This window comes from Leopardus geoffroyi, chromosome C1, assembly GCF_018350155.1.
Source record: "Leopardus geoffroyi isolate Oge1 chromosome C1, O.geoffroyi_Oge1_pat1.0, whole genome shotgun sequence".
NCBI lineage: Eukaryota > Metazoa > Chordata > Mammalia > Carnivora > Felidae > Leopardus > Leopardus geoffroyi.
This window is the reverse complement of record NC_059328.1, coordinates 186,653,971-186,798,149: the sequence shown is the minus strand read 5'-3', so window position 1 is coordinate 186,798,149 and position 144,179 is coordinate 186,653,971. Positions and strand designations below refer to the sequence as shown.

Below are 144,179 nucleotides of genomic sequence, written 5' to 3'. Positions count from 1 at the left end.
AAGCCAAGTTCTTCTGGAAACACTAATCTCAGCCACATCAGTTTCTCTTTCTCTGCCACAGGGCATCCTAGTCACCTAGAGAATAACTGATTCATTCTGTTGTAAAGATAATGTATTTCCACATCCATGCATCTGTCTGAGCTGAATCTAATCCATTCATGCTGCCTTCCCTACTTGCATGCTTTCATTATTTAGTAAATTATAAGAACCATGAAACGGACGCAGAAGAACACCTTATCATTTCATGGAGGTGAGTCTTATAATCTTTGTAAATTTCTAACTCCTTTCTAAAAAACAGGATAGAAAATGCAATACTCCAATTTGTTTAAGTTGCCAAAATACCTGCAGGCATCATAGGATCTATTGTTCCTCAATACTCATTTAAGATATGCACTAAAGAATTTAAAAATAGTGTCTCCACTATTTGCTTTGCAGAGCATCTTGCTGATTCCTGCACACACCTGAAAGACTTGGGCTGAAGGTGAACTCAGGGCCACAAGACATGTCCACTGTCTTGAATGCTGGCTTCCCAGGCAGCATTCCTCTCAGCTGCCCCCTTCAGCGATCAGATTTCTGTTTCCATCTTCATCGCTCCCCCTGCAGCCCTTGTACTTCAAGTAAATCTAACCCCCAGCAGTAACCAACAGGTCCTCCATTCCTCTGGCCAATCATTCATTCAGAGATGGACATGTGACCTAAGTGGCCTGATAAGGCTGGATCTCAGGACTTGTACACGGAACACTGGGACAACGGTGCTCTCTCTTGCTCCCTGGACACGGACGGGAAGCACCTGGCTGCCATCCTGTGACCACAGGGATAAGGCCTGGACTGTGAGCAGCAGACAGGAAAGGCACAAAATCACGTTCTTTGCTGACACTGATTCAGTCCGGAGCCAATAAAGCCCCTGTGTTTTGGACACCACTATGAGTCGGATTTTCTTTCCTGGTACTGTAGCCAACCCCACTGAAATGTGCTCTTCTGGCACTACCTCTGAACTCATTACCTCGATTGTCAGGATCAGTGGTTCCAAATATTGATAGACAATCTTCACTCACTTGGCCACTCACTTTGCCTGAACTTCTGAATCTGCGACCATGGCACAGACAAGCTGACTGACACAGAACACCTACAATAGGGAGCACAGGCACCAGGTCCTCTTCTTTCGTTCATTTTCCTCCTCCTGCCTAGCACAGAGCCAGACACACAACAAATAACCCTTCACATGTGCAGTGCAGCAGTTAACAAAGGCTTCAGCAAGAAAATGCATTTGTCAGAGTTGGCCTGCTGACCCCAGTGTTGGAGGATGTCACTGACAGGATGTGACCACCAGTTGATCCTTGCACTTGACCCAGGAAAATGGAGGCTCCTCACTCTTTCCTTGTCCTTGGAAAGTAGTTTCCACACTAGGAATTGTTTCAAGGATGGAGCCTTAGGAGAGTGAGGTGTGGTATGGACCATCTGGATGGCACATGTGACTGAACCCAGTTAAGGCATCAATACCTACAAACTTTTAAGACTCTGGCAGATGGGTGCAGACATCTACCAGACTTGTGGCTGCCCAAGACAAGCCCATTAAGTTCCCTTGCTTATTAAAACCACTATCTATCAATCTGGAGTGGCCTGCCTCTTCCACTGGTTTCTTTTTTGCCCTGTATGGGGACCATCTGGGAACCAACACCCAGGCACCAGGCATATTCAGGTTTTTGGCCTGCATCACTGGCAGAAGGGGCTGACGAGGGGCATCAATGACTGTCATATAGCAGACTCAGGCTCTAAGCCAACCTGTGGGGCTGCTGAGGGCCAGCTGGCCTAGGAGAGCCAGTCACACACCTTGACCTATGGCTGCCACCATGATCAGGGCCACCCTTCATGAACAGGGAGGACCAGAAGGTCACGGCCCATCTCATCAGAGACAAGGGAGGGAGAGAATGAAAGTACAACACTCTTGGTGAGCAAATCTCTGCCCCAAACCTTGGTGTAGCACAGGCTTTTCAGGAAGAGACTGAGCCTGTAGGAGTCAAGACATAATCAAGCACAGAGCATCCCCTTCATTATTGTACCTGCAGGTGGGGGGTTCAAACAGAGATCAGGGCAGAAAGTTGATGGGAAAAAAATAAGGCTCCAGAAAGGCGCAATAGAGCCAGGAGAATTCACCACGACTGTTCAGTTCTCTCTCACCTCATACCATGACCACAATTCAATCATTCATTTAAAAATTAACTTTAAACTATTAAATCTTTTCTACAATGAGCACACAGTTTTGTCTTTAGAAAAAATTACAGTTAAAAAAGTTAAATCTAGTGTGCACGTGCATTTACACACACACACGTGTGTTTGCTGGATGTGGGTGGGTGGGGATAGTAGGGAGCTACATGAAGCAAGAATGGCAAAATATTGACAATTGTTGAAGCTGGATGATGGGTCTATGGGGACTCATTGTACTACTGTCTATTTTTATATATGTTTAAAATTTCTATAATGAAAAGATTTTTTAAAGGCATAATTAAAAAAAGAATTAAACTGGGGCACCTGGGTGGCTCAGTCGGTTGCGCATCCGACTGGCTCAGGTCATGATCTCACAGCTCGTGGGTTCAAGCCCTGCGTCGGGCTCTGTGCTAACAGCTCAGAGCCTGGAGCCTGCTTCCGCTTCTGTGTCTCCCTCTCTCTCTGCCCCTAACCCATTCGCATTCTGTCTCTCTCTCAAAAATAAATAAACATTTTTAAAAAGTTAAAAAAAAAAAAAAAAGAATTAAACTAACAAAGGTGGGGCGCCTGGGTGGCTCAGTCGGTTAAGCATCCAACTTTGGCTCAGGTCATGATCTCATGGTTGGTCGGGCTCTGTGCTGACAGCTCGGTGCCCGGAGCCTGCTTCAGATTCTATGTATCCCTCTCTCTCTCTCTCTGCCCCTCCCCTGCTCATGCTCTGTCTCTTTCTCTCTCAAAAATAAGTAAACATTTAAAAAATTAAAAAAAAATAAACTTACAAAGGAATTCACAATGTTCTCCACTCTGCACAGATGCCTAGCTTTGCCTCTGTGACCTGGCACACAGATATGTCTTTGCGATGCTCATAATCAACATACCCACACCACACAGATGAAGTCCTATGGTGCATCTCAGAATGGTTTTGCTTGTTTAATTAACATTTTGCAAAGGCCATAATTCTCATTGTCTTCTGCCAGTCCCACATAGCCCTGCTTTGGGAGAATTTCAACCTTGACTTCACAGTCATCAAACTTTCATTTTTATCAACTAAATCAGCCAGCAAGAGCCAGAGGTAGGGACTATGTCAAATGATGAAGCTCTTTTGGGTAAACATTAAACTGAGAAATCTGAGTTCGGCAGAAAACCTGAACACTGCCCTTGCTGCATTTTCTGAAAACCTAAGATATAACAGCCAAATCGTTTTGAATAATCTGAAACTTTCAAATGGCAACAGTGCTATCATTGTCCCTCCACCTTGCTACATGGGAAGCAATGTGTGGAATATACAGATGAATCAGACATGGGGTCCCACTCAAGGACTTTTACTAGGTAGGGGAAACACATAAGACAAAGAAATAAATAAATAAACTTAATACAAAGTAGGAAGCACATTAAAGGTCCACTTTGCCTTTTCCTCCTGTCTTTAAGCTCTATAAGCTTACAGACCATATGGGTCTTGCTCAGCTATGGTGGCCAGCCATATTACGTGCTCATTTAAAAATGTCTGTTGAATTCATGTCAGTATAAATGAGTGAGTCACACTGAGTTCTGAGAGGGAGACAGAACTGTATTAAAGGATAAGAAAAAGGCTTCATGGTGGACATATCACTTGAGCTTGGATTTTGGATGCATTGAGATTAGGGCAATGGTGGGGAATTTTTAAGGGAGAGATTAGCAAATAAAAGTTATCATTTTCTCCTCATTTACCCTTTCATATTTGTTAGCACACCATTTCACTACTAGAAAATAGAAAACAATAAGTATCTTTTATACAACTAGTCAACTTCTTGACTTATATGGAAAATGAATATATTTTTCATTCATTCACCATTAGAATACAGTGTTTTGAGGAATTATTGGCATCTTTTATAATGTACCAAATTTGATGCCATCTTTAAGAAAATGTGCAATTCCATTAACTGAGGAAATTATTTTTGAAAGAGAAAGCAAAATGCAGTACCTCTTCTGTCATCAGAAGTTTCTCATGTTGAATTAAAAGGCAGAAAGAGCTTACACCACCATGTTCCTCAGTCACAATGTCTGACCATGACTGGAAGGCTGGGAGCTTCTGACAGATCAACAGACCTAGATGAGAACACACAAAGCAGGTCCTCAGAGAAGGCCCCTAGCATGAAGTCCATGGAGAACATGTTTAATTGGAGAATAAGATATTCGAGTGGTAAGATACATCTAGGGGCTGCTCCAATAGTTCTCTACTAGACAACTGGGAAAAAAATTCCTGGGATAATGAAGCTATTACTTGAACTTGAATGAAGTTGACCCTTGAGCAATGCAGGAGTTAGGAGAACTGACCCCCTACACCATTGAAAATTTGCATATAACTTTCGACTCTTCTAAAATTTAACTACTAAGGGCCTACTGTTGACCAGAAGCCTGACTGAAACATCAACAGTGGATTAACACATATTTGTATGTAATATATATTATATACTATATTTTTACAATAAAGTAAGATAAAGAAAAGAAAACGTTTTTATAGTCCTGGTACAAAAAAAATCCTCATGTAAGTGGACCTGCTTAGTTCAAACCTGTGTGGTTCAAGGGTCAACTGTATATGGAAGGACAAATTATAGTAAATCCTACATTTTGATCTAAATTCCCTTCTAATCTGCATTGGATATCGCCAACAAACAGCCAATCCTCTTTGTACCATTACTTATCACTAATATGACTTAGACGAAAAGGCAATCATTAATGCCTATTAGGAACTTTAGCACTTACACAATCTTAGCATGAGCTCTTAAACTTGTTACAAAAGTCAAGAAAAGTTCCTGGTCTACTGTAGGCATGTCATCACAGTAAATGGCTTAACCTGTGGCATGCTTAATACCAGACAGATGCATGATGCGATGGTCAATTGGCTCTTGAGGAAGCTGCTTTGAGTCTACACTGTTTAATCAATAACCAACATATCATTTTATTTATTTATTTATTTATCTATCTATCTATCTATCTATCTATTTATTTATTTATTTATTTAAATGTTTGTTTATTTTTGAGATACAGCACAAGCAGGGAGGGGCACAGAGGGAGGGAGAGAGAAAATCCCAAGCAGCCTCCATACTTGTCAGCACAGACCCTGACACAGGGCTCAAACCCACGAACTGTGAGATCATGACCTGAGCCAAAATCAAGAGCTGGACACTTAACTGACTGGGCCACCCAGGTGCCCCCCACCAACATATCATTTTTATAATCACTTTTATAATTTATAATATGATGCACATCTCCCATAAGAGAGCAGCTATATAATTAACACCAAAACCAGAACACTTCTGAAACTGAAAAGAGTCACTTTTAATAATAACACCAGGACAATAAGCCCATTTCAAAAATACAGCAGGCAAACTGGCATGTATAGTCATGATGCTGTTATTTTTTCCCCCACGTTTTCTGAATACAGAACACAAATATCTCTAATGTAAATTCCATTTATGTAAGTGAATACAAAGACTTCTTCCCAAAAATGTAAAATTATATCCTTTTAATGCTCATTTCTTTAAATTTTATTATCAAAATTATTTTACTGTTATATCTAAGCAATGAAATACATAATATTTTTCAGAAGAGCATGATGATATCATGACTATGTTTTATAAAATACTGAGGGCAAGCTGTCAACAAAAGGGCCCTTGTTTTCCTATGCCAAGTAAGGAAGCGAAGAAATAATTGGTAAAACTCTTAACTTAGTCCTGATAAAGAATGAAAACAAGGATCCTCTCTCTCTGCCCTTTCCCCGCTTGTGCTCAGTTTCTTTCTCTCTCTCTCTCTCTCTCTCTCTCTCTCTCTCTCTCTCTCTCTTTCAGAAATAAACAAACATTAAAAGGAAATGAGGCACCTGGGTGGCTCAGTCAGTTAAAATCCGACTTTGGCTCAGGTCATGATCTCGTAGTCTGTGGGTTCGAGTCCCACGTTGGACTCTGTGCTGACAGCTCAGAGCCTGGAGCCTGCTTCAGATTCTGTGTCTTCCTCTCTCTCTACCTCTTCCCCACTCATGCTTGGTCTGTCTCTCTCTCAAAAATAAATAAACATTAAAAAAAAATGAAGACAAAGGGACCTGTACTTTGATAAATGATTTACCGATATTACTCTTTCTTAGAGACCTATGGAATAAACTGTCTTGCTACTGGTTCTATAAATACCTTAAATATGCATCATTAACCAAAGTGGCGATTAAGAAACATAATATTTTCCCCAGTATTTCAAATATGAGAGAGTTGTTAGCTTTCCCAATTGGTTGCTTATTGGGAGAAGAACTGGATGTATGAAAAAGGAGGGGTTTATAAGGGAAAGGACAGAGGCCAAGCTCAGAGACCAGCATGAAGGCTATGGCTGCTAAGGGGGCTGGTGACAGCAGTGTGGGCAGTGGAAATTCCAGGAAAATTGTCACTCAAGCATCAATGAGGAAACTCACATAAAGATAACTGAGAAACACACTTCTCCAATAGCCTCTGATGCTCACGGGACTACAGAAGAGTGGTCTTGGATCACTGTCAATCTACTTGAGGGACTCAAAAAATAAACCTTTGGCTTGAGATAGATCAGAGGCTGTCCAGGCAGGGGCAGGCCTGGAACATCAAGGGAGAAATGGAAAGTGGCAAGTATAATTTGAAAACATATTCAGCATTTTTACTGGTTATTTGTAAAAAATTAAAACCTACTGTCTTTATAATATAACTGATAAAAAGTAAAATATCAGCCAAATGTTGACTGACAATTATATGCAGAAAGTAGAGAGATTCCTAAAATTAACTTGGCACAAGATACATGTGTGGGATGCTATGAACTTATTCTTATTTCATACAAAATTTACTGTTCTACATTCTTAACACCATACACAAAAATAAATTCAAAATGAATGGAAGACCTAAATGTAAGACAGGAAACCATCAAAATCCTAGAGGAGAAAGCAGGCAAAAACCTCTTTGACATTGGCCACAGCAACTCTTACTCAACATGTCTCTGGAGACAAGGGAAACAAAAGCAAAAATGAATTATTGGGACCTCAGCAAAATAAAAAGCTCCTGCACAGCGAAGTAAACAATCAGCAAAACTAAAGGCAACTGATGGAATGGGAGAAGATATTTGCAAACGACATATCAGATGAAGGGTTAGTATTCAAAATCTATAAAGAACTTATCAAACTCAACACCCAAAAAACAAATAATCAAGTGAAGAAATGGGCAAAAAAACATGAATAGACCCTTTTCCAAAGAAGACATCCAGATGGCTAACAGACACATGAAAAAATGTTCAACATCACTCATCATCAGGGCAATACAAATCAAAATCACAATAAGATACCACCTCATACCAGTCAGAATGCCTAACATGAACAACTCAGGCAACAACAGATGTTGGTGAGGATGCGGAGAAAGGGGAACCCTTTTGCACTGCTGGTGGGAATGCAAACTGGTGCAGCCACTCTGGAAAACATATGGAGGCTCCTCAAAAAATTAAAAATTGAACTACCCTACGACCCAGCAATTGCACTACTAGGTATTTATCCAAAGGATACAGTATGCTGTTTCAAAGGGACATATGCACTCCAATGTTCATAGCAATGCTATTGACAATAGCCAAAAAATGTCCATCGACAGATGTATGGATAAAGAAGATGTGGTACATATACAGTAGAGTATTACTTGGTAATCAAAAAGAATGAAATCTTGTGATTTGCAACAACGTGGATGGAACTAGAGTATATTATGCTATGCAAAATCAGTCAGAGAAAGACAAATATCATATGAGTTCACTCATATGTGGAATTTAAGACATAAAACAGATGAACATAAAGTAAGGGAAGCAAAAATAATATAAAAACAGGGAGGGGGACAAAACATAAGAGACTCTTAAATATAGAGAACAAACTGAGGGTTGCTGGAGGGATTGTGGGAGGGGGGATGGACTAAATGGGCAAGGGGCACTACTGTTGGCATGAGCACTGGGTGTTATATTTAGGGAATGAATCACTGGATTCTACTCCTGAAATCATTATTATACTATATGCTAATTAACTTGGATGTAAATTTTAAAAAATTTTTAATTTACTGTTCTACAAAATATACATTTACTGATATGCATTTTTTATTCTAGTGTCCATAATTATTCATTTAAATGTAAACTTCAATTTTGTAGTTACTATAATACAATGCATGGAAAAGGAATATTGGCTAATTTGGGGGGAGGTTGTGTTCATCCTGAATTTATAAACTAGAAAGCAGAAGATTATGAAGAAAAATAATTTAGAACTTGGCCTTGACACCATTAAATAAAGACTGACGTCAGGCCATAAAGGTAGGGAAAGAGGGAAGCTGAGAGGAACTGGGGGGGGGGGGTTCAGGCATGAACAGGGATCTGACGCAGCCCCACTGACACAGCTCATCGCTCTGTCCTCAGGAACAAGTGCTCCCAGCAGGCCTTTTGTCTTTCTCCTTTGAGGAGCTGAGAAGGTGATCAAGAGAAAAAAAAAATGTATGGGGACTCCATCAAGTATGGTTTTTCATGTTCCATGTGGTAGGGATTAACTCCTTCTGTAAAATACTCCCAAAGTACTATGCTGTGATTCTGTGCTGGGCTTTCAGCTTGAGTGAAAATCACCCACACTTTTTTATTACGTTACATTACGTTATTTTATTTTTTTATTTTAAGTAGGCTTCACACCTAGTGTGGAGCCCAGTGTGGGACTTGATCACGACTGTGGGATCAAGACATGAGCTGAGATCAAGAGTCAGATGCTTAACTAACCTAGTCACACAGGTGCTCCAACCCACATCTTAAAAAAAAAAATCCTATGAGATGCCCGCCGGAGAGCACTTGCTGGGATGAGCACTGGGTGTTGTATGTAAGTGATGAATCACAGGAATCTACTCTCGAAGCCAAGACTACACTGTAACATGACAATAAATTATTTTTTTAAATCCTATGAGATTTTTTCCATCCTGAAGAGCAAAATTCCAGGTACTTTATAAGCTTCAACATTAAGGAAACACATTCTTACATATCTGTAAAGTTTCTGAGAGTTTTCTATGACATAATAGTTTTTATTCTCAATAATGAAATACTTCATAGTATTCAAAAAAAGCCTTCTGAAACCCTGCTGTGTGAGGCCTGAGGAAAGAGTGAAGAAAAAATCCCACAAAATATATTTTTCTCCTATTCTATAACAAATACACAATTGATTATATTTAGCTGAAGATACAACCCTTTTTTTGGTTGGGGAGGGTCAGTCAGTTGGGATGAATCTACTGGTGAAAGAGGCTGTACTTGACTCCTTGCTTCTGCTTGTTTGGTGGCTGAAGGTACCATGGGGGAAAGGATTTGTCTCTTTAAATTGGTGATCTCCCAAAGCTGTGTCGAAATGCTTTCAAAGCAAATGAACTGATTTGGGGAAAAAAATGCTTGTTATGAGTGCTGAAGTTGCTCTAGCAATGTAGATATGTGTGATAGTGTATGAAAAAACACAGGAAAACAAGAGGAAAACACATCTGTGTGGAAGATAAACTGCTTCCCAAACTCGGCCTTGCAATCTACAATAACAAGCTCCCTTTTATGATTAGCAGCTGTGTAAAGATTATCGCTTTTCTTTGGGTGATATGGATGCTCATTAATTTGTTGTTGCTCCTTTCTGAGGTTTATTGCATTGTCAAAGCAATGTTAGGGTATTTATAAGCCAAAGGTTGCAACTGCCATATTTTGCAGAACACCAGGAAAGATAGCAGCTTTTTTAAACTTTCAATATCATCACTTTCAATGGAGTTTGGTGTCCTTGAATTTTTGAACATATTGAACCTAAAATCTCAAGATATATATACCAACTGCAATGTTCGTTATGACATACTGTAAGCTTTTACAACTAAACCCAACAGATTCAATGAACTGATGCTTTAAAAAGCCTTGTCATGTTCTTGACTTAATAAAACTTTCTCGATAATAAAAGTTTCTCGTTAATAATTTCAAGGAAAAACACATCAAATCTTATCCAGTTTACTAACAGGCTGGCTTTATGATGTTGTAGTAGAAAATTCCATTTGAAAGTCATGAGGAATTCTGTTCTAATAGTTAGCTTTCATTAGGAGAGCTTGAATAACTCTTAGAACTTACTTTGATTCAACTCTAAATGACACCTGGAAAATGAGACTGGGGGAGCAAACATTTCTGTTTATTAAAAAAAAAAAGCAAATCAATAGCTCTTTTAGAAAACTGTTACTGCATTCTCACCAGCTTCCAAGGGCTGGGTTTTCTGCTCCTCTATAAATGAAATCAAAACAGCCCCATGGCCTTGACATGGAATGTGACTCTGGTTGTGTCTAGCTTCCACAATGCCAAGGGCAGAGAGCATGTGGCAAGCTAGCCAGCTCATTCATGTCCGTGGTACAAGGACACAGAGCAAAACACAAAAAGACATTTTTAAAAAACTGCCATTGCTAGTTTTTAGTTCTGATTCTTCATTGAGTTTGAAATTTTAATTAACATTAAGGAAAGATTAAGTTCACCAAAAGGGAAGCTTGAGCTTCTAAAGCTTGAGAATCACTGAGAGATAAGTGGAGTGTCCAGGTAAAGGAGCCACTGGCTTTTGAATTAAAAAAAAAAAAAAAAAAAAGCCACTAACCTCATAGTTTAGTGTGCTGCAGGGATGTCTAGAATGAAGATCTTCTATAGCACTCTCATACTTGTCTGCAAGGCTACGACACTGAACAGGGTCCTGAAAAGTAGAACCGTTGTAGATATTTAAAATAGGCCAGAAGGGTCTTAGAAGGGCCAGAGTGGGGGCAACAACCCTGTGCCTAAAAGCCATAGAATAGAAGGAAACAACCCAAATTAAAAACACATAGGCTAGCTGGGCATCCCCCAGGCTGACTGTTAATGGCTTGTGAGCTTGGAGAAGAATTGTTAAGTAGAGCACAGAGCTGTAGAAGATTTTAACACCACTCAGTTATTTTGTTTCTGTCTGTTGTTTGACTAGGTGGTGTGCAGAAAGCTCGTAATGAGGTGAACATATTTTCTCTCAGTAGAGCATTTCTCCCACTTGTTGAGGGTCACCTTCATGTAGTTGACTTTGTTCTCTGGATTCAGCTTCATTTCTCTCACCTATAACATGATGATGGCAGCCACTCCACAAGATTATTGTGAAATAGGTCATCACAGGAAAAGGGCTCAGTGGGTTGGAGGAACGTGGGGAAGACTGCCTTGTAGTCATCTTAGTGATTGTAGGTAATCACACAGGCATTCTTTTTCTTGATTTCCCTTGTGACAAACAGTTACAAGATTATTGGCTAGAGAGCATACAACTAAAAGGATTTCTCTGAGTAAATTTTCTATACCTGAAGGGCACCTGAAGCATACTGGCCTCATTAATCCCATGCTACAACCAGCTGACCACACTAGACTAGAAGCCAAGTATATTCTTCATGTGATATAGAAATTAGTATGATCACTTTAATAAGAGTCACAAAATTTTCTTAATATTGCTTCTGAAGAGTAATTTTCTCTCAATATTGCTTATGAGGGTGTTTTCTCATAATAGATGGAGTCAGCTAAGAACCAGAGGGGTTATATCCAGCTTCTGAGAATAGAAGATTAACATCATGTATGACATACTGTCACCAGGCAGTCAAAAGAGGAAAAAATAAAGCCAAGTGTAGACTCCTCCAATTAACAGCAAACTAATACAATTTCTTGGGTGAATCAAGTGACATCACTTAAAGCTTCTACTTTGTAGTCTTGTGCCTTCCATTCAGCTTCCTCTAGTCAATATTCCTAGATTAAAAAAATACACTTTGTTGCCTTTAATTTTACATAAAAAATTTTAAATTATAAAAAAATAACCATTACGTGTAATGTTTTAAGTGTTATATAAAGACCCAAGTGATCCATTTCTCTCAGTTCTAAGAAGTGTTCCTCCCAGGGTCCCAGGATGCTTCCTCCTGTGGGCTTGTGGAGGGTATGCAGCCTTCTGCATTTTCCTTCCTCCCCATTGGCCAGGTGGTGCAACACAGAGTTTCATGCTCATTTGCAATGGTGTGCTTTGGCTCTCACTTTTTCCTGGTTTGAATATTCTCTCCCTCTTCTTCAATGTTTAGAAATATTTTAACATGTGGGGCGCCTGGGTGGCTCAGTTGGTTGAGCGTCCAACTCTTGTTTTCAGCTTGGGTTATGATCCCAAGGTTGTGTGAATGAGCCCTGCATCAGGCTCCATGTGGAGCCTGGTTGGGATTCATTCTTTTCTTTTCTTTTCTTTTCTTTTCTTTTCTTTTCTTTTCTTTTCTTTTCTTTTCTCTTTTCTTTTCTTTTCTTTCTTTCTTTCTTTCTCTCTCTCTCTCTCTCTCTCTCTCTCTCTCTCCCTCCCTCCCTCCCTCCCTCCCTCCTTCTGCCCCTTTCCCCTGCTCATGCTCTCTCTCTCTAAAATAAAAAAAAAAGAAATACTTTAATATGCTTAATTTTGTCAAATAATTCTATGGAAGACTAAACTTCAACAAAGCTGGAAGTAGAAAACATGTCTATATTTATAAATGTTGTGATGTCATTTCATGACATTTTCTTAACATACTATCTGTTGCTTTTTATAGTCAACTGTCCCCTCCTGATGGCTCCACCCTCATTCACACATCTCTGCCTTAGTCCCATACTCAGACTTTGGGCTAACAATGACAGATGGATATTACCTACTTGTCAATCAGCTTTTGATAAGACCCATAAGCAAATACCCTTCCTAAACATCTCACAAGGAATTGCTCTAAAACAAGCTCAACTTTGCCTTACCATTAGCTCCGGAGGAAATATCGGTTCTTGAGTTGAATCCAACGGCAGAGACTTATCTTCTGAGAAGAGTTTTGGACTTATCTTTAAAAAGAGAAAATAAAAGGAATTATTGTCATCCGGAAACTCTAGCTACTTTAAATCATTTGTGGAATGAGGTCAGAAGAAAGACACACAGTAGACAGACAAAAAGCCAGCTGGCCAGCTGTAATCTCTGGGTTCTAAGTCAAGGGCTCTAACACAGACCTAGTCACCAGCAACATGGTGCAGATGCCAATGGGCCTCCAAAGCTCAACTTCCTGCACGTTCTCTTTGCAGTTTGGGAAAGCAGAGGAGGCAGCAGCACCAGACACCAGCTGAGCATAAGAATGTTTCCCTAAATTGCCATTGTCTGTTCTTCCATTTCCCTAACATCTTCACTTTGCTTCTAGCCCTTGAAAAAAGACTTGAATAGCCCTTTTTTAAAATTAAGAGACATTGGAGAACCTGGGTGGGTCAGTTGGTTAAGCATCTGACTCTTGATCTCAGCTTGGGTCATCTCATAATTTGTGAGATCGAGTCCTGAGTTGGGCTCTGTGCTGACAGCATGGAGCCTGCTTGGGATTCTCTCACTCCTTCTCTCTCTGCCCCTCCCCCACTTGCATGCACACACACTCTCTCTAAAAATAAATAAACTAAAATAACAACAACAACCAGAAATTTAAAAAAAAAACATCTAAGAGACATTAAGGGGTCAATGTGTTTTCTCTCCTATAGATAGCTATACTTGAACCACAGCAATATCTGGAATGAAGAATAAAGTTATTAGGATAGTTTTTTTTTTATTAGAGGTGGAGAATGGAGAGGATACGTGTTGAAATACCTCAAATGAGTTAATTTGGGCAGCCATTAATTCTTCCTAAAAAGAAGAATTTTTAGTGTCTGCTCATGTCCTGAGAAAACCTTATAAAAAATTTACATTTCACTAACCTTATTTACTTCCTGAAATTCTGGTAATTCACTTATTCATTTGACTAACAGTAAACCCCATTTTCTTTACTTTGAAAAATCCAGAAGTCCAGTGGGTGAAAAAACAAATAATCAAGAATTTATTACTGATCTTACTATTTTTCAGCTTTATTGAAGTATAAATGAAAAATAAAATTATGTATTTAAGGTGTACAATGTGATTGTTTTACATAGGTATGTTTTGTTAAATGAGTACCACAATCAGGTTAATTAACACATCCATCATCTCACATAGTTACCATGCTTCTGTGTGTGTGTTGTGAGAACACTTGAGGTCTACTCTTTTAGCAAATTTCAACTACACAACTCAGTAATGCTAACTATAGTCACCATGCTGTAAATTAGATCCTCAGAGCTTATTCATCTTATAACTGAAGGTCTGTACCCTTTAACCAGCATTTCCCATTCTACCAGCCTCCAACCCCTGGTAATCACCATTATGTTCTCTGTTTCTAGGAGTTCAATTTTTTTTCTTTTGTACATTCTACATATAAGTAGGATCATACAATATTTGTCTTTATCTGGCTAAGCAAAATGCCTTCTAGATTCAACTGTGTTGTTGCAAATGGCAGGATTTCCTACTTTCTCATGGCTGAATAGTATTCCTGTGTGTGTGTCTGTGTGTGTGTGTGTTTACATTCACCTGTTGATGGACACTTAGGTTATTTCCATATCCTGTCTATAGTGAATAATGCTGCAATAAATATGGGAGTTAGGATATCTCTTCAAGGGACTAATTTCATCACCTTCAGATATACACCCAGAAGTAGGACTGTTGGATCCTATGGTGGCTCTATGTTTAATTTTTTGAGGAAATTACAGTTTTCCACAGTGGCTACACCAATTTATATTCCCATGAACAGTGTACAAGGGTACCCTTTTCTTCATATCCTTGCCAACACTTTTGACTTTTTGATAACAGCTATCCTAACAGGTGTGAGGTATCTCACTGTGGTTTTGATTTCTATTTCCCTGATGACTAGTGATGTTGGGTACCTTTTCAATTACCTGTTGACTATCTGTAGGTTTTATAAAAATATGTCTATTCAGACCCTTTGCCCATTAGTTAATCAAATTACTGGAGTTTTATTTATTTTTGCTATTGAGGTGCATGAATTCCTGATATAATTGTATATTAACTCCCTATTAGATGCATGGTTTGCAAATATTTTCTCCCATTCTGTAGTTTGACTTTTCACTTTGTTGACTGTTTCCTTCACTGTGAAGAAGCTTAGTTTGAAGTAATACCACCTGTTTATTCTTCCTTTTGTTGCCTGTGCTTTTTGTTTCATACCCAAAAAAATCATTGCCAAGACCAATGTCAGGGAGTTTTCTCCCTTTTATTCTGGTTTTATGGATTCAAGTTTTACGTTTAAGTCTTTAATACATTTTGAGTTCATTTTTGTGAGTGGTGTAAAGGTACAATTTCATTCAGGTTTCCCTAAACCATTTATCGAAGACACTATCCTTTCTCCATTGTGTGCTCTCAGCACTCCGTCAAACATTAGTTGACCATATATGCATGAGTTATATCTGGGCTTTCAATTCTGTTCCATTGGTCTGTGGGTCTGTTTTCATGCCACTGTCATATTGTTTTGATTGCTATAGCTTTGTAAATAGTTTGAAATCAGGAAGTGTGACACCTCCAGCTTTGTTTTTTCTCAAAATTGCATTGCCTATTCAGGGCCTTTTTTTGGTTTTGTGCAAATTTTAAGATTTTTTTTCTATTTCTGTGAAAATTGCCAATGGAATTTTGTTAGGGATTGCATTGAATTTGTAGATTGCTCTGGTAGTATGAACATTTTAACAACACTAATTCTTCCAATCCATGAATGTGGGATAACTTTCCATTTATTTCTGCCTTCCTCAATTTTTCAACAATAGCTTTTTTTCCCCCCCAGTGTTTAGATCTTCGCTTCTTTGGTAAAATTTATTCCTTAGTATTTTATTGTTTTCAATGCTATTATAAATGGATTGTTTCTTAATCTCTCTTTCTGATAGCTTGTTAGTATATAGCAACACAACTGATTTTTGTACATTGATTTTATATCCTGCAACTTTACTGAGTTCATTGATTAGTTCTAAAAATGTTTTGGTAGAGTCTTCAGGGTTTTCTACACATAAGACCATGTCATATGCATGGACAATTTTACTTCTTTCTTTCCAGTTTGGATGCCTTTTGTTTCTTTTTCTTGCCTAATTGTTTGGCTAGGACTTCTAGTACTATGTTGAATAGCAGTGATGACAGTGGGCATCCTTGTCTTGTTCCTGATTCCATTCATTATATTCTTCAGCTCCAGAATTTCTGTTTGCCTCTTTTTTATTTATTTATTTATTTATTTATTTATTTATTTATTTATTAATATATGAAATTTATTGTCAAATTGGTTTCCATACAACACCCAGTGCTCATCCCAAAAGGTGCCCTCCTCAATACCCATCACCCACCCTCTCCTCCCTTCCACCCCCCATCAACCCTCAGTTTGTTCTCAGTTTTTTAACAGTCTCTTATGCTTTGGCTCTCTCCCACTCTAACCTCTTTTTTTTTTTTTTTTTTTTCTTTTTTCCTACCCCTCTCCCATGGGTTCCTGTTAAGTTTCTCAGGATCCACATAAGAGTGAAAACATATGGTATCTGTCTTTCTTTGTATGGCTTATTTCACTTAGCATCACACTCTCCAGTTCCATCCACTTTGCTACAAAAGGCCATATTTCATTTTTTCTCATTGCCACGTAGTATTCCATTGTGTATATAAACCACAATTTCTTTATCCATTCATCAGTTGATGGACATTTAGGCTCTTTCCATCATTTGGCTATTGTTGAGAGTGCTGCTATGAACACTGGGGTACAAGTGCCCCTATGCATCAGTACTCCTGTATCCCTTGGATAAATTCCTAGCAGTGCTATTGCTGGGGCATAGGGTAGGTCTATTTTTAATTTTCTGAGGAACCTCCACACTGCTTTCCAGAGTGGCTGCACCAATTTGCATTCCCACCAACAGTGCAAGAGGGTTCCCGTTTCTCCACATCCTCTCCAGCATCTATAGTCTCCTGATTTGTTCATTTTGGCCACTCTGACTGGTGTGAGGTGATACCTGAGTGTGGTTTTGATTTGTATTTCCCTGATAAGGAGCGACGCTGAACATCTTTTCATGTGCCTGTTGGCCATCCGGATGTCTTCTTTAGAGAAGTGTCTATTCATGTTTTCTGCCCATTTCTTCACTGGGTTATTTGTTTTTCGGGTGTGGAGTTTGGTGAGCTCTTTATAGATTCTGGATACTAGCCCTTTGTCCGAGATGTCATTTGCAAATATCTTTTCCCATTCCGTTGGTTGCCTTTTAGTTTTGTTGGTTGTTTCCTTTGCTGTGCAGAAGCTTTTTATCTTCATAAGGTCCCAGTAATTCACTTTTGCTTTTAATTCCCTTGCCTTTGGGGATGTGTCGAGTAAGAGATTGCTACGGCCGAGGTCAGAGAGGTCTTTTCCTGCTTTCTCCTCTAAGGTTTTGATGGTTTCCTGTCTCACATTCAGGTCCTTTATCCGTTTTGAGTTTATTTTTGTGAATGGTGTGAGAAAGTGGTCTAGTTTCAACCTTCTGCATGTTGCTGTCCAGTTCTCCCAGCACCATTTGTTAAAGAGGCTGTCTTTTTTCCATTGGATGTTCTTTCCTGCTTTGTCAAAGATGAGTTGGCCATACGTTTGTGGGTCTAGTTCTGGGGTTTCTATTCTATTCCGTTGGTCTATGTGTCTGTTTTTATGCCAATACCATGCTGTCTTGATGATGACAGCTTTGTAGTAGAGGCTAAAGTCTGGGATTGTGATGCCTCCTGCTTTGGTCTTCTTCTTCAAAATTACTTTGGCTATTCGGGGCCTTTTGTGGTTCCATATGAATTTTAGGATTGCTTGTTCTAGTTTCGAGAAGAATGCTGGTGCAATTTTGATTGGGATTGCATTGAATGTGTAGATAGCTTTGGCTAGTATTGACATTTTGACAACATTTATTTTTCCAATCCATGAGCAGGGAATGTCTTTCCATTTCTTTAAATCTTCTTCAATTTCCTTCATAAGCTTTCTATAGTTTTCAGCATACAGTTCTTTTACATCTTTGGTTAGATTTATTCCTAGGTATTTTATGCTTCTTGGTGCAATTGTGAATGGGATCAGTTTCTTTATTTGTCTTTCTGTTGCTTCATTGTTAGTGTATAAGAATGCAACTGATTTCTGTACATTGATTTTGTATCCTGCAACTTTGCTGAATTCATGTATCAGTTCTAGCAGACTTTCGGTGGAGTCTATCGGATTTTCCATGTATAATATCATGTCATCTGCAAAAAGCGAAAGCTTGACTTCATCTTTGCCAATTTTGATGCCTTTGATTTCCTTTTGTTGTCTGATTGCTGATGCTAGAACTTCCAGCACTATGTTAAACAACAGCGGTGAGAGTGGGCATCCCTGTCGTGTTCCTGATCTCAGGGAAAAAGCTCTCAGTTTTTCCTCGTTGAGGATGATGTTAGCTGTGGGCTTTTCATAAATGGCTTTTATGATCTTTAAGTATGTTCCTTCTATCCCAACTTTCTCAAGGGTTTTTATTAAGAAAGGGTGCTGGATTTTGTCAAAGGCCTTTTCTGCATCGATTGACAGGATCATATGGTTCTTCTCTTTTTTTTTTGTTAATGTGATGTATCATGTTGATTGATTTGCGAATGTTGAACCAGCCCTGCATCCCAGGAATGAATCCCACTTGATCATGGTGAATAATTCTTTTTATATGCCATTGAATTCGATTTGCTAGTATCTTATTGAGAATTTTTGCATCCATATTCATCAGGGATATTGGCCGGTAGTTCTCTTTTTTTACTGGGTCTCTGTCTGGTTTAGGAATCAAAGTAATACTGGCTTCATAGAATGAGTCTGGAAGTTTTCCTTCCCTTTCTATTTCTTGGAATAGCTTGAGAAGGATAGGTATTATCTCTGCTTTAAACGTCTGGTAGAACTCCCCTGGGAAGCCATCTGGTCCTGGACTCTTATTTGTTGGGAGATTTTTGATAACCGATTCAATTTCTTCGCTGGTTATGTGTCTGTTCAAGCTTTCTATTTCCTCCTGATTGAGTTTTGGAAGAGTGTGGATGTTCAGGAATTTGTCCATTTCTTCCAGGTTGTCCAATTTGTTGGCATATAATTTTTCATAGTATTCCCTGATAATTGTTTGTATCTCTGAGGAATTGGTTGTAATAATTCCATTTTCATTCATGATTTTATCTATTTGGGTCATCTCCCTTTTCTTTTTGAGAAGCCTGGCTAGAGGTTTGTCAATTTTGTTTATTTTTTCAAAAAACCAACTCTTGGTTTCATTGATCTGCTCTACAGTTTTTTTAGACTCTATATTGTTTATTTCTGCTCTGATCTTTATTATTTCTCTTCTGCTGGGTTTAGGCTGCCTTTGCTGTTCTGCTTCTATTTCCTTTAGGTGTGCTGTTAGATTTTGTATTTGGGATTTTTCTTGTTTCTTGAGATAGGCCTGGATTGCAATGTATTTTCCTCTCAGGACTGCCTTCGCTGCGTCCCAAAGCGTTTGGATTGTTGTATTTTCATTTTCGATTGTTTCCATATATTTTTTAATTTCTTCTCTAATTGCCTGGTTGACCCACTCATTCGTTAGTAGGGTGTTCTTTAACCTCCATGCTTTTGGAGGTTTTCCAGACTTTTTCCTATGGTTGATTTCAAGCTTCATAGCATTGATGGTATAATTTCAATTCTGGTAAACTTATGAAGGGCTGTTTTGTGACCCAGTATATGATCTACCTTGGAGAATGTTCCATGTGCACTCCAGAAGAAAGTATATTCTGTTGCTTTGGGATGCAGAGTTCTAAATATATCTGTCAAGTCCATCTGATCCAATGTCTCATTCAGGGCCCTTGTTTCTTTATTGATCGTGTGTCTAGATGATCTATCCATTTCTGTAAGTGGGGTGTTAAAGTCCCCTGCAATTACCACATTCTTATCAATAAGGTTGCTTATGTTTATGAGTAGTTGTTTTATATATTTGGGGGCTCCGGTATTCGGCGCATAGACATTTATAATTCTTAGCTCTTCCTGATGGATAGACCCTGTAACTATTATATAATGTCCTTCTTCATCTCTTGTTACAGCCTTTAATTTAAAGTCTAGTTTGTCTGATATAAGTATGGCTACTCCAGCTTTCTTTTGGCTTCCAGTAGCATGATAAATAGTTCTCCATCCCCTCACTCTCAATCTAAAGGTGTCCTCAGGTCTAAAATGAGTCTCTTGTAGACAGCAAATAGATGGGTCTTGTTTTTTTATCCATTCTGATACCCTATGTCTTTTGGTTGGCGCATTTAATCCATTTACATTCAGTGTTATTATAGAAAGATACGGGTTTAGAGTCATTGTGATGTCTGTATGTTTTATGCTTGTAGTGATGTCTCTGGTACTTTGTCTCACAGGGTCCCCCTTAGGATCTCTTGTAGGGCTGGTTTAGTGGTGACAAATTCCTTCAGTTTTTGTTTGTTTGGGAAGACCTTTATCTCTCCTTCTATTCTAAATGACAGACTTGCTGGATAAAGGATTCTCGGCTGCATATTTTTTCTGTCTAGCACACTGAAAATCTCGTGCCAATTCTTTCTGGCCTGCCAAGTTTCAAAAGAGAGATCCGTCACGAGTCTTATAGGCCTCCCTTTATATGTGAGGGCACGTTTATCCCTTGCTGCTTTCAGAATTTTCTCTTTATCCTTGTATTTTGCCAGTTTCACTATATGTCGTGCAGAAGATCGATTCAAGTTACGTCTGAAGGGAGTTCTCTGTGCCTCTTGGATTTCAATGCCTTTTTCCTTCCCCAGTTCAGGGAAGTTCTCAGCTATAATTTCTTCAAGTACGCCCTCAGCACCTTTCCCTCTCTCTTCCTCCTCTGGGATACCAATTATGCATATATTATTTCTTTTTAGTGTATCACTTAGTTCTCTAATTTTCCCCTCATACTCCTGGATTTTTTTATCTCTTTCTCTCAGCTTCCTCTTTTTCCATAACTTTATCTTCTAGTTCACCTATTCTCTCCTCTGCCTCTTCAATCCGAGCCGTGGTGGTTTCGATTTTGTTTTGCATTTCATTTAAAGCGTTTTTCAGCTCCTCGTGACTGTTTCTTAGTCTCTTGATCTCTGTAGCAAGAGATTCTCTGCTGTCCTCTATACTGTTTTCAAGCCCGGCGATTAATTTTATGACTATTATTCTAAATTCACTTTCTGTTATATTATTTAAATCCTTTTTGATCAGCTCATTAGCTGTTGTTATTTCCTGGAGATTCTTCTGAGGGGAATTCTTCCGCTTGGTCATTTTGGATAGTCCCTGGCGTGGTGAGGACCTGCAGGGCACTTCCCCTGTGCTGTGGTGTATAACTGGAGTTGGTGGGCGGGGCCACAGTCCGACTTGATGTCTGCCCCCAGCCCACTGCTGGGGCCACAGTCAGACTGGTGTGTGCCTTCTCTTCCCCTCTCCTAGGGGCGGGATTCACTGTGGGGTGGCGTGGCCCATCTGGGCTACTTGCACACTGCCAGGCTTGTGATGCTGGGGATCTGGCGTCTTAGCTGGGGTAGGTAGGCAAGGTGCACAGGGGCAGGAGGGGCAGGCTTAGCTCGCTTCTCCTTAGGTGATCCACTTCAGGAGGAGCCCTGTGGCAGCGGGAGGGAGTCAGATCCGCTGCCGGAGGTTTGGCTCCGCAGAAGCACAGAGTTGGGTGTTTGCGCGGAGCGAGGAAGTTCCCTGGCAGGAACTGGTTCTCTTTGGGATTTTGGCTGGGGGTTGGGCGGGGGAGATGGCGCTGGCGAGCGCCTTTGTTCCCCACCAAACTGAGCTCTGTCGTCCGGGGGCTCAGCAGCTCTCCCTCCCTTCGTCCTCCAGCCTTCCCGCTTTCCGAGCAGAGCCGTTAACTTATGCCCTCCCAGATGCTAAGTCGCGCTTGCTGTCGGAACACAGTCCGTCAGGCCCCTCCGCTTTTGCCCGCCAGACTCAGGGGCTCTGCTTGGCCGGTGAGCCGCCCCTCCACCCCGGCTCCCTCCCGCCAGTCCGTGGAGCATGCACCGCCTCACCGCCCTTCCTACCCTCTTCCGTGGGACTCTCGTCTGCGCTTGGTTCCGGCGACTCCGTTTTGCTAATCCTCTGGCGGTTTTCTGGGTTATTTAGGCAGGTGTAGGTGGAATCTAAGTGATCAGCAGGACACGCGGTGAGCCCAGCGTCCTCCTACGCCGCCATCTTCCCTCCAGTTGTTTGCCTCTTTTTTAAATTATTATTATCTCTATATCTCTGTAAATCTCTCATTTAGTTCAAGTATTGTTTTCCTGATCTTGCTGAATCCCATGTTTTCTTGTAGCTCATGGTTGGTAGGATCCATGTCCTACTGATGCTCCCTCAGAGCCCTGGCTGCTTCTCCCAGCCCTTCCCTGCCCCCAGATTGTGCAACATTCTTCAGTATTCTGTATGGGGTGAGAAAGAACTAGGCCTCTATGGCAGCGTCCACACAGCTGGGGAAGCCAAGTACCCACTCATATACTCTCACCTTCCCCCATGGGATAAATCATGAGTCAAGAAGGTCTGTCTTGGCACTAAGCTGTGCCACCTTGGGGGAAGGATGATGGTGATAAAGTGAAACTGTTCCTCTCACTCTCTTCAATGCATACAGTCCTGGATTTGTTGTTGTTTTTGTTCTAATGGTGTGGTGGGATTTCTCCACTGGACTCTTGGATTCCCATAAGTCACTCTTACCCATGGATAATTGTTAAAATTGGTGTTCTCTGGGGGAAAAGACAGGAGAAAACTCCCATTTCACCATCTTACTGATGTCACTCCTCTATGGACTAAATCTTGATTCTAGTAGGGTACTTGGTCCTCACCTAGGTGGAAAAGCAGCTGGTCCAGCCTCAGAAGGGGTTGGTCTTCTGGGGTGAGTTACTGAAGCTGGAGATGAAATGTAGATCCCAGGTGGGAAGCAAAGTCCCCTCTACTAACTACTAAATAAAAGTGTGACTACTAGTTGAAACATAATACATAATCAATACTGCTAAATGTTATGAAAAAGAACCATGTGTGTGTAAACATATCTATACTAACTTCTAATAAAAAAAAATCTAAGCTACTTTAAGATACAAAACAGATGAACATAAGGGAAGGGAAGCAAAAATAATATGAAAACAGGGAGGGGGACAAAACATAAGAGACTCTTAAATATGGAGAACAAGCAGAGGGTTACTGGAGTGGTTGTGAGAGGGGGGATGGGCTAAATGGGTAAGTGGCTTAAGGAAACTACTCCTGAAATCATTGTTGTACCATGTGCTAACTTGGATGTAAATTATAAAAAAATAAATTATAGAAAGAAAAAAAATCTAAGCTAATGAGAAAATTAGTTGACCTGTCCGACTTCGGTTCAGGTCATGATCTCACAGTTCATGGGTTTGAGGCCCACATCAGGCTCTGTGCTGACGGCTCAGAGCCTGGAGTCTGCTTTGGATTCTGTGTCTCCCTCTCTCTCTGCCCCTTCTCCACTCACACTCTGTGTGTGTGTGTGTGTGTGTGTGTGTCTCAAAAATAAACAAACATTAAAAAGAATTTAAAATATGTAAAAATCTTATAACAAGGTCTGGCACTCAGCAGTAAATATTAATAATAGTTGACTGTTAATAATATTTAATAATTAATTATATATTAACAATTATTATGATTATTATTATCACTCAGTTCTTATTTATGACATACTGATTTCATAGTTTAACATCCAAAGGGCAATCGTATGTCCCTTATATCAAGGTTGTTTGTTCATTTATTCATGTAGCAAATACTGACAGAGTGGCCACTCAATCAGTGCATGGTGACCAGCCCTGGAGATACACAGTCTCCACTGTCAAGCAGCGTGCTGCCTGGTGGACAGATAGGAGAGCAAATGGGAATTATACTACAGTGTGACCAATGCTGTGATGTGGGTGTGCACAGAGGGCTGCAGGAGCAACCAGGGGCAGGGCACTCGATACAGACAAACAGATCAGGAAAGACCCCTTGAAACAATGACCTACAGCTAATATCAAAGTGACTGACCTACAGCTAATATCATAATAATACTCATTATGTGACTACCAGGGCAAGTTCAGTAAATGAGAGTAAGCAGCTACCCAAAATCAAATAACAAACAGCAATTACAGACCTTGGGATAAGAAGGGACCTTGTATGAGTAACAATGGCTATTCCCCTAACACATCTGATAAATATTTTGTTTAATTAGAACAAAACACATTCAATAATGTGTTCCTTTCTATTTTATAGAAAGTCTTGCATGCATCAGTTATGGGCCTGTATCCAGGGGTATGGCATAGGTTACCTGGAGGAGAAAAACTCAACTGTGTTACTCAAGTAACCTAGAGAGAGACACAGTCTGCCAAATCATGATGGAAGTAAGGGCCCCATCCAAGAAGAAAGCCCTATTTGACATTTCAGTCTATATAATCTACAAAGTCAGATTTTTTTTGTCAGCAACTCGGGATATTCGGTTGAGAGTCCTGAGGTAGAGTTCAACAGTTCAGCTATTTGTATTTTCTCTCTGTAAACAGTTTTGTATCTTCTGCTTGTGCTAGGTGCTCAAAGAACACAATGATTTCAAGCTAGAAACTTGGTCTACAGGCACATTCAAAAACTAAGCTTCAGTTGACCGATCAAAGTCATTACATAGCAGCAAAGGCAATTATTAAACTTTGGAAGCAACTGAGCACACAATTTATTTACAATAAATCATTAGGTCAGTGTTTCTTTCAAATGGTCCATAGGCCACATTCTCCCCCACCCCCCAATCTATGGTGTCACTGAAAAAACAAAGCCATTGGAGCAAGTTCTCTGGGGTTTAATCCCAGGATTTAATTTTTACTCTTCACATTCCCCATAGAAGTTGTAAGCACTCTAAAATTTGAAAACTCCCTCATCACTTGTTCACATTATAAACATCCATGAGATCTAATGCATAATAGAATCTAAAGGAAATCAGGAAGGAGACAGTTTATGTGCTGTATCTCTCCTTATTACTTCCATTTGCTCTGGTCTTCCATTTGTGCGAACGAACTAGAAACATGAGCTTTAACCTCGTGTTCTCTGGCAGGGAAACAGGGTCCTCAGGAGTCAGGAGGAAAAGACAGAGCCATGAAGAGTTTCACCAAAAATAGAATCTGGGAGGCTATTGTTTTAAAAAATTGTTTAGTTAAAAAAAATTTTTTTTAATTAAAAAAAGGGGGGGCGCCTGGTGGCTCAGCTGGTTAAGCATCTGACTTTGGCTCAGGTCATGATCTCATAGTCCATGAGTTCGAGCCCTGTGTCAGACTCTATTCACAGCTCAGAGCCTGGAGCCTGCTTCAGATTCTGTGTCCCCCTCTCTCTCTGCCCTTCCCCTGCTTGTGCTCTGTCTCTCTCCCTCAAAAGTAAATAAACATTAAAAAAATTTTTTTAATTTTGAAAATTGTTTAGAATATTATTAATGAAGACCTCCTCCACCCCCACACACAACTGAGCTGTTAAACTTGATCAAATCACTCTAGACTGGATAAAGTTATTTGAAATAAGTATCACCAGAATATCTCAATCTCTTTGATCTCATGTAGTATTCATCAACAGCCCTCTGATATCCAATATGATCTTGAGAGCACTCACTCCAAGGAGAGAGTGGTGGTAGAGAGTGGCATGTAGAGAAAACTGGACCCTTTCCAAGAGCAAATGAATAAACTGGCTTTGTTTGTAAAAATAAGCAAACAATAAAAAAGGGAGGAGAATTTTATAAATTAAGAAAAAGAAGAACTATATGAGCAAAGTGCAACGTGTGGATCTTGTTTGAATCTTGATTTGAACAAAGTAACTCTTCCACTTATTGGTGGTATAACTTTATAAATTAAACTCTCTAAACCTCAGTTTCTCCATCTACGACATGGGATGGTAATAATGCCTATCTTATAAAAGTATCATAAAGATTAAATGAGATAATCTTTATATAGTATTAATATAGCATGTGGCACATAGTGTCTAATATCAGCTCTCACCATCACCATTATTTAAAAATAAAAACACACGGGGTGCCTGGGTGGCTCAGTCGGTTGGGCTTCTGGCTTTGACTCAGGTCCTGATCTCACAGTTTGTGCACTCGAGCCCCTCCCCTGCTTATGCTCACTCTCTCTCTCTCTCAAAAATAAACATTTTTTAAAATGTCAAAATAAATAAATATATACACACACATACACACACATATTACATCTATATAAGTTATATATATAAATTATATATAAATATAAATTTAAATATTTATATATATAAATATAAATATATATTATATACATTATAGAAATATAAATATATAAATATATACATAATTATAAATAAATATATATTTAAATATAAATAAATATTCAAGTATATATATAAATATTATATATTATATAACCTACCACCAAGGGCATCAGTTAACTGATCCAGAGAGAGCCCTGGATGGTTCCTCAGCAATGTGTAGATGGACATTACCATCCCAGGAGTGCTGAATCCACACTGGGTTCCCTGACACTTGGCAATCCTCTCCTGGAAGCACAGAAAGGTTAGAAGTGCAGAATCTTGGGCCCCACCCCAGATGCACTGAATAAGAACCTGCACTCTAACAAGATCCCCAGGCAACTTGCTTGCACATTAAAATTGGAGGAGAGGCCCTGGAAAATCCTTCTCATCCTAGGTGTCTCCTTTTCTCAGACTGGGTGGCTGTGATTACTGGTCCTCACCTTTCATTACAGGTTCTCAGCCTATGGAATCACCAGAGGAAGTTTAAAATTTCCAAGGCCCAAGAAGCACCTCAGACCAAGAGTATAGATATATATTTTTTAGATTCCCAGTGGTTTCAGTGTGTAGTCCGGAATGGGAATCATTAAAATAAAGGTTACCCCCTTTAAGTCCTTCAGAGAAGTGAAGCAAATTGCACTCAAGTTGAGAAAACAAAACAATACAAAACCTCCTGAGTGCCTCCTAACTGCCCACCACTGCCCTATCACTTTAGCACATAGAAATTTGTTTACAAAGTGCAACCATTAAGCCAGAAGACAATCAAGAAGGAAACACTGCCTATTTCTCTACCAAACTTATTCCTTCTTAGCATTTTCTCTTTGGAGTCTAACTTCAAAGGTGAAACCCCATTTTGGAAGTTGTCTTCTGGCTACACTGCAACACCAGGATCTCAGCAGCGTCTACTAAAAGAAAGAATATCTCATGGCTGTGAACAGCCAGGTCTCATAAGAGCATCCAGGCAGAATTCGCTCCCTCCAAGTAATGAGGTTTCAAAGGACATAAACAGGACCTGAAATTCCTTCAAGCCCAGAGAATGTGATGTTTGGTTACTCTCTCTGTCACCCCTATCTTTTCCCTCTTGTATCCTCTCCTCATAAGTGAACCTCTTTAACCTAGAGAAAAACAAGTAACAACAGCATTTTTATGGGCAATGTATAAATAATTTAAAGTCAGGAGTCTGAGGTACCCTTTCATTTGAGGCAAAGTCCTAACAAGGTGCTGCCTTATGAGAAACATCTCCAAATTTACTAAAACTCCTATTATATGTCTTCTGAATAAGTCCTACATTTGACAAATCTTTTTGGGAGCTGAGATTTTCATTCAGCTTTAAAATCAGATTATTTTCCACTTTGTAAAAAAACTACAAAATTATAACCCTCAATGAACATGGCTCTTGTTTCTTTGAGTTTGGAAGATGTAAGAAGGATAGGTCCCATCTAATTAGAACAAAAAAACAAACTCAGCAATGTCAGAGTTTTCTTCCAAAAGAAAAAGTCTTCTGCTCTTTCAGCTGATTTCTGAGAAATCAGTTACAAAATAGCCACACACCCCAGGCTTCACTCCTGGTTTCCAGCTCAGTTTCATGGATGGGCAGTGACCAAGCAGTGGGCCTCACACTGTTCTCTTACTTTAACCTATGGGGCTAGCCATGCTTTTTGAAGCACAGAAACCCTATGAGGAAGAAGCATACCCTCATCTGAACAGGATGAATCCTGGTCTTGGTGCTTCCTGTGCTTTCTATTGTGGTGATAGCAGCACCTTACAGAGAGCATATGGGGATCTGACAGGCCTCGGCTGCATATTATCTTCAGAATGCAAAAGTAAAAATTATATTGTATCCAGTGGGAAAGGGAACTGAGCATTCACCCAGCACCTCCACTATGGCGAGTTTTACACAATTCTTCAGGCTTTGCAAATACATTTTGTCTTCAGCTCATGCCCATTTTTTAGAAGCAAAATGTATAGGTTTTTAAGCAGTATTGCACCCATAAACACAAAAGAATGATTAGGAGAATATTATTCATTTATAACTACATGTATATATTTATTGAGTGTTTACTATGTGCCAGACAGAGTTCCAGGCACTATGATTCATTGCTGAACAAGACAGATAAAATTCCTCCCCTTTTAGAATACATATTTTAGTTGAGGGAAGACAGACAATACAAATATACATAGACTATATATATATATATATATATATATATATATACACACATATATATGTGTATATATATACACACACACACACACATACATACATGCGTACATAAACTGAGATAGTGAGAAGTGCTATGAAAAAAAATAATACAGGCTAAGGGAATAAGGAGTTGCAGAGGCGATTTGGGCATTGCTATTTTAAAGTGATCAGAGAGGACTGATAATATAACATTTTTGCTGGAACCTGAATGATTTGAAGGAGTCAGACATGAAAGGTTAAGGGAACAAACATCCCAAACAGAGGACAACACATGCACAGGCAGCAGAAATGAACTTGGGATGTTCAGGGACAGAAAGAGGGACAGAAAGGTCAGGGAAGTTGGAGCACAATGAACCCAGGAGGAATGGTAGGATTCCAGGCTGGGAGACAGGGAGGAGCAAGGTAGGTAACTGTAAGGCTTCATCTAGAAAGTTCTAAGAGACCTTCACTCTCATTCTAAAATCCAAAGCAGGCCATATAAGCTATATCATTATAGTTTTTTAACTAACATCATCAGATGCTGAGTATGTAAAGAAACTTAAGTGAACTAAACTCCATTAAGTAGAAGTCCTTTATAAGAGAGACGTGGTAACAGCTGTTCTCATCTCTAACTGAAATGAACGGAGATGGAGTAAGGAGAAACCAGACCAACTTTCAACAAACATTTAATATGGGCTGATGTCACAAATTAAAATACAAAGCTGGACTGCACTTTCCTCAAACTCTTCCCCATCAAACTTCACTGAGTGCTGAGGGTAATACCCTAAAACTAGGGGTAGGGAAAGAGAGCTGAAAAAAACTCTTCATGCACATGGACTCTTAGATGAGAAAGGGCAGGAGGTGGTGGTGGGGGGGGGGTGGGAAGCAGGAGAATTGAGAGAAAACTGAAGGCACTCAGGCTTCACAGAGTACAGGGCAACTGCCACCCTCCAGAGGCTAAAGGCAGGGAGGCATGGCTGCAAGAGATCTCCCAAAGCATAGATGTGAGATGGGAGAGCAAAGAGAACACCCTGGTGAACTCAAAAGCGGGCTGTTAGGCTGTAAAGGGAGGGATAATCCAGAGTTCAGGAAGCAGGTGACTTGGCTGTGAAATACAGGCAGATCTCTGAAATCTTACCAGTGCTCAGATACTTAGCCTTGATCTGAGATCTGTATAATGATGCAAAATGATCTAAGATAGGCATAATCAGAGTCCAAGAAAAAGGAGGGGGAAGAGATCGAGGAGGTGGGAGAGAGGGGAGAAAGAAGAGAGAGGAGGGGGGAGAAAGGACAGAGAGGAAGGGGAGAGAGAGGAGATGAGAGAGAGGAGATGAGAGAGAGGAGGGGGGAGAGAGGAGAAACAATAAATATTTGAAGAGATGATGGCTTGAGAAATTTCCAAAGCTGATAGAAGACATCAAGCCACAGATCCAAGAAACTTGGCAAACATGAAGAAGGATAAATATCAAACATAAAGAGATGTTAAATGTAATGGGAAACCAATGTAGGAAAGTATGGTGATCTGATTTATACTTGAAAGTGATCTCTCTGACTGATGTATGGGATTTACCAAGTGGTGGGGGTGGGGAGAGGGTCAAGGGTGGGAGCAAGGATATCAGTTAGTAGGCTGCAATAGTAATATAAAAGTGTGATGATGGCATTATCCTTCACTGCCAGTTCACCCTTTCCTTTCCTCCCCAGACAGCACAGGGAATCAGACAGCCTTTCAACTTTCAACAGGGGATTCTTTGACCATATGTTATCCTCACTGATGGTACATTTTTTTCTAACCGATTCATATTCCTGGGAACATGTCTATCTTGTCCATCACTGTACCCCCAGTGCCTAGCACAGTTCTTGTCACACAGCAGGTACTCAATACATATTATCAAGTGAAGGAAAAGAACAAAGTTTAAGACTCTAAAAATACAACCATATCTGGACTTTGCTGCAAGGTACCTTATCCTCTTGATAAAGGGGTTATAGCATGATATCATCACTGTGCAGGTGCCACAGCCACCCACTCTACAGCCATACTTAGCTCCTGTGAGTAGACCTGGAAAAAGCATAGTCAAAGATAATATGTTTCTCAAAATGCTCTTTCCAGAATAGCTCTGACCTTAGAGGACATCACCATTCAAAGACTCTTGAATATAGAGTTAAGTTCAAATGAGGTCTTAGCTGCTATTATTTAGAATCTTACAGATTCTTGATTGCCACCCATGCCAGGCCCCACCTCCATGGGGTCTGGAACTCTTTTGTTCTGGACCTCATCCTATGTCTTCATCTGGCTATTGATGCATATCCTTTAATACCTTTATTATTTGTAATAAACCAGTAATCTAGTGAGTGAACTGGTTACTCGAGTGCTGTGGGCCACTCTATCAAATCTTATATAATCATACAGATATCTAGTCTTTCAAAACAACTGGACATCAGATTGCCAAAAACAAGGCCAAACTAAAAAAGAGTCTGTACATATAAAGGCCTGAAAATTTGAAAGTATGAGTACATTGTACATTTGCTTTTACCCTTATCTGCATCTTTGATGACATACAAAGTAAAATGCCCAATTGTAAATACTTCTTGGAATATTTGTGTGTTATTATCCATGTTGACTGTATTTCTCTGCTTCTCAGTGGCAGAAACTGCTATTTGTTCCCTCATATCTGTTCTATCATTCTTTTTTTTTTTTTGGTAAAAGAAACCCCAATTTTTAGCCCCACACACAGTTGCCCAAAATGAAAAATACATTTTCCCAGTCTTTTCTGTAGCTGGGTGGGGTTAATGACAATGTTGGCCAATGGGATATAAGCATAGTGCTATGTATGGCTTTCAGGATAGAAATGTCCTCAAAAGTAGGGGGGTGCCCCCTTCTTCATTCCTTACTTCATTTTCTGGAATTCAGATATAATGGCTACACTTCTTTTAGTCATCTCTGCCCATGAGGAGAAAGCTGCATGCTGGGGAGGGTGAGGCAGCAACACACAAGGAGCTTGGCTGCCTAATAGGGTTGAGACACTGCTTTACTAGCTCTGATCCACTTACCTTTGGGATTCTGTTATACAAGCATGAAGCTATGAGAATGTGTTTCACAGACCTCCTTCAACATGTAGGGTAACTGACCAAGAGACCGCTGCACTTTGATTTTTATCACCTAGGTGTCCATTGAGGCCATGACTCACTCCCCACTAGTGGTTTTGGAGAGACATGGGAGTCCCTGTCAACCACCCCGAATGGCTTTGATGAATGTGCTTTAGACTGCACAGCAGCCTTAGACCCTCCCAGTCAGCCTCCTTGCCCTCTCCTCTTCATAGGCGGCACTTGCATTACAGTCTGTCTCCCTGAGCTTCTCTAGCTCCCTCATTATTTTTCATTCAGGTATTTCTCCTAATAAAATCCTTGTACGTTTAATCCCATTTCTGGCGTCTGCTTCCAAGAGAACTGAAACTAACACAATGAGAAAGGAATAAACTTCTATCTTCTATCTTATTTACTGCTATTTGAGATTTTCTGTCACCCACAAGTGAACAAAATCTTAAATATTAGACATTAGTACCACGGATAACCAGGAAATCAGTGTTCATTGTTTTTACGTCCAAAGATCTAGAATGATTTCTAGAAGATAGTTACTGATGCCTTTTGAGTTTTGTACTCTTTGGGAAATTTCACTCTCTCTAGGGGGAATGAAAATGTACAAATATCCATTGTCACATAATTCTGCATATAGTTTACTGGGGTCTACAGACATCTGGAAGCCCACTGGACTTCATGGATAGCAGGCTAAGAATCCATTCCTTACATGACTTTTATTTAGTAAGTTTTTCTAAGGTAACATTTTTGGGGTTTAATTTCTCCATGGCTCTTTTACTTTCATTTTAGGAAATTTATGTGCTCTTTTTTCCTAATGGGCATGATGATTAGTTCTTGAAGACAGAATGTCAATATTGTGACTCTTAATTCTAAAGGATGCTAAGTTAAGACCTTTTAAGATTTGCTTTAATTCCCATTGCTAGTTCCTCCATTTTATATAATGTGTTTAGTGCCAAAACAGAGATTAGAAAGAATTTGGTTCTTTTGACAGCCACAATTGTGCATTGCCTACAAAACTAAAATGTAGGACTTTCTTAAAGAACATAAAACCATACTAGTAGGAAATATGACTCTGTGTGGTTCTAAGAAGATATTTGAAATATCACCTGATGAGGATATCAGCACTATACACACACATGCACACACTCAAAGCAAAGAAAAGGATGTGATTCCTCCTCAGATATGGTAACAGCATTGTTTCAGGATCAGTGTTTTTTTTTCTATCACTTGTACCAGAAGGAAAATAAGAGTTTTGTACATAAAGCTGAGAGAGCTAGTATGATATTCACATTGGCTAGCTCATGCTAATTTAATGGAAATGCACATTAATTCTTCTACTCATATTTTCAATTTGATTTAATGCTTATGGAACACCTGTGATATACAAATCATCTCTTATAAGCATGGAGCCTAAATCTGGAACCCACCACCACTTCGCCACTGTCCTTGGTCCTGACTTATCACTGTTTTCTAAGGCAGTAGTTGTTTCTACCAACAGGAACTCTAGTGACTCCTGTCCAGCTTCTCCTGGAAAGTCTGAGGCAGGTCAGGGAAAAGATATTAGTAGAACAGAATAGGGAAAAAAGAGGTAGGGGGTGGCTTCTGGAATAGAATAGCCTCTGAGATCTTATATAATTATTAAAAAAAAAGCTTGTTTATCGTGTTCAAAGATTTATCGTTTTCAGAAAGAGAACATGATCAACCATGACCCCAAATCAAAGAAACAAGAGAAAATATGTATGTCAACTAATACAAAGATGTGCAAACAAGGACACACTTAAGAAGCAAGTTTGTGTGGGTAGCCTAGCAGCACAGCAAGAGAACAGCAGCACCCAAGGGATGGCATGATTGAAATGTCATAACTGATTGTTTCCCAAAGTGTTCATGTTTTCTCTTTTTTGATTAAAACTTTGGATTTCTTTTAGATTCACAGAACAAAGAGCATCTTCACATCTCGGAAGTAGAGATCATCTTTCACCATGCTACCATTTGGGAAAGTAGGTGAGGAGGGGACATATGCTTATTCTAATGAATGCCTCCTCACCTTCAATTCTAAGTGGCTATATGCCAGGGAAAGTGAAGCATATGCCAAATACCAAGGTCATATCTGTGCCCCAGAGGAATGTGCAATATAACAAGAGGTGTGATTGTCTGTGTGTTGGCTTGGGTACACATACCCATACTGTAATACAAAGAAAAATGAAGCACCCCCTCCAGGTATCCCCAACTTAATAAACCCTCAAATGAAACTTTTTATTTCCCAAACTTATTCTTTCCCTTCTTTTCACTAACTTGTTTAATAGCCTCAACACCTGCTAAGTCATTCAAGCTTAAAAACCTGAGCTATTTTCAACTTTTTATTTTTCAATCTACCACAATCAATGTCACCAGGTCCTGTCACTCACACTTCCAAACTGATTCTCTAAACTCCCTTCACTTCTACTGTCACTCCTCAGAATCAACACTTATTAAGTCTTACCTGAACAATTATCAGAGCTGCCTAACATGTCTCCTGCTTCCATTCTTGATATCCACAATGCCACCCTTTCTACCACTAAAATCCAAGTCTGATAATCATCTATTATCTGCTTTAATTCAAGTCTGATCATCATCTGTATCTGCTTTAATTCAACACTGGCTCGTGGCCACCAAACTACCATGCTGAGGATTTCTGAATCACTCAGGGTGCCTATTAAAATGAAATCCTTATGGAATCAGAATTTCTGGGAGAAAGTACAAGAAAATGTGCTTCATAAATAAGCACACTGAATGGGTCTTAGGGAAATTTATAATCAGAGTTCCTGGAATACAAGAAGAAATCCAAACTCCTTGGCATAGCCTACAAGACTTTTTGATAAACTGCCCATCTTCTCCTGCCATTCAACCCATGTATCTTGAACTCTGGTCACATGCAAGAATTGGCTACACCATCAGGACTTTCACCTTACACTACATTTGCATATAGGACTCCTGAAAGTCCTGTCTTCTTTACTTGGCAGAATTTTGTATGTCATTCAAAGCCCTGCTCAAATGTTCTCTACTGTGGGGGTGCTGCCATCTCATATACCTTTCCATTCTCTGCTCCAAGTAACCAGCTTCCTCTGTGCTATCATGGCCAATGTTCACATATTTGTAATAGAACTTTGTACCCCATGTGACACTGTGACTTATAATTAGGGATACATATTGTCTTCACCCACTGTTCCTGGCACATAACTCCTAAAATCCCAGGAATTTCCTAGGTCTTGACCAAGATCAGGGTGTCCTTGTTAATACTGTAACTCTGGGGATGAACTTAATGGGGGCTGGTTGCCAGATACACCAACCATGTGATCAAAAAGGTTGGAACTTTCAGTCCTGTACCCTAACTCCCAGAAAGGGGAGAGGGGCTGCAAGTTAAATCAATTTCCAATGGCCAATGATTTAATTAGTCATGCCTGTATAATGAAGCCTCCCTAAAAGCCCAAAAGGACTGGGCTTAGAGAGCTTCCAGGAAGCCTCCAGGTTGGTGAACCAGAACACATCCATATGCCACCTGTGCCAGGCTACACCACCATGGGGTCAGAAACTCCTTTGTTTTGGACCTCATCCTATGTTTTCATCTGGCTGTTGATTCATATCCTTTAATACCTTTGTAATAAACCAGTAATCTAGTAAACTGGTTACCTAGTTCTATGAGCCACTCTAGCAAATTGATCAAACCCAAGGAGGGGGCTGTGGAAATCTGATTTACAGCCAGTCAGTCAGATGTATAGGTAACAATCTGGACTTGTGATTAGCATTGGAGGTGCAGGGAGGTGCATTCTTGTGGGGCTAAGCCCTTAATGGAACCTGATGTTATCTCTGGGTGGACAGTGTAAGAACTGAGTCAAATTATAAACTCAGGGAGTTTACATTATATTCCCTGAGTCAAGGAATTACTTGGTGGTGTGGGGGAAAACTCCCCACACATTGGACTCCCCACACATTGGAACTGAGTGACAGAAATGTACCCTGCATCATAATCATTTGTGAACACATAAGCCTCTCTTGACCCTAAGAGACACCACTTTCTGTTAATCTTCTTTGTGTCAAACACTGGGCTAGGTGTTGGGGATATATCATAGGGATGTAATAAATGTTAATTAACTTTAATAAATGATCATGATGTATACAATTTGCTATGACAATGCTCAGGAAAGAGGAAGGATTTCTCACAGTCTTGAGGCATCTGAACAGAAGAAAAGAAACAGAGAAGTGCCAAAAATGGTGGTAGAAACTGTTGTGTATTCCAGCATGCATTTTCCTTTCTTCCTTCCTGCTGCATAGAAAAGGGATGAAATGGCTAGAACTCCAGTAGCTACCTTAGACCATAGGCAACATATTAATGGCAGCAGAGGAAAAAGAGAGAAGACGCTTGGGTCTCAGATGACATCATGAAGCTTCTGGACCAGCCCCAAGACATCCCTTTATGTAAAGTAAAAATGACATGTATCTTGTTTGAACCACTGTTAGTTTTGAGTTTGTGCCATTTTCAACTAATCCTAAATAATACATATGATGATAAATTTTACAGAAGCCCAATTTTAATGGAGAAACAGGATCTGGGTGGCTTAGTAGACTAGGCTTGAGGGATATTTGTAGATTTTTGGAAGGAATCAATGGAAGAATCAGGCCTTGCTTGTTTGGGTACATGTTCTAAGAGATGTCTCAAGAGATTGGAGTCTGGCTCAAAGTGCCATTGGCTTGAAATGTGTTTATTTTTCTTGATTTCGTGGATGATCTATTTGGAGGAGGGAAATAGGAGCAGAGATATGGCATGGAAGGTCTTGGAGTGAAACAGTGAGGTCAGGACCAAGCCGGTGGCTAGGGGGTGGAGAGGGAACAAGCAACAGAGTTACTCTCACTGACTCTGGTTTGGGGAGATAATACCAGTTCTTGGATCAGGGTTATTCCGTGTTCCCAGCTTAGTACCGCCTTGAGCGTTGCAAGGGCAGAGTCTGCCCTTCTGTAGCTCCAGCAGCCCTTTGTGAGATTTAAAGTTCATATTGCAAAGACTGAGAAATTACGTTCCTCTGTGCAGGGCCAGTGACTAGTGCCTGAGGGGTCTTGGCCACATCCAAGACAGAGGCAGAAAGAAGAAAGAGAAAGATGAGGGGCGAGAAAGTAGTGAAGGAATGGAAACTAAGAAAGGGAAAGAGAGGTACAAGGAGAGGGAAGAAAGAGATGTATGCCGTGGGACACAGTTGAGAAGAACAATAACCCCCAGCAACCTCCTTACAACAGAGAAGGAGGCCAAAGGGACAGGTAGTGCAGACACTTTTGCCTGAGCTTCTGGTGGTTTTAAAATTCATTGCAATTGTTGGTTCTCCCTGCCTAAGTCACCTTCACCCCTTCACTTTTCTCTGAATCATTACAGCCACCCCAGAAAGTTTCTCTTTCAGCTCTGCAGACCAAGAACCCAAAGAAAGACTAGCTAATGGACAGCTCTTTCCAGATTCCCATAAGAATATCAAGATTCAACATTATGTTGAGCAAGTAATGCTCAATGACTACTTTTCAGCCCCCTTGGCACTTCCAGGCAGGTCTGGCTCTGCACGTGAAGCAGGTTATTTTCTGGTGTGGATATTAACAATCGCTTTTACATATTGGGCATTTACTGTGTGCCAATCACCTTGTTAACCACTCTCCGTGGAATTTAATCTTCACCTCAGTTCCATGGGAAAAGTTACTGTTATTAGCCCCATTTTGCAGAGGGGAAAGCTGAAGCTCAGGGATATAAAGCAACTCACCTGAGGTCACAGAGCTACCAAGCAGCAGAGCAGAGAGTACAGGACTCAACCATGACTTGCTCCAAAAGCCCACACTTTTGATCTCTATGTCTCACTGCCTCACAGAATAACATGCTTCAGTTCCTGACCTGTGTTAGAGAACTGTGTCTGGGGTATAATTTATTCATGGTTTCTTCCTCCCTCAAACTCTATGTTAAGGGGGTCACCTGTTCTGGGGGCCCCTAAGTAAGATTTAAGAAATCTCTCTGCCACTAGATGTCTGACCAATATGCACTGGCCTTCCCTCTGGATGGCCTTAGACCCTGCCTGATGACATCTTTTGATGACCTGAGGGGGTTTTGCAAAAAGCACAGATTGGAGGCCAATCACATTATCTAGAGTCTCCTAACTGGCTTCCATACAATTCTATACATTACTCAATGTTCACCAAGGTAAGTGTGGTCACCATCTGTCACTATATAACATTATTAAAATGTTATTGACTATATTGCCTATGCTGTGCTTATTCATCCCTGTAACTTACTTATTTTTTTAACTAGAAGTCTGTACTTAATCCCCTTCACCTATTTTGCCCATCCCTTCAACCCCTTCCTCTCTGGCAACCACCAGTTTCTCCTCTATATTTACAATTCCATTTGTTTGCTTTTTTAAAAAATGCCACATGGCATTTGTCTTTCTCTGACTTATTTCAAAATAACCAAAGCAATCTTGAGGAAAAAGAACAAAGCTGGACGCATAATAATCCAAGATTTCAAGATATACCACAAAGGTATAGCAATCAAAACAGGAAGGTACCGGCACTAAACAGACACATAAATCAACAGAACAGGATAGAGAGCCCAGAAATAAACTCATGCTTATATGGTCAATGAAACTAGGAGAAAGTGGACAGGAATATACAATGGGGAAAAGACAGTCTCTTCAACAAATGGTGTTGGGAAAACTGGACAGCTACATGCAAAAGAATGAAACTGGACCACTTTCTTATAACATACACAAAAATAAACTCAAAATGGATTAAAGGCCTAAATGCAAAACCTGAAACTATAAAACTCCTAGAACAAAACATAGGCTGTGATTTTTTGGACATCTGTCTCAGCAGCATTATTCTAGAATGTCCCTAGGTAAGGAAAACAAAAGCAAAAACACACTATTGAGACTATAACATAATAAAAAAAGCTTTTGCACAGCAAAGGAAACCATCAGCAAAACAAAAAGGCAGCTGAGTAAATGAGAGAAGACATCTGCAAATGATACATCTGATAAGGGGTTGATATCCAAAATATATAAAGAAATTAATACAACTCAACATCAAAAGAACCCAAAAAATTCAACTAAAAAAAGGGGGCAGGTGGGGTGCATAGGTGGCTCAGTTGGTTCAGTATCGGACTCTTGATTTCAGCTCAAGTCATCATCCCAGGATTGTGGGATCAAGCCCCACATCACACTCCATGCTGAGTGTGGAGCCTGCTTAAGATTCTCTCTCTCCCCCTCTGCCCCTCTCCCCCACCCTCTCTTTCTCTCTCTCTCAAAAAATAAAAAGAAAGAAAGATAGGCACAGGACCTCAGAGGCAAGTTTTTAATCCCAGAGGTCATGTTTGACTTTAAGACTCCTCTTCCTTGGTGGTTTCTCTCACTTTTCTCAACACCCTCTCATCCTCTGAACCAGAAACTTTCTTCTATCTATGTGGCAATCAGGCTTGCCTGCCAGGACTGACACACATACACTTAACAGAATTTGGAAGGGAGGAGAAAGAAAGGGAAAGAATGGCATAATTTCTTTTAAAAGGGTATCTGCAAAAATTGAATCGACATCTTTAGAGTGTACTTTCCAAATGATCACAGGAGTTTTGGTAGATAAAAATGAGCCCATAGATGGGGCGCCTGGGTGGCTCAGTCGGTTGAGCGGCCGACTTCGGCTCAGGTCACAATCTCACAGTTCGTGAGTTCGAGACCCGTGTCCGGCTCTGTGCTGACAGCTCAGACCCTGGAGCCTGCTTTGGATCCTGTGTCTCCCTCTCTCTCCGCCCCTCCCCTGCTCATGTTCTGTCTCTCTCTGTCTCAAAAATAAATAAAAAAAAAAAAATGAGCCCATAGATAAGAACCAGCTTATCTATTTTTAAAAATTAATAGCACACAAACTGTTGTTAGCCATTATGTTAAAAATCCCACTAGTTTGTTTAGGGGCAGGGGAGAGAGGATGGGGAAGAAGCTAGACTCAAAAACCTATTTCCTCATTTAACCAAAACTCTTACTTACCATCACCTACAAAGCCCTAGCAATCTGGCCCCTGGCCACATCTCCAGCCCCACCACCCTCCTTGCTATCCCTTGGCATGCAGAAATCCCCATGTCTGAGGATCTTTGCACCCCTATTCCTTCCATCTGGGATACTCTTCCCCCAGATGTTTGCTCCTAACTTCATACTTGTCATGTTCAAATGTCATCCTTTCAGAGAGACCTAAACATCCATCTCACTTAAAATATCAGCTCCTGTCCCTTCACTTTGTTTTATGTTCTACCCTAGCACTTACCACTGCCTGACATTATACATTTCCATTTACTCATATGCTTACTGTGTGCCACCCTATCACAACGTAAACTCCATGCAAGCAGGGACTTTGTCATTTCTGTGCTCTGCTGCATCCCCTGAGAACACTGGAACTCAGTGAGTAGACCTTAACAAATAAGCAAATTAAATACTCATTATCACTCTGTGACCTAAGTAGTATTATCCCCTTTTAACAGAGGAACTGGGGCTCTAAGAGTTCAGGGCATCTCAGTAAGAGAGATGAAACTGAATCCTTGTTTGTTTAAATAATCAGGCCAGAGTTTTGTTTGCTATGCCATTAAGTTATGCAAAGAAAAACATGGCATAATGCTAACAAACCCGACTGCCAGTTTTTACTCTCATAGTAGTCCTCTGAGAGCCTAACAGCTCCCATTACATATCAGGAATAACAAGCTCGTGTTATCCAGTGTGGAACTCAGAGTCAGAGGAAGGTTTTCTGGAACCTAGAAATTACAATTTGGGGAGGGGTCCTATTTAAGAAAAATAATACAAGACCACAGATGCGAAAATAAGCTCAGGGCCTTAAGACAGGCCTCACCAGCGAGAGGCCCTGATGTTTGACCCTAGCTTCTGGGTGTGTCCCTCGTGCACAGGTAAAAGCGTTGGGGCTATCCCGGACCCCGAAGCAGGGATCACAGGTGGTTCCAAAGGTGCTGGCACTGTGGAAAGGCAGGCAGCACCACCCTGGGTTGATTGTCATCTCTTAAGGAAGCCCCTTTACCTTCCTGCCTCAGTTTCTCCCTTAGAAAGTGGTGTCAATACGCTAGGACAACATTAAAGGTGAATAGAGTCCGTGGCCACGGCTGGGTGGGGGGTGTTTTAAAGGATGCCTAGGGGCTTTGCTGACCTCAAACGTCAGGCACAGTCTGGATCTCTCCCAGAGACTCAGAGGGCCAGTCCGCTTTCTGAGAGGACACACACCGCGCCAGCAGCGGACGCAGTGAAGACCTTCGAGTTCCCAGAGCCCGGCTTTGGTTCAGCTCTGCCAGGAACTAGCTGTGACTTGAGCATATCACAATTTCCACATCTGTCCGCCCTGCTCTCCACCCATCCAAACGCACCCAGGGGAGCCGAGGCTCAGCCATCTACACACAGCTCCTAGTCTACGTAAGGCGTTCCGTTATCGTTTACGGGGTGGGGTCGGTCGTCAGCCCGGGCGTCTCGCAAGGAGGGAGAAAAGGAACACGAGGAAGTGGGGCCCGAAGCTCCAGGGCAGTCTGGAAAGCACGCCGCCGGCCTGCCGCGCGTGGCGGCGGAGGCGGGCAAAGCCGCCTCCAGGCCAGAAGCCGGCGTCCGGCGCGCTCACCTCGCGGCCGTTCACTTAGCCGACCAGCTCCGCCGCGGGGTCCATGCTGGCGGGGTTTGGCCTGGCGGGGCCCGCGGAGGGGCCGCCGGCCCGGTTGCCGGAGCCCACGGGGCAGTCGAACCCAAGGCAGAAAGACCCGGGGAAGACCGAAAGTTCCGTGCGCCTCGCGAGGAAAACTCGCCCGGATACCAGGACGCCACGCGAGCGCTCCGCCTGCTGCGAAATCGGTAGCGGGCCCCTCCCCTCCACGCCCGGGCGCTGCGCGACCACGCCCGCCCTCCGCCTCTCAGCAGGTGCTGCAGCTCCTGCGACGTCTCTTTGCTAGTCCTTCGCTGTTAACACATTTTAAGTGGCGTTCCAGCCAGAAGTGAAGTCCGCAACAGTCGGTTTTCTTGTGCCACTGCTCCCGCCACGCTCCCAGCGCGCCTGGTAAAGTTCTAAAGAAAATCCCAATGCAGCTTTGCAGGAAAGGAACTTAAGGACAAAACGAAGGTTTTGTAACTTTATCTCAGTTTCGGAAATAATTATTCAAGTTTATTTTTAAAATTAAGAGCTCCCTTGATTTGGGGATAGGCTTTTTTTTTTTTTTTTTTTTTTTTTTTTTTTTTTTAAAGCTCTGTCACTCTTCACAGTTTATCTAGTAAATAACCACAAAGTGTATCTGGTAAATATGAACATCTTGGAAGCTTTTTTTTTTTAAATGCAACTTGGAAAATACCTAAAAGCGTCAACATAAAATCACCTGTAAGCCTATAATTTAGAATTTACCAGTATAATTTTTACAGTTTTGAAATCTGCCTATAACTCCTTTTAAAAACTCAGAACCAAACTAGGTATTTTCCAGACTTGTTTTCATTTCATATACCTGGAACACTTTCCCATGTCATTTTATTTATGTGAACACAAAATTTTCTGAACACTTCGAAAGTTTGTACATAAAAGTGAAGAGTACAACTAGCATCCCCATATAACTCACTGAACTCTAACAATAGAAGAAGGGTTCAACATTTTGCAATATTCACTTTTTGTGGAGTATTTTAAAGCCATTATTTTATCCCTATGTGCTTTAGTATACATTTTTTAAAAAGGCATTTTCTTACTCCAATTGCCATTTTTATACCTAACAAATTATTTCCTTAATATCCTCAAATTTCCCAGTGTCTTCTTACACTTGCTTTCTCTGAATCAAACAAGGGCCATTCAGTGTATTTGTTGTCTCTTCAGTTTGTTTTAATCTAGAACAGACTCCTCACCCACTCCCCCACTTTTAAAATGTTAATTTATTTGAGAGAGAGAGAGAGAGACAGAACACAGGGGAGGGGCAGAGAGAGAGGGAGACAGAGAATCCAAAGTAGGCTCCACACTGTCAGTGCAGAGCCTGATGCAGGGCTCAAACTAACTGCAAGATCGTGACTTGAGCGGATGTCAGAAACTTAACCTACTGAGCCACCCAGGTGCCTTGCCCACTCCCCCTTTTTAATGTTATTAACATGTCCATCCAGTCAATTGTCCTATAGAATGAACCACACTTTATAATGGCTGATTGCTTCTTTTGGTGTTATTTGTTCTTCCATCCTACTTATTACCTATACTGTGCCTATGGATCTAGAACCTTGATTAAATTCTAGTTCAGTTATGGGGTGGTGGTGAGGGGGAATAAGAATAGTTCATAGGTGGTGCCATCCACTTTACATTGCAACATATCAGGAGGCTTAGGATGTTTGGTTGTCTCATTCTTAATGATGCTAAAGTTGATCAGTGGGTTCAGTGTGTTCTCTCTTCGTGAATTTCTCCATCAACATCTCACCTCATGGTTTCACCATCCATTGCTGACCACTGTCTGAAGCAGTTATTTTATTAGGAGGTTGCAAAATAGTAATCATCCTAATTCTAACATTCTTCCACATTCTTCAGCTGCGATTCTTTTGAAGAGAAGAACTATCACTCTCCACTATGGCTATTGACTATGCACACACAAAATATATCTTTATTACTTTCTCTTACAAATTTTCAGAGCATCCAATGGTTTGTTTTTTTTTTTTTTGAGTTATCATTATAAATTTGTGACTTTTTGTAGAATGTGGTTTTTTTTTTGACTGACTTTTTTTTTTTAATATATGAAATTTATTGTCAAATTGGTTTCCATGCAACACCCAGTGCTCATCCCAAAAGGTGCCCTCCTCAATACCCACCAGCCACCCTCCCCTCCCTCCCACCCCCCATCAACCCTCAGTTTGTTCTCAGTTTTTTTTTTTTTTTTTATTTTTTTTTTTTTAAATTTTTTTTTTCAACGTTTATTTATTTTTGGGACAGAGAGAGACAGAGCATGAACGGGGGAGGGGCAGAGAGAGAGGGAGACAAAGAATCGGAAACAGGTTCCAGGCTCTGAGCCATCAGCCCAGAGCCCGACGCGGGGCTCAAACTCACGGACCGCGAGATCGTGACCTGGCTGAAGTCGGACGCTTAACCGACTGCGCCACCCAGGCGCCCCTGTTCTCAGTTTTTAACAGTCTCTTATGCTTTGGCTCTCTCCCACTCTAACCTCTTTTTTTTTTTTTCCTTCCCCTCCCCCATGGGTTTCTGTTAAGTTTCTCAGGATCCACATAAGAGTGAAAACATATGGTATCTGTCTTTCTCTGTATGGCTTATTTCACTTAGCATCACACTCTCCAGTTCCATCCACTTTGCTACAAAAGGCCATATTTCATTTTTTCTCATTGCCACATAGTATTCCATTGTGTATATAAACCACAATTTCTTTATCCATTCATCAGTTGATGGACATTTAGGCTCTTTCCATCATTTGGCTATTGTTGAGAGTGCTGCTATAAACATTGGGGTACAAGTGCCCCTATGCATCCGTACTCCTGTATCCCTTGGATAAATTCCTAGCAGTGCTATTGCTGGGTCATAGGGTAGGTCTATTTTTAATTTTCTGAGGAACCTCCACACTGCTTTCCAGAGTGGCTGCACCAATTTGCATTCCCACCAACAGTGCAAGAGGGTTCCCGTTTCTCCACATCCTCTCCAGCATCTATAGTCTCCTGATTTGTTCATTTTGGCCACTCTGACTGGCGTGAGGTGATATCTGAGTGTGGTTTTGATTTGTATTTCCCTGATGAGGAGCGACGTTGAGCATCTTTTCATGCGCCTGTTGGCCATCCGGATGTCTTCTTTAGAGAAGTGTCTATTCATGTTTTCTGCCCATTTCTTCACTGGGTTATTTGTTTTTCGGGTGTGGAGTTTGGTGAGCTCTTTATAGATTTTGGATACTAGCCCTTTGTCTGATATGTCATTTGCAAATATCTTTTCCCATTCCGTTGGTTGCCTTTTAGTTTTGTTGGTTGTTTCCTTTGCTGTGCAGAAGCTTTTTATCTTCATAAGGTCCCAGTAATTCACTTTTGCTTTTAATTCCCTTGCCTTTGGGGATGTGTCGAGTAAGAGATTGCTACGGCTGAGGTCAGAGAGGTCTTTTCCTGCTTTCTCCTCTAAGGTTTTGATGGTTTCCTGTCTCACATTCAGGTCCTTTATCCGTTTTGAGTTTATTTTTGTGAATGGTGTGAGAAAGTGGTCTAGTTTCAACCTTCTGCATGTTGCTGTCCAGTTCTCCCAGCCCCATTTGTTAAAGAGACTGTCTTTTTTCCATTGGATGTTCTTTCCTGCTTTGTCAAAGATGAGTTGGCCATACGTTTGTGGGTCTAGTTCTGGGGTTTCTATTCTATTCCGTTGGTCTATGTGTCTGTTTTTATGCCAATACCATGCTGTCTTGATGATGACAGCTTTGTAGTAGAGGCTAAAGTCTGGGATTGTGATGCCTCCTGCTTTGGTCTTCTTCTTCAAAATTCCTTTGGCTATTCGGGGCCTTTTGTGGTTCCATATGAATTTTAGGATTGCTTGTTCTAGTTTCGAGAAGAATGCTGGTGCAATTTTGATTGGGATTGCATTGAATGTGTAGATAGCTTTGGCTAGTATTGACATTTTGACAACATTTATTTTTCCAATCCATGAGCAGGGAATGTCTTTCCATTTCTTTAAATCTTCTTCAATTTCCTTCATAAGCTTTCTATAGTTTTCAGCATACAGTTCTTTTACATCTTTGGTTAGATTTATTCCTAGGTATTTTATGCTTCTTGGTGCAATTGTGAATGGGATCAGTTTCTTTATTTGTCTTTCTGCTGCTTCATTGTTAGTGTATAAGAATGCAACTGATTTCTGTATATTGATTTTGTATCCTGCAACTTTGCTGAATTCATGTATCAGTTCTAGCAGACTTTCGGTGGAGTCTATCAGATTTTCCATGTATAATATCATGTCATCTGCAAAAAGCGAAAGCTTGACTTCATCTTTGCCAATTTTGATGCCTTTGATTTCCTTTTGTTGTCTGATTGCTGATGCTAGAACTTCCAGCACTATGTTAAACAACAGCGGTGAGAGTGGGCATCCCTGTCGTGTTCCTGATCTCAGGGAAAAAGCTCTCAGTTTTTCCTCGTTGAGGATGATGTTAGCTGTGGGCTTTTCATAAATGGCTTTTATGATCTTTAAGTATGTTCCTTCTATCCCGACTTAGAATGTGTTTTAATCAGTAATAGTCTTTTACTCATGTTCAGTTTGTCCCATCCTAGGGCAATGGAAACACCTTCAAATTCGAACTCGTGTCGTTTTGATATGGTCACATTCATTTTTAATAATGTCCTTGTTTTTTGGAACAAGACATCCCAGGCTCACCTTGTTTATATTCTGTCCCAGACTTGGAATCAGCCATTTCTCCAAAGACCCCTAGTTTCTCTGATGGGAAATAGTATTTAGAAACCACAATCTAGATGCTAGAAGTACTCATTGTTAGTCAGTTATCACTGTTTCTAGATATTTTTAGTGGACAGAGCTAGAAAATATATAATTTTTAAAAGAGCGCAAAAAGCATGAGTTCATACTAATATTTCTAATTAAAATTTAAGATTGCAGAGTTTGATTCTGGAACCAAAGATTCTAAACTTCTGAAAGATTCTGAAATCTAATTGTTTTAATCTGTCCTTAGATCTATTTCATAATAGCCACATGGATATTTTAGCAGCAGTGAGACTAGTAAATGAAAGTTTGATTTCATTATAGTTCTTTTTATTCTTAGAGTGTACCCTTAATAAAGATACAAATTCAAAATGCCTTTTGTAAGATTGGGTATCTCTGTCACCAACCTTTTAGTTATTTTCATTCATTTCAGTTGGTTTTTGAGTGATGTTACTTAGGTTGTTTCTTTTTTCCATTTTTGTTATTACAAACCATACCGTAGTGAAATTTTTGTATTTTTTCAAGAGAATTTTACTATGGTTTCCTAAAAATGAGACTACTTGGTTGTATAATTGTATATAACTACGTAATTTTGCTGGATATTGTCAAAATCTTTTCTATAAAGTTCGTATCATTTTGCATTCCCTCCCTCAATGTACCACAGGAACTAGCTGAATAATAAAAGGAAGAGGCTGGAATTATTAGAATCTAGAACCTAGGAGACCGAGAGGGTACTGCTCAGCCACTGTTTAATACCTCAGGAGCTAGGAAAGGTCTTCTAGGAGTAGGAACTCAGATCTCAAAGATGGCTCATGGCACAGGTGGCTAGAAGACCTCGAGCCTGAGGGAGTCTCCCTGAGGAGCTAGGCCTGAGGCCTGTGAAGAGTCACAGCCCAAGTAGTGTCGTACCTCCAAGGTGGTATAATGAGGTTGGTATGCGAAACCAACTGGTGTCAAACAAACTGCTGCCCCCGAATGAATCACCATTGCTGAGGTAATGCTGAGAGGAAAAACAAGCAAATAAGGAGGAAGAAACAAGTCCTTTTTCCTTCTTTCTGATTTTGTTTCTATCACCCCTTTTTGACAGAAGCTAAAATAAGTCAGCTAGCAAAGAAAAAAACGTAATTTGTACAGTTCCAGCATCACTTAGCAAGTTATAAGAGAGGTGGGCTTGGAGGTAAGAGACAACAGCTGGAACATACTAAAAATTGAGTTTTATTCCATGAAAACAAGAATGTTTCAGGATCAACAAATTAGTGAATATAGTTTGTCATATTAATATACCTAAGGAGAATAATCATATACCCATTTTTGTGCTAATTATTAACCTACTATGTTTTAGCTTCAAATCCACATCTCACTCTAGTTTGTTAAGGCCAGGTCTTTGCAAACCACATTTTTCCTTTGCCAGGCTCCCTTTCAGCCTCTGGCAATAGGAGATAGAAGCAAACTGTTAAGTATGGAGGAGGTAAAAGTTTGCTGCTTCCTGTTTACTTCTTGTTCCCATCAGCATCATCACAGAAATGGCACACCCTGGGGAACAATTGACTTCAGAAGCAACAGATGGCCTCAGTGTGCAACTTTTCCACACTGTCAGACCAGTGTTGTCATAGTCATTCAGGGAAACAGCACCAACTTGTTGCATACCTTCCCTAGAGTCCTGAAACTCTTCCTTCAAGCCTTTAAGTTTCAATAATTCTATCCTTTTCTCTTTGTTCCCCCAACCCCAAGAGGTACCTCCCCCCTAGTTACTTCCTCTGACACTTCAGTAGTCCCTTTTGCCTTTTCACTTCTTGTTTAGTTCTCTAGTATAGGGCTAACAATTTCTAAAATGATTGTGGTTTCTATCTCTTGGCTGGACCCTAACTCACAATTTCTATCAATTCCAAAAGTCACTTGACAAAAGACTCAACACTCATTTGTGATTTTTAAAGAAAGCACTCAATAAAATAATTGATAAATACTTTAATGTGATTATAAATTATATATAACAAGCTCAAAACCCAGTATCTTACTTAATAGGGTAAGATCAGAGGCATTCCCATGAAAATCAGGAAGAAGACAAGGATAATTATTCTCACTACCATTTAACATTTTACTTAAGATGGCAGCCATGCAATTAAACCAAGGAAAGGTATAAAATTTGGAAGGAGAAAAAAAAGAGGTAAAGAGCTTAGTTTTCAGTCTGGAAAATACTATAAACAGTGAGAGTTTAGTAATTAACATGCAGAAATCAATAATCAAGGTATATGCAAATAATAATTAGAAGAGAGAATCAAAGGGAAGATCCCATTTATAATACCAAGAGAAAGACAAAATAACTAGGCATAAATTTATTAAGAAATATGTAAAAGCTCTAGGAGGGAAATCTCGAAACCCCCTAAAGTCTACAGACCGTGGTAGCAGGGAATAAACAGACACAAAAGAACAGACTATAAGAACAGAAAATTTAGAAATAAATTTAAGTGCACATGAAAATACAACATAAAAAAGAATGGCATTTCAAATCATTAGTGGAAAACATGGACTTTCTATTTTTTTTTTTTTTTTTAACATTTATTATTATTTAATTTTTTTTTTTTTTTCAATGTTTATTTATTTTTGGGACAGAGAGAGACAGAGCATGAACGGGGGAGGGGCAGAGAGAGAGGGAGACACAGAATCGGAAACAGGCTCCAGGCTCTGAGCCATCAGCCCAGAGCCCGACGCGGGGCTCGAACTCACGGACCGCGAGATCGTGACCTGGCTGAAGTCGGACGCTTAACCGACTGCGCCACCCAGGCGCCCCAACATTTATTATTATTGAGAGACAGAGAGCACAAGCGTGGGAGGGGCAGAGAGAGGGGGAGACACAGAATCCCAAGCAGGCTTCAGGCTCCGAGCTGTCAGCACAGAACCCGACGCGGGGCTCGAACCCATGAGCAGTGAGATCACGATCTGAGCTGAAGTTGGATGCCGAACCGACTGAGCCACCCAGGTGCCCTGAAAACATGGACCTTCTAATTAATGGGGGAGTTATTTGGAAAAAGGTGGAAACTGCATTCATATCTCATATAACAGGAAAAAATCCACACGGATCAGAAATTTGAATGTAAAATCAAAATGAAACCGTGGGTACATGTCTTTATAATCTGGAAGTAGGAGAATTGTTTCTTACTGTGACCAAATTCCACCAGCAATAAAAGTCTCATAGAAGGGAGAAAAAATAGAAAGAAACAATAGGAACAAAAATATAAGACTGGAGACTAACTCTAGGAGGTCCAAAGTCTTCAAGTAATAGCAGTACATGAAAGAGAACAAAGACTGCCCGGTGCCAAGCTCTTAAACACTGTGTAAACCGTTCCTTTAATAAGGCCTCCATTCAAACCACATTGTTGATGTAATGAGTAAGTTCTGTGAGATTTTATACTCCTACAGCAATTCCTCAAAGTTTGATCCTAGGACAGTCTGCTCTAGAATTATCTGAAATGTTTGTTAAAAATGTAGGTTTCTAAGTCCACCCTTTTAGTTGTCAGATATTATGTAAGCAAGCTTTTCTATCTAGGCAGAATAGAATTTGACTAGTCATTTGAATACACTAAGCTATGTTCACTGATCTCGGCTATGAATAGGATTTATTACTTTGTACTACTGGTGTAGTAAGCAATCTTTAAAATAAAGTTATAAGGGGCACCTGGGTGGCTCAGTAAGTTGAGCACCTGACTTTTGATTTCAGCTCAGGTCATGATCCCAGCCAGGGTTGTGGGATTGAGCCCCATGTTGGGCTCTATGCTGAGTGTGGAGTCTGCTTAAGATTTTTTTCTCTTTCTCTCTCTCCTCTTCTGTCCCTCTCCCCAGCTCGTGCTGTCTCTCTAAAAAATAAAATAAAATAAAATAAAATAAAATAAAATAAAATAAAATAAAATAAAAAGAAACGAAAGTTATAAAAACCAAATTTAAAAGAACCTGAAAGGTTAAGCCCCTCAGCCAAGTCATCAGATTACATATAATGGAAATAATTCAGAAATCAACACCTAACAGGTAATTCTGAAAGTATAAGAATGAAGCGTGACAGAAAACTGGCCAGGGCAGAAGGCAACTTTTAAAATCTTCTGTGTGTTCACATATATTGGATGGTTTAAAAACAAAACAAGATAGCTTGGTAAGCAACAAGATAACCAATGAAAAAATATTTCACAACACATTTTATTTGGCTAAAAGGTTAACAGCTTTTGCTTAGTTAATGGCTGTTCGGTTGAAAGATGCTTACACCAACAGGAAGATAAGTTATAGGCTGACCAAGATGATTATAGAAGTTGAACATTACAAAATAGATACTTTATGCACATACATCTAAACATAAGAATGAATAAATTAACACTCATGAAAAGGTAGGGGTAAAAAAAGCTTTCATCATGCATTTCATCTTCTTGATCCTTGTTTTGACTTGTTATGGTTTGAGAATTCAAAAAAAACCCAGATTCCATAAATTCACGTCATCTTCTCATCTTCCTGCAAAGTAGAAAAAGAGGAAGATAAACAATACTAACAACACAAAGCTAATACTTTTGCTGTGAAGCATGGAGAAAAAAATGGCTGCATCATATAATTTGAATACTCTACGATTGTGGGAATTATAAATTTTTTTTTTTTCAACGTTTATTTATTTTTGGGACAGAGACAAAGCATGAACGGGGGAGGGGCAGAGAGAGAGGGAGACACAGAATCGGAAACAGGCTCCAGGCTCTGAGCCATCAGCCCAGAGCCTGACGCGGGGCTCGAACTCACGGACCGCGAGATCGTGACCTGGCTGAAGTCGGACGCTTAACCGACTGCGCCACCCAGGCGCCCCTATTGTGGGAATTATAAAATAGGGGTTAAGAAAAATTGACTAGCTTAGATTTTACACATTACATACTTTACTATATATTTATTTTTTATTATTAACTTTGGCATACATAAAAGAGAATATGAAAACGTATAACTTTTTTTTTTTTTAATTTTTTTTTTTTCAACGTTTATTTATTTTTGGGACAGAGAGAGACAGAGCATGAACGGGGGAGGGGCAGAGAGAGAGGGAGACACAGAATCGGAAACAGGCTCCAGGCTCTGAGCCATCAGCCCAGAGCCCGACGCGGGGCTCAAACTCACAGACCGCGAGATCGTGACCTGGCTGAAGTCGGACGCTTAACCGACTGCGCCACCCAGGCGCCCCGAAAACGTATAACTTAAAAACAATCAAATAAATGTTGATGTACCTACCACCCAGGTTAAGAACTGAAATGTTACCACACCTCAGAAGCTTCCAGTGTGCCCCTTTCTGATCACATCCCCGTCGTCCCCCAAGAAGTAACCACTACCCTGAACTGTGTTTATCTCCTGCTTGTTCTTCTTTAGTTAACTTGTTTTTTTTTTCAACACCTTTATTCATTTCCAAGTCTCTCCTTCACTGAAACATTAAACAGTCTTATTTTATATTCTGTATCTAATCCTGCTATCAGTTGCTTCTGCTGGCACCTTGTTCCCTTGCATGTGTAGGGTTTACTATGAGGTAACTGCTCATTTCCCTCAGAACTTTATCTGTGGAAATTTGTTGATGACTGAGATGAAGGAGAGCCCTAGAAAATATTTATATTTGCTTCTGACAGACAAAGGGGGCACTACAAGTCATTGACTAATACTAAATCCTCAGCTTGAGGTTTTCTGTGACTTCCAGATACTGTGAATTCCAGCTGCAATGCAGGAGAGTTTGATTTTGGTTACAAATTCTCAGAAGATTTTTTTTCTCCTCAGCTCAGTACCAGAGTTATTTCCTGGGGCTTAAAAAAGCTGGTGGTAAGGTTGTTTTTAGTTTGCTCTCCTACTGAGAGTAGCTTAACTTTATTGAAGGTGATCTACTATTAGACTCTTCATTTTAACTAAACCTGAGGATATGCCTTCTGTCCTCACTGTCCTCAGCCCCATAAGGCTATGTGAATCCAACACTTAGGTTCATTTAATTAGAGAAATGCCTTTGGGCAAAAGCCAGTTTCAGAGTCCACCTACCTCTCTGGGTTCCTGCTCTCATTTAGTTTCTGATATGAACTTTCTTTTCTTCTAGCTAACAGATTTGTTCAAGGGTTTTGTTTGTTTGTTTGTTTGTTTTTTTAATATTTTACCTAGTAATTTTATTTTTAGGTTGACCATGCACCTGGTTGGTCATATTATAAGAAGTAGAGTTGTATTTATTCTTTACATTATATATATTTTTTAGATAAGATGTACATGCACGGGGCCAAATTACAAAGTATAAATGGTAGATATAAAGTAGGTCTCTTTCTCTCCTTTGCACTCCTCTCCAGAGCCAATGATACCACTGCCGTGGGTAATTAGATAGAATTTAATAATTCTTTCAAAAGAGTTACCTATTCTAAATATAGCAAAATGCTGTAATGAAATAGTATTCTATTTTAATTTAGATGTACTGGGCATACAGATTATTTGGTTAATGGTTTAGGTGGTAAGTGTTTTAAAAGCAAATATCACAATAAACATTTAGTATAAATACTAAGAATGATGACAACCCAGCTGCCTTTTATTTTCTTTTTGGATTGGGCATGGCATCCAGCAGGTATATATCACAGCTTCTGATAGGCTCCCAGTGAGAACAGATCCTGAATGAAACTGCTTCAATGTATTATGGAGTGATCATCATAAGCGTTGAGGACAGGCGAGGCAGAAGTTATCATGAAGGTAATACAAATACATTTTTTAAAGTCTTTATCTTTTAAGTCCCAAAGCATTGAATAAGTGAGGAGATAGAAAATCTAAGCAATGTAGGGGTAAATCTTAACGAATATACATCAAACGAATATACATCAAACTCTATACTCTTATAATAGAGAATACATATTCTTTTTCAAGTACTCACAGCACAGTTACAAAAGCAAATCCAATACCACATTATGAAAAACATATACCATGACCAAGTGAGATTTATTCCAGGAATGCAAGTTTGGTTCAATATTAGAAAACCTATTATCATATACCATGTTAATAAATCTAAGGAAATAAAGCATACTATTTTTTCATAGATACTGAAAAAGTCCTTGACACAATGCAACACTCACCCATGACTAAAACATTCAGTAGACATTGAGGGACCTTTTCTTAATATCATAAATTATATATATATATATATATATATATATATATATATATATATATACACCTTCATCCTAAAGCCATTATCTCATTTAATGGAGAGACAACAGAGGTATTTCCACTCAAGTCAGGAACAAGCAAGAATGCCCACTATTCCTGTTACTATGTCAAACTATACTTGAGGTATTAGCCAATGCCATTAAAGAAGAGAAATCAATCAGAGGCATATGAATGGGTAAAGAAGTAAAATTAACTCTATTCTCAGATGATTTCATAGTACTCCTCAAGTATTCCTCTTCAACTGAGTTTTACTTGAGAGAATCAATGGGATAGAGAATAAAAGAAATTTAGTTAAGTAGCAAGTTATAAACTTACACAGAGTATGAAAGACAAGCAATACTCACAAACAATAAATACTGAGCATGATTATATATGTCTAAGTTATATGTCCATTTATAATAGCAACAAAGAAGACTACCTACAAATCAACTTAACAAGAAATGTGTAAAACCTGTATGAGGAACATTTTTAAACACTTCTAAAGGTTATACAAGACTTGAATAAATAGAAAAGACATATGTTCTTACACAGCACAACTCAATACAAAGATTGAGTTCTCCCTAAATTAAGGTAGAAATTCAATGCAATCCCAATAAAAATACCAGCAAGCCAGATCAATCGTTTTTAACTCAGGACAATTTTGCTCCCTAGGTGACATTTTGCAACATGTAGAAATATTTTTGATTAATTTAAATGGACGGGTACTACTGACATTTACTGGGTGGAAGGCAGGGATACTGCTAAATATCTTACAGTATACAGAACAGCCTCCCACAACAAAGAAATATCTAGCTCAAAATGTCAATAGTGCTGAGGTTGAGAAACCCTGAGCTTGCCAAGCAAATACTAAAGTCTAAAGTTTTATGTAAAAATAAGCATGTAATAACACCCAAGGAAACAATGAAAAACTATGAGAAGGCAGTAGCCTTACCAGACATTAAAACATCATATAAAGCCTCTATAGTAGACAGGTAGATCACTGCAGTAGAATAAAAAGTCCAGCATTAGACCCCCATCAAATACATACAGAAATTTAAAATGTGACATGTTTGACATCTCAAATCTTTAGGGATAAGGATGTATTTTTTAATAAGTGAATGGTGCCAGTACAGATGGGTAGCCTTCAGAAAAAAGACAAAATTAGATCCATATCTTACATCTCATGCTAGAAAACAAATTCTAAATGGACTAGGGTTTTATGTAAGAAATGAAACAATATAAATACTAGAAGAAAATATGGATGAAGTCCCCTTTAATCATGGTAGAGGGAAAGACTTTCTAACTATGACTTAAAATTCAAAAAGAATGAAAGAAAAGATTGACAAAAATGACTATATAAAAATTTAAAATGTTTACATGATTAAAAATATAAAGTAAAAAAATAAATGATAAACTAAAAAAAATACTGGCTACACATACTACAAGGGCTAATATCCCTAATACATAAAGAATTCTTAATAACTGAGGGACAAAAGACCAGAAACACAATTAAAAAAACAAAAAAGTTATGAACAGACTAAAAGATTATATAATGACCCCCAAGCATAAGAAAAGCATTTATTTAAAAAAAAAATTTTTTTTTTTAACGTTTATTTATTTTTGAGACAGAGAGAGACAGAGCATGAACGGGGGAGGGTCACAGAGAGGGAGACACAGAATCCGAAACAGGCTCCAGGCTCTGAGCTGTCGGCACAGAGCCCGATGCGGGGCTCGAACCCACGGACCGTGAGATCATGACCTGAGCCGAAGTCGGACGCTTAACCGACCAAGCCACCCAGGTGCCCCGAAAAGCATTTAAATTCACTTATAGAGAAAGGCAAATAAAACAACACTAAGATACCATTTCTCGCTTATCAGAGTGGCAAAAATTTTTAAATATGACAATATATTACATATGATTACAATGTGGGGCCACAGTGCCATAGGCTGCAGCTGGTAATGCAAATTGGTACTAGCTTCTGGAAGGAAGTGTGGCAAGACCTAACAAAACTACATGTGTTCATTTTTCACCCCTGCAATCCCACTTTTAGGAATTTACCTTGAAGATACACTTCCAACAATATGAAAAGATATATGCACAGATTATTCAATGTAGTATTACTTATAATGGCAAAATATTGAAAACAACCTAAATGTGCTATAAAGGAATGTTATTGCATGACTATAGTATATCTATACACAATTAAGTGTTATACAGTTGTAAAAAAAGGATAAGGAAAATCTCTACAAATTGACAGGGAATGATTTTCAGAATACACTGTTAAATGAAAAACAGCAAAGCCCAACAGAGTAGCTATAGTATGCTACCTTTATGTAAGAAAAAGGGGAATATAAATGGATCTATATTTCTTTAGGAAGGATAAGCCAGAAACTAGAGAAACTGGTTACCTCTAGGAGGAGGCGTATAGAAAAAATAGGATAGAAAGAGAGGGTAATGGGAATAGGGTAGATGAGATAAAGTAGTTGACATTCTCTGCATATACCATTTTTTTCTCTCTTTTTTTATATCCATTCATTTATTCTGGTTTATACTCAACCACCTGAGCCACCAAGGCACACTTCTGCATACACATTTTGAATAGCTTTGATTTGTATAAACCAAATATTTCACATACCTCCAAGTAAACAACAAAACCTACCAAGAAACAGAAGAAAATGGAATACCAACAATAACAAATGTACCTAAATAAATTACAAGTGGATAACATAACTACTTTGGAAAGGGGTTATGGTAAGGAAAAGAACTAAACCATGACAAAAAGAACCAAATCTAAGTGTTATAATCTAGTTAGTAAATATGTTTCTCACAGGGATAGGAGTCAGCAATTCTGAAACTACTTTATGTGTATGCTACAAATGAACAAATAAGGAAATGTATTATAGATAATGAAAGCCATGCTTCTTGCTGATGAAGAAATCATGAATAAGCAAAGCTAAAATGAACCCTGTGGTGTTGAACTGGAATCAGAGATATTAATATAAACTCATTGTTTTTACTACATATACAAATAGAAAAATATGAAAGTGTGTATACGTAGGGATTAGCATACATACATACATTTCCTAGCTCTGTCTGCTGAGAGGGCCTAACAGCAATGACCCCTGTGGTAACCAGCCTCTAAGAAGATCCCTCCCAACACACTCATAATGATGTTCATGCCCTTGGGTTAACTCCTTCTCTTTAAGGAACTGTGACTCGCATTTAACCAATATGGCAAAGGTGATAGGATGTCTCACTTCTAAGATGACATTTCACCATATAATACTCTGTTTGCTAAAGGATTTGCTCTACAGACTCTAGTTAGCTTTGAAATAAGGAACCATTTTGGGAGGCCATTCGGCAAGGAGCTGAGAGTGGCCTCTAGGAGTTGAGGACAGCCTCCAGCCAACAGCATGAAGCTGGGGCCCTCTGTTCCATAACTACAAGGAAATAAATTTTGCCAACAATCTGTGTGATCTTGAAAGCAGATTCTCCCACAGTGGAGCTTCCAGATGAGAACCATCTTGGAAAACATCTTAATTACAGCTTTGTGAGACATTAAGTAGAGCACCCAATTAAGCCAGTCCAGCTTCCTGGTCCACAGAAACTGAGAGTAATAAATGTATGCTGTTTTAGGCTACTAGGTTTATGGTAACACTGTTATGCAGTAATATAGCCAACTAATGCAACACAATATAAATATTAAAAGTACCTAGTGCCCAGATCATGGTTTCTAAATAAAATTCTTCAATCAAAGGAAACAGGATCTTTGAAAACGTGTCTGATTTGGGAGTTGGGGTAGGAAAAACACTAAGATGACCCTCGAACATCTTGTGTCAGAAAGTAAGGAAGCGCTCAAAATATAGTATGGTCTTGTTAAAAGAACACAGAAGGAAGCCACCATAAAGGAAATCCTAATAGCCAAGCTGGAATTATCTGAGCAATAAAATAACTATTGATAGTATTAGATTTTAACTTACAGAATAAGCATCCATGAGTCAACAGCGATATAAATAAATGAGGGAGAAAGAACAGCTTTTCCTTACAGAATTCCAATAAATGTAGAAGGAAAGAGGGAGACAGAAAACCACTATTAGGAAGAAATAGAACTGTTGTAGGCAAGATCCATCAATGGATGCTAAAATTAGTGGGTGAAAGTTTGAGGAAAAACAGGATGCACAGATTCAAAGCAACTTCTCCAATGTTCATCACCTACAAAGGAAAAGATAGTAACTTTATAGTGGAAAAAAAAAAAAAAAAACAAACCAACAACCCAGCAGACACCTCCTCAATCAAGTGATCAAGGTTAACATTACGGAGACAAACTGACACGATGAACCCCCTTCATATGATGCAATGAGGACACACCATTTCTGCAGAATTCTTGTCCAAAATGCAAAACTGCATTGTAATCATGAGAAAACAAAAGACAAACCAAACTAAGGATATTCTACAAAATAACTGACCACTAGTCTTCAAATTGTCAAAGTCATAAAAGGAAAAGGAAGGAATAAGGAACTGTCATAGGCTGGAGGAGGCTAAGGAAAAACAACAACTACATGCAAGGTAAGATCCTGGATTCTAAAACAGCAAAGGATGATAATGGACAGCTATCGTTTACAGTTGACAATAATTTACCAATGCTAATTTTCTAATTTAGATCATTGTACTGTGTTAAAATTAAGCAAAGCTGGGTGAGGAACCTCTACGCTATTTTTATAACTCTTTGATAAACCTAAAATTAGTTCAAAATAAAAAAGTGTAACTTGCAACTCAGTAACAAAAAAGATAACCCAATTGAAAAAAGGGAGAAAGATCTGAATACATTTTTCTTTGAAGAAGATATACAAATGGCCAATAAACACATGAAAAGATGCCCAACATCATTATTCATCAGAGAAATACAAATCAAAACTATTACATGCCACTACTTTACACTCATTATTATGGTTAGAATCATCAAAAAACAAATAACAAGTGTGCAGGCAAGGAAATTGAGAAATCAGAATCCTCATACATCGCTGGTGATAATGTGAATAAAATGGTGCAGCAGCTTTGCAAAACAGTCAGCAGTCCTCAAATGATTAAACAGAGTTATCATATGACCCAGGAATTCCATAACTAGGCATATACCCAAGAGAAACCAAAACATATGTAGACACAAAAACTTGCAAATGATCTTTATAGCAGGATTATTCATAATAACCAAAAGATGGAAACAAACAAATGTCCATCAAGAGACAAGTGAATAAATAAAATGTGTTATTATCTGATAGATTATTATTCAGTCCTAAAAAGAAATGAAATACTGATACATGCTATGACAATGGATAAAACCTGAAAACATTATGCCAAATGTAAGAAGCCAGTCACAAAGACCACATATTATGATTCCATTCATATGAAATATTCATAAGAGGTAAATCTACTGAGATAGGAAGTAGGTGAATGGTCATCTAGGGCTGGGGGGTATGGGGATATTGGGTAATGGCATGGGTTTCTTTTTGAGATGAAGAAATGTTCTAAAATTGTGGTAATGGTATGCATATCTGTGAATATACTAAAAAAACACTTATGTATATACTTTTTTTAAAGTTTATTTATTTCGAGAAAGAGAGGGAGAGCGCACATGAGCATTGGGGAGGGGCAGAGAGAGAGGGAGAGAGAGAATACCAAGCAGGCTCTGTGCTATCAACACAAAGCCAGACATGGGGCTGGATCCCACAAACTGTGAGATCGAGAGGCAGACGCTTAACCAACTGAGCCACCCAGGTAGCCCTGAAGTATACGCTTTAAATGTTGATATGGATGGTATGTGAAATATAACTCGATAAAGTCGTTTTATTTAAAAAACGCTTTGATCCTTTATTTCACTTTTGTTTCTCTTCTACCATAACTCCTTTGTATTGCTACCATGTGCTGGTTGTCTTAAAATACCTGTCAGAACCATCAACAGTTTTCATTTATAAAAGAAGCAAACATTGAAACAATGCAAAGGACAAGAACACTTAAGAATACTTTTCTCTTTTTGAAAATATGATCCCAAATATGATCAGGTTCTGCAAAACAAGCTACTTCATTTACCCTTTTAAAAAAAATGAGGGGCGCCTGGATGGTTCAGTTGGTTAAGCGTCAGACTTGATTTTGGCTCAGGTCATGATCTCACAGTTTGTTGAGTTTGAGCCCCACATCAGGCTCTGTGCTGAGAGCGCAGAGTCTGCTTGGGATTCTCTCTCCCTCTCTCTCTGCCCCTCCCCTGTTCATTCTCTCTCTCTCCAAAATAAACAAACATTTAAAAAAAAATTTTAAGTGAGATTTTCAATAAAATACATGTAAAAGGCATTTGGACATTTTTTGAGATAATTAAGGGAATTTGAATAGGGATTGGTAATTAGATGACAGTAGGAGATTGTTGATAATTCATGTTGATAATTGATGTGATCATGGTTTTCTAGTTTTGTTAAGAAGTTTGTTAAGAAGTTCCTTTTTTTAAGAGAGATATATATAGAAGTGCTTTTGGAATAAATGACCCAATATTAGGGATTTGCTTTAAAAATACTACAACAGGGGTGCCTGGGTGTCTCAGTTGGTTAAGCATCCAACTTCAGCTCAGGTCATGATCTCATGGCTCGAGCCCTACATTGGGCTCTGTGCTGACAGCTCAGAGCCTGGAGCCCACTTTGGATTCTGTGTCTCCCTCTCTCTCTGCCCCAACTTGTGCTCACTCGTTCTCCCTCTCTCTCAAAAACAAATAAAAACATTAAAAAAAAAATACTACAACAAAAAAGGACAGACGAAATAAATAAGGCAAAATATTGATAACTATTGAAGCTGAGTGATGTATAAATAGGAGGAGTACTATGTTCTCTTTGTTGGGGAAATTTGACATTTTTAAAAAGAAAGAAGACTATTAGTCTTTAAGGCCAAAGAACAAATAAAGCCACTTTCAATTTTTTTTTTTTTAATTTTTTTTTTCAACGTTTATTTATTTTTGGGACAGAGAGAGACAGAGCATGAACGGGGGAGGGGCAGAGAGAGAGGGAGACACAGAATCGGAAACAGGCTCCAGGCTCTGAGCCATCAGCCCAGAGCCTGACGCGGGGCTCGAACTCACGGACCGTGAGATCGTGACCTGGCTGAAGTCGGACGCTTAACCGACTGCGCCACCCAGGCGCCCCAAGCCACTTTCAATTTTTATAGGGTACAAGGTAGAAAACTAATGAAGATAACAGACATGGAAATAGTGCTATGCAAATCATAGACAGCAGTTTTTTACAAAGCCTGTTCAAAGAATAAAAGAAGATATTTCTTCAAATCTCATCTAGATCATTAATGTGGTTGTTATATATCAAAAATCTACTGATATTCAGAAGTGTTCAAATACAATTCGGGCAGGAATTTCTTTTAAAGCATATATTTTATATTATCATACTGAAATCACTTTAATATCACTGAAATACTTACCTTTTGAGATTTGGCTCTTTTAAATAGAGAGGAGTACACCTTCTTCTTCGGCTTGGTAGCTCTAAAGATGGATTTTCTGACTTATTTTCAGCGTTAGCAGTGTTATTTGAAATAAAACTGGTATTTGTCAAGTCCTGCAGTGTTCTACCACCTGAAAAGAATATTATTTTCACTATAAGCATAGAGAGAGAGATACGGGATATCTCCCATATAGAAATAGATATGGGATATTTGTGGTTTGCAAATAGCTGACAGCAAATTTTTAAACTTAATCATCAAGTTGTAATTTTAAATATTATAATAGTAGCACTGAAATTACTTATAAATCAGGTGTTTTTTCCAGCAATGAGAGGAAAAGAGATTTAATATTTTAAGCAAAGTATCAAACTATATTTTATTCTGAAACCACATATAGGCTGATAAAAATTTTTCACAAGTCACAAGTCTTGATTCACAGAATCATACAAATTACTGCACATTCATTCAACATTTGTTATCGATTGTTTACTCTGTGAAAGGCACCACGAGGAATATAGAGATGAAAGATGACTCACCAATCCTCTATAATGGCCTGCAACTCAAACTTTTGCACTTCATCTGCTTCAATATTCCTTCTATCTGGAATAGCTTTATGCACCAAAATCCTGGTGTTCTCAAACTTGAGAAGATATCTGCACCCCCATGTTCATAGAGGCATTATTTACAATAGCCAAGATATGTCCATTGATGGATGAATGGATAAAGAAGTTGGGTGTGTGCATGTATATGTGTGTATACACACACACACGCACACACACACAAATATATAGAACATATATATTCTATTTGCATAGAACATATATATACACGCTATGAATATTTTTCACCCATAAAAAATGAGGAAATCCTACCATTTGAAACAATACCAAAAAAAAAAAATACAGAAGGATTTTGAAGGCATTATGCTAAGTGAAATAAGTCACACACACAAAAACAAATACTGTATATTGTTTCTATAGATCAGCTACACAGTTAAATATTATTTTAAACTCCATAAAAATATCAGGACATACTTTACTGGTTAAATGAAAAAAGAAAATACACTTTTAAAACTTGATCACTTCAGCTTTTGACCTACCTATTTCTGATTTTTGTGTTCTCTGGTTGACTTTGAATTTCATCCCTTTCATCTTCTCATGTACATCATCAGTTACTTGAAAGATTGGTGAGCTCTCCAGGGCAAAACTTTCTTTTATTATCAGATTTTTACTAGAAGAAATACTTAGAGGTACTGAATCCCCAGGAACACTGTTAAAGGAAGAATCTTGTATGTTAGGTGAATATACCTGAGACAAAGATTCAAATGCCTTTGTGTAAAAGTCTGGCTTCATTTTGACAACTTTCTCATTTTCCAAAATTTTTTCCTCATTAGCCTGTTCAGATTCAACTGATATTCCCTGATCAGTGTCAGATATTACTTGCATTACTTCATGGTTATCTGAAGAAGAATAGATGAAGATCTTCCTTTTCTTTGATTTAGATGCCGTTTTGTTAACTTTTCTAACCTGGCACTCTCCTTCTTTTATCACTTCCACAAAGGGAATGTTTTTCTTTTTTTCATTCAGAGTTGTAGTTCTTTCCTTTGGATTCTGCTGCTTACCAGGATCAGAATCTGCTTCATTAGTAATAGATTTTAAACCTGATTCTGAGACAGATGTCTGTAAAGAATCTGCTAACTGCAAAATAGGTTTTTTACCTTTGGCCAAAATCGTTGTCTTTCCTGATGATTCTTTCCTATGCTTTTTAACTAGTTTGTAAAGATTTGAAATTTGATCACAGTTTTCCTTTTCATGGCTATCAATTTCCATAGAGTACCCACTGATAATACCTTGGCATTCAAGTATTTGTTTAGATTTATTTACTTGAAAATCCAGACCATTTATATAGCTTTCTTGATCATGCACATCTTTATCATTATCCCCATATATGGGGCACCTTTCAGAAATTATTTCTGTCTTCTGATTTACTTTCTGCCTAAGTTTCTTATTTATTTTTGATTCATTCTGTTGAGCAGGTCGCGTATCAGTGACATGCTTTTTCAAATCCAACACATTCTGTGTCTCATAATCATACAAATTTCCATTATTTTGTGTGGAAAGATAAGCTGTTTGTAATTCACTTGTGACTTCTAGGTTTTCATAAATAGTTTCTTTATCTGTTTGGGATAGGGAAAAGAAGTTACCTTCTTCTGGGTCATGCACGCCTTTTTTTTTTAACTCATTTACTCGGTTCATTTCTAAAATTATTTCTGTCTTCCGATTTACTTTCTGTCTGAGCCTCTTATTTATTTTTGATTCATTTTGCTTTGCAAGTGGCATATCGGTAACATGTTTTTTCACCCCCAAAATGTTTTGAGTCTCATGACATAGGTTCCTATTACCTTCAGTGGAAGGATCAGCTATCTGAAATTCATTTAAGTCTTCTGGGTTTTCAGGGATGGTTTCTTTTTCCTTTTGGGTTAGAGAAAGTAAGTTATCTTTTTCTGGGTCATGTATGTCTTTGTCATTATTCTCATATACTTGGTTGATTTCAGAAATTATTTCTGTCTTCCGACACACCTTTTGCCTAAGCTTCTTATCTATTTTTGATTCATTTTGACAAGTAGGTTGCATATCATGGACATGCTTTTTCACTCCTAGAACATTTTGAGCCTCATAATCGTATAGTTTTCTACTATCTTTGGTAGAAAGGGCAGGTGTTTGGAACTCACTTGGGTCTTTTAGATTTTCGGGGATGATTTCTTTATCTTTCTGGGTTAGGAAGAAAGAATTACCCTTTTCTGGGCAATACACATTTTTGCCATTATCTAAATGATTCATTTCAGAAATTATTTCTGTCTTCCGATTTACTTTCTGCCTGAGATTCTTATTAACTTTTGATTCATTTTGCTGAACAGGGTACACATTAGTGATCTGCTTTTGCATATCCAACACATTTTGGATCTCACAATCATACAGGTTTCCATTACCAATGGTGGAAACAGCAGGTTTTTGAAACTCATCTGAAACTTCTAGGTTTCCAGAGATGGTTTCTTTATCCTCTTGGGTTTGGAAGGAAAAGTTACCTTTTTCTGGGCCATACACATCTTTACCACTATCCCCATATACTTGGTTTGATTCAGAAATTATTTCTGTCCTCCGATTTACTTTCTGCCTAAGCTTCTCATTTATTTTTGATTGATGTTGCTGAGTAGGTTGCTTATCAGTGACATGCTTTTTCAAATACGACATATTCTGGGTCTTATAATCACATAAACTTCCATTATCTTTGGTGGAAAGATCGGCTGTTTGAAATTCACTTGTGACTTCTAGGTTTTCAGAAGTGGTTTCATTATTTTTTTGGTTTGGGAATAAGTTACCTTTTTCTAACTTATGAATCACAAATGTCTGTCTAGAAGCTTTACTTTTATGATAAGCTACAGAACTCTGACCCATATCAAATTTACTCTCCTGCTGGAATTTATCTGAACTTCGGGAGAAAGAGTTGGTTTCCTCTTGTTCATTTGTTACATGTATTCTCTTCTTTTTTTTATTATGCTGTATACTTTCTCTGTCATCTTGATCAAAGCCATTATGAAGGGTTACTTCCTTCAGTATGTTCAACTGAGTCAGCTGCTCAGCACTGAAAATAAAATTTGGATCTTCTGAATTCCCTTTGCCATCCACGACAACTGATTTTTTTTCTGGTCCATTTTCAATCTTTTCCTCAATATCAATATCTGAACTATTTTTAAATTGTCTCTTAGATCTTTCTCTCTTTTTTTCAGAACTTGAATCTTTCACTTTTCTGAAAGTTTTTATTTCACAATCATTTGATTTTTTATCACTTCTATTTTTAGCGCCTGTTGAAACTGTAACAATTTTGCTTACTTCACCAGCAGTTAAATCCATGTCAGCATCATATACAGTTTTCTGCAATTGATAGTCATCACTACCCTGAAATGGATTCATGTACTCTGCAGCTGGTTCACTTGTAGACTCAGATGAGTCAGGAAGGCACTGTATGTTTCTCTGCATTTTGATATTTGTTTCATTAGTACAATCATTTATCTCATGCCAATTAAATTCTCGACTTGAAATCTGTTGTTGATCTAAATCCATCACATGAAGACTGTCAGTAGAAGGATTATTTGATTCCCAAGATGATACACGTTTTTTCCTTTCAGTTATATTACTAGGAGATGGTTTCTCCTTTCTGTGGCTGATTGACTGGGCATTTCTAATCTCACTCATTAGAGAATTCTTGGAACTTTGGTCTGAGTGGAAATGATTTTCTATAAAACAAGAGGAAAGAAAATTCAGAAATAAGTAATGGCAAGGAATTTGTTATTTTAAACAAATTAGATTAAATATCAAACTGTTTCACAGAGAGGATTTCTGACAATATGTTCTGTTCAGATACTATAAAGAATCTACACTAATGAAAATAAAGTAGAAATGATCAGAGTATTCATAAGTCATTACATTTGTATCTATGGAAAATATATACTTAGAATTCACTCTATCTTGGCCCCAACAGTACTGGGGAATATAGCTGATAACAGAGTCATTAACATATATTTCTAAAATGGGAGGAGGCCAGCAAATGAACCCAAATAAAAGTGATAACTCTGATAAGGATTACTATGAAAAGGCTATCAGCAGGCAGCTATTATTTATATAAATATTTATGTGAAAATTTATGTGTATATATAATTTATGTGTATATATACATATAATATTTATGTGTATATATACACATCAATTTTTATAAAGGAAAAACAATTCTAAGTTCTAAATGAAATATACCTATGGTTCTATAATCCAATCTGTAAATCTATGACAAATACATAAGCCAGACTCCACTGAAGGATTATTATTTTGGAAATAACCACATAAATAAAACATAAGTGTCATCATTTTCTCTGGCTCAACCATTTTCCAGGCTCAAGTTTTTGTTTTGACTATGATCTTGAAAAAGTCACTAAATCTATCTAGACCTCCAGTTTTATTGTCTATGAAAAGGAGAGATGAAACTAAATAAATATATGGTATCTTTCAATTCATAAGCTAGTAAGATACCAAGAAAAGCTCTTCAGGATGATTCATTTCTAAATATTGCTTGCAGAATAACAGTATTAGACCACTGTGGATATGACATTTGTCAGCATGTTTCCTTAAAAATTAAATTTTTCACCAGCAGTTTTAAATGGTAGCAGTTAGCATATCTATAACATAAGAGGGACTTATTAACTGCATATACACCTTGGGCCTCAAGAAAAAAAATCCGATGAATGTAACCTTTTAATACTGATATTCAAAATTAATACTGATATTCGTCTTTGGGAAGCATAGCAATAGAAGAAATATGTCTGAATCATCTAAACCACACATATGATGATTATTTTCTTTAAGAAATAACAATTCCAAATTATACTGACTTGATAAAGATTGTCTTGTTGATACTGAAAAGGGAATATCAGGTGATGTCTTTGCTATAATATTGTCATCATATTGTATTTTCTCTTTATCATCATCATCATCATCATTTGAAGTTAGTGGAACCCTAAAGGCAAGTGGAAATGAATGAAGAATTTTGTATTTTATAAACATTATTTAGAAAATTACATGGATAGTTCTTTTTTATATTCTATTTATTTAAGATCCAACCATAAACCCACTCTGGTATCTCTCTGTGTTCAATGAAGACAACTATAGGTAGGCAAGAGATAGTTCCTAATAGTATAGAACAGGAATGCTTCTTACTCCCAGAGCCCCAGTGGCCTCAAAAAGAAATAATTGATATAATCACTGGTTGGCCATTTAGGATAATACTAATGAAATGAATAAAGTTCAGAAATACTTACAAATACTCAATCATATGTAATATTTATTGTTTTCTTACAATTAATTTTATGGAATACCCAAAACTCTTTCTCTAGTTTCAAAGAAGTACAATTGTATGTAAAGTTATGTGTGAACTAAAGTTAGCTATGTTTCCAAAAGGCATCCATGTAAACTAGAGCCATATTCCTAGAGTAGTTCGTTAAATGTAGTTGGGGGTGGAGGGAAGACAGTAACCTACAGAAATAATTTGATAAACTGACCTTGAGTTCAAAGAATGAGGATTAATATCCTCCAACAATAAAGACTTTGCCTTGAATGCCAAACAAATCACAGATATTTTAAAATTATTGACAATAATAAGAATAAATATTGACAAATATTTGTTAAAAATTTAAAAGCAACAAATAGAATAGCCATTGGGAAGAAATTTCTATGCCACTTGAAAAAACAAGTCAACAAAAATAAACAGAGAGGAGAGAGGTTCTGCTTCTGGTAATGGCTGAATAGCTATTTTTAAATCAACTCTATCAAACATAATGACTATAAATTCTGGATAAAATATTTTTAAAAAATGGGGTGCCTGGGTGGCTCAGTCAGTTAAGTGTCTGACTCTTCATCTTGGCTCAGGTCATGATCTCACAGTTGGTGAGTTTAAGCCGTGATTTGGGCTTGTCAGCTCAGATCCTGCTTGGGATTCTCTGTCTTCCACTCTTTGCCCCTCCCTCTCTTTCTCTCTCTCAAAAATAAACATTTTAAAAATATGTACATTTTTAAAAACAACCCGAAGTAGCTGGAAAGTAAACAAAAAGCACTTAAAAAAAGATGAGCTTACAACCTCAGCCAGTGCCACATTTTTAAAAAGTTAGAAGTCTACATTCTTATTGATTTAAGGTCAAAATTAGGGATAATTATGACAGCTGCAAAATGTGTGTGATGGGGGAAATAACAGATGAGATAGAGAGGGGAAAGCCAAATTTTGTGTGTAAACTGCCCCCCCCCCCTCAATCTCTGGCTGACCCATAAATCACAAATATGTGAAGAAGATTCCAACCAACCCCGCTAAGGATAAACAAACTGAAATGAGATTTCCTATGTTGCCCCTCACAGGGAAATAATAAATTTGACTTCAGACAAGGTAACTGCCTAAAATAAAAACATCAAACTTGTTGGAGGAAAACACCTGAATCCAGACTTTCTACAACACAGGATTTACAATATCCAGGATACAATCCAATATTATTCAAAATATAAAACAACAGGAAAAAGTATTCAAATTCAAGAGAAAAAGATAACCGACAGAATGATCCTGATATAAAATGATCATGAAAATATGCTCATTATGCAAATATTCTCAGTATCATTAATCATTAGGGAAATCCAAATCAAAACCACAATGAAATACCACTTCATACCCACTACAATGGCTGTAATCAAAAGGACTGGTAATAACAAGTGTTGGTGAGGATGTAAAGAAATTGGGTTCCTAATACTTTGCTGATAGAAATGTAAAACAATGCAGCAGCTTTGGCAAACAGTTTGGTGGTTCCTCCAAAAGTTAAACATACAGTTATTATAGGACTCAGCAATTCTACTTGCAGGCCTAAGCTGAAAACTATGTCCACACAAAAACTTTTGTATGAATAGTCATAGTACCATTGCTCATAATAGCCAAAAAGTAACAACAGCACAAATGTTCATTAACTGATGAATGGGTAAACAAAATATGGTAGATGCAAACAACTGAAAATTATTCTGTCATAAAAATGAATGAAGTACTAATACATGCTACAACATGGATGAAACTTGAAAATAGTATGCTAAGTGAAGGAGGCCAGACACAAAAGGCCACATATTGTGTGATTCCATTGATATGAAATGTCCAAAACGGGCAAATCCATAGAGACAGACAGAAAACAGATTAGTGGTTGCCAGGGGCTGGAGAAGAGGAGAATGGGAAGTGACTGTTGATGGATACAGGCTTTCTTTCTGATGTAATGAAAATATTCTGGAATTACACAGTGGTGAGGATTGCAAATTTTGTGAATATATTAAAATACCCTGTGGGGCGCCTGGGGGCTCAGTTGGTTAAGCATCCAACTCTTGATTTTGGCTCAGGTTACGATCTCCCAGTCATGAGATCAAGCCCCACGTTAGGCTTTGTGCGGAGTGTGGAGCTTGCTTAAGATTCTGTCTCTCCCCTGTGCTTGCTCTCTAAATCAATCAATCAACCAATCAATCAATCAATCAAATCCACTGTACTATACACTTTAAAAGGGTGTATTTCCAGTTATGGAAAACTTTGTTATGTGAATTATATCTCAATTTTAAAAAATAAGTAGAAGAAAGGAAATAATAAAGAGCAGATACTTGGGGCACCAGGGTGGCTCAGTTAAGCATCCAACTTCAGCTCAGGTCGTGATCTTGTGGTCTGTGAGTTGGAGCCCTGCATTGGGGCTCTGTGCTGACAGCTCAGAGACTGGAGCTGCTTTGGATTCTGTGTCTCCCTCTCTCTCTCTGCCCCTCCCCCACTCAGATTCTGTCTCTCCAAAAATAAATATACATTTAAATAAATAAATAAATAAATAAATAAATAAATAAATAAAGGGGCAGACACCAGTGAAATATGAAATGGAAGAAAAACTAAAAAGAAATATTTAAAAAACCAGAAGCTGGGTCTTTAAGGGATCAATAAAATTGACAACGTTATAGCTAACTTGATAAATTAAAAAAAAAAAAAAAGAGAGATACAAATTACCAATAATGGGGATGAGAGAAAGAACCTCACTACAGACCTCACAGACAATTAAAAGTTTAATAAGGGCGGGGCGCCTGGGTGGCTCAGTTGGTTAAGCACCTGACTTCGGCTCAGGTCGCGATGTCGATGTCGTGGTTTGTGAATTCGAGCCCCGTGTCAGGCTCTGTGCTAACAGCTCAGAGCCTGGAGCCTGCTTCAGATTCTGTGTCTCCCTCTCTCTCTGCCCCTCCCCCGCTCATGCTCTGTCTCTCAAAATGAATAAATGTTAAAAACGTTTTAAAAAAAGTATAATAAGGGCATTTTATAAACAACTTTATAACAAAAAACTTGACTGCCTAGATAAAATGGATGATTTTCTGGAAAGACAAACATTTTCTAAATTGACTTAAAAAGAACTAGAAAATCTGAAAAGCTCCATATTTATTTAAGAAATCAAATTAATAAATTAAAAACTCACATCCAAATTACCTATCTTATTAATTCTTTCAAACACTTAATGGAGAGATACCAGTTTTACAAACTCAAAAAATGAAGAGGGAATATTTCTTCATTTTACAAAGCCAGCACAACTCTTATCAAAACCCATCAAGGGGCGCCTGGGTGGCGCAGTCGGTTAAGCGTCCGACTTCAGCCAGGTCACGATCTCACGGTCCGTGAGTTCGAGCCCCGCGTCAGGCTGTGTGGGCTGATGGCTCAGAGCCTGGAGCCTGTTTCCGATTCTGTGTCTCCCTCTCTCTCTGCCCCTCCCCCGTTCATGCTCTGTCTCTCTCTGTCCCAAAAATAAATAAACGTTGAAAAAAAAAAATTAAAAAAAAAAAACCATCAAAATTACAGTAAGAAGTTTATAGACCAATATCCCTTATAAATACAGATAAAAAAATGAAAGAAAATGTTAGCAAATCATATCCATCAATATATAGGAAGAATAATACACCATGACCAAGTGGAATTTGTGACATAAAAATTTGGTTTAACGCAAATAAACTGAAGTCACCACATTAACAGAAAGGAAAAATATTTCTCAATTTTTAAAAAGTAAAATAAAGGAAATAATAAAGAGCAGACACCAATGAAATATGAAATGGAAGAAAAACTGAGAAAAAACATTGATGAAACCAGATATAAAGGAGAAAAGTCATGATTCTCTCCAGATAGAAAAAAATTTTTTTGACAAAATACAAATTCATTATAAAAACAATGAGCAAACCAGAATAAAAAGGAATGTCTTTCCCTCCAGACGGCTAATAGACACATGAAAAAATGCTCAACATCATTCATCATCAGGGAAATACAAATCAAAACCACAATGAGATACCATCTCATACCTGTCGGAATGGCTAAAATTAACAACCTGGGCAACAACACTGCTGGTGGGAATGCAAACTGGTGCAGCCACTCTGGAAAACAGCATGGAGGTCCTCAAAAAATTAAAAATAGACCCTATGACCCAGCAATTGCACTACTAGGTATTTATCCAAAGGATACAGGAGTGTTGATTCGGAGGGGCACATGCATCCCAATGTTTATAGCGGCACTATTGATAACAACCAAAGTATGGAAAGAGTCCAAATGTCCATTTACTGATCAATGGATAAAGAAGATGTGATATTTATATACAATGGAATATTACTTGGGGTTCAAAAAAATGAAATCTTGCCATTTGCAACAACATAGATGGAACTAGAATGTATTATGCTAAGCAAAATAAGCCAGTCAGAGAGACAAATATCATATGATTTCACTTATATGTGGAATTTTAAATACAAAACAGATGAACATAAGGAAAGGGAAGAAAAATAGTATAAAAAGAGAGGGAGACAAATTATAAGAGACTCTTAAATACAGAGAACAAACTGAGGGTTACTGGCGGGTGTTGGGTTAGGAGACGAGCTAAATGGGCAAGGGGCTTTAAGGAAGACACTTGTTGGGATGAGCAGTGGGTGTTATATGTAAGTGATGAATCACTAAATTCTATTTCTGAAATCATTATTACACTATATATTAACCAACTTGGATTTAAATTATAAATAAATTTAAAAAATAGACCTGTTAATTCAGAAAGAAAAAAAAAGGAATGTCTTTCTTCAACTTGCAAAAAAGGTGCTACCTTTTCAAAAGGAAAGCCAGAAGCCACAGACAATAAAATAACATCTTTAAATCACTAAAAATGATTCCCAACCTAATATTTTTAAATTGCAGACATACTCTTCAAAAATGAAGATGAAATAAAAAGTTTCCAGAAAAACAAAAGCTGAATGAATGCATTGCCAGGAACTGCATTAAAAGAAAGAATATAGAATTTCTTTCAGCAGAAGGAATATTATCTTAAAAGGAAATATCAAAATGAAAGAAGCTTATTTGTAAATTTTATCTCAGTAAAGCTGGAGGAAAAAGTTGTGAGTGGGCAATTAAAAAAATGCAGGAAGCAATATGAAAATATTGAACAGTTAAATATGTAGATCATTTAAATGAATCTTGACTACACAAAAAATGACAGTAGCAATTTGTGGGATTAAAATATACAGAAAATGAAAATACATAAGATTTGCATAAAGGTAGGACACAGAAATGTGGAGCTTAAGCATTCTAAGGTGCTAACATTATTGAGAAAGTGGTAAAGTAATAATTTGTATTAGAGAGTTAAAACAATATAAGGATGAATGCTGCTATCACTAGAGTAATCATAAAGGAACAGTAGATGATAAATTAATAGTTAACAAATATAAATAAGAAAAAATATTTTATTTCAAAAGAAATCAAGAAAGGAGAGAAAAGGGAACATAAAACAGGTTGCTCAAGTAGAAAATAACTAGGGCTGCCTGGGTGGCTCAGTGGGTTAAATGTCCAACTCTTGATTTTAGCTCAGATCGTAATCTCATGGTTTGTAGGATCCAGCCCCACGTCTGGCTTTGCAATGACAGCACAGAGCCTGCTTGGGATTCTCTCTCTGCTCCTGCCCCACTCACACTCTCTTGGTCTCTCTCGAAAGAAATAAACAAACTTAAAAAAAAATAAAATAGGGGTGCCTGGGTGGCTCAGTCGGTTAAGCATCTGACTTCGGCTCAGGTCATGATCTCACTACTCGTGAGTTCAAGCCCCACGTTGGGCTCTGTGCTGACAGCTCAGAGACTGGAGCCTGCTTCAGGTACTGTGTCTCCCCCTCTCTCTGCTCCTCCCATGCTCATTCTCTGTCTCTCAAAAATAAATGTTTAAAAAATTAAAAAATAAAATAACTAGATGACAGATATAAATCCAATTATATCAGCAATTATACTAAATGTAAACATATTAAACATTCTAATTAAAAGAGATGTTAAACTGAATTCATTTTTAAAAAAAATGAAATTATATGCATTTTTTTAAGTTTATTCATTTTTGAGAGAGAGAGACAGAGTATGAGCAGGGGAGGGGTAGAGAGAGAGGGAGACACAGAATCCGAAGTAGGCTCCAGGCTCTGAGCTGTCAACACAGAGCCTGATGCGGGGCTCAAACTCACAAACTGAGATCATGACCTGAGCTGAAGTCGGACGCTCAACCGACTGCGCCACCCAGGTGCCCTGTAATTATATGCATTTTAAATATAACAGAATTTGAAAGTAAAGTTATAGAAAAAGATATACAGTAAAACTTTGGTTTGAGAGCATAATTTGTTCCAGAAACATGCTTGTGTAATCCAAAGCACTTGAATATCAAAGCAAATTTCAAGAGCCATTGGTTCAGTTGTGATTTTGTGACATTTGGTGTCACATACTACTTATATTGCAAGATATCGCTCATTTATAAGTTAAAATTTATTGGAAATGCTTGTTCATCTTGCAGAACACTCACAGAACAAGTTACTTGCAATCCAAAGTTCTACTGTACAGAGAAATGTTCTATCGGCTAAGTACACTTTAAAAAAAAAATGTTTATTTATTTTTGAGTGAGAGAGAGAGACAGAGCATGAGTGGAGAAGGGGCAGAAAGAGAGGAAGAATCTGAATCAGGCTCCAGAATCTGAGCTGTCAGCACAGAGCCCAATGTGGGGCTTAAACCCTTGAACCAAGAGATCATGACCTGAGCCGAAGTTGGATGCTTAACCAAGTCACCCAGGTGTCTCTGAGACAAGTAGATTTTAAAGCAAGAGTCATTTCTGGAAATAATTCATATTGACAAAACAAGTCATCAGGAAAACAAATCAATTCTAAACTTACGTGCATCTACTAACAGCTTTAAAGTACATAAAGCAAAAATTGACTAAGCTAAAAGGAGAAACAGATGAATTCATAATCATAGATGTAGACTTTAATGCACTTCTCTCAGTAGCTGATAGAATAGGTAACAGAAGCAAGAAAGATATGGAATTTCTGAACAATATAATCACTAAACTTGATAAAACTGACATATATAAAATACTGCATCCAACAACCACAAAATATATTCGTTTTACGTGCACCCAAAATATTTACCAAATTAGACCAAGTTGTGTCTTAATGCAAGTCTTAATAAATTTCAAAAGACTAAAATCATTTATCTATGTTCTGTAACTACAATGGAAACTGGCTAGAAATCAACAATAAAAAGTAATTTGAAAAAACATCCAGCTGATTGGAAATTTGGTATGCTTGTTAATGACCCATGGATAAAAGCACTTGAATATCACTTGATATATATCAGAACAGAAAAAAAAAATATTTTGAATTGAGTGATAATAAGGATATGGCATATCAAAAACTGTGCAGTGCAGCTAAAGCTATACTTACAGAAAAACAACCTTAAATGCATATTTTTTAAAAGAAAGTCTGAAAATTAATAATCTAAACTAGCTCAAGAAATAAATAAGAATAGTAATAATCACAGTTTTAATTTGAAAAGAAGCAAAACAGAAAGGCAAGACATGATAAGGAGCAGACTAAATTCAACAGGAAGCAAATATACTAAAAAGAAACATCAACATAGCCCAAAAGACAATTCATTTTGTAAAGATGAATAAAACTGATAAATCCCTAAAGCAAAACAAATCAAGAAAAAAACTGAGAAAAGTCAATATTAAAGAAAAGGAGAACATCAGTACATATCCTACAAACATTAAACATGTAACTAGAGCTGTTATCAACAACTATACGCCAATAATTTGATATTTTAGATTAAAGGGACAAACTTTGGAAAACACAAACCTGACACAAGAAAAAATAGAAAACCTGAATATTCCTTTATCTATGAAAGGCCCAGATAACTTCTCATAAACATTTAAAGAAAAAAAATTTACACAAATACTTTTAGAAAATAAAAAATAAATGTACTTATCAGCTCATTTACTGTGACCAGCATAGTATGAATACTAGGACCTCAAGTTATTACAATAAAGAAATATTATAAATTATCTTTATTATTAACGTATGAGGAAAAATCCTTTAAAAAGTTACCAAGTAAAATTTACTGACATATCAAAAGGATATATCATCAGGAGCAGTTCATTCCACAATTGTAATCATGATTTAACATTCAAATATCAATGCTTAAAATTCATTACGTTAATAGAAAAAATATTAAAAATCATTACATTAATAGAAAAAAAAGAAAAAAATAACATATTCTTGACAGTGACATAAAAAGCATTTGATAAAATTAAAAAGCCATTCATGAAAACCAGGAGCACAAAGGAACTATTTATTCTGTTAAGGAGAACCTACAAAAACCCAAAAGCAAACATATTAAATAATGGGAACACAGTAAGAATCTCCATTATTATTACTTTTATTCATTAATGAACAAAAAGTAGTCACTACGATAAGGTAAGAAAAAAATTAAAGGTGTACAAACTAAAGCAGAGAAGGGGAAACTGTCCCTATTACAATATATATAATATATAATAAAGTTATATTCATAGAAAATGGAAAAAAACCCCTACAGATAAACTATTAAAATTAATAGCAAGGTCACTGGAAACAAGGTTGATATTCAAAAATTAATTGTACTTTTATATACTAGCATCAAGAAGAATATTAAAGTTAAAAACAAGAACATTCAGGGGTGCCTGGGTGGCTCAGTTGGTTGACCGCCCAACTTTGGTTCAGATCATGATTTCACAGTTTGTGAGTGTGAGTCCTGCATCAGGCTCACTGCTATCAGGGCAGAGCCTGCTTCGGATCCTCTGTCCCCCCACCTCTGCCCTTCCCCTGCTCACACTCTCTTTCCCAAAAACAAATAAACATTTATAAATAAATAAATAAAACCAATAACATTCAGAATAGCACTAAAGATCAGATAAGTAGGAAAACATCTAAGACATGCAATAACTACTCAAAAAAGTATAAAACTATGAGAGAATATACATAATATCTAAATAAACAATGATATACCATGTTCATTGACAGAACATTCAATTTTATAAAATGTCAATTTTCCCCAAACTGAACTATATTCTATATAATCCCAATCAAAATTCCAAAACTGAAAGAGAGAGCATGTGTGTGTATAAACTGATAAGCTGATTCTAAAATTCACTTGGAAATGCAAAGGGGTCAAAAGAGCCAAGATAATGGCCAAGAACAAAAACCTAAATAAAGAAAATGGATACACTATCAAACATCAAGACTTATTACAAAGATGATTAAGATATGATATTGACAAAACTTATATAATAGAATATTGAGTTCAGAAACAGACCCATACACATCTAGTCATCTGATTTATGATACAGATAATACTGCAGTGAAGTGGGGAAAGGGTGGTCTTTTCATTAAATGATACAAGGTCAACAGGATTTACACATGAAAAAAATGACCCTTCCCTCACATCATACCCAAAATTCTAGGTAGACTGAAGATCTAAACATGAAAGGAAGGGCGCCTGAGTGGCTCAGTTGGTTAAGCATCTAACTTCATTAAGCTCAGGTCATGATCTCACATTTGTGAGTTCGAGTCCCGCACTGGGTGAGCTGAAGCCCTGCCTCGGGTGAGTGCGAGGTCTGCTTCTTTCTCTTTTTCTCTCTCTGCTCCTTGAAGGATTCTCTCTCTCTCCTTCTCTCTTTGCCCTTGCTCCCTTGTGTCCGCTCTCTCTCAAAAAATTTAAAAAGAAAAATTAAAGGGAAGTTAATAAAGCTTGCTATTTACTTATTTATTTTCTTCCCATTATAATTAAGCTTTTAAAAGAAAACATAAGGGAATGTCTCATGACCTTCCAGTTGGTAACGATTTTCTTGAAAGGCCACAGAAAGTAGTAACCATGAGGGGCAAAACAGAGACATATAAAGCAGATTCTTATAAATAACTTCTGTTCATCTAAAGACACCATTAAGAGAATGGCAAGGCAAGCCAGAGTAAAAGATATTTGTAATTTACACACAATGTATAGAAACTGCAAATCTTAAAAAAGAACGAAAGAAAGAAAAGAAAGAAAGAAAGAAAGAAAGAAAGAAAGAAAGAAAAAGAATCTAATAGAAAATAAACATATAAACAGGTGCTTAACTTCATTGTTTATCAAGGAAATGAATGATTAATTATTATGGCTCAGTATGGCTAAACTGAAAAAGACGATAACAAGTGTTGATGGAGATATAGAACAGGAATTCTCATACATTATTAGGAATGTAAATTGGTATAACCCCTTTAAAATTTTTTTTTTTAACGTTTATTTATTTTTGGGACAGAGAGAGACAGAGCATGAACGGGGGAGGGGCAGAGAGAGAGGGAGACACAGAATCGGAAACAGGCTCCAGGCTCTGAGCCATCAGCCCAGAGCCCGACGCGGGGCTCGAACTCACGGACCGTGAGATTGTGACCTGAGCTGAAGTCGGACGCTTAACCGACTGAGCCACCCAGGCGCCCCAGTATAACCCCTTTAGAAAACTGTTTGGCAGGTTCTCCTAAAGCCAAATATATGTAAAACCCAGTAATTCTACTCCTAGGTATATACCCAACAGAAATCTGTATGTGCATCCGTCGAAAGGCTTATATATGGCAGCGCTGTTTGTAACAAACAGGCCAAAACAAAAACAAAGTAAATGCTCATCATCATAAGGATGAATAAATGATGGGATAATCATCCAACATTACACAGCAGTGAGAATGCCTGATCTACAAGTACACACAACAATACAAATGAATCTCACAAACATAATGCTCAACAAAAATAAGCCAGAGATAAAAATACATGTTTTATGATTTCACTATAAGAAGTTTCATATGAGCCAAAATTGTTCGATCTGTGATGTTAGAAGTCAGGATAATGTTCATACTTGGGTGGGTGGTGAGTAGTGACTAGAAAGGATCAAGAGCAGGCGTCTGAAGTACTGGCTATGTTCTGTTTCTTGGTCTGGACACTAATTATACAACAGTGTTTACTTATGAAAATTCACCACGGCTCTAAGATTTTACAACTTTTCTAATATTTCTAATATCTATATTATACTCCAACTTCTACTAAAAAATGAAATTTTTTATAGCGCAAGAGGACACTTAATTGGAAAATGTGTGCATAATGACAGCCAAGATATTCTTAAAAAACAAAAAACTAAGTAAAGGAACTACAAGACAGTAAAATGTATCTATTTTAAAACTACAGCAATTAGGGGTGCCTGAGTGGCTCAGCTGGTTATGGGACCGACTCCTGATTTTAGTCCAGGTCATGATCTTGTGGTTCATGAGTTTGAGCCCCATGTTGGGCTCCTCTGCTATCAGTGTGAAGCCTGCTTGGGATTCATATTCTCTCTCTCTCTCTCTCTCTCTCTCTCTCTCTCTCTTCCCTTCCATTGCCCCTCCCCCACCCTCAAAAAATAAAGAATAGGGAGTGACACAATAGATACAGAATTTTTTACTATTTTTTACTATGTTACAGATAGCATTTCAATATGTAAGTGCATTTACTTGTGCATTTAAATAAAAGCATTAAACCTGTAAATGACATAACAAAGAATTCTGTCTCTAACAGACAAGAGAATTTTATTCAATGCCATCAATTCATTAAGTCATTTTATCTCACTGGACTTCAGAAATTGTCTTTAAAATGACAGGTTTGAAATAAGCTGTTTACTATGATTTATAATCAAATTAATCAAGAAGTGGTAATTTTGGTTAGGAAATAGCAATGATGAAAGTTAATTTTAAAGCTTGGAGCAGTATTCAAGATAATAAAGATAGAAATAGTTACCAGATTTACCCAGCATAAAACATGAGGCCAGTGGGGACTTAAGGAAAAAGAAAGAAAAGAACTAACGAGTAGCAGATACTACAGATGCACATAATTACTGAATTTATGGGTAAGCTTCCTTGGAGCCCTGGAGATAAAACCTGTACCAAGAAACTACAGATCATCTCATTCCTACCTTACTAGGCAACTACAGGTTGATGAAACCCAAAATATTGTACAACATACACAAACACAATGTGCTACATAAAAATCTAAACACTCTGGGGGCACCTGGGTGGCTCTGTTGGTTAAAAGTCCGACTTCAGCTCAGGTCATGATCTCCCGGTTTGTGAGTTCGAGCCCCGTGTCAGGCTCTGTGCTGACAGCTCAGAGCCTGGAGCCTGCTTCTGACCTTGTGTCTTCTCCTCTCTCTGCCCCTCCCATGCTCATGCTCTGTCTCTCTCTCTCTCAATGATAAATACGTTAAAAAATGATAAACATTAAAAAAATTAAAAAAAAAATCTAAACACTCTGAACCAGTATAATTCAAACCCATGTAACTAAAGGTTCACCTTTGGCTCTTTCTTCTCTACAGTCTATGGGAAAGCTGAATATTATTTCAAAGTTTAAAACAACTCTATTAGATTATGCTTTCAATTTCTTTCACTGGTACAATGTTAACAAGTATTTCATTATTTATTTTTAAATGTTTTTCTATGTTTCAAGGAAGAAGACCCAAATAAAAACTGTTCAAAGTTTTATCTAGGTAGAGGTGTGCAAGTATTTAACCAAGTTTGAAGCAATTACCTTGCAAATGGAAGTCGCATCAACTTGTACTGTTTACTAGTCCGTTTCTTCTTGCTACTTGGCAGTAGAAAGGGACTCTGGTGAAACTATTTTTGAAATAAAAAATAAACAAAAGGAAAAGGAAAAAAATTTCTAATCTCATTAAATGTTTGTTATTGAAGCACCAAATTATACAAGTATACCAATAGCAATAGAACAATTCTTGCATTAGCCTTTGATAGCTGAATGAGAATAATGTGATAAGATTAAACATAGTTCATCCTTTATCATGCCATCCAAAGATAATCATTACTACGATTTTGGTATATAAACTCCCAAATAAATTGTCTTCTGTGCATATGAATAAATATACCTGTGTATACCTATATAATATCTTGACATAAATATGCAATATGCTCATGCCACATATGCATTGTGTAATATATGATTGCACTTTATAATCCATATTTCTTAATGGTCTTTTACATTTAAAGTCTGGGTGATTTTACTATATCTTTTAAATTTTTGCTTATCTATAGTATTTTCTAAATTTTCTCAGACATTTTTTGAACATGTTTTATTTATTTAATAAAGATCATAAAATTAAGCAACACACAACTATGTTTTATTATGGTGCTAACCTGTAATAGAAACAAGGGTATAACCAAATCAACAAACTAACTTTGATATTCACATGGAAATGCAAAGAACCCAGAATAGCTAAAACAACTTTGAAAAAGAAGCAGTTGGAGGGCTATAATTGACATAGTATAGTATTAGCATAAAGACAGACAAAAAGATCAGTGAAATATAAGAGTCCAGAAATAGACCCACACATATTTGGTCAATTAATTTTTGAAAAAGGTACAAAAGCCAAATGAGGAGCCTAGACTTCCATACTCACCAGGCTATCACAAGGCAACTGTCCTCCAAACTGTACTGTCAGAAAAGGCCAAGAAGAGAGGTGGGACATCCCAGGGGTAATGAGGATACCCCCTGTACCAGCAATGTCAGTGGAGAACACATGGGGACTCTGGACGTCCATTCTTACTTGCTAATAACAAGGAGCCCTTTTCCTCTACTCTAGGGTGGGGATAGAAGAGGTCTAGTAGAAAGTCAACTTTTTTACCACTCTTCAATAATAACAACCTCCCCCTTTATGATTCCCCCAATCCTGCTGTCAGTGGAGACCATGAAGTCATGAGGCACCCTACTCTGTCCCAGCCAGGGTGGTGTCAGCCTGAAGTCCTAGCTCCATCCATCAGTGAGGAGACACCCTCTCCACCAGGGTGACAACAGAAGCTGAGTGGGGAACCTAAACTTTGACCCCTCCAACTTGGCAGTAGGTGGCACATCCCTTTATCACTGGCATTATGATACTATCAAATAGTGCCTGTCAAAACAGAATGTTTAAATAAGATCTGGAGTTTCTTAATACAATACCCAAATGGCCAATATTTTTTTTTTTTTTTTTCTTGAGAGAGTATGAGCAGAGGAGGGGCAGAGAAGGAGAGAGAGAGAATCCTAAGCAGGTCCTACACTGTCAGCATGGAGCCTGATGCAGAGCTGGAACCCATGATCCCGTGAGACCATGACCTGAGCCAAAACCAAGAGTCAGATGCTTACCCGACTGAGCCACCTAGGTATCTCCCAAGATATTTTAATATAAAATAACTCATTGCACCAAGAATTAGGAAAAGGCCTAAATTTGAAAATTATAAATTTGAAAATGAAAAGACAATCAACAGACAGCAACAACAAGATAATAATACGGCACCAACATTAAGATGCTGGAATTACCTAACAAGGATTTTAAAGCAACCATCATAAAAATGTTTCAATAAACAATGACAAACATGCTTAACACAAATGAAAAAAATAGAAAATCTTGCAAAGAAACAGAAAATCTCAGCAAATAAAAAGAAGATATAAAAAAGAAACAAAAATACAATAACCAAAATAAAATAAGTTAAAAACTCAATGGACTCAAAAACAGAGGGGAAAAAACCTGCGAACTTGAACAGAAAGCAACAGAAAGCATCCAATGTGAGCAAGAGAGAAGCAACTGAAAATAATTAAGAGGTTCAGGGATTTAAGGGACTATAACAAAAGATATAACACTCATGTCACTGAAGTCCCAAAAGGAGATAAAGAGGGCAGATGTGAAAAAGTTTGAGAGAGATAACGGCCGAAAATGTCCCAAACTTGGCAAAAGTAATCAACTCACATATTTAAGCCGAGTGAACCCTCAAAAGGCTACAACTTTAAGAAATCCATGCAAGGATACATCATAGTCATATTTCTCAAAACTAAAGATAAAAATCTTCAGAGCACTGCGAAAAAATGGCACCTTCCTACAGAGTTATTAAAGAATGAAAAAAAAAAAAGCATCTGACTCGGGTAAAGAAGTAACAATAAAATAAACCATAGGAAAGGGGACGAAAGGACTTACTACTCAAGATAAAAGCAAAAATTAGTAAGTTTGAAACAACAAAATAAAATTAAAAGTTGAAAATTAAACCCCAAAGATTACTATTTTAAAAAAGAAAAAAATAAAATAAATGAAAAAAACCACAAGCACCTAAACTAGTAGGGGAAAAAAAAAAAAAAAAAAAAAAGGAAAAGCCCAAATACACAAAATTAGTCAACTGGGAAAATATAACACAGACAAAATTAAAAAATAGCAGACTACTTTGGTCAACTCTGTGCAAATCAATTTGAAAACATGTCTGAGATAATAATTCTAAGGAAATATAACTGAATAAAACCAACCACAAAAGAAAGAAATTTTCCTAAGCAAACTAATATCCACAGAAGAAATAAAGTTAACAAAGTGTGACCATTCCTACCAAGAAAGACCCAGGTCCAGATGGTTCCACAGAATTCTATGAAGCATTTAAAGAAAAAATAATTCTAATACTGTATTATCTTTCCAGATCATAGGAAAAGGAAAACATCCAAATTCCAGTTCATATATATTTTTATCAATGCCTGAAGACTGTATAAAAAGAAAATCTCACTTGTGAATTAACAATAAAAAAATTCCTAAACAAAGCACTGGCAAAAAGAATTTAGCAGCACGTTGTAAGAATAATAAATCATTTCTGTAATTTATTCTAGAATTACAAAATTAGGAAAGCTACTAAAATAAATTATCATAATACACCTAAAAAGAGAGACCATATGATTATCACCATAGATGCTAAAAAAAGTATTTTACATTGTTTATCATTTTTTTATTTAAAAAGCTAAATGGGGGCACCAGGATGGCTCAGTCAATTAAGCAACCGACTCCTGATTTCAGCTCAGATCATGATCTCAACAGTTCGTGAAATTGAGAGCTGCCTCAGGCTCCACACGGACAGCACAGAGCCTGCTTGGTATTCTCTCTCTCCCTCTGTCCCTCTGTCCCTCTCCCTCTCCCTCTCTCTCTCTCTCTCTCTCCTCTGCTTGCATGCATGTACTCTCTCTCTCTCAAAATAAACAAACTTAAAAAGCTAAATAACATATAAGATAAATATGTACATTACCCTTAAAAAAAGGATCATTGTTTTTTAAAAAAAAAATATTTTACTTTTTAATTTTTTTTAATGTTTATTTATTTTGAGAGAGACAGCATGATTGGGGGAAGGGCAGAGAGAGAAGGAGAGAGAGGATCCATGTGCTGTCAGCACAGAGCCTGTCATGGGCTCAATCCCCAAAACCAAGAGATCATGACCTGAGCTGAAATTAAGAGTCAGCAGCTTAACTGACTGAGCCACCCAGAGCCACAAAAACAGGATCATTCTCAATGAGGAAACACTATCCAACATTTTATTAAAATTTATTGCTTTCTAGTATGTTCTAGACATTGTTGTTATATAGACAGAAATTCTATACTCAAGAATCTTATGTTCTGGTAAGATGAGTAATAAAATTAATGAGTAAAATTATGTCATATAGTGTTAAGTTCTAAAGAGAAAAATTAAAGCAGAGAAGCAGAGTATAAAATGTAGGGGCAGGGATGGGGAAGGATTCAAATTTATATAAGGTTGCCAGGGAAGGCTTGACTGAAGTCACTCTTGAGTCAAGATTTGCAGGAAGTAGGGAGTAGGCCATATGAAAGAAGAACAAGACCAAGGGCCCAGAGGTGGCAGCTTGCCTGTGTTTGAAGAGTGGGAGGAGGCCTGCAGATTGAAGATGTTAAAGAGCGGAAGGAGGAGAGTAGTCAATGAGGTGAGAGAAAGAACACAAGTTTCAGTATTCAGACAATAATAGGCAAATAGATCACATGGGAAGCCACTGGAGAGTTTTCAGCAGAGACTTCTGTTTTAACAGTATTAATCTGGCTGCTACGCTGGGAAGAGAATATAGAGGCAAGGCAGAAGCAAGAAGCCCACGTTGGGATGCCACTCCAAGAACTTGGGTAAGAGAAAACGGGGGCTTGGATGGGTGGTGAAAGTGAGGGTTGTGAGAAGTGGTTAAGACTCTGGACTGAGCTTTAAGCAGCACTAAAACCATTTGCTAAGGGATCAGGTACGGGATGTGAGGAAAAAACAGGAAAACAGAATTGCAGTTACCTGAAATGAAGACCCCCCAAAAGGAACTGGTTTGGTGGCAAGTGCAAAATTTAAGATACCTCTTAGACATCCAAATAGAAATGCGAAATAAGTAGTGGACTAGGTATTGTCTGGAGTTCAGAGGAGACAGGGAGGCTGCAGATGCAAATTTGGGAATCATCAGCATTTAACAATAATCAAATCCATGAGAATGGATGAATCATTTAGGGAACAAATGTAGATAGAAGAAGTCTAAGAACTGAGTTCTGGGGCACCCAAAATTTAGCAGTCAGGAAAATAAAGAGGAAACAGCAAACAGACTAAAAAAGAATAATCAGAAAGGTAGGAAGAAACATAGGAGAATATAGTGTTGTAAAAGTCACATGAAGGTCAACGTAAGGACCAAGAACTATCAAGAGGTTTTGGTAACATGGAGGTCAATTTCCAGAAAAGCACTTTTAGTGGAGTGGTGATGAAACTCCAATTGGTGTGGGTTCAAGAGAAACTGGAGACAGTGTGAACAATTCTCTCAGAGTTTTGCTATAAAGGAGAAAAATGAGAAAGTAGCTGGGGGTGGGGAGTTATTTGGAGTAAGAGGTTTCATTTTGTTTTGTTTTATTTTTTAAAGACGGGAGATAACATTTTTGCTTCCTGATAGGAATAATCCAGAAGAGAGGGAAAAAATTAATAATGCAAGAGGAAAGGGCATTCTACACTAATGTGAAGCCAAGCAAAAGACAACCCAAGTATCCAACATAGTGTTGGATAGTGTTAACAGGAACCTAGTTAAATAGATTAGAGGTCCACTCTGGATCTATCCTAAATAGCACTGGAAAAGAATGAGGAAGCATTTCTTGTAATCATATGGCAAGATCTTCAAGATAGGTCACATTAAAAAAAAGTAAGGCATAGGACAATTAGGGATAGTATATTATCTTTTGTGTAAGAAAGAAAATTAAGAAAATATTTATATGTTTTGTTTTAATATAAAGAAACAAAGCAGTTACATGTAGGTAATGTGGGGAGATGAAAGGAGGAAGAATAAAGTGGCTGAAAGCAGAACAGAAGCTTATATGAGATTTCATTCTATATACTTCATTATATTGTTCTGATATTAGAACATCTATAGTCCCCATCATTCTCTTCCCCAAATAAAAAGGAACTACAAAACTCAAAGCTTGATATGCAAAAGTTAGTCTGTTAAATAGCAAGTCTAAGAAAGTAGATCCCAAAGTTATATGCTGTCCCTTCATCATCCAGCTCCTCCATTTACTGTTTTTACCTTCTTCTAAATCCAGATGCTGATCTCAGCCTTGAGTTCTCCAAAGAGAGCCACACAAAAAGCATCGGGAATAAAGTTGACTTTACTAAATATTTTTTAAAGAACTAGTGGAAGGAAGGAGCTTTGTATCACATAATTCACAAGTAGCTGAGCAATGCTTTTAGGGCTATCTGTTCTCCAAAGTTCCTCCAGATCTTGCTAATTAATTAGCTTCTTTCCCTTACTAAGTCAATTCCTGTACTAACTTTAGACTCCCCACTGCTATATCTGATTCTGATCTTAGTAATTTATTCAAGGCAACTTGATTCAGCCCTGCAAGCTGATCAGCAAAACAGAGCCCCCTCCCTGACTTTGCCTACCCACCCACTCACCCAGTGAAAAGCAAGCATCTCTTCTCCTTAGAGGATACTAAATGTATAAGGTATACCTCTGCTCCCTGGTTGTACTAGGTATCAAATTTATAATGCTAAGAGCTACATCTCCTGTGAACATTATTTCACTGGGACATGTACACAAATCTTTTCTGTGTCCAAATGTGGATGAAGTTAGGAGATAAAAGTACACATTCTTTGGCTAGCTTTTATAAAGCTTCTGACAAAGGAGCTAACCACTGATCACAAAGGTTGAAAGAGTTCCTATTTTCTTACCAGAAAGACTATGTATTTAAAAGCCTTATAAATGACTAAAAATAAGTTTTTAAAAGGAGAGATTTGCAGAAAATTAGAAAACACAGGAAGATGCACACACAATAATAAAAAAATGACAGCTAACATATTGCATTCTTCCTATTGTGAGGACACATGCTAGCCACATTTAACTCTCACACTAATTCTTCATAGATATACTACCATTAGCCACACTAGGCACAAGAGGACACTAAGATTCAGAATTAAATGCCAAAGTCACAGGACCAGGAAGTTAACAGAGCTGGGAGCTAAATATAGGCAATTCCATTTAAAAGCTGCCCTATACACCTGGGTGCCTCAGTCGGTTGGGCGTCCGACTTCAGCTCAGGTCATGATCTCGCGGTCCGTGAGTTTGAGCCCTGCGTTGGGCTCTGGGCTGATGGCCCAGAGCCTGGAGCCTGCTTCGATTCTGTGTCTCCCTCTCTCTCTGCCCCTCCCCCATTCATGCTCTGTCTCTCTCTGTCTCAAAAATAAACGTTAAAAAATAAATAAATAAATAAAAAATAAAAAATAAAAAAAAATAAAAGCTGCCCTATAAAGCGCTAAACTCCATTACTATCAAGAAATTTACCCACAATTGGGACTTCACTAACCTTTCTTCAGTTTATTTATTATGTATATTTTGCCTTCCCATTAGATACTACTTTACAACAACTATGTTTCCTATTTAGATAATTGAGTTAACTTCACTAATATTTGGCTTTCCTCCCTTCCTAATTTTACTACTGATTTTATTTTCGTGATAGATTACAAGAGGTATTTAACTATCAATATTAATGCTTTATCTGCTATATGTTTAATTTTCCCAGTCTGCCATGGGCTTTTTATTTTTATGATTTTTTAGCCTTCTAAGAATGTTCTTTGAAAAAAATCCACCAATAGTTTCCTTTATGCCTTCTACTTGCTTTGTTTCTAGGTATAGAAAGGCCTCTCCTATTTAAAATGAATATATTTGTATTTCTTATTTTATATGATTTCTTTTTTTACATTTAAATCCATCTAGAATTTATTTTAGAGAATGGTATATAGTAGGATCTGCCTCTATTTTTTTCCCCCAAAATAGTTGTTCAATTGTGCCCATCTTTTTTTTTTAATAATACAAATCCTTTTCTAATTTGAAATACTATTTTTTCTATCAATGTCTTTTTTAGCTGTTTTTTAGTTGTTCAGGGGCCATTATGTTCCACTGAGCTGTCTAATCCTATGTTACTTCTAATCAAAACCTAATTTTTATGTAAAAATTTCAATAAACCAATTATGCCATATGATAATGTGCTGTTAGCCATTTAAAATTGGTGTTATCATTTCTTTGCACAAAGTTTAAGTTAGTTTAATGCTAATTAATCTTAATTATCCTTAGTAATGCTTAAAAAATTACACTACTTACATATAAACTCTACTTACCTCAGAAAGAGTGCTCATTTCAATTGCAGTTATCAAGTTATTGTTCATGAGTGCTTCTATTTCTATAAGTTTCTTATTCTGTGTTAAAATAAAGACACTTTTAATCAATTAAGATTTGGAGCTTATTATACCATACATGTATGGATGTCATCAGTTGAGAAGACTTAGAAAATAACTGAGATCACACTGAAATAAAAAGGTACTACATGCTATAGTTCACACACACACACACACACACACACACACACACACACACACACACACCTTGAATGCTTCTGAGTTCTCAATTATAAATTTTCCTACGAACATTTCTCTTTCTTCTCACAGTAATAATACATCCTACAGCAAGTTAACATAGTTTATCAGGGAATTGAACACTCATGAATAGTAGATCAATTTTTCCATTTTAAATTAATTTCTGCTCATTTTGGTGTTAGATCTATAAATTGCAGCCTAGCTAACCATTGGCTCTTACTGACCTATCCGTGGACAGAGTTGGAAATTGGAAGGGAAAACAACGACTACAATCTTCATTCTATTTGGTGTGTAGCCAGTGAAATGCTGGGATTAAAGAGAATACAAACACTCTAGGAACTCCCCTCCTTTCATTGGAGGAATTATGCCCATCGTTGTAATGCACCAAGTTTTGCTAATGATAAACAACCAAATAATGATCAAGATATTATACTGGTTTGCAGGGCTGTAAGTGACATTTAGAATGTAGAGTTAAAGACACCTATTTTATTACCCATTAAGTTTGTCCACTAACATGGCATATTCTTTCAATAATTCTTTACAATAATTAGATATTTGAAAAACACTTTTAGAGCTTCTTTAATAACACAGTTAAGATTTTAGTTATAATTTAGAATTCAAACACAATATAGTATTCATACCAAGTTATTTAGTTTTAGGCGAAGAAATGCATTCTCAAAATTCAGTTTCTCCACTTCTTTTTGCAATAGCGTTTTTTCAGTTGTAACCCTTCGAGAATTTTCTTTTTCTCTACTAAGAGCTTGCGCTAATGCCCTGTTGTTGTGCTTTAAAGAAATTTTGAAAATGGAAGAATTATCTGTAAAAAAAATTTTTAAGTTAATATTGAACTTATATCTTAAGTTTTCATATCCTTATAAAACTATTTTAGGCAACATATATTTCACTTGTAAGTCTTAACTAAAGGCTGGGAAACAATAGAATGACAATATTAAAAAAAAAATGTATACAGACCAGAAATAAAAGCCAGACAGAAGATGAAGAAAAAAAGAACTGTAAGGAATGCAGAATGTTGTAAATAGAGTTAGGGATAAAGGATGTCTAGGACAGATGCAGGATCCTAGATAATTAGACCAGTCATAAAAACTAAATCTTGATACTTGCTGCCCTACCTTCCTTCCTACTTTGACTAGGAGGTAGAATGGAGAAGCTGATTCCAAAGCTCTAACTGGAGATGTCCCATAGGTATTAGGGTAGCCATTAAAATCTCAAAGCCAGTTTCTGTGGCTCCAGAATGGAACACATCAGTTAATGCTTCCAAAGCCCATTTTTCAAAATTTTGAGTGAAAGGGACCATAATGAGTGGACAGACCATCTAAACCCTGTGGGATTTTCTATTGCTACCCTAAATATCCAATTCTTATTTCTTGGCATTTACTGCAATCTAAACTCGATGCCTTCTCTTTACAAGCACTATGTAAATATAATTTAAATCAGAAATGCTTCTGTGTTGTTAGCAGAGAAATTTAATCGTGAATTCCTTGGTAAAGCTCACCTTAATATAGTGTGTTCCCTTAGTACACATAAACCATACTTGCATTTTCATAATTTAGATTTAAATGCTACTATTCAACAACATATCCCACTGAATGGAAGTTTAGTATCTATAAAATAAGTTTATAAAAGTAATAACATATTTTAAATATTCAAGCATTGTTTGGGCATCAAAAAAAGGGTCCAAAAAGGTACTTTATCTTTTGCATAAAGAAAGTAGTTTCACACAGCCACCTTTGACACAGAAAACAGACTAGAACGAAAACAGACTAGAACCAGTTTAAGACTTCCAGAGCTAAAGGATAATATTTTCCTGTCGCACTCCTCAAACTCCAGATGTTCCTTCCTAATAGTGAGTGTGCAATGGTCCTGCCAAAGAGAATAGCAAACAGCCACTACACAAGGTGGTCTAATATACCACATGATTCTAGAGACCTGGGTAGGAGCAACATTAAGATTTAAAGATACTCAGGAGGTTCAGCTATTTCAGAGGGCACACACAATTACCCTTCAAACATGTTATATCTACAGGAAACCTTCTCTACTCCTGCTGAGATGGATAGGAAACACTGAGATAAGTTTCAGAAGTAATGGAAATTTATATTGGCAGTTTTTCCCACTTTTTTTTTTTTCCCTTCTGACCTCTTAGTTCCAGAATCCATGAAACCTATCTCCAAAATGTTCAATACCATCATGAGCTTTGGCTATATAAAATCACCCATGATGACACTCTACCTGGGCCAATCATTCTAGATTACCCATCATCCAATTGCTACAGCATACTAGAACAATCTGTCACTTGTTTTTTAGCTCTTTTCCTGAAATGTCACATTAGTATTTTCTTTGCAGTGTAGGAGGTAGCTGCCTTAGGCTACCCCGGCCTCAGTGCTGAAAATTCTGCTGTCACCACTGAGGGTAAATCATCATATCCATTAAATTAATAAGAGTTGAAGGAGACAGAAAGGATTGAATGGACAAAAAGTATCGCTTAACAAAAATTGTCATTTTAGTCCTTTTCTATACATGATAAAATGAAGTGCCAAATACTGTATCAATTCTCCAAGGGAAAGTAAAAATGTGAGCATACTTTAAAACCAACGGCACTTACTTAGTATTTTTGTTTTGATTTTTGAAGCAAGAGAAACATTCAACTTCCCAGTCTTTGAAATTCTGTCTTTCACATGTCTCTTAATTCCTGAGGTAAAAAGTGAGCTAGTTTCCATCACTGGGTTCTCCATCACTGAAGTAAAAACAAGAAAGAAAGAAATCAGAGCAATGATTAATAAAAGAAAAAAGGGTATCTGATACATTCCAGAAGGTAATAATCATGACTTATATGGTATAATTTGTTTGTATGTAAGTATTTACAGGGGTGCCTGGGTGGCTCAGTCAGTTAAGCATCCAACTTCGTTTCAGGTCTGATCTCACTCTTCGTGAGTTTGAGCCCCGTATTGGGCTCTGTGCTAACAGCTCAGAGCCTGGAGCCTGCTTCGGATTCTGTGTCTCCCTCTCTCTCTGACCTTCTCCCACTTACACTCTGTGTGTCTCTCTCTCAAAAATAAACAAACATTAAAAAAAAAAAGTATTTACAAAACGCTTTGTATAAAATCTGAAAGTATGCAAGTAGCCAGGAGTGGTTTAAAGTGGTATCCAAAAAAGGTAAATGACTATTTTTTCATTCAAATCTGTATTATTATGTCTACATACCAGGAGCTAGGTTAGGCACAGCAGACAGAAAACAGGATACGGTTGTATAGGAATGTCAGTCATGGAATGTAGAGTCCACCGTAGGTACAGATCCTATTTTGACAATGTAAGAAGTGTAACCTTAGAGAATGCACAGAACAGATATACCTAATCTTATGGGAGAGGAGGCATGCTAGCTAGTTTGGAGGACTAGGCAGGATATCTTGAGTGTGTCTATTTGTCCATTACATTTATGGTCTATTAGACCTTAAAGTCTAAAAGTGGAAAGAAGAAGATAATCACATTATACTATGACAAGAATAACTGATAAAATATACAATGCATAAAAGTAATTAATTCTGCCTGGGCAGAGGAAAATGATCAGAAAAGGTTTTACTGAGAAGGGACAGTTGACGTTGAGCTATGTACTTAGACAAGACTAACCTTTCAAAGCTCCCATTCCCTTCCCAAGCTTCTTTGTCTCTATCTTCAGAGATCAAGAAGAAACCCCATTACCTGCACTTGCCTAACTTCCAATACTCAACCTTTCCACCACTACCTGACTTAAATCCACAGGACTAATCTCACTATGCTCTTTATGTCAATCACAGAATCTCTGGACTCCCAGGTCACTGTCATCTCCCTATCTCCCTCATCCTAATCCTCCTCTAGCTCTGTGGTAGGCTAAAAAATGGTCTCCCAAAGATATCGGGTCTTAATCCTTACATTCTAAGCCTTATGTGGAAAAAGGTTTTTATAGACGTGATTAAGTTGAGGATCTTGTGATAGGGAGGTTATTCTGGATTATACCTAGTTAGGCCTCCAAATGGCCTCATTGGTGTCCATACAGGAGATAGGAAGAGACTGAGTGATGCGGCCAGAAGCCAAGGATTGCTGGCAGCCACCAGAAGCTGAAACAGGCAAGGAACAGATTCTCCCCTGGAGCCTCCAGGGGGACTACAGCCCTGCAAACACCAGAATTTCAGCTCAGCGACACTGAGTTTGGACTTTTGGCCTCCAGAATTGTGAGAAAACAAATTTCTGCTGTTTAAAGCCACCTGGTTTGTGGTCATTTGTTACAACAGCCACATAAAATGAAGAGTCTTCATATCTCACCTCTGCCCTACCTTGTGAAGGTCTCTGGAACTCACAATCCATCATTATCAAAACCTCTAACTTCAGTCCCTCCTCTAAATGGTCCCTTCATCTTCTTGAACCAGCTGCTCCCAGGAAGATGCAGATTCCCCTCCCCGTCAGGAGGTGGCCATTTTCTCCCTTTCACCTCCTAAAGGATGCACTACATTCATGCTTGCAGACCATTTGTTCTCTCTCCTCCCTAAAAATCCCCAGCCTTGAATATAATGTCATCAGACTCTATAACGCTTTACATCCTGATGGTATAGCCAACCTCTGGGTCACTCCTCTTTATTGGCTGCTAATTTCATATCCTGGATCACTATTACTCTCTCTGAGAACACTGAAGCAACCTGTAGAGAACTCTGTCAAAACTCTCATTACAATTACCTACCCATTATCATCTGTATCTGTGCCCTTGTCTTCTCTCCATTATGATGGATGAACCATCTATCTTCTAAGGTCAGTCCTGCTTTGCTTAGATAAGGGTCCATGCACTGGACTTCATGCTATCCTGCCTCCTCAAAGACATAACTCCATAATTCTCTGCTCTTCATTGTCATTTTTTTCCACTGGATCATTCTCATCAACATACAAACATACTGCTATTTCCTTCATCTTAAAAAACCTTCCCTTGTTCCCACTTCGTCCTCAGACTACTCCTCCATTTCTCTGAAGCTCTTTATAGCAAAACTCCTTGAAAGAACTGTCTGTACTCAGTTTCCAATTCTCTCCTAAACCTATGTCACTCAGACTTTCACTATGACTACACCAAAAGTGCTAATCTTGAAGTACCATCACACTGCTAAATCTAATTGTCAATTTTCAGTCCTCATCTAACTTGATCCAGCCGCAGCATTTGATATGGTTATTTCTCTTTCCTCCTCGAAAATTATCTTTCCTTGGCTGCCAGCACACCAAACTTCTGGGTTTTTTCCTCTACCTAATTAGCTGTTTCTTTTCTCTTTTACAAATGTTCCAAACTTGTAACAGATTTTCTCCTTGGATCTCCCCTGGGAATCTATACTCACTCCTTTGGTGATTTGATAGTCATGGCTAAAATACCACCTAGAAAATGCCAAGAACTCTAAACTTTATGATCTCAGTTTGGATCTCTTTCCTGAACCTCCCTGGATTCACAATTCTGCTTAAACAATTATAACAGGGCATATCAAATTTAACCTGCTCATACCTGCTTCAGTCAGAGCCTTCTCTATTTCAGTTAATGGCAACTCCATTCTTCTAGTTGCTCTGGCCAAAAATCTCTCTCCTATCCCAATCAACCTTCACGGTACATTAGGAACCTGACCACTTCTCAGCACTTCCACCACTATCAGCCCAGATCAAGGCACGGACTCATCTTACTTGAATTATTGCAATAGCCTCTTATCCCCCTATTCCCACTGCTGCGCATTTTTTAGTCTAGACAATCTAAAAAACTCCCTGATGGTCCCATTTCTCTCAGAATAAAAGCTGAAGTCCTTCAATGGTCAAGAAGTCCCTTCAACATCTGCTCTTCTTTCCATTTCTCCAATTTGAACTTTCTTCTGTTCACTAGTCCATTCCTTCCAGGCCACACTAGCCACCAAGCTCTAATTGCTCCTGGCAGATGGTAGGCATCCTTCAGCCTCAAGTCCATTGTACTGGTCATTCTTTCTACTCAGAAAGCTCTTCCTCCAGATATATAAAAGGCTCATTCACTCTCCTCCAAGTCTTTGCTCAAGTGTCACCTTCTCACTGAGGCCATTCAAAACTGTAGCTCCTTCTCTTGGCATGTCTGATCATTCTTACCCTTTTCTATTTTTTTCCATAGCATTTAAAGCACTATGTGCTTTATTCTACAGAATTTACTTACTTCCTGTTTTCCCCAACTAGAATTTAAGTTCCAGAAGGTCATAGATTTTTCTGTTTTATTCACTGATATATTCCGTGGCCCATGGAACAGGGCCTGGAAAATAACATGAACACAACAAATATTTGTTCAATGAACAAATAAGTCTTAAAAACAAAGAATTTGTCAGGTATCAAGATTAGAAAGGGTATTCCAGAAAAAGGGATGGCAAGTGTAAATGCATAAACATGGAACATTTAAAAAGATACAAGTGATCTCTTGATGCTGGAATGTTATTACCCTAGTTCTGTTTCTCTTTATAGCAAGTTCCCTTAATTTCTTTTTTTTATGTTTATTTCTGACAGAGTGAGAGAGAGACAGAGCATGAGTGGGGGAGGGGCAGAGAGAGAGGGAGACACAGAATCTGAAACAGGCTCCAAGCTCTGAACTGTCAGCACAGAGCCCGACGCAAGGCACAAACTCACAGACTGCGAGATCGTGACCTGAGCCGAAGTCGGACACTCAACTGACTGAGCCACCCAGGCACCCCTATCGCAAGTTCCTTTAAAAGAGTTGTCTATACTTGCAGTCTCCAATTCATCCCCTGCCATTCCCTCTTGATCTACTCCACTCAAGTTGTTGCTCTCATCACTACCGTATGGAAATTGATAATTGAAGTCACTAAATTGCAGCATTGCTAAATCAGATATAGTAGTCAAGATACAGTTCTCAATTGATCTAATTTTAATCACAGTATTTAATAGGTCATTCTCTCTGAAATACTTTCTTTAGCAATCTTCTAAAAAACATTTTCCTTGGTTTTTCCCTTCTCACTGACCACTTCTTCTAAGTCTCTTCTGTTGGTTATTCTTCATCTCCCTAACCTCTTACCATTGGAGTGCCCCAAATCTCAATCCTTGGGTCACATCTCTTTTCTATGTACATAAACTACTGTGAGAGTATCATCTAGTGTTCTGGCTTTTAAATCTAAATGCCAATGGCTTACAAATTTATATCCCTGATCAACTCCAGACTTATTTATCCAACTGCCTACTCCTCATCTCCAACTTGGATGTCTAATATGTATCTCAAAAAAAAAAAAAAAAAATCTTAAGTTTATTTATTCTGAGAGAGAGAGAGAGAGAAAGATGCAGGAAGAACAGAGAGAGAGGGAGAGACAGAGACAGAGACAGAGACAAAGAGAGAGAGAGAGAGAGAGAGAGAGAGAGAGAGAGAGAATCTCAAGCAGGCTCTGCACCATCAGTCCAGAGTGATGCAGGGCTTGAACTCACCAACTGTGAGATCGTGACCTAAGCAGAAACTAAGAGTCAGAAGCTTAGCTGACTGAGCCACCCACGCACGTCTGCAGCTCAAATTTAACATGTCCTAAACTCAACACACCCAAACCTGCTCCACTGTGTCTCTTTCATCTCATTTAATGGAAACTCCATCTCCACCTGCTCAGCTCAGAAACATCTTTCTCTCACATCCCACATCCACTCGATCATCAGTCATGCTGGCCTGACCTTCACAACATGTTCACATGGGCCACCTATTGCTATCACTCTGATCCAAGTGGCCATTCTCTCTCATGTACATTATTGCTGTAACTACCTAAATGGTGTTCTTGTTTCCACCTTCCTTCCTACTATCTATTCTCAACCTAGTAACCAAATCATCCCTTCACACTTAATTCATGTCACTCCTCTGTTAAAAACCCTCCAGTGGTTCCCATATCACTGGAGTAGAGTCATAATCCTTGCAATGGCCTGTAAAGTACTACACAGTTTAACACTTCTCCCCCCTCCCCAATTCCCCATCCAGTACCTCTCTGACCTCTTCATCACTCTTCCTTCACTCACTAAGCTCCAGCCATTGGCTACCGTGGCATACTCCCACTGCAGAATCTTTATATTCCCGTTTTTTTCTTCTTTGTGTCAACTCTTCCTCCAAATAATCATGGGGTTTACTCTCTTTCTTCAAGTCTTTACTAATATGTCACTTTCTTAGCCTTCCCAGACCAAATATTTAAAATTACTCACCTGACCCCATTTCACTATCCTATTATATATTTTCTCCATTAACTTATCAGTGTCTAATATAAGACCACATAATTTCCTTATTTAATTTACTGTCTTCTACTAAAATCTGTTCCATGAGGGCACGGATTTTTGTCAAGTTTGTTTGCTGCTGTACCCTTAGAGCCAAAAGAGTGCCTGGCACATAGCAGCTACTGGTTAAACATTTGTTGAAGAAACAACTATGGATAAATGGAAGAAGTGTCAAATACTAAAACTGACCAATGCTGGAATGAGTCTCCTTTGAAAGTGTTGGGCAGATGTTGGGTGATGTCAAGTAAATAATGGGAATATGGTTTTAGAAGAATTTTCTGCAATGGGAAAGAAGTTTAAAGTATTCTAAAAATTTTGTCAAAAAAGAAAAAAGGTAAAATCAAAGATCACTATCTATTACATAGATAGAACACAGGCACATACAGAAATTCCACAGATAAATGGTTGCATCTTACACCTGTGAAGAGACACTGGCATAGATATCTAGTCCATCTCCAAAAAAATCCAGTCAGGAAGACCAAATCTCATTTTACTAATTAGGAAACCACCGCTGAATTGTCCTCCCCAATAAGTTGGCCCCTGGTTCCCTAACTTAATAAATGGCACTATCAATCACCCACCCACATGCTCATGCCAGAAATCAGAGTCTTCCTTTTAACACTGCCCTGTCACCCTCCACATTAACAACCTCACCAAGTAACACTTTAGGAACCAAGGCCAGGACATTGGAGTACCATTCAAGGATGACTTATGATACAGAGATTGAGGTATTTTAAATACCGGTTGGGACTGTGTTGGGAGTCTCAGTTCTAACATTTCATAGCTATGTTATTTTAATGTCTCTAAGTTTCAACTTTCAGGCTTATAAAGTAATAGTAAGTACATCTAATTGTAGGGACTGAATGAGCCGATGTATGTACAGGACTTGGCACATAGCACTCACTAATACGACCTATTTATTATTATTCTGTAGCTCCTGTCTGGCCATCATCTCGGCTAACTCTGTATCTGAAATATTAAATTCCACATCCAGTTCTGAATTGGATTCATCTAGAAAAATCATAGTCCCTATTCCTTACCTTAGTCCTACCTGTAAATCAAGACGCAGTTCAAGTTCTAAGTTTTTCCCAGTCTTCCATCACCCCTTCGCCTTCAGCCAGCCTTCCTTCCAAATGATCACTCCAAAGGAGAGGGATCATTTAAGAACCTGGGTAAGCAGTCTCCAACCCTCACCCAGCAGGTATTTACTGAAGGTTCACAATGACCTAGATAATGCTCTAAAAAGCAGGAGTAGTGCAGTCACAAAGACTGAAATCTCTTCCTTCAAGGAGCTGACCTTCTAACTGGCCGCTCGTACCTCTCACCCAGCCGGGCACAAAATCAAAGAGACAAGATGTAGCCACTCAGATCCAAACCGGAGAGTTCCCCAACGAGCCACTGAGAGCGTGGCCTCAGTTCGCGATACCAGAGGGCGGAGGGTGGGCGGGACCACGGGCCGCGCACGGTTCCCTTGACGGAAGACTCAAGAGAGCAGCGCTGAGAGTTTCAGCTGGGAAAGACACGGATCTCCCCAAGCAAAGCGGCGGCCGCGCCGAGGTCCCTGACTTACCGCCCTTTCACCATGGGGGCGACGACCACCTAGCCTGAGAAGCTCGGCGCCAGCGGCTACGGCTCTGGTTTAAACTCCGCAGTCGTTAGCGGTTGCCACATCAGCCAATCAGATCCCCAGGAGGCCGCGCAAAGGAGCGCGGTTACCAGGAAGTGCGAGGTGAAGGGGCGGTACCTCGAGCTGAGGGCCAGAGGGGGCGTTTCCAGGCAAGGCAGGGGCTATTCAACGAAGGTGAAAGTGGCAGCTTGGACCATGGGCGGGGCTGGGGGTGGTGGTGGCGGGTGGCCGTTGTTCTGTCTTTTGATGCATTGACCGAAAAGGAAACGTTCCTTTAACAAAAATGCCTTTATTAGAGGTCTAAAAGGCGTAACAGTCATCTTTGCATTATGATGCCAGGACCTTTATTTAGTTTTTCACTTAAAAGCACTCCCTATTTTTCTTTCAACTTGCTGAAGGAAAAGTGGCAATGAAATTTCTTTGAACATTTAGGTCTTAAACAAATGGTTTGATTCAACTAAATATACAAGAATGGCATTTTCCGTTACACCCAACTACATTAAAACATATATTATTCACTTTGTGTTCCAAGTCAGTTAGTTTTCCTTTCACGAGTGACTTTATAATCTATAGAAAAACCTGGGAAAACTACACTGAGAATAAAATATCCTCTTTGTATGTCATTAGACAGAAACTGAAAATAGCTTACTAAATCTAGAGTTTAATAATTGGTTATAGAGTGATGCAGTCAACTTCATATTCCTGTCATTTTTTTGTCCATTTGGGGACATTTGAAAATCACAGATTTCCACTTTACCTTAGAAAATCTAGAAGAATTATGTCAAACATGATTCTGAGTTAGATCTTTTAGTTTAATATCTTTAAAGATTGGTGTCCAAAGAGATCTGGCTACATGAATCTTGTATAAGTAAAAGAGTATTTATTGATTGTCCAGCTGCTAAAATTACAGTTTATAGTTCAGTAAAAACTTCAATATAAGTGGTTCAGTATGTAATATACTGGTTTTAGAAATTTCTGGTTTATCTACAGATTAACTAGCACAGTATCTTGTTTACCCAGCCTGACACATTAAATGCTCAATATATGTTACATGATTTTTAAATGAACCATGACATGGCTCTGCCATTTAGTGCCTATTTAATCTTGGCCAAGTCACATAATCTCTTTAAGCTTCTGTTTCTTCATTTGTAATATGGAGGTTAATAACAACATCCAATATATTTTTATGATGGTTCCAATCAGCAGATCATTTTGTTCAAATACATTAATATTTTAAAAAACTAAATACACTTACATTGCTTTTTTCTTGTCTTATTTTGTAGCTACTACTTCAAAACCAAAACAAATAGAAAAGGAAGAGTAGTCAGAGGTAAAAGAGATGTTCAAAACTTTTTCAAGACGTGAATACCAAAACCTATTTTTAAAAAAAAGTGATAATTAACTTATTTTGGGCAGTTGAAAGAATTTAACAAACCACTGCTTTGTAAATTGTAAAAATCTCTTGAAAATGTAAATTCTTTTCATTCACAATCATAACCTTAAAAGGTATAATTAATTGAACTGAATTTACCTTGATTTCAGCCTGCATTTAGGTCATTTGCCTCTTGGTAGAATGGATAGAGGCAGAAACCCTGAACTAGGAGTGTGAAGAGACAGTTAGTTGTACCTTGAACACACATTAGCTATGTGTTCTTTGTTGTAGGCTCCTTATCTGTAAAATAAACCAGTTAAATTAAATGAGCTCTGGGTCCTATTATGATACTCTTATCATACCTGCACAAGGTACTGGTTTTGCTCCTCTCCCTCCATTTTCCTTTATTCCTACACCCATTAATTGCCTGATTTTTTTTTACCTAAGGGTAGATTCCAGTCAATTAAAATTTGATTGCCCTGACCCACCCCCCCTCGCCAATCATCTAAGAAAAACAGTCCCTGTCTAGGAGCTGAGAATAAGACACATATTGCAAATCAATAAACCAATAAAACAAAATAGAAATGGTGTACTTACATTTTATTAAACCATCTGAATGCATAATGTATATCAATCTGGCAGGTTGAATTGCACCAAGAAAAACTAACCCAGGCTGACAGAAGCAGAAAAGGGCATTGGGTGGTTTAAAGCACTTCTGGAGAGGATAGAGAAGTGGACTTGAAAACAGGAACGAGAGGGTCTTGGCAACAAAGACCCAGCACGGTCATGCTACCAGCACAGCTTGTGAGGATACTGTTGAATTTCCATAGCCAGCAGTGGCCCTGCATGCTACCACTGGGACCTCCACCACTGCCACCTTTAGAGAAAGTGGGCATGACCCTAATATAGGTCCCCCATCCCTGCTGCCTGGTGCCACTAGCTCCTGTTGGCAAGCCTGCATTGAGTGTGTCTCACTGGTAAAGCCTGGATCATAAGCTACAAAGTCTAGCTGGAAGGGAGTCCTGAACATTCAGCCAGGGTCTGGCTTTTTTAGCTTCTTAGTAAGCGGCCACCTCTACCTCCCATTTAGTCTCAGGAAGGGCTTTTGAGCTGGGCAGCCAAAAGAATGGTAAATGTTCTTTTCAGCATTTTATGCTACTGTATTATAATAATTATTTTCTTCAATGAAAAGACTTCCTGCTGTGCCAGGTTAGGAATAGGTAATAATCATAACAGCAGCAGATAACATTTATCTAGCATTTTCCATGTCCTAGGCACTGTGTCAAGCCCTTTATATGCCTTTTCAATTCTCACAGTGATCCTATGTGGTAGGTACTATTATTTCCTTTTCATGGTTGAGAAAACTGAGGCACAAAAAATTTTAAGTAAATTCTGCAAAGTTTAGTATGTGATACAGCTAGAATTTGAACACAGGCAGTCTGGCCGGGGCCATTTTGAGATAGTAGAAGAAATGGCTGGTCACTGTCATTTCAGTTTCAAGGCATGACATTCATCATGTAAATTTACTTATGTTACCTGCTTGCCAGCTTTCTCTTTTTCTTCAGGTTATTTATTTATTTTTAGTCCTTTTTGCATTTGGCATTATGCTAGAGGTGAAAATGGATGAGGCAAATCCTGTTTCCTTAAGGGATAAGGCAGACAAGCAAACAATCCATTCCCATACATTGTAAGTAGAGATTTAAGATGATTCAACATGGTCTCTCTGGTTTTGGCAAGGGCAGGGAATATGTAACAGGGGAACTAAGCAATCTTATCTCTGACCTAAGTTTATGTATGTGTGGCAGGGAGGCTTCTCTGGGGGAGGGATAAAATAATCAGGGGTCTTGGTCTAACTGGCTGTCTGGCTGGATGACCTCCAGCCAGAGGACTCTTTCATCACCTCTACCCTAATCCACACGCTGGGCTGTACTGAGACAGGGGTTGAGTCTACTTCCCAATCTCTAGCCTCCACAGGATTTTCCAAAGAGGTTCAAGCATCTCTTTACTCAAGATTTCCTGTGATAAAATCCAAACCATACACACTGGGGGCTTGGGGAGGGCTTGAAAAGTCAGCTGTCATAATTACTAGCTTCACTAACAGATTTACATTAACATGCACCATCCAACAGTGCAGGGCCCTGAAGCCTAAAACTCCAGAGTTCTCTCCACATGGACATTCCCCTGGCTCCTGGAGTGGGTCCCAAGAGACCTCCATCTGTACCCTTCCTCAACATACCCATTTTTTGTTCTACTCCTCACTACAAATGCAAAAGAATAACAGTCATGGACAATAATGAATTCAGCTGTTTGAAGTCCCTTCAGGATATCTAAGGTAGAAATGTCCAGCAGGCACACAGATATAAAATATGGAACTCAAAAGAGATATCTGGATTTGGGAGTCAGCAATGGACAGTAATAGGAATTGCTGGACGTGATTAAATTATGGGGGGGAGGGTATGTAGAAGCACAAGGAGGGTGGAAGGCAGAACCCTGGTGATCATCAACATGGAGGAAAGATGAAAGGGTATCCAGGGAAGCAGTGAGGGGCAGGAGGAGACAAAAGCTTCATGCAGGCCAAGGGAAGAGCTCATTTCAAAGAGGGGACAGGCAATCTTGCCTTATACCACAGGAAGATGTGAGCGAGAATGACCCTGGGGGTTAACAGTCAAGAAGTCATTCATTTCCCAGCAAAGATGAGGGCAGACAATTCTTTGTGGATAAAAAGAGAAGTGACAGAAGCAGAAGGGGAATCCAGGGTGGAAGGAGGATCTGCAGTCTTTTTATAGGCTGGAGGGAGGAGCTGGTAGAGAGGGAGAGTGAATGACTTAGGTGGCTAGGGGTGGAGCAGACTTATGTGGATCCAGAGGTTGGAAGAAGAGCTAAGCCATAGACTGAAGGGTTACCTCTTCCTCTGAGGCAGGAAGAAGAGGTTAAATCCCAGATGTTGTAGACATACGTGAGTTTGAACACAAAAGTGCTCGGTAAACTTTCAAATTCATACAAATGTAGGACTGTGAGCTTTCATTTTATTTAAAACATTTGCTTCCTTGGGGCGCCTGGGTGGCTTAGTCAGTTAAGGATCCAACTCTTGATTTCAGCTTAGGTCATGATCTCATGGTCATGGGATTGAGCCTCACATTGGACTCCATGCTGAGAGGGCAGAACCTGCTTGGGATTCTCTTTTTCCCTCTCTCTGCCCCTCTCCCGCTCTTTCTCTCTCAAAATAAATAAACATTAAAAAAAAAAAAAACATTTGCTTCTTTTGGAAAAAAACCATCTCAACATTTAAAAAATTTTTTCTCCTATAGTTTCTCTAACAGAATGAAAGGAAATAGTTTGTACCTAAAACTCCCCACTGTTATATCAACCCATACACAAAGGTAGGGCCTCTTAAGATACAGTTAGTCATAAAAAGAAAAATAAAAAGTACTGGTTTCAAACTGACTGAAGCACTACAGAATTTAAGAGGGAAAAGATAAATACAATTGCAGATTCCTCCCAGAGTAAAAATTTAGACAATTAACATAAATAAGCCCCCCCAAAATATGCTCAGCAAATCAAATTTTATTCAGCCAAGGCAGGCATCAGTAAGTAGCTAAATATTTATCATAATAGTTGGTTGTAGAAAACTTTGCTATGTTCACCCTAAATGCAAATATGAAGTACTTTTCTCAGTAAGCGGACTAGTAATTTTTTTCACTCACAAAATATCATGTATCTTCTCCATCATCTTAATTTTATTTAGATCACATACATGGTTTTCTTAAGATCATATTTGCCATTTTTGTAAGTAATGAATTATACAGAAAGTGGTAGAAATTATTTAGAAAAAAGGAAAAACAGCTAATGGGTTCTATGAGATTACACTGATGGAAGGTTCATGCTGTCAGAGAATTTTAGAGACCAGTACATCTGACTTATCATTGTAGCAATACAAGGTGGTCCATGCTGATTGCCACAACAGTAGCAGAGTGATTCCTGTTTGCTTGTAGATTCAGGAGGCCAGCATAGAGGACAGTTCATGTGACCTAGGTGTTGTGGTAGGCTGAAAAGGGATATTGACTTCCTAATCCCTGGAACTTGTGAAAATTACTTCATATGGCAAAATCATGGATATTACCTTAATTTGAAAAAAGAGTCTTTGAAGGTTTAATTATGCTAAAGCTTTTGAGATGAGGAAATTATCCTGGATTATCCAGGTGGGCTCTAAATGTCATCACAAGTGTTCTCATGGGAGGCTGAGAGAAATTTGACATATAGACTCACAAGAGAAGGTTGGAGGGGTGCCTGGGTGGCTCAGTCGGTTGGGTGTCTGACTTCAGCTCAGGTCATGATCTCACCGTTAGTGGGTTCGTGCCCTGCGTCCAGCTCTGTGCTGACAGCTGAGAGCCTGGAGCCTGCTTTGGATTCTGTGTCTCCCTCTCTCTCCGCCCCTCCCCCGCTCATGCCCTGTCTCTCAAAAATAAACAAACATTTAAAAAATTAAAAAAAAAAAGAGAGAGGGATGCAGTCACACATTGAGGAACATCAACAGTCACCAGAAGCTGGAAAAGGCGAGGATCAAATTCCTCCTAGAGACTTCAGAGGGAGAGCAGCCATGCTAACACTTGGATTGCGGGTTTCTGGCCACCAGAATTGTCAGAGAATAAATTTCTGTTCAAAGCCACCCAGTTCATGGGAAACTATTGCAATAGCCTCAGGAAACCAATAAAGGGGCTGTGAACAATGTGTAGGGTTTTACCAGATGAGAATTTCAATGTATGGAAAGGGGCATTTTATGTTGAGAGAAGGGCAAGATAAAGGGAATAAAATGTAAAAGTGAGTAAATTATCTGATAAATAGTTCAGTTCAAATACAATGTAAATATAAAGGACTAGGTAGAAATGGAGGGATGGTGTAATTATTTGGCAATGAGGACACAGGTGAGTTTTTGAGCAGAAAAGGGACATAATCAAGGCTATGCATTATATATATAGCCATATCTATCTATATCTATATCTATATCTATATCTATATCTATATCTATCTATCATATATATATATATATATATAGAGAGAGAGAGAGAGAGAGAGAGAGAGAGAGAGCAGCTTGCAGAAAGACTTCTGGTCTTGCTAGAATAATTTATAGACAGCTCATATAAACTCTACTTAGCCCCCAACATGGAATTGTATTTATATTTTTTTACTTTTTATTTTGAAATAAATTTATTTATATATTAATTATAATACTTTTTATTTTGACAGACTGTACAGACTCCTTTAATCTGGAAAAGTTACAAAGCTTTTTTTTTGGTTTTTCATGATCTTGACATTTTTTAAAGAGTAGAGGCACACTAAATTACAATGTTCCTCGATTTGGATTGTCTGAAATTTCCTCAGGATTAAATTCAGATTTTCATTTTGGGTAGAAGTAATGTTGAAGTCTTCTCAGTATATCCCCATCAGGAGCACATAATGTTGGTTTGTACTATTAACTGGTGATTTCAACTTTGATCATGTGATTAAGGTGATGTCTGCCAGGTTTCTCCACTGTAAAATCCCTTTATAATTAATAAGAATTATAACTTATGATTATAATTTCTTTTTATAATTAATAAGAATCTTGTGAGGAGATATGTTGTGTGTAATTATTCTTCTAATCAAAATTTCCAGTCATTAGTTTTTAACATCTATTGATGTATCTTTCCTAAATCAATTATTTCTATGATAGTTGTCAAATGGTGATTTTTTTCTAATTTTATCATTTTTTTTTTACATTTATTGGTTGGCAAGAGCTTTCTTCTCCACCCCTATCTATCAGTATGGACTCATCTATCAGTATCTCTCACCATCTGTCAGTATCTATTAGTATTGACTCATGAATTCTTATTTTATTCAATAGATTATAATCTATTATTGTCATAATAAATTTTGATGAGCAAATTGTCCCACATTTGGCAAGTAACAGCCCCTTAAAGATGATTCCTGTGTCCCTATGATAGTCCCCATCACTCATTGAACAACTTTCTGGAATAGCAGGATATTTCCGGCTCATTTTGTAGTTTCTCAGTCCCAGCCCTGGGAATTACTCAATCAGCAATTTCACCAAGAAGTTTTGGTTCCTTTTACTAAAGAATGGCAGAATGGGTTTAGAAACCAAAACTTGGGCACTTGGTGGGACCATTGCTACTGGGGTGTCATTAGTTCCAGGCTCTCTTAGGGGACAGAGCTTGAAAATCTATGTACCTTTATATATCCATACATACATGTATACAAACATCCATATTTCTATATTTACCATTTGTTTGTATCCATCGTCTTATCTGTCTTAAAAACCATGCATTCACACTGATACTTCCAATTCCAATAAAAATAATGGGGTTCCTTCTACTATTTTCCTTTTCAATGGAAAATCTGAGACAGTAAATACTGAGACAGTGAGAAATCTGGTTCCTATTACCTACAATATATTTACTTTTTTGTCAGTCTTAGAATACACAGAAAGTAACTTTCTGACCCATAATTCTGTGAAAATTTGACTAACTAGAGTTGACTATTTGTTTACCATTCTTTTTTTTTTTTTAATCTCTTGCTTAAGGTTATGCAGTCAAATACTGTGACCTAAAGTTTCTTGGATTCATTAATTTTCTCCCCTCTATTCAAGGTGACTACGTTATTCATTTGAATTATGGTTAGGTTTACTTATGTCTATTTGTATATAGTTTTAGCTTTTTCCTCTATCTTTAGATGCGTGCATGTTTATACTCATATATGCATTTTAGTAGGTGAAACATTAACTAGTTTTAGAAGTCAGAACTTTATGAATACATGTATTCAAAAGTATCACTCTTCCTTTCTTCTATCCCTTTCTCACTCCTACTTCCTTGCAGCCTGCATTAGTTTCTTATGGCTGCTGTAACAAATCACCAGAAATTTTGTAGTTTAAAACAACAGAAATTGATTTTCTGATAGTTCCAGAGGCCAGAATTCTGAGTCAAGTCTTATGGGGCTAACCTGAGTATGTCAGCAAGGGTGTGCTCCCTCTGAAGCTCCAGGGAGAATTTTTCCTTGCCTTTTTCATCCTCCAGAGCTGCATTCCTTCCATTCCTCCACTCTGGGGACCTTCTTCCTTTGTTCAAAACCCAGTAGCATCACCTCTTGTGACTCTGCTTTCCTCTGTTTCCATCACACAGCCTTCTGTTCTACCTGTAGTCCAATCTCCTTCTGCCTGCCTCTTACAAAGATACTTATGATTATGTGTAGGACCCACCCTGAAAATCCCAGATAATCTCTCCATCTGAAGGTATTTAATTTAATAACATCTACAAAGACAGTTTTTCCACATAAGGTAACATTCACAGTTTCCAGGGATTAGCACCTGGATAATTTTGGTGGCTATTATTAAGCCGATTATAGATAACTAATCTTAATAGTTTTTTGTTTGTTTATGATTCCTATGCTTTTATTTGTACAAATGATTAGATACATGTAGGTTTTCTCATTTCCGATTTTTACACAAAAAGTGACATACTGTAAAAAATCTTACATTTCATCTTCTTTGCTTAACAAAATTTTCTAGAAATCACTCTACATTAGTTCATAGAAAATGACCTCATTCTTTTCTATAACTTCATAGTACTCCATCCTATGGATCCATCCACACACTCTCCTATGTATAGAAATTTAATTTTTTTTTCTGATATTTTGCAAGTACAATACTGCAATCACTAACTTTGTGCTTAGAATATTCACACTGTTGGTGGTATACCATCAGGTAGATTTAACTTTCATTTCACGTATGAGTGAGTTTCGGTATCTTTTCATATTTTTGAGAAACATGTGAAAAATGGTGTGTGCATGTAAATCATTTCACAGTTAGGAATTTCTCTATTTTTTGTTCAAAAAATGTTTAAACACAGTCAAATCTATCAATTTTATTTTTTATTGCATCTGAATTTTTAGTTGTAATTAGAAAGTCTTTTCCTACATGCAGGTTGTAGAGAAAACCATACATTATTTCTTCTAGTACTTATATGACTTCATCTTAGACATTTATATCCCTGGTGCTTTTGGAGTTTATTCTTATAGTGTGAGACTTGCTTTTTTTTTTTTTTTTTCAAAGTTTCTTTATTATTGAGAGACAGAGAGAGACAGAGCATGAGCACGGGAGGGGCAGAGAGAGGGGAGACACAGAATCTGAAGCAGGCTCCATGCTCTGAGCTGTCTGCACAGAGCCGGATGCAGGGCTCCAGGGCTCAATCATGACCTGAGCTGAAGTCGGATGCTTAACCGACTGAGTCACCCAGGTGCCCCATGAGACTGGCTTTTAATTTTATCTTTCTCCAAATAGCAAACCAATTATCCCACCAGTATTTGTTAAAATGTCCACCTTTTCCCAAGTGATTTGAGATAACACATTTATCACATTAAATTTCCATATGTATTTGGATCTATTTCTGTAATTTCTATTTTATTCTACTGGTCTATTTGTCAATTCATGCACCAGTACCATGAAAAGATAAAAAACCAGGCTTATAGTATATTTTAATATACGCCACTCTCCTCTCATAAACTTTTCTTTTTCAGTGTTTTCCAGGCTATTTTTGCATGTTTATTTTTCCAAGCGAATTTTATTATTTTTTATTTTTTTTATTTTTTTAATTTTTTTTTTCAACGTTTTTTTTTTTTTAATTTTATTTTTGGGACAGAGAGAGACAGAGCATGAACGGGGGAGGGGCAGAGAGAGAGGGAGACACAGAATTGGAAACAGGCTCCAGGCTCTGAGCCATCAGCCCAGAGCCTGACGCGGGGCTCGAACTCACGGACCGCGAGATCGTGACCTGGCTGAAGTCGGACGCTTAACCGACTGCGCCACCCAGGCGCCCCTCCAAGCGAATTTTAATATCAACCTAACTAGCTCCATACAAATCCTGTTGGTAATTTTGCTAGTATTTGTTAAATTTATAAATTAACTTAGAGAAAACTAGTTATCTTTATGACATTATGGAATGTCTTTCAGTTTTTTCAAGCCCATTTTTGTATCTTTCAGGGGTGTTTTAAAGTTTTTCTTGTATTAAGTTTGCACATTTCTTGATAACTTTATTCTGAAATATTTTATCTTGTTACTATTGTATTCACTATTGTATTCTCTATTTTCAGGGTATAGAATAAATACATCCATAAGATCTACTTTATTGCTTATGCTATTTACATATCTATTTTCCTTACTTATTTTTTGTTTACTTCATATGTACTAGAAGTGGTGTATTTAAGTTTTCTACAATTAGTGTATTTCTGTCCATGTTTCTTTGCGTGCTCCATGATTTTTGCTTTATAAATGTATTGCTGAGTTGTTTGGTGAATAGGATGCATAACTGTTATATATTCATTGTGAATGTGACATTAAAACATGTCCTTCTTTGTCTTATTTAATGTATTTTGACTTAAATTCTACTTTGATATCAGGATCACAACTTCCACTTTCTTATTGTTTCCACTTACCTAGTAAACCTCTACCTATTCCTTTAGTTTTATACTTTCTGAATCATTTTGATTTAGACATGTTTCTTATTTTCATCTGCTTTCTTTGTGAATCAAATTGAAAATCTTTGTTTTTTATTTTTATTTTTTTTCAATATATGAAATTTATTGTCAAATTGGTTTCCATACAACACCCAGTGCTCATCCCAAAAGGTGCCCTCCTCAATACCCATCACCCACCCTCAATACCCTCCCACCCCCCATCAATCCTCAGTTTATTCTCAGTTTTTAAGAGTCTCTTATGCTTTGGCTGTCTCCCACTCTAACCTCTTTTTTCTTTTTCCTTCCCCTCCCCCATGGGTTTCTGTTAAGTTTCTCAGGATCCACATAAGAGTGAAACCATATGGTATCTGTCTTTCTCTGTATGGCTTATTTCACTTAGCATAACACTCTCCAGTTCCATCCACGTTGCTACAGAGGGCCATATTTCATTCTTTCTCATTGCCACGTAGTACTCCATTGTGTATATAAACCACAATTTCTTTATCCATTCATCAGTTGATGGACATTTAGGCTCTTTCCATCATTTGGCTATTGTTGAGAGTGCTGCTATAAACATTGGGGTACAAGTGCCCCTATGCATCAGCACTCCTGTATCCCTTGGGTAAATTCCTAGCAGTGCTATTGCTGGGTCATAGGGTAGGTCTATCTTTAATTTTTTGAGGAACCTCCACACTGTTTTCCAGAGTGGCTGCACCAATTTGCATTCCCACCAACAGTGCAAGAGGGTTCCCATTTCTCCGCATCCTCTCCAGCATCTATAGTCTCCTGGAAAATCTTTGTTTTTTAATACATAAATTAATCTTATTCATATTGATTGATATGACATATGCTTAGTTCTACTATCATTTTATGTTAAAATTATTTTATATAAAGTAATGATATTAACATTGTTGTAATTGTTAGGTTTCTTTCCGTATGTGATGCATTTTCTTTGCTTTTATTTTTATTTCTATTAAAAAAATTTTTTTTAACGTTTATTTATTTTTGAGACAGAGAGAGACAGAGCATGAATGGGGGAGCGTCAGAGAGAGAGGGAAACACAGAATCTGAAACAGGCTCCAGGCTCTGAGCTGTCAGCACAGAGCCTGACGCGGGGCTTGAACTCACGGACTGCGAGATCATGACCTGATCCGAAGTTGGACGCTTAACCGACTGAGTCACCCAGGAGCCCCTCTTTGCTTTTAATTTTTAAAATTTCCTTTTGTATTTAGGAAAGTTTATAGTATTATTCTGGTGGTTATCTTTGTATTCATAACTTTTCTAAAGCCCTTAGTTCTTTCTTGTTTAATCATTTATCACCTGACTCACCAATTTTAATATTACCCTTGACCCCTATTTATTGCTTATTCACAATCAATGAACTTATTCTACTTTCTTTTATCTCTTAGTGTCTCCCATTTTATTTACATTATTTCTACTTTGTTAGACCCTATTACACATTATTCTTTGAGTTTTGTTCTCACCTTTGTGTAATTTTAGATCTATAATTAAATACGGTAAATAATCATCATCAACCCTTTTGATGAAATTTTGCCACTTGGTTGGATGGAAAACATCTTTTCCCAGATTCTTCAAGAGGGGCTCATGTATACAAAATTCCTTGAATTTTTCCAGTTGAAAATTCATTTCCTCTTGCTTTACTACTTGAAAAACAAGTTGACTGAATATTTTTTATTCACACTTCTTTTCCTTGAGTTTTAAAAAAGTGCTGTTCTGTTGTTGCCTTCAACATGTGTTGTTTTTGAGCCAGTTTAATTCTCTCATTCTTGTAATTTCTTGATCTATTGTTGCTTGAAGGCTTGGGTACTTATCTTTGAAATCCAATAGTTTTACTTACTTACATATATATATATATATATATATATATATATATATATATATATATAAAAAAAATTTTTTTTAAATGTTTATTTATTTTTGAAGGAGAGAGAGACAGAGTGTGGGGGGGGGGGAGCAGAGAGAGAGGGAGACACAGAATCCGAAGCAGGCTCCAGGCCTCGAGCTGTCAGGCACAGAGCCTGACGTGGGGCTCAAACTCACAAACCACGAGATCATGACCTGAGCTGAAGTTGGACGCTTAACCGACTGAGCCACCCATATAAAATATATATATATATATATATATATATATATATATATATATATATATATATATTTAATTTCTTTTTGAGAGAGAGAGAGCACAGAGGTGGGGGAGAGGGGTGGGGGGGGGAGAGAGAGAGACAGAGAGAGACAGAGAGAGAGACAGAGAGAGACAGAGACAGAATCTTAAGCAGGCTCCATGCTCAGTGTGGAGCCCAACACAACCTCACGACTCTGGGATCATGACCTGAGCCAAAACCAAGAGAGTTGGACGCTCAACCAACTGAGCCACTGAGGCACCCCACTTGCTTATGTCTTGAAATTGATAATTCTGGTTAATTTTCCCATGCACTGATGGGTCCTTTCAGTACATAGATTTACATCTTCTTTTATAGTTCTGTTCCAGTGTTGTTCTGTTTATCTTCTTCAAGTACTGCCATTATTTGTATGTTGTTTCTTCTTCATCTTTATTTTTCTCTGACTCTAACTACTTTTAATTTTGTATCTCATTTTCATTATCTTGGTTATTTTCCTGACTTTTTTCAATGCCCCTTATTAAATTTTCACTTGACTTTATTTTCCTCACAAATTTTGCAATTTATACTTCATTTCTGTGATAATTTTGGTCTTTTTCTTCTGTTTCCTTCCTGGGTTCAATCTTTTTATTTCTTCCTTTCTTAAAAAATCAATTTTTATTTTTTAATACTGAATTTGGGGTTCAAGGTGGTTTTTCATATCCCCCTAAATTTCTATGTGGATACTTAATTCACTTTGGGGTGTGTGGTGCAGTTTTCTTCTACTTTGGGTTGTTCTTTGTTAGAGGGATACTTTTTTATCAGACCTGATAAAACCTTGTTTTCTGTTTTCTTCTTATAATAGCTTTGTATATATTTACTCTATTTTCACCTATTCGCTTCAAATATTTTGGATGATTGGTAAGATTTCAAGTTCAAGGGTGCCCTCTTCTGTAGTGAAATACAGCTTCTTGATGGTGTGTGCGTGTGTGTGTGTGTGTGTGTGTGTGTGTGTGTGTGTGTGTATGTATGTGCGTGCATGCAGGTGCGGTATGGGCTAACAATTGCATATTTTCACAGTTTGGGATATCTTTTTCCTTACTTGACCCTAAATTTTCCTTTTACTTCTTTTCTTAAGGGTGTGTCTCCATTCCCTCTAGAAGCAATGATTTTCACACAGTGTCACCTTGAATCATGTGCATTTTTTTTTATTATATAGTGTTTTGATCTAGAGTAGACTTTTCTTTGTCATGGTTATCTTAGATCAGTTATAGGCTTGTCAAAAGCTCTCCTTTTCTCCCATGTATTCTTTCCAGACTGCGCTTTATCTTTGTGCAAGTTTGCAGTAGGACCAAGGGACACAATTTGCTAAAGTTTGGTGTTTATTTTTCTATTTATGGATAATTTGAAGTTTGGGTGTTCTCTTTTAGTTTTACAGATAGCATGAGTTTCATGTAGTTTTATTTGTTCTTTTTATTGTACTGTATTATGTTTTTGGAGAAGGAATTGGGAAATTCAGATTTATGCAGCTATGGCTGCTATTATCTTGGCTACTCAAAAATTCTACATTAGTATTATTTTGATGGAAATGCACTCTTCCACGAGGCATTTTAAAAAGAAAAACACTGCAGGGGCACCTGGGTGGTTCAGTCGGTTAAGTTTAAGTGTTCGACTTTGGCTCAGGTCATGATCTCATAGCCTGGAGCCTGCTTCGGATTCTGTGTCTCTGTCTCTCTCTGTCCCTCCCTTGCTTTCGCTCTGTCTCTCTCTCTCAAAAATAAACAAACATTAAGAAAATAAAAAGCAAATCACATGAAAAGAAAAACACTGCAATCCATTGAGGTTAAATAAATAAAGGGGCAACCAGACCCCCTCATTCTCCTTCCTATAACCTTGTCCAAGGTTGGAAGGAGGAAATTGTTTATGGTTTGGGAATCTTTTTCCAAAGAATATACATGAAGTTATTTGCTCCTCCTCAACCATGAGAAGTCCCTATCTTTCCCATACCAGGGAGAGCCGGAAGAGAAGAGTAGTCTTGAGTTTGATCAGGCCTGTGACTCAGGCTTTGATTTATATGGTGCTTTCTCTTTTCCTTCCCCTCAAGCTTCATTGCATCAGAGCTGGGATTATCCTTACTTCTTGGAGAGGTGGTAGAGAGAATAGTCAGCTAAGGGCTTTCCTGATGCTTGGCTTCCTTATAAGATCTTCCCCTCCATTCATTATACCATACAGTGGGGAAGAGCCAGAGGGTGGGTTCACCCCAATGCTGTTGAGCTAAATATCTGGGCTTTGGCTTGAACCTTGTACTAATAGACCATGAGGACTGTTCTCATCCTGGCTCAGATCCCTGTTTACCTTAACACTCCAGGAGTCTCAGCCTCTCAAGTTGTCCACTGCCAATTGGGTTCCCGTGCCCATACTGCTAGTGTGTCCACTAGTCTGAACCAATTCCCGACTCTTCTCATTCCTCTTAAACATTTCCACTGAGCTTCTTAGAGTTCCCTTTTTAAATGCTCCCTTCATTTCTCTCATCCTGTTTTTCTTTTTCTTTTTTTTTTTTAACTGAAACTTGTCTGTTCCTAGAGACTGCTTCCTCTACAGCCTCTCAAGTAGTGACTGCTTTTCCTTCCACTCCCTGCATACGTCAAGGCTAGGAGGTGGGGTTGGTGTCTTTTTTTCTCCCATTACTGTTAAAAAACATTTTTTTCCTCCATCCTTTCTCTAAGTTCTAGCTAATCTGAACTCTGTGCCACCTGGATATAGTATCTGTCCTTGTCTCCTCAATGTAGTCTTCTAAGGTTCTTCTAATCATCCATTATTGATGATATTAGCTTCTGTTTAATCTTCTTTCTTTCCACTCTTGTTGACTTTACTACTTATGGGGATAACTCATCTAATAATAATAATATTTTAAACTCCTTACTTTCATTAGCTGTTCTTATACCTCACTCACCTGGAACCTTGGCATTACAGTCATTGTAATAATAATACCTCTGAAATACTGAAATCAAGTATGATACTTTCTGGCAAAACAGGGGTGTCCACTCTCACTACTTTCATTCAACACAGTACTGGAAGTCCTAGCTACAGCAATTAGACATTCAAAAGACTTCCAAATTGGTGAGGAAGAAGTAAAACTGTCACTATTCACAGGTGACATGACACCATATATATAGAAAACCCTAAAGACCTCACCAAAAAATTATTAGAATTGATAAATGAAGTCAGAAAAGTTGTAAGATACAAAGTTAATATACAGAAATCTATTGTGTTTCTATACACAATAAAGTAGAAGAAAGAGAAATTAAGAAAACAATACCATTTATAATTGTATCAACAAGAACAAAATACTTAGAAATAAATTTAACCAAGGAAGTAAAAGGCCCATGCTCTGAAAACTATAAGACACTTGTGAAAGAAATTGAAGACAAAACAAATAAATGGAAAGATATGCCATGTTCATGGATTCAAAGAGTATCATTACAGTGTCCATACTACCCAAAGCAATCTACAAATTCAATGCAATTCCTATAGAAATACCAATAGCATTTTTCACAGAACTAGAATAACCCTAAAATTTGTATGGAACCACAAAAGTCCATGAAAATCCAAAGCTATTTCTCAGGCTTCTTGAGAAAGAACAAAGCTGGAGGTATCGCAATCCCAGATTTCAAGATATACTACAAAGCTTTAGTAACCAAAACAGTATGGTACTGGCACAAAAATAGACATATAGATCAATAGAAGGAATAGGGAACCTAAAAATAAACCCATGTCTATATGGTCAATTAATCATCAACAAGGAGACAAGAATATGTTTTTACATATGTTTACACTGGTAAAAAGACAGTCTCTTCAGTAAATGGGAAAATGGGAAAACTGTACAGCTACATGCAAGGAATGAAACAGAACCACTTTCTTACACCATACACAAAAATAAACTCAAAATGGATTAAAAACCTAAATAGGAGACCTGAAATCATAAAACTCCTAAAAGAAAACATAGGCAGTAAACTCTTGGACATCCGCCTTAAAAATATATTTATGGGTATGTCTCCGCAAGGAAGGGAAACAAAGGTAAAAATAAACTATTGGGACTATACCAAAATCAAAGTTTTGTGCTGCAAAGGAAACCATTAACAAAGTAAAAGGGCAACCTAGTTAATGGGAGAAGGTATTTGCAAATGATATATCTGATATCCAAAATATATAAAGAACTGACACTACTCAAAACCAAAAACACTACAATTAAAAGACGGTCAAAGGATTAAATAAACATTTTTCCAAAGAAGACATACAGATGGCCAATAGATAAATGAAAAGATGCTCAACATCTTTGTACGTATATGTGTGCATATATATATATATATATATATATATATATATACGTACACACTCATATATATATGCACACATATATGTAATTATATATACATATATATATATATATAAACACACATACATACACACATATAATGGAACATTACTCAGCCATAAAAATGAAATCTTGCCAGTTGTGACAACATGGATGGATCTAGAGGGTATTATTACGCTAGGTGAAATAAGTCAGACAGAGAAGGAAAAATACCATATGATTTCACTTATATGTGGTGGAATCTAAAAGCAAAAACAAAAACAAATGAACAAAACATACTCTTAAATTCAGAGAACAAACTGGTGGCTGCCAGAGGGAAGGAGGGTGGAGGCATGGGCAAAGTAGAGGAAGGACACTAAGAAGCACAAACTTCCAGTATAAAACAAATAAGTTGAAGAAATGGAAAGTACAGCATAGGGAATATAGTAAATAATACTGTAGTAACATTGTATGATGACAGATGGTGACTATACTGATCTTGGTGAGCATCAATAATATATAGAATTATCTAATCAATATGCTGTACACCTGAAATGTAACACTGTATGTCAATTATACATATGTCAATTAAATAAAGTTTAGTATGTAAACCTAAGTAAAATAAAATAAGTATAATATGATATTCTCTGACCACTGCCCCCAATTCTTCCAGCTCACTTACTCTAGTACTCCTATTTAAATAATTCCTTAACATCATGGAGCTCTCCAATCCATTAACCTCACTACTTTTTTCACTATCCGTCACCAACTCTAGATAGTTATTTCTCTCCTTACCCAGTTTAGAGTCCATTGTCCATCAGGGGAATCAATCACTTACAAACATCCTCAACTCTTTTGCCCCTCTCTCCTTGTATTATATTTCAACCCTAGCTGAGTCCCATTATCATTCTCTAAAATGAAGCTGTTGAATGTTGCTGGATAAAAGTCACATAACTGGAATGATCATCCATGTTAGAATGATTATAATCTTCAAATAGGCTTTCATTCCTTCTTGGCAATCGTTATCATATTTCCATAGAAAGTCTGATTTTTAAATTTCTCAAAATAAATAATTCATACTTTATCCTTTCTCAAACCTCATCCATACCTCATCTTCTTTACTGTCAGCCTCTGACCTTGCTTTAGAGTTAATAGAGAAAGTAGAAACCATTCAATCAGAATTTCCTCATTTAACCACTGTGAGATTTACCAGTTCATAGGAACTTTATCTTCTCTGTTTTATCTCCTCTCTGCTCTTGTCTAACAGAAAGTCCTCCACCTGTGGAATATTATTCAGCCATGAAAAAGAATGAAATCTTACCATTTGCAATGACATGGATGGAGCTAGAGAATATTATGCTAAGCTCAGTAAGTCAGTCAGAGAAAGACAAATATCATAGGACTTCACTCGTGTGGAATTTAAGAAACAAAACAAATGAGCAAAGGGGAAAGACAGACTGAGCAAGAAATAGGCTCTTAACTGTGACGAACTGATGGTTATCAGAGGGGAGGTGGGTGGGTGATGGGTGAAATAGGTGATGGGAATTAAGGAGTGCACCTGTTATGATGAGCACAGGTGTTGTATGGAACTGTTGAATCACTATATTATATACCTGAAACAAATATAACACTGTATGTTAACTAACTGGAATTAAAATAATTTTTTTTAAAAGGAAATTACTCCACTTGTGCCGCTCCAAGTACCCTTTTGTCTTCTCAAGTATCATATTCCTTCAGTGGTCCCCTCTTTCCCCTGAACCACCAATCTCTACCTATCCATTGCATCACTCCCACCAGCATAACTTGCTATAGTAACTCTCATCCTAGCTTCTTTCCCTGACCCCTCATCCCACCTTAACTACAGCCCAACTTCTCTCATTCTCTCCACCATACGTCTTCTCTATAGCCAATTTCCCATCTCACATTTGCCCTTCAACCCACTTTTATCTGGGCTTGCATCTTCATCACAGCATTGAAACTGCTTTTGTCAAGGTCACCAAAAATGTGTATACTACCAAATCTAATGGACTCTTAACCTCGTAACAGCATTTGACAGAAATGACATTTTCTTCTCTGCCGTTCCATATTCTTCTCCCCTCTGGATTTTCCTTCTAAACCTGAACTCTAAGTATTGGAGACAGTGCTCCATCCTATATCTCATTTACCTGTTCTTTGAATAGGCGATTTTATCCAGTCCCTGGCTTTAAATGCCGATGCCTTCCAAATTCACACCTTTAGCACAGAACTTCACTCCTGAGCTCCAGATTTATTCAGTTGCTATGTAATCTATTTACTTGGATGTCTAGTAAACATCTCAATCATTAAAGTCCTAATTACAGTTTCTGATCGCTCCCATAAATCACCATTTCAGTAAATGGTACCATCATTCAGTTGGTCAAGCCAACAATTTAGAAGTGATCCTATATTTTCCCTTTCCCATATGTGGCAGCCATGAAAACACATCTCTCAGATCTCTGATTACAGGGAGCATTACTGACTGATGGCCCCAGTTGCTGTGCTCTGAAATCTATCACCATGATCCAGGCTGCACATCCCACCAACTGCTCCAGCCAGTGACTGAGTGAGACAGGGTCACTAAGACAGTCCCCTTCCCAGGAGACATAGGACTCCTCTGATGGGGGACATTGGCTTGAGGACTCCCCATTGGCTTTCTTGAAAGATTCTTAGAATTGCCTCATATCTACAACTTTTCCTACCCATTTTCCCCTGTCTTCCATGAGAGTTGAATCAGCATCCAGTCTAAAGGTTTTCCCAGTCCCCTTCAGAGCCCTCCCTGTTTTTCCCTCACAGGTGTCTTCCCCAGTATGTCTTCTGCATGTCTAATCTGACCTTACAGTCTGTTCTTCAAAGAACCTGAACACACCATAGTTGAACTATCAGCAACTTTATGTTATTTCTGTTTCCTAAATATATATCTTGCAGCCATCTACTTTTCTCTATTGCCATCATCACTGAGTAGAAGCTATGCCATTTCTCCCCTGGATTATTGCAATGATCGCCTAGTCTCATCTTATGCCTCTCCAATCCACTCTCATCACAGTAACAAGAGTGATTTTTTTTTTTTTTTAACAGTAAATCAAGCATGCCATTTCCCTGCTTAAAACCTTTCAATGGCTTTCCATTATGCTTAGGGTAAAATTTAAACTCCCACAACCACCATAAGTACTTTAAAACCTGGCTCCTGCCTATCTTTTTAGCTTCATCTCATATCACCTTCCTCCTTGTCCTCATGCTCACCAAGCTCCAGCCACACTAGTGTCCTTTCTCTTCTTACAAATTGTCAAATCCTTTCCTGCTTTGGGCCTTTTTTGCTTGCTCTCTCTTTTTTATAAATTACTTTTCCCCCCATCTCTTCAGAGGGCAGGCTCATTCTCATCCTTAGTGCTCAACTTGAATGTCCCCTCATCAGCATCCAGGGCCTTCTCCACCCCAGCCATCATCTCCACCAAACATTATCCTATTTCCTCTTAAGTAGTTACCACTATCTGTAACTATTTAGATTAGTGTCTGTTTCTCCCACTTGAACAGTAGGCAAAGTATGGCCCATAGGCAGCCAATTGTTTCTGCATGGCCCATGATCTAAGAATGGCTTTTACATATTTAAGTGTTTGAAAAGACATTTTTTAAGTTTTTAAATTTATTTGGGGGGGGGGGTGCATGCACACAAGCTGAGGAGGGGCAGAGAGGGAGAGAAAGAGAATCCCAAACAGGTTCTGCACCAACCGCGTAGAGCCTGACATGAGGCTCAAACTCTAACTCACAAACGGTGAGATCGTGACCTGAGGTGAAATCAAGAGTCAAACGCTAAACCAACTGAGCCACTCAGGCAGCCCTGAAAAAATTTTTTTAAAGAATATTTCACAACACATGAAAATTATGTGAAATTCAAATTTCTGTGTCCACAACTAAAGTTGGAATACGGCTACCCTCATTTATATACTATCTATAACTGCTTTAACACTGCAACAGCAAAGTTGAGTAGGTGTGTATGGCTCACAGAGCCTAATTTACAGAAAAAGTTTTCTTTATTTAAGTAATCTCTACCCCTAACATGGGGCTGGAACTCCCAACCCTGAGATCATTAGTCACATGCTTTAGGAGGGAGCTAGCCCGGTGCTCCCAGAAGCAATGTTCTGACCCTGGTACTAAAATGCAAGTGCCATGGGGCATTGATTGTCTTGTTCAGTCCATCACTCCTAGTGTGTGGTCCAGGCTAATGCTCAATTTTTAGGATGAATCAACCTTACCACTCTCCAGGGACTATTACTATCTGAGGGAGTAGGTGGGCTTACTGGCTTATGCCCTTCTAAGACCCAGAGGAACTGGGAACCAATTATTATTGGCTCTAGAAAAGTACCTTGAAAACAGGACTGTGTTTTATTCATCTTGAAATACCTAGTAAAGTCTTTTGCACAAGGTAGGGTGCTGCTGGAATCTGGAAGAACTCTTTTGGGGTTGTTGTTAAGATAAAATTTTGGGGTTGTCAACTCAGCATAATGTCAGGTGTACGTAAGTGTTCACTAAATGTTTGCTCCTGGCTCAATTTTCCTTGCTGTGATGGGAATAAAAGTGTGGGGTAGTACACAGACTCAAACAAGAATGTTCTTGTGTGAGACGGCTTTGTTTTTTTTTCATTTATTTATTCTCGATGGACAGAGGGAGGCAGAGCGTGAGCATGGAGGGGCAGAGAGAGAGGCACAGAATCAGAAGCAGGCTCCAGGTTCTGAGTTGTCAGCACAGAGCCCGACCTGGGGCTGGAACCCACGAACCATGAGATCCTGACCTGAGCTGAAGTCAGATGCTTAACCGACTGAGTCACCCAGGCGCCCCCGTGTGAGGCAGCTTTGTAAACTACAAACACAACTCGAATGGACTTACCCAAGTGCAGGCAGAATTTTACTAAATCTTGGCAGTGAGCAGCCCAGTTTGGAGCGAAGGGCCTTCACCTGGGAATCGGAAGACATAATTCTTCCTCTTACCACTTAACTGACCCTGAACAATCGCAACTTCTGTGTCGTTTCTTTTCTTCATGTGTAAAAGCAGCCTCCAAAAGGACACCACGTTCCTCAGGGGTCCAGCCGGCGTCTCTCTTCCAGGTCTTGCCCTTCCCTGCAGGCGCTAAGACCCTTCCAATCGGCTCTGCGCGCCCACAGGCTGAGGAGGCCGGAGGGGCGGGACCAGACTGGGGGCGGGGCCTGGAGTCTCCGGGGCGGGGCCTCCCTCGTTCCGGCTGCAGCCGCCGCCCAGCCGGGCCGCACGGGGGCGCCGCTGGGGCCGCGCTGCTCCAAGAGTTGCTGAGCAGTCGAAGAGGCCCTCACTTCCGCGTCGGTCCCCGCGGCGTCCGGCGGCCGCGCCGAGGGCCGGGCTGGCCGCAGGTCAGTCGGGGAGGCCGCCAACCCGGCCCCGCCCGTGCAGAGGACCGGGGCGCCGGGTGGGCCGCGGGCCCGGGAGGCGGCGGGGCGCCCCAAGGAAGGGCCGGATCGCGCCAATAACACGGGCGCCCCGGGCAGCAGGCTCAGGCTTCGGGCCGATTCGGGGACCCCGGGCCGCGGGGACACCGGCGGGGCTTTCGGGTGTCCCAGCCCCTCCCCGTTCGCCACGCGTCGTGGGAGGAGAGCGAGTCCTTTGAGCAGAGTTTATTAAAGTGGGGTCCGTGGGCGGATCCCGGACCCCATCTGACTTTCTGAACCAGACTCTGTGTTGTGGCCTGGGAATCTGAATATACATCAAGCGTCTCTGATGGTTTTGATGCAGGTGGTCACAGAACCGCACTTTGGGGGCACTTCCTCAGAGGGCAGGGCATTTCCGACACAGCAGGGAGTCTAAGTGGGTACATTGAGGATGGGCCATTGACTGGCCTTGAAATGGTGTTGGATGGTCCTCTGCCTTAGGAGAAACTGGCTGAGGCAGGGGTATCTCTTAAATCCTTGCACTAGGGTGCTGCTATGTTCCTGTTGCCACCACTGGAGTCTTCAGATGGACAGATGCTTAGTGAGTAAAGTGCCCCGGTCAGCAGCCTTAGGGATGAAACAGTGCTGAAATAGACAGTGTAGGGTGCAGCAGAAAACTTGGAGCCAGTCCTGCTGACCTGGGGCCGACTCCGCCACTTACCAGCAGGGCAGTCCTAGTGTGGACCCTGCTCACATCACTATTTCTTTCTCCAGTGTCCTCATCTATCAATAGAGACAGTAATTCCTATCCAATAGGGCTTTTGTGTGAATTAGGTAGTGTCTACCAAGTGTCTCCTGCAGTAACTGTCACATAATAAGCATTGAGCAAATGGGAATTATTGATAGTGATATAGATTCTGTCTTCCTAGAGCTATAGTCTCCCAAACTAGGGATTAAATAGGTGAGAAAAACGTGGAGAGAGGTACACAGTATATTTGGTGGACTGTGCATAGATTCTAACTGGGGGATGCTTGGGAAGGTCATGCAACCTGTGAGATTTGCCTGTGGCTTTGAAGAATAGCTGGATTCCAGGGAGCTGGTAACTGGGGCAGCATGAGCCAGTTCCATCCCGTGCTTCAGAGGTGGTTCTTTCACATGGGTCATTGCAGGGCTGCTCCTGGGACTTTGAGGCAGCAAAAGAAGTCATGTTGAGAAGTGTTCTCTGAAGGCTAAACTGTTGATCCATAAGAGTTTCTGTTTACTGACCACGTTTGACACATATTGTTTTTGTCAGACACTGATGGTCTCCTTTTCCCATCTCATTGGAGACTGGCTAAATTAGAGCATCTACAAAAGGATCCTAGTTGATCGCATAGTAAAAGTGAGTTGCCATGAATATAGTTGAGTCTCTTGGTGGCCATTTTGCATTTGCAGTGAAATGCGCAGTCACATCAGGAGTACCTTTTTATCACAGTATTGTTTTAGGTTCCAGAGAAACACCACAGTCACTTGTGGTTCGTCCATCTCCAGAATAGATTAAGAAATCAAGTCCTTAAAACTTCCCTAAAGCTTCATTCAGCCATTTTGGAATGAAGAAGCCAGATGATTTAGAGCTGTTATTTGTTGCTCTTTTGGACCAGTCTGGCTACTGGTATACATAGAATTCTGATCTCAGTTGATAAATTATATATTCCTTAGTTACCTAATCTAGGAACTACAATTAGCATTGTTAATAATTTCTGCTTATGCTTCCTTAAATCTACAGAGCCAATATCAATCCTTCAGTATATGCCTTATGGTAAAATTTATATCGTTATAGATAAAATTTATATTGTTATTGAGTACTTACTCTGAGCCAGAGACTGTTCTATGTGCTTTTTATATGTCCTGTTACTCCTCTGATAGTCCTTTGAGGTAGGCCCCATCCCTGGCTCCATTTTATAGATGAGGAAATAGGCAGAAGAAGATAAGTATTTGCCCAAGGTCCCTAGTTAGTGGTAGAGCCTAGTAGCCTAATTCCATGCTACATGCTGACCCCCTCTGCAGTCTAGATAGCTCCCTCAGACTTATTATAGTTTAAAAAGATATGTGACTATCAAAGAACATGAGCAAACCTCACCTTTGCTTTATATGGGACAATGCATTTTCTTGTTAAATTCTTTAAACAGTCATTTCAATAGCTATGATTTGGTTGGTAATAGTTCATCATTTAAAAATACTCTGAACCAAAGTTTTCCAGCTTCTCGGCATATCTCAAACTTCTTTCATGTTATATAAAGTCCTCCAATATTGTTAGTGCTGAGTACCTTATTTTAAATCACATTAAGATGTATTTATTTTATTATCTATTTGGTGTATTATTGGAAATGTGATTGTCCTTTGTTTTTACAGAGGTGGACCAGGACCACCATTATTTTGCAGTTTCTGAAAGCGTTTCAAAGCAAAAATTTAGGTGTTGATGGGAGCAATGGAAGGTCACAAGGCAGAAGAAAAGGTGGTAGATATTCTTCGACTGAATGTGGGTGGCTGTATTTACACAGCCAGACGTGAGTCCTTGTGCCGCTTTAAAGACTCGATGCTGGCATCCATGTTCAGTGGTCGTTTTCCTCTAAAAACAGACGAATCAGGTAAATAACTAAAGTCCATAAAGCATGATCATGAATATTCATTAAAATGGTCTAGTTTAAATTCCCTTTGGTTTTCCTAATTACAATGGAATGTATTAGACTAGTGTAGTAATTATCGAGATCATTAGAGTTGTATGGAGATTTATTAAACACATGAAGAAGTTAAATACCAGTTTCCAGAATCTGTGATGCTGTCACTAAAAGTTGACAAAAAAATCAATGTGTGTTAAGGCCTACCATCACCTAAATATGGGGATTGATTATACTTTGAAAGTTGTTACATTCGTGCAACTCCATGGGTAACGATATTGCGGCTTCTCTCTGTGTTCTTCAGTTAAAACATTTATTCTCTGGGGAAAGCAGCTGCCCTCATAGTTCACAGGGAAGTCACTGTAGTGTAGAATTAATGTTAAACTGGCCACCCAGTCTAGCTGTGTAGCCTTGTGTGGGCTGATGTGGACTCCTGCAAAAACGTCAGTGCAGTGTACCAGCAGTCACCTAGTGGTAGAGGACTGAAAATTGGTCTTCCAGAAGAAACTGTAAAACACAAGGGTAGGGATCTGGGGCTGCTGCTCTTCTTGCTTGGAGTGCTCGGGTATTTGCTTAACCTACTCCCGTTTGTAAAGAAATCTCAACAGTGCAAATAAGTCTTTTTTGCACATCTTTGGTGTTCTGGAGCTCAGAGAACCCACTCTTGCTTCTGTGTCAGAAGAGGGGGTTCAGGGGATCTTGAGCAAGAGTCACTGTTAGTAACCCTGGGTCTTGAGAGATTGCTTTGCTGGCTGCATGGCAGTTGAAAGAATGGAAAACACTGATGGCTGGTGCCCATGTGGGCAGGAAGGTTGTTGGCAAAAAGATAGCAAGCAGGGATTGAGTTTTTCCTCTGCCCCCAAGTTTCACCTCCTTAATCCCTTCTTTTCTAAGCTAACCAAGGGAGAAAAGGAATTATTGAGTAGCCTCACACAAAAGTGTTTTTAAAAATTCTGCTAAATTGTCTAAGAAAGCCTTTTGTCATAAAGTAGTACCAGCATAACATTTCTTTTTTAAAGTTTAGGTTTTCACAGTACAAAGGGACTAACCTATTAAGGCTAAACATACAGTGTGCCTGGAGCTAGGAACCCCGGGTTTACATGTCATTGACACTACAAGTTGACTAACATACAAATATGACATAAATGAGCATGTCCTCATTAGGGAGGAACTCCATACATCTTTCCTGGCCAGGGAGGACTGAGCTTAGGGGTAAAGTTACATTTCAGCAGCAGTCGGATCTCCATGGCTTTTGAGTGGCCATAGCAGGAATATGGTCATTGCATCTAAAATTCCCCCATGGAGCTCAGAATACATTTTCCTATATGGTAGGTGAGAATACAGAGGATCACCAAATATGGCTAAACCCATTTGAACACTAGTTATTAACTTTCTTGTGAGAAAGAAACATTTCTAATTGTAGAGGTCTGCAGTCTGATTTTAGTTTGACATGTTGAAACTTTATGGTCATATGTATCTATGCAGTGATTTTTGAACTGGATGTTTTCTAGGGGCTTGTGTTATTGACCGTGATGGACATCTATTTAAATATCTCTTGGATTATCTTCATGGAGAAGTTCACATTCCCACAGATGAGCAAACCCGTGTTGCTCTGCAGGAAGAGGCTGATTATTTTGGCATCCCGTATCCATACAGCCTGTCTGACCACTTGGCCAATGAAATGGAGACATATTCTTTAAGGTCAAATATAGAACTTAAAAAGGTCTTGGCATTTTCTTAAGTTTTAAAAAAGTACATACATATACATATATATATGTTTTTATACACAAAGCAATGTGTGTTATTTTGCATAGCCTGTGTTGCCATGAAAACCAAACATGAGAAAGTTACTTTTTCTAATTTTGAAGACACATTTCTTAATTACTAATCTTTTGAAGGCCCAAATTCTATGTTCTAGGGAAGTGTATTACATTGCCACTCAAAGGTTTATAGTTTTTTTATTTCTCATTGGAGATTTAATACCTTTTGATGGCTTTTTTAATAGAAATATTCTGCTCTTTAGGTTCTTTGTAAATACAGAGCAACATTGTAGTATGTAAAAGTATAGTGGTATTTTGTTTACTGAAATGACTTTTTAAAGAATGGTCACAAAAATAAAAGATTGTAGAAAATCTTCCTGATTTAATAAGTGTAGCAGTTTGTTACTAAATTAAAACATTGGTTTGATTAATTCACTTTGAGATCAGTAAATATTTTTAAAAGATATTTCTCCTTTAAATCACATTTTAAAGATCTTTACATGAAAGATCTTGAAAAACTTCATTACCTATTTTTGTCTTACTGATAAGTATTATATTTGCTTTTAGTACCTTTGGGCATCTAAGAAAATTTTTTTCCCTAAATGATTAATAGTAGTGAAAACTGACCTGAATTGGGTTTGATTTGGGTATCAGTTTAGGAGAGCAAGCTGACAGTATGGTTATTAGGAGTGTAACATGAAGAGACAGTTGATTTGGTTCCAGATCGTCTTCAGGAATTTGCATAGTTGTATGGGTTCTGCTACTGAAGTTATATAGAAATTGAGTTGTCAAACAGTTCTAGGGTGCTGTTTGCCACATCTGCAGAATAGGGCTAAGAAATCCTGACTGGAAAGCTGGAGTGGGTTGACATTCATCTTCTGAAGTCTCAACTGTAGTCTTTTGATTTCTGATTTGTATGCAAAGAGGACATAGCATGTGTACATTGTGTCAGCCAACACATATTTATCTCAAATGTTTTTGGTATATAGAGCACTGCTCTTGGACTGTGTGGGACACAAAGAAATATGACATACAGTTAGACAGCAATATTAAATGAAAATGTAAGACATGGTAGAGTCCTATTTTCATTCACTGAGTCAGTAAATATTAGGCATCTCCTTTGTGTCAGGCACTATTCCAGGCACTTGGGATACAACACAAAACAGACAAAAGTGCCTGTCCTCAGGGCCCTCACAGGAATAATGCTGTTTCTCTCAGGGAAGGCCCTTGGGCACTCGGCTGGGTGAAGCGCTCCAGCTCTGTTTCCCTTAGAACCTCCTAGGCTCACGTGGTTACAGTTATCCTATGTGCTGATGGCTTATTGACTGTCTTTAAATTTCCTAGAAGTTTATTTATTTATTTTGAGAGAGATAGAGAGAGAGAGAGAGTGAGAGAGAGAGCACACTCTGAGGAGGGGCAGAGAGAGAGAGGGAGAGAGAGAACCCCAAGCAGGCTCTGCACTACCAGCGCAAATCCTGACATGGGGCTCAATCTCACAAACCATGAGTCATGACCCAAGCTAAAATCAAGAGTCAGATGCCCAACTGATTAAGCCACCCAGGTGCCCCAACTGTCTGTCTTTTACATTAGCTATAAAACTCTAGAAGGTCTGGGACCCTGTCTTTTGCTCATCATTATATCTATAGGACCTTAGTGCTCAACCACGTTAGTAACTTCTTAATATTCAAGAGAATGAATGAATAGGTAGATAAACGCCAAAGGAGTTCTTAGAGTTTGCACTGATTTGTATATCTTTCAGTGGAAAAGAACAAGTTAATCTGGTTAATTCATGATTGGATTTGGAGTAAAAAAAAAAAATCAACTATGGGGCTTAGTCAGTAGAAGGTGAAAGGAATATTGAGTCAAATGGGAAACTGGGGGGAAAATAAAAGGAAAAGAAAAAGGTCTGACTCTTAATCATATGAAGATTTTAAAATTAAAAGTAATGTTGATAGTGAGGCTAAAGAAGGAGGAAAGAAAATACAGCTTCCATGTGGAAGAGGATTCTCTAGATGAAAAGGTGTTGGGTTTTTGGGTGGTGCTTTTTGTGATTTACCCCACCCCCATGCCAAATTCAACAAAAGCATGTTTGGTTTTTCAAGGTGTAAAGACCAGGCTGAAATTTATCATCTTTTTATTTCCCTTATGACCAACTGAAATTGCAGCTTTACATGAAAGTAATAGAACCAAATTCATTTCTACTTTACTCCAGAATTAAATTCAAATTTTGTATATTTTTTTTGCTCCAGGCTTTAACAGACTTCTGTGATTCATATGGTTTAGTTTGCAATAAGCCAACAGTTTGGGTTCTCCACTATCTTAACACATCTGGTGCAAGCTGTGAGAGTAGAATTATTGGTGTATATTCCACAAAAACTGATGGAACAGATGCTATTGATAAGCAGCTGGGAGGAAGAATTCACAGTAAAAGCATTTTTAAAAGGTATGCCCATATTTAAATATGAAAGGGAACAGAATAAAGTTTTGGTCTCTTGTAAGAGGTGTTACTGAATGGAATATGTGGTTGACTAGAAAAGATCTTCATTCAACACTTGGCAACACACAGAGTGAGCTCTTATAGCTGTTGAGACAAGCCTGCTTCAAGGAGATTGTAATTAAGACCACTTCACATATATGTAAACTATGGGACATCCACAGTGGTCTACTACATTGCCTCTCACCTGGGAGTGGGCATCAAAGTCCCCTAACAGGCCATGTCTGGCTGTCCTCCCCTAGACCATAGTCCAGGAACAGAAGCACTGCCTAGAAGTCAGCAGTCCTGCTGAGTGGCACAGGACTGGCATGTGCCTCGGTGTCCTGTTCTGAGAAATGAAGGACTTCCCTGGTCCCTATCAGCCTTAAAATCCAATGACTTGAATGTGAAATTCTTAAGGGTTATTCTCTTAATATTTTTTTTGTAAACTGACTTAACACAGAGGTCAATTCACATTACGGTTGTTTTTTTTTTTTTTTTTTTTCCTAATTCTCTGGGTGGTTGGATTGGGTCACATATTAGTGACTAATGAATGATCACATGAACTTGCTTTTTTAGGTGACTAAATATGTCATCATTTTCTGAATTCTTTACAGGATGGTTATATAAGATATATGAGTGCCTGAAACAGTGCTATGAAAGTTTTAGTCAAAGTTGAATCTTTTAAAATTTTCCTGGAGTTAGGTAATTTTTTTTAGAAAACCTATTTCTAAAGATTTGTTGATTTGTCTGTACAGTCTATATTGTGGAATTAACAAGTACTTTACCACATTAAAAAGAGATTGAATATAGGTTAGTATATGAGTATAGTATATTATACTCATAGATATAATCTATAGTATGTTATTATCTATATATGTCCTTAAGAGTTGCAGAAGAACAACTATTCAATGCCAACATATTTTTTCCCTTAATTAACAAGTATTTGGTAGTATATCGAGTATTAGCTGTATATACATACACACACATATACATTCATACTTCGTATGTTTTCATCATCTTTTGCAATATTTCTAGAGAGGCGGGGAATAATGTTCAGTACATTTGGAGCTATTATTCAGTAGCTGAATTGAAGAAAATGATGGATGCCTTTGATGCCTGGGAAGGAAAAGGTATAGTACAATTCTTTTATTTCATGGCAGAAGGTAGACTTTGCCATAATAAGACAAAGTGAGTTCAATTGCTGCATTTTTCTTTTTTGAGAAAGTATTTCTTTGTAAGGTCAAGACATTTGTCACTTCAAAGTATGTTGATTGAGACAATTTACTTAAAAATCTTTAGACCCCATGAGTTGCTAGATATTACTAATAGTTTATGATCCAGTAACCTAAAAAATAGTTTATAATTTCAGCATCTGTTAGTTATGCTTATTTAGTTCAATTCAACAGGAATTTATTTAGCATCCACTTTGTACCTAGCATTGTCCTTACTTTGAAATTTGACCATTTTTACCAAGCTTCTTATATCATTTGATAATAATAATGCTGTTTAATATTCAGTGTGATAAGTAGTTTACATTCAGTAACTCTTAGTCTTAAAACGATTCTGGATGTTGTTTACCATTTTATTGATGAGAAAACTGAGTCTTAGGCCATGCCATTTGCTTATGGATCACAGAGCGTTAGCTGTTCTATGCCTAAGTTTTTTTCCTTATTTAACAAGTATGTATTGAGTGTCTATTAGGTACAAACACTCTAAGTTCTAAAATTGGGTCCGCAAATAAATAAGACACATGTTGGTCCTCAAATAGTCCTAAAAGCTGGTAGAGACAGACATTGCAAGTCACAAAAGATTGCATACAAGGACAGGAGGGGGGTTTAAAAAACTCTTCATCACCTGCTTCTCTTCAGGTAGGGTGCTAGTACCAACCTTTCTTTCCTCAACTTTACACCTCTCACTTTTCCTCTCCCCCCACTCCCCCCCAGATTACACCCCTCAGGCAGATAGAAAAAAGTGCTATTCTCTTTAAGCTTTTTATCTTAGATTTAATTGACTTTGAGACACTTAGGCTTAAGTTGAGGAACAAACCCCCTGGTGTTCTCTGTGTCCTATTGTGCCTCTGGACTGGCAGACTGCCCAGAAGGCTTCGGGAGAGCCCTGTCTGGTCTTCTTTCTCCACTGACTCAGGAAGCTGAAGTGAAGAGCTGGGATCACTGACTTACAGAGTGTGAGACTGATTTTAACTTTTTAATAAGCAGGTAATGAAGTATCATGGGTATTTAACACAGTTCTGGAAGGCCTACGGAAAGCCATTAGACAAGAAACAGAAGTGAGAGAAAGAAATATTGGAAGGAAGGAGATAGTTATTTGTGGAGAGTATGTCTTTTTAGAAAACCCAAAGGAATCAACTAAAGGTATCTTATAAGTGATGAGTTTAGTAGACCAAACCAGCTGGATACAATGTAAGTAAACACAAAGATCAGCTTACTTATGATAGATTAGTTAGAAATCATAGGGGAAAATCCCATTTACAATGGCAATAAACAACAAAATAACTAGGATGACCTATCAAGAAATACTTGAGTCTTTTATGAAGAAAACTACTAAAATATATTCATCCATTCATCAATTCATCCATCCATCTATAAAAAAAGAAGACATGAAGAATATGGTAAGACCTACCATGTTCCCAAACAGGAAATCTATTCAGATAGATTTTATAATATTCATTATAAAGATATCAGTTTTTCTCAGATCAAATTATAGGTTTAACACAATCCCTACCAACACATCAGTGGAACCCTTTGGCCATCTTTAGGAAATGATTCTAATATTCCTTGAAAGAATAAAGCAGTGAAATAGCCAAGAACATTTTGGAGAGCAGAAGTCATCAGAGGAATGAATCTAATTATGTGATAGTAAAAATACTATATATAGATTTGTGATAGTAAGAACCATATGTTTCTGGTACAAGAATAAATGCAAAGATCAGGAGTAAACCCCAATGAAATTATAAGAATAAAAATGCTATGTGATAAGGAGTATTAAATATCAATGAAAAAAGATGGATGATTTAATATGAAATTGAGAAATATGCTTAGGAGAAAACAGAATTTTAACCTCATGTCACTTATCAAAATAATCCCAGGTGAATTTATGGATGAAAAATGAAGCTATAATAAACTATGATGAAAGTTAAACAAATAACTGATTTCTTAAAAGGGAAATAAATCATAAAAGACAAAGATGAATAAATCATAAAAGACAAAGATGAATAAAAATGATTACATAATATTTAATATAACTTTAAAACAAAAAAGTATAAAAAAATTAAAAGGCTAATAAAAACTTGGATAAAAATATTACATTAACTGGACAAAGAATATCCTTAAAATAGAGAGGATTTAAATTGATTAGAAAATCAACTCAATGCCTATTATAAATAAATGTGCAAGGTTCATGACCACAAAATTTTCAGGAAAGGAAATCAGCACGTGGCAGGAGGTTCAAACTCATTATTTATCAGTGAAATATGTATTAAATGAGAACTATTTTTTACATACCAGATTAGTAAAGATCTCATGCATTTTTGGCAGGAGTAACAATTAATACTACTGTGTTGGGAAGTAATTTATCATTACATATTGATAGCATCAGAACTGTTCATATTCTTTGACCTGATAATTCTACTTCTAGATATGACCAAATGCAGATAAAGGTTTATGAACAAAGTGTTCAATTAAGCATTATTTATAATAGAGAAAAAATTAAAACAATATAAATGTCTATGATAGAAGGTTAAATACATATTGGCACATCTATGGGAAACTGATGAGCAATAGCTATTAAAATTATTTTGAATAATTTTTTACATACATGAATGCCCATGATACAATAAGAAATTATCAAAAGCAGGAAAAAAAATTAAATGTAAAGTGTATTCAGTAATGTGCATATCTATGAATGAGAAAAAGACTGGAATCAGATTCATTGAAGTGTCATGAATCATGATTCCTAGTTTTAGGATTAGAAGTGATCTTGATTTTTTTTTAATATATACTTTTCTATATTATCCAAGTTTTATCCAATGAAAGTGAATTATTTTATAGGAAGGCAAAAATAAAAGTTTTAAAAAGAAACTGTGGCATATCTATATATTGGAATACTACACAGCAATAAAAAGAAATGATCATTAATGCATATATCAATATGGATGAATCTTCAAAATATCAATGCTAGAGAAACCAGACACAGAAGGGTACATACTGTTATGATCCCATTTGTATGACACCCCTGAAATGGTAAAACTATGGAATGGAGGGGAAGGCATCAATAGCAAAGGGGTACATGGGAAATTTGGGGTGACAGAAATGTTCTATGTCTTGATTGTGGCTATAATTATGACTGTATACATTTATCAAAACTCATTGAAGTGAGTACTTTAAAAGGGTGAATTTTATTTTATGTAAATTATCTCAATAAACCTGAGTTAAAAATAAACAAACAAACCTTAATGGATGGGATTTGGGAATGTTTTTGTAGCAGCAGTATGTTTGGGAGCATGATCAAGCAGTTCCAGAAAATTATTGTCTTAAAATTAGGTCCATAGGCTCTGTGAGTATTGGATATATCTGTTACATATACTAATTTATATGCCCAGCTTGCTAAGTTGGTTAATATTTATTACTAAATCTTTAATGATTAAAAAACAAGATACCAGGGGTGCCTGGATGGCTCAGTCAGCTGAGCATCTAACTTGCTTTCAGCTCAGGTCATGGTCCCAGGATCATGGGATCAAGCCCCAAATCAGATTCTGTCCTGAGCATGAAGCCTGCTTAAGATTCTCTCTCTCTCCCTCTGCCCCTTTCCCCTGCTCGTGCTCTCACTCTCTTTCTCTCGAAACAAAACAAAAACAAAAAACCACATACCTACGACACCATATCCATTCTTGGGACTTCAAAGTTATTTTTAAAAAAATGTGAACCTTGGGGCGCCTGGGTGGCGCAGTCGGTTAAGCGTCCGACTTCAGCCAGGTCACGATCTCGCGGTCCGTGAGTTCGAGCCCCGCGTCAGGCTCTGGGCTGATGGCTCGGAGCCTGGAGCCTGTTTCCGATTCTGTGTCTCCCTCTCTCTCTGCCCCTCCCCTGTTCATGCTCTGTCTCTCTCTGTCCCAAAAATAAATAAACGTTGGGAAAAAAAAAAAAATGTGAACCAATTTTTATTCAACATTTTTAAGCCTTTTTTAATGCATCTACATATAATTTTTTATGATTCTTTAAAAATTGGGGTGAAATTCACATAATATAGAATTAAAGTATAGACTTCAGTGGCATTTACTACATTAACAATGTTGTATAACCACCATCTCTGTCTAGTTCCAAAACATTTTCATCATCCCACAAGGAAACCCAGTACCTGTTAAGCAGTTACTCCCCATTCCCTTCTCTCCTCAGCCCCTGGCAACCACCAGTCTGCTTTCTGTTTCATTGCATTAGCCTGTTCTGGATATTTCATGTAACTGGAATCATACAATATATGACGTATTGTGTCTGGCTTTTTAACTCAGGATAACATTTTTGAGGTTCATAAAAATACCTTTCAAACTTTCATTCAGAAACTTCTCAGATTTAAAAGTTAAAATGAGTTTGACCACAATCTTGGCCTAACACACTACCCTAACAGTGATAGTTCATATTCATATAGTGGTCAAAGGAAATTTACAGTAGTTCACAAAATTTACCTGATTTGATGAGTGCTGCAATCCAATGATGTTGACATGGCAAGTGTTAAGACCGTCAGTGTCCAATCCTTGCACTGCTGTCAACACTAGAATTTATAAAATAAAGGCACCAAACATCTGTTAAGCGCTTAGTCTGTTATAGGCCCTATACTAAGCATTTTGCACTTATTTACTCGTTTAATCATCACAACAAACCTATGAAGTATATACTGTTATTGTAATTTTACAGATGAGACAATTTAGACACGGAAAGTTAAGTAACTTTCGCAAGGTCGCATGATTAGTGAGTGACAGAAGTGGGATTCAGACCCAGGCAGTCTTGGCTCCAGAGCCTGTGCCTTTAACTCATCTGCCCAGAACCCATATAATGATCTACTAATTATCAGTAGTAGATCTGGGGCTGGTAGCCAGAAATTCCCTAGACCTGGGTTATGAGTTATCTCACTATTGCCTTGTTTCTTCTTGGGAACACTTCCTGCATACACCTGCTTTCTTCAAATGGGAGGCATGAATCTCAAACTCTTTCTGCTTAGTCTTACACAAAAGTGTTGCTGAACCTTTTGCAGTGGACAGTGGCTCTCTTAATTATGCCTTTTGATCTTCCAGGTGTTAGCTACTGGCGGGTGCCTCATGAGCTGATAGAATGTTGGACTCTGGAAGAGCGGCCTTTACTTGGAAGCCTGCGTCACATGGCCCCAATTCGAAAGAGGTTATTTGTGTTCTGTTGATATTGTTTTTTGTTTAAATCTGTGACCTGTATTTTTACTGCCTTTACTGGGGAGATGAATAATGGTTCTTGATCTTACTAAGTTTATTAGTCACCTAGGTGAGTATTCTGCATTACCATCAAAATATAAATCTTGATAAATTCAAAGTTTCCAAAACTATGTAAAAACTGGAAATAATTCTCTAAAACTGAGTTACAGTATGTTCTTTTTGGGAGAATGTGATTTTAAGAATACTAGTGGACACAGTAAGAATGCTGTGGTAAGTATTTTTCCCTACAGAAGTAAAATCCTAGGCTTTATTGGCAGTAGCCAAAAAAATTATTTGTTAGACTTAATATTTGAAATTTCCTGTGACTTATTCTGAATTCCTTTCTCCTTCCTATTACCACCAATAGTATTTTTATTTAATGGTATTTTCTTGTATTTTCTGAAATTATTATCAAATTCAGTCCACATCTGTGCTTTTGACTGTACTTTAAATACATTTAAAATCATACTTATTTTTCATTATCTGGGTATCATTCATGGTTTTTAGATGTTCTGATTTCTTGATCATCTGTTGTGAATTTGATTCAGTGCCCCTATAGAATCTGTGACTGCTTTTTTTTTTTTTTTTTCTGTTTGGATCTTTCATAGAAATGCAGAGAATTTTCTTCAGTTTTTAATAGTTAATTATCTCTGGTTAAAACATCTTTTTTTTCCTTAAAGGCCCTCATTTTATTATCAATATTTATTTTGCTTTTTGAACTTACAGTTAGCAAATACTGTTTGGGTCCAGAGCAGTGGTTCTCAACTGAGGGCAGTTTTGTCCCACAGGGGATATTTGACAATGTTTAGAGACACTGTGGGGTGGGGGATGCTACTAGCATCTAGTAAGTAGAGGCCAGGGATGCTGCTAAACATCCTAGAATGCATTGAGCAGCCTCTACAACAAAGATATATCCAACCAAAAATGGCAATAGAGCTAAGGTGGAGAAATCTTGGTCAAGACTCTAGTAGAAGATGTGGGCAGAAAACAAAGCAAGCAGGGATGGTTTTATGGAGATTCTCCTCTGCGTTAATTGTTCTTTCCTCTGGGGTTTATTAAGCATTATTTTTGATTCATGGATAGGATAATGATAATGATAACTTAGAAACAATTGTGAGGTCCTGAAGAATCATTTGCTTCACCTGAGAAAATTTAGTTATGTTCAGTAGAGTTTTAGGGTTGAATATATTATATTTGCATTCTTTATTACATGTCAGTTTTCAAATCGCCATGTCATTATGATCCTATTTCCAAGATCAAAATTCATTATGTTATATTTATTTGCCTGTGAAAATATACCCACAGTGATAAAAGGGAGAAAAATTGGAGGATTGCCATTATACTTCCTGTTCAGAAGGTGAAACTGATGCAAACAGTGGCAGGAGCAGGCAGGATTTCGACAGTGGTTGTTTGACAGTTTTAAGGTCATTTCCTTAAACCTTAATATCATACTGGCTCTTTACAGATATTGAACCATCCTTGCATCCCTGGAATAAATCCCACTTGATCATGGTATATGATCCTTTTACTGTATTGTTGAATATGGTTTACTAATATTTTGTTGAGTATTATTGCATTTATGTTCACCAGCAATATTGGCCTGTAATTTTCTTTTCTTGTGGCATTCTTGTCTGGTTTTAGTATCAGGGTTATCCTGGTCTCATAAAAATAATTTGGACGCATTCCCTCCTCTTCTGTTGTGTGGAAGAATTTGAGAAGGATTGGTATCAAATCTTCTTCAAATGTTTGGTAGAATTTACCAGTGAAACCTTCTGGTCCTGGACTTTTGTTTATTGGGAGGTGTTTTGCTTTGTTTTATTGTTTTTTAAGTTTATTTATTTATCTTGAGAGAGAGAGCATGAGTGGGGGAGGAAAAGAGTGAGTGGGAGAGAGAGAGAGAGAGAGAGACAGATTGAGAGAAAGAGAGATTCCCAAGCAGGCTCCATGCTTGTCAACACAGAGCCCAACATGGGGCTCAAACCCATGAACTGTGAGATCATGACCTGAGCTGAAATCAAGAGTTGGATGCTTAACTGACTGAGTCACCCAGGAGTCCCTGTTTTTTTTTTTTTTTGTTTGTTTGTTTTAAGTAAGTTCTAGGCCCTACATGGAGCTTGAACTCACAATCCCAAGATCAGGAGTTGCATGTTCCACTGACTGAGCCAGCCAGGTGCCCCAGGAGCTTTCTCATTACTGATTCAATCTCCTTACTAATAATTGGTCTGTTCAGATTGTCGATTTCATCATGAGTCAGTCTTGGTAGGTTGTATATTTCTAGGAATTAAAAAAAATTTATTTGTCCTTTTTTTTAATTGAAGTATAGTTGACATACAATGTTATATTAGTTTCATGTGTACAACATAATGAATTAACGATTTTATATATTATGCAGTGCTCACTATGATAAGTGTAGTAACATCATACAGTGTTACTATAATGTTATTGATTATATTCCCTATGCTGTGCTTCATCCCCATGACTTATTTTATAACTAGAAGTTCGTAACTCTTAATCCCTTAGGAATTTATCCGTCTGGTCTAGTTTGTTGGTGTGTAATTAATCACAGTAAGCTCTTATGATCCTTTGTATTTCCGTGGTATTAGTTGTAACACCTCTTCATTTCTGATTTTATTTGAGTCCTCTCTCCTTTTTCTTAGTGAGTTTTCTTAGTGAGTTTTCTTAAAGGTTTGTCAATTTTGTTTATCTTTTTAGAACTGGCTCTTAGTTTCATTGATCTTTTCTATTGTCTTTATAGTCTCTATTTCATTTACTTCTGTTCTAACTGTTCTAATCTTTTATTTATTTATTTTTTAACATTTACTTATCTTTGAGAGACAGAGAGAGACAGAGCACGAATGGGGGAGAGGCAGAGAGAGAGGGAGACACAGAATCTGAAGCAGGTTCCAGACTCTGAGCTGTTAGCACAAAGCCCGATGTGGGGCTCGAACCCACAAACCATGAGATCATGACATGAGCTGAAGTTGCACACTTAATTGACTGAGCCACCCAGGTGCCAGCCTGCTCCAATCTTTATTTCTTTCCTTCTACTAATGATGTGTAGTTGTCACTCAGCTATTCTTTAGGGTTTTTTTTTTTTTTTTATGAGGAAATTGTTCCATATGTAGCTGTAGACTCAGTGTATTTGTGGGAGGAGATAAATTCAAGATTTTCCTACATCACCATCATGAACAGAAACCTATCATATGGTTTTGATATCGTATTGAAAATCATATGATCATCTCAATAGATGCAGAAAAAGCATTTGACAAAATTCAACAATTTATGATAAAAACTCTCAACAAAGTGGGTATAGAGGGACTGCACTTCAACATAATAAAGTCCATATATGACAAGCCCACACCTAGCATCATACTGTATGGTGAAAAGCTGATAGCTTTTCCTCTAAGGTCAGGAGCAAGACAAGGATACCCACTTTCATCACTTATATTCAACATAGTATTGGAAGCCCTAGCTAGAGCATTTAGGCAAGAAAAAGAAATAAAGGGAATCCAAATTAGAAAGGAAGTAACAGCGCCTGGGTGGCACAGTTGGTTAAGCATCCAACTCTTGATTTTGGCTCAGGTCATGATCTTATGTTTCGTGAGCTTGAGTCCCACATTAGGCTCTGATTGGCTCCACTTGAGATTCTCTCTCTGCCCGTCCCTTGCTCATGCTCTTTTTCTCAAAAAGAAATAAATAAACATTAAAAAAAAAAAAGGAAGTAGAACTGTCACTATTTGCAGGTAGCATGATATTATATATAGAAAAAATTACATCAAAACTTCTAGAATTAATAAAGAAATTCAGTAAATTTGCAGGATACAAAATTAATATACAAAAATCATTTATATACACTAATGAACTATCAGAAAGAGAAATTCAGAAAACAATCCCATTTACAACTGCACCAAAAAGAATAAAATATCTAGGAATAAATTTAACCAAGGAGGTGAAAAACCTATGTATTGAAAACTATAAGACATTAATGAAAGAAATTGAAGAGAACATAAATAAATGGAAAAATATTTTGTCTTCATGGACTGGAAGAATTAACATTATAAAAATATCCATACTACCCAAAGAATTCTATAGATTTAATGCAATCCCTATCAAAATTCGAATGGCATTTTTTATAGAAATAGAACAAACAATCCTCAAATTTGTATGGAACCAGAAAAGATCCTGAATAACCAAAGCAATCTTGAAAAAGAAGAACAAAGCTGGAAAACTCATGGTCCATGATTTCAAACTAGCATAGTCCCCCCTTATCCACAGGGGATACATTCCAAGACTTCCAGTGGATGCCTGAAACTGTATAGTACTGAACTTTGTATGTACTATGTTTTTTCCAACACATACATACCTGTGGTAAAATTTATTTTTTTAAATTAGGCACAGTAAGAGACTAATAACAGTAACTCAATAAAATAGAACAATTGTAACAATATACCTAATAAATATATGTGAATGTGGTCTTTCAAAATATTGTACTATACTCACCCTTCTTCTTGAGATGATGTAAGATGATAAAATCCCTGTGATGAGATGAAGTGACGTGAATGATACAGACATTATGACATAGCATTAGGCTACTACTGACCTTCTGATGATAGAAGAAGGATCATCTGCTTCCAGGCGATGGTCATCTGTGGGTAACTTAAACTGCAGAAAGTGAAACTGTGGGGGAGGGGGGGGCTACTGTATATTACAACACTGTAATAATTAAAACAGTATGGTTCTGGCATAAAAACAGACACATAGACCAATGGAACAGAATAGAAAGCCCAGAAATAAACCCACACATATATGGTCAAGTAATGTACACAAAAGCAGCCAAGAATATATAGTGGGGAAGGGACAGTCTCTTTTGGTGTTGAGAAAACTGGATATCCACATGCAAAAGAATGAAACTTTTGCGTGGATCCCTATCTTGCACCATACACAAAAATTAACTCAAAATGGACGAAAACAGAGGCAGTAAGTTCCTTGACATAGGTCTTGGCAATGATTTTTTGTATCTGACACAAAAAGCAAAAGCAACAAAGGCAAAAATAAGTGGGACTACATCAAACTAAGACTTCTGCACAGCAAAGGAAATCATCAAAATCAAAAGACTATCTATTGAGTGGGAGAAAATATTTGCAAATAATATTATCTGATAAGGAACTAATGTCCAAAATATATAAAGCACTCATACAACTCAAAAGCAAAAAATAAAATAAAATAAAATTTTAAAAAAGGGCAGAAAATCTGAATAGACATCATTCTGAAGAAGACAGACGGATGACCAACAGGTACATGAAAAGATGCTCAACGTCAATAATCATCAAGGAAATGTGAATCAAACCCACAATGAGATATCACCTTAGACCTGTTAGAATGGCTATTATAAAAAAGACAGGAAATAACAAATGTTGGCAAGGATGTGGAGAAAAGGGAACCCTTCTACTCTTATGGTGGGAATGTAAACTGGTGCAGCCACTATGGAAAATAGTTGGAGGTTCTTCAAAAATTTAAAGGTAGAACTACCCTATGATCCAGCAATTTCACTTCTGGGCATTTATCCAAAGAAAATGCAAAGAGTAACTTGAATACTTCATTGCAGTATTGTTTATAATGTGGAAAAACCTAAGTGTCAATTGATGGATGAATGGATAAAGAAGATGTGGTATATATATATAAAGGAGTATTACTCAGCTATAAAGCATGAAATCTTGCCATTTGTGACAACATGGATGGACCTCCATGGCATTATGTTAAGTGAAATAAGTCAAAGGAAGACAAATATCATGTGATCTTTGTTTTTTCATAAATGAAAGTAAAATGAAGTAAATAAATGAAGTAAAAAAAAAATTCAAGCTGGTAGATACAGAGAACTGATTGGTGATTGCCAGAGGCAGGAGTGGGGTAGGGGGAGAAATGGGTAAACTAGTTTTTTGGGTTTTTTTTTTTTAATTTAAATAAGTTGAATTTTTTTTAATTAAAAAAAAACATTGTCTTCCATTTAGACTTTTTATAATGAATGGCAAACTCAATTCAGGAATCTTTTAAGTTTTGTCTAATACTTCTTAAATTGAAAAAGCATCTAACTATACCATGGGTTTGACCATTCTAGCAGTTCCCAAAATGCATTTCACAGAATGCTAATTTTACTGGGTGCCAAAGGCTGCATTACAGATCCATATTGGGAAATACGGATGCAACAAAATTAAATAGGTGTCTTTACTTTAGACCTCAGAACCTTTATTAACTTTCAAGAGGAGAGTAAAATATGCAACAGCATTTCTCAAAGAGTTTATGAAACAGTAAATTTTCTCAGTAAATCAACTGTTGTTCTGGGGGGGGGAACCCCTAACTTGAGATCATCCTGGTTATCATCTGGATCACTGTGAGGATTCTTAGGAACCAAGTGATATACTATATAATTCTAATGTAACATTCCAAATCTTAATTTGTCGTTGGTATTAACATGGTGATTTTATTTTATTTTAGAAAACATTATGGTGATTTTAAGAGTTCATATTCAAGTAGAAACAATCTTTTGTAAACTTGGTAATTTACTTATTGACCTTGGTGGGAGACGAGATGAAGTACCTGATCCCTCTAAACCTCTTGACTCAAATTCTTGATGAAAACGATTTTCCTCACCCTGAAGATAAACTTTGCGGACGTTTTTGGGAGTTACCCAACCTGTAAATGCTGACATTGACATGCTTCTGTATCCACAGGCGACTGATAGCTTTCAATGAAGAAGAAGAAGAAGTGAACTGTAAGACTGGTCCTAAACCAGTCCGATTTCTGGGCCCTTCCACCAGCACCCAAATTAAAGTCAAGAACTCGGCGTCGGTCCGAGTGTCTCCGGCCAGCGCCCTCCACTCTTCAGGCGGAAAGGCAGCGCAGCGTTCTGCGTCGCCAAAGGCCCCGTCGTCGGTGGGCACCGTGCTGCCAGGCCAGCCCCAGGCTTCCCGTGGGGCCAGGAGCGCTGCTGAAAACGGAGCCGCACACCCACCTCCAGCCAAGGTCCTGCTCTCAGACAAGAAAGCCACCCCGCCGCGAGTGATAAAACTGAAGCGAACTCCACTATGCGCCGCCGGGCCTTTCCCGCCAGCCGGGGGAGCACCGCGACCCGCGGAATCCCCAGCGCCGCCCCCGGAAGACCCTGACGCGCACGCGCGGACTGAAAACGGGCGGGGCCAGGCTGATTGACAGAAAAGTGGGTTCCTGACCTCCAGCTCGCCTCTCGGAGCGCCCGACCCGTGTGGTGCAAATAAGTGGCGCTGTTCTTGGTGCAGTAGAGGTGAAAGCTTATGCTGGTCTTTAGGATCGTTATGGGAAAAATGAAGTGAGTCAAGTAGGAATGGAGGAAGGAAGCTTTAAGTGGTTGAGCCTATCTTTACTTTTCATTTTCCTTACTTTGACATGGTTTGTCTACTGATAGTTTGAATTTCAGGGTGGTTTTGTTGGGTTTTGGGTTTTTTTTTTTTTGATGGTTAATCCGTATTAAGGCAACAAAACAGCACAGTACAATAAAACAGTACAGCAGAACCATCACTAGAGAAGTCTACTTTGTTGCTGAGTAATTACAGACTTTAGGCTCTTTTGTAATGTTACTCATTGCTGCCCAGGGCCAAGAGTGGGATTAGTATTCCCGTCTGCTGAAACAGAATAAGAGAGGGTGGCGTTAATGCTTCCATGCGCTGTGTCCCAGCCAAGAGAGATTTGAGAGAAAATGTGCACCAAGGTGAACCCCCCCACAGGTTACTTTCAGTCTCAAAAGCCGTCATGAAAAGATATGAGGAGGAAAAAAAGAGTAATTGAAGATCACACTTTGACTCAAAGTATTTTCTTTCCTAGATTGGTTTTTTTCTTTGTCTTTTCTGGTAGCAGATTTATTTATACATTACAAGATATCTTGGAATGAGAACCATATAACATGTCTTCAGAATGAATTGTTAAAATGTTTTAATTTGAATAAGTGAAGTTTTGAAAGTACTTTGAAAAAGAAGTTAAACATTAACTTTTAACTAAAGTTACTATTTGTTTCTCAGGAATGACCACTGAAGAGTCATTCTGACCATATAATATGATTTTTATGCATAAAATTCCTATTTAGCTTGAACTTAATATTTTTAAACAATCTTTTAATTAATCCTCTATTTTTTCACAACTATTCAGTTGTATGTGTTTACTCTTACATGTTAAGTTTTATAATTGGATCCCATATTTCTGCCTTCAGTAAGCAGTATGCCTACAGTGTATTAAAAATAAGTCCATAAAGCAGGGTACTTTTTCCTCAATGCTTATCATTGTACTTGCATTACTTTGAAAGAGTGAATATACTCAAAACATTACTTTTTACAAAATAAAGTAAAACTTTTCCATAAAAAGTAACATTTTCTGTGACTATACTTTTTTTTAAGTCCTAGAGCCCATTGGTAGCATGAGAGCTTGTTTGTTTATGTAGGTTATCTATTTCTGGTTTCCAAATTTCTTTATTCCCTAGATAATGTATGAAATAATTAAACAAATTTTGTATATCTATTCAAATACCAGCAGCCTTTTAAAATAGGTGTTTTATCTGGCTAGAAAAAAAATGAATATATAACTGATGGTTCATGAACTACATTTCCCTGTAGAATATAAAAAATACTTAGTCACCTTGAAAAATACTATTATAAAGACTCTAAGCATTCTGAAAATCAAAGATCATAGTGAATTTTGAGAACTTCCATTTAGGACATTACTAGTATTGCTTGATCTTGAATATCTTGAATTACTGATTCATATAAGAATATTTTATACCAAGGTACCAATAGATTTGCTTGATGGAGGGTTGCCACAAACCTTCAATCTGTAAAAAAAAAAATGCAGTATCTATGAAGCACAATAAAGCAAAGTGCAATTAAAAGAGGTTTGCCTGTACTCATGGGTGTTTCTGCGAATAGCCTTCTTTTCTTTGCCTCTAACAGTTTAAAAGGAAGTCTATTTAGCACATCTAGTCTTTGTAAGAAGGGGGTTTTTGGAACAGCTACTAGGCCATGGTGCAGCCAAGGTGGAAAGAGACAAATGGTCCCTGATGGACCATGGGTAGCAAGAGTCAAAGTCAAATTCAGAATGCTCAAGTAATTTGAAAATTACTTTAGTTGGGGTGGTTCCCTGGGGACTAGGTACTTTTGCATGAAATCACATTTCTCCAGATTCTGTAGACACAAAGGAGTAACTCATCATAACCCTCTGATCTTCCAGGAAAATAAAAAATAAGAAAAGAGAAAGTATGCTTTATAAATAATAGTTCAGTGTCATTACTTTGGAAATGCAGGTTTGTGCAGTTGTTGGGTCAGAGGAGACAAGAAATTCTTATGATGAGTAGGACCTTTAGTACTGCTCGTATCAAAAAGATATATGATTATGCCCTTCTAGGCAATCTGTGTTGAAAACTGGTTTGTCCTAATTAAAACTGGTTAGTTATATCATGGAAAGCCCTAAGTCTGGCATTTTATATTTTATATTTTTAAATAATAATTTTTTGCTTCAATGTTGCCTTATAAGGAAATACATTGTAATATTTTATAAAGTATTTTCATATACTTTGTTTTATTGTGTTCATTTTGCTTTTTAGTTTCAGCACAACAATATAATGAAGGTAGTCTTTCCCAATTCTTTAAAGATCAAGAAAATGAGGTTGAACAAAATGAGAGCTGTACAATAATGACACCCCCCATAACATCCCCCCATATTGGCCCCTGAATGACACAACATCACTGAACAAAGGAAAAGCTAGAGGGAGGAAGTAGACTAAAATTGTGAATTTGTTTAATATTTAAAGTTGTTGAGCAGTTAGGTATTAAACTATTGGATAACATATCTGTTTCCTACTAGAGAGGGGACTCCATTGCCTCTGTATGTGTAATGCCTGGTATGTGGTAGTCCTTCAGTAAATTTCTAAACAGTTAAGGCAATTCTCAGCTTCCTCCCCCACGCCCCAATTATTTTTTTTAAAATGTGCCTGGTGGCAATCTTCAGCGGGTGTGGAAACTGATTTCCAACCTTGCAGAGTTGATACAGTCAGAACAAAAGAGGTGGTAGTGGAGGTTCTTTAGTAGGGTGATTATTGCTAATGACCAAAATTACCATTAGTAATGACCATAACAGTTAGATAACTTGTCAAATTGTTTAAAGTAATCCAGAGCAATGGATCACGAGATCTCAGAGAGGTTGGTGCCAACACTGCCTGACTTCTGAGAAAGGAAAAAAGCAGTCTGGCCTCTCCCCTCCTGCTTTATTGCTTCTGCTAGAATTGCTGATGCAATTTCTTTTTCATTCACAGAGTCCTATTCCAGTGCTAACGCTGAAAAAATTGTTGACTCACTTCCCAGTCTGTGGTTAAATACAGTATAATTATTATCCAGCTATTCCTTGATTTTTAAAGAAGGAATTAACATGCAAGTATATTTGACTTTATCTGAGAAATTGTGCATAGAAGGTTTTTTTTTATTTAAATGGCATTTTGAACGTGCACAAAGACTTGTGGTAATAAATTGTACTGTAAAGGGGAGAATGCTAACATTTGTATGAATATAAGGGTACCTTAAAAGAGATTGCCCCTTAAGGGCACACAGGTGGCCCAGTTGGTTAGGCTTTTGACAATTGATCTCAGCTCAGGTCTTGATCTCAGGGTGGTGAGTTCGAGGCCCCATGCTGGGAACCATGTTCAGCCCCCTGTTTGACCTCATTCTGTGTGTGAAGCCTACTTAAGAAAAAAAAAAAAAAAAAAAAAAAAAGAATTGCCTTATACTTGCAATCCCTTTGGCTAGCTTTAATTT

The 144,179-nt window shown here is 38.0% G+C and overlaps 2 protein-coding genes and 1 long non-coding RNA gene across 11 annotated transcripts; 1 reads left to right on the top strand and 2 right to left on the bottom strand.

Annotated features, from left to right (window-relative positions):
- Window positions 1-50,221: 50,221 nt before the first annotated feature.
- Window positions 50,222-119,781, bottom strand: SGO2 (shugoshin 2). 7 transcript variants are annotated; one of them, XM_045480651.1, is made up of 10 exons: window positions 97,198-97,318; window positions 90,573-90,665; window positions 89,974-90,105; window positions 87,995-88,170; window positions 87,099-87,176; window positions 79,210-79,295; window positions 66,135-66,259; window positions 61,794-64,988; window positions 60,677-60,827; window positions 50,222-50,541 (listed from the first exon to the last, which is right to left on the bottom strand). In XM_045480651.1, the coding sequence occupies exons 3-10, from the start codon at window positions 90,101-90,103 to the stop codon at window positions 50,526-50,528; spliced, it is 3,957 nt and encodes a 1,318-aa protein (XP_045336607.1). In that variant the 5' UTR covers window positions 90,104-90,105; window positions 90,573-90,665; window positions 97,198-97,318; the 3' UTR covers window positions 50,222-50,525. The 7 variants fall into 7 exon arrangements, with proteins under 7 accessions (XP_045336607.1, XP_045336611.1, XP_045336610.1 ...); XM_045480655.1 differs by having other exon boundaries at window positions 96,668-97,274; XM_045480654.1 differs by lacking the exon at window positions 97,198-97,318 and adding an exon at window positions 96,679-97,180.
- A 2,545-nt stretch (window positions 119,782-122,326) lies between these two features.
- Window positions 122,327-140,117, bottom strand: LOC123599292. 2 transcript variants are annotated; one of them, XR_006713088.1, is made up of 4 exons: window positions 140,005-140,117; window positions 137,857-138,033; window positions 132,601-132,686; window positions 122,327-122,617 (listed from the first exon to the last, which is right to left on the bottom strand). It is a non-coding gene; the product is annotated as an uncharacterized LOC123599292 (long non-coding RNA). The 2 variants fall into 2 exon arrangements; XR_006713087.1 differs by lacking the exons at window positions 137,857-138,033; window positions 140,005-140,117 and having other exon boundaries at window positions 132,601-133,211.
- On the top strand, window positions 122,468-141,747 carry KCTD18 (potassium channel tetramerization domain containing 18). 2 transcript variants are annotated; one of them, XM_045480672.1, is made up of 6 exons: window positions 122,468-122,636; window positions 124,178-124,389; window positions 126,676-126,869; window positions 127,938-128,032; window positions 133,207-133,309; window positions 140,085-141,747. In XM_045480672.1, exons 1-6 carry the CDS (start codon window positions 122,468-122,470, stop codon window positions 140,560-140,562), a joined length of 1,251 nt encoding a protein of 416 aa, XP_045336628.1. In that variant the 3' UTR covers window positions 140,563-141,747. The 2 variants fall into 2 exon arrangements, with proteins under 2 accessions (XP_045336628.1, XP_045336629.1); XM_045480673.1 differs by lacking the exon at window positions 126,676-126,869 and having other exon boundaries at window positions 124,178-124,367.
- Window positions 141,748-144,179: the final 2,432 nt, after the last annotated feature.

What these genes read in the sequence shown, in the direction of transcription:
- SGO2 (XM_045480656.1), bottom strand. Translation starts at nt 90,103, where the DNA reads ATGGAGAACCCAGTGATGGAAACTAGCTCACTTTTTACCTCAGGAATT. An exon ending in AAATGAGCACTCTTTCTGAG is followed by an intron (nt 79,296 to 87,098) that starts GTAAGTAGAGTT and finishes TTTCAAAAATAG; the next exon opens with TTTCACCAGAGTCCCTTTCT. An exon ending in AACAAGACAATCTTTATCAA is followed by an intron (nt 64,989 to 66,134) that starts GTCAGTATAATT and finishes CTTGTTTTATAG; the next exon opens with AAAATCATTTCCACTCAGAC.
- KCTD18 (XM_045480672.1), top strand. Translation starts at nt 122,468, where the DNA reads ATGGGAGCAATGGAAGGTCACAAGGCAGAAGAAAAGGTGGTAGATATT. An exon ending in CAAATATAGAACTTAAAAAG is followed by an intron (nt 124,390 to 126,675) that starts GTCTTGGCATTT and finishes TTTTTGCTCCAG; the next exon opens with GCTTTAACAGACTTCTGTGA. An exon ending in ATGGCCCCAATTCGAAAGAG is followed by an intron (nt 133,310 to 140,084) that starts GTTATTTGTGTT and finishes CTGTATCCACAG; the next exon opens with GCGACTGATAGCTTTCAATG.